General features: G+C 42.1%; 1 protein-coding gene across 1 annotated transcript; it reads left to right on the forward strand.

Moving 5' to 3' along the window:
- Nucleotides 1-48,333: 48,333 nt before the first annotated feature.
- On the forward strand, nt 48,334-121,470 carry SPATA13 (spermatogenesis associated 13; the record flags this gene model as incomplete). The annotated part of the gene is given in 15 exon segments (XM_085230878.1): nt 48,334-48,495; nt 77,490-78,018; nt 78,021-78,509; nt 78,512-79,281; nt 91,456-91,818; nt 95,020-95,164; nt 105,246-105,382; nt 105,822-106,001; nt 107,036-107,221; nt 109,505-109,684; nt 110,408-110,640; nt 113,336-113,465; nt 114,015-114,387; nt 116,253-116,327; nt 117,496-121,470. Coding segments are annotated over 15 exon segments (4,134 nt in total), but the record flags the coding sequence as incomplete, so codon positions are not given.
- Between the last annotated feature and the right edge of the window lie 426 nt (nt 121,471-121,896).

The raw sequence follows: 121,896 nt of genomic DNA on the forward strand, positions 1-121,896 counted from the left end.
TTTAAATTCTGCCAGTCTCTGAAGCCCACCAGGAGGCAGTGGGGCAGAAAACCCCAAAGCTGGAGCTTTCCCCATCACCAGCAGGGAGACTGCAATATCAGCATCTATCAGCTCTCCTCTTGCTGCCTCTTATTTTGAAAGTGGGAACACACCAGCAGTCTGTCATGAAAATACTGCAGCTTATGACAGGAATTAATAAAGCAGTGAGTACTGTGCTGGAGGCACCAAGACTGAGCTGGCTAAGGCGTTTCTCAAGGAGATTTTGTTCCCTTGCACATCTAGAAGGGTTATATTGAAGAAGCAAATTTGTTTCTCCGCAGATTGAATAATAAATTTAAGACAAGGGAACTGTGCAAAAATCAAGTGAATGGCAACTTGTGCTCTTTAATGATCTTGCAGCACTTGGATTAAGAGCAAGGATTATTAGCTTTGACCTAGCAAAATGCCAGGTTACATTCCTGCCTTCTTTCAGGAAGTTATTAAATATCTTGCTAAAAATTGTTGTCTGGTGCTATTGAAAGCATGCCATTTTACTCCCCCAAATGTTCTATTTCCTTGGGGCAATAATATTTTAATGCATGCGGATTTTTTTTCACAATTTTCATCTAGAGAATGCCAGTAGCATATCTAAAGTCTAAACTTTAGTCACAAACTCTAAAGTCAGCCCCCACAAGCATTTTTTGAACCCCAGAACAGCTAAGTAACTTGCAACTTTCTGCAGTGGGAAATGAGGAAAACTGATTCCACATTAAGCCATTCTGAAAAAATGCTAAAATTTGTTGTTGAAAGTGGTCTTGTGGAAGCAAAGTGACAATTTGCTAGTTAGTGTTCACATGACTAAAGGAAAATCCTCTTCCATTTTGATTCCTCTAACAGTGAAGAATATACAAAACAGAAACACGAATCACTGCCCAAGCTAGACTCTCTGGGAAGTGCTTAGCTGGTCCTGCCTCCTGGTGTTGTGATGTTTCTGTAAGTAAAGGTCAGAAGCAGGAAGATGTCCTTGAGATTGTATGCTGAATAGAACTACGAAAATATTTTGCAGTTGTTTAGCCATGACCTCTGTACTGTAGACACAGTCAAATCGACTCAGTTCTTGGCAGCAAGGCAGCATTAGTGCTCCAGTATGAGCTGGTGGTAACTGTATGACTGGGACATCTCCAAATACTTGAGTGGGTACCTTGATTCAGGCATGCAGCTCTGATTGCAGCATTGCATTACTTGTATCGTGGTACTGGTCTTGTGCGGTCTCATGGCTTCAGAGGTGGCAGCATTCACCATACTTCCTTGTCTACCTGGCAGATTTAGGGAAATCTTACATAAAGGAATTGTGGAAGAAAGCAATGAAAGGCAACCCCAAACTCCCAACCACCCATCTTCTTAATATTAGTATCAATCCATCCAAGATGGCCATGTGACTCCTTACTTGATTATTTCTGCTCAGGGATTCTGGCTGAGAACAAAGACAGAATACATAGGCAGAATATATGCAGTTAACAGTGTCAAGGAATTATTTATTGGCCAGCCAGTCATCGGTCAAGTAGGGAAGGGCTGGTCTATGTCGCTTTTTGAAATTGGCTGGCTTTTGGTGTTGCTAAGTTGCCATCTGCCAGTGCTCTGCTTTCTTTTACCAGGGCTCTCTGTTGCTTCAGCATTTTTCCTCTCTAATACTTGAGGTGCTATTACCATTATTCAAAAATTTCATCTCTGAATATTTTCATCTTACTTTTTTTTTTTCCCCCTGTAATTTTTGCCAGTAAGAGTAAGCTGAGGTCAGAGCCTGGCTGTACCAAGCTATGTTTTGGATAATAGATGGGTGAACCCTGGGGCCAGGGATTTCAGCTGCAACAAGTTCTTTGTGGCTTTTGCAGGGCTGTGATGATTTTTCTCTCCAATTTCATGCTGTACCTATAGAAGATGTTTAGTGGAACCTATCAATTTCTTCTCTGGATAGAAATACATCTGGTATACTGAGCAGTAGTTATATACTTTAAGATCAAAAGTATTCTGTAGCTTCTAGTTTTTTATATGTCTTCCAGCTATATAAAAAAGCACCAGAAAGAAAGATGAGTTCTGTTTATTCTACTGAAGATAACCTTCCATCTTCAGAAGCTGATCTTGAGTTGGAGTTGAAAAGATGGAGAATGATTCTCATGGCTGTGTGATGGTAACACTGACAGTATTGTAAAAATCAAGCAAGTGCTTTGGGAATCAAAGAGATCAAAGAGCCAGAGAATCAGGAAGAGCTTAATGCCTGGACACTGCAGGGTAACTGATGAAGCTTGTTTGCCTGCATTTCCTCTTAGAAGAGACCAGAAAACTGGTAATACAAGACAGAATTTTCATTGTGGTAGACTGAATCTGACTTAAACTGGTGGCTTACTGAAATGCACGACAGCAGTGAGACACTATTTGCATACAGATGTATCCATTAGTGGCGTAGATGTCTCCACTGTCAATCTTTATGATGTTCTGGGACCTGAGATACTCTTTCTGAATTATTAATTTTCACAGAAAAATCAATTCAGCTATGAAGATGGAAGGTGGATAGGGCTGGTGCTGTAAGATTCTGGAAAACTGAAATGAAAATGGACATGCATGATACCTTTACAGTAATAAAGCTGACATTACTGAGTCAGCTACTACAGCAACGATGGGTCAGCAACGATGGGTCAGCAACGATTACTGAACACATACTGAAGTTCTGAAGAACTGTGGCCAGTAAACTGAAGAATGTGACCATTTCCCTCTATCCAGCACTCACAAAGCTCTCCAGTACATGAGGTATGTCCAGGAGTTGAGGACAGTCTGCAGAAATGCCACTCAGATGGTGAGGGAGCTGGGATACATGACACTGAAAAGATCACTGGAAAAAAATGAGATTTGCCTAGTGTGGAGATGAGAAAGGTAAAGGGGCTCTAGTTGCTGCCTCGCACTACCTATGGAGAAGACACAGCCATACCTCTTAGAAGTATGCAAAGAAAGGACAAAAGGCCATGACAGAAAGTTGTGGCAAGGTAAATCCTGCCTGGTTATATAAGAAAAGATATGTTCTATATGAGAGCTTTGAAGCAATGGAATAGATTGCAGTGAAAGACATTGCAATTTTCATCCTTTAAGATTTTCAAAGTCTGACTGAAAACGACCCTGAGGAAATGGACTTACTATTTACTATTAATTCAGCTTTCACTACGAAGCTTGAATAGAGACTTCTGTTGATCTCTCCCAGCTTGAAGTTTTCATATGATTTTCTGCCTGTAGATACACATCTTACCTCAGTGTTTTTTCATTTGGCTGTGTTGTTCAGCAGAAAGTTTAACATGTAGCAGTTCAACATTCTACCCCAAACTGAAGTCCTCTTCTACTAATACAAGGAGTCCAAAATACAGTTCAGACCATCAGGTTTCAAGGTGCGAACTGACTCCGACTCTTGAATCCTGCAGTCTGGAGACAGCAACCAATGTTGTATATTACAGTGAATATTGACCGTGTAGAACTAAGTGGTCTAATTAGAGTCTCATTTCAGTCTCATAAATTAGCATATATAAGCCATTTGTTTTACAGAAAAAAAACAAACGCTGAACTGTTGAAAAAGTCATTTTTGTCCTAACTTTGATTCTTGTCCTAACTTTGTCCTAAAGATGTAGAGCTCAGAAATGAATTAGGCATAGAGTTGATCACCTAGCTTTCGTTCTAACCATCATGAAGAGAAATGCACTTCCAGAGGAAGCTTCATGCACAAGTTTTATGTATTTTGTGTGGAGAATTCATTACCCTAGATGAGCTCCATGAACACCTTTTCCATATGCACAATAAGCTACATATTCTCTTATCTGAACAAGGTCTGTATTATTTTTTCATTGGGTCATCTGTTTTTGTTCTCATGTTTATCAGCATCAAAGCCAGAAGTTTGCAGTACTCTAAACTGACAAAAAAAAATCAAAACCCTATTTTTTTCTCTTGGGGATTGGGAGCACTCATTAAAACAGACTTCTACCCAGTCCCTTCACTGCACTGAATGTTAGGTCCAACAAAGCATGATGCTGGCACATTTTACCAACTCATTCTGTATTCTTCAAGTTTAAATCCATATAAACATGTTTTCCATGCTTTTGTATATCTTCTAGAAGCACACATTGTAATCCAACACATAGCTTTACTTCCTTCCTGAAAGTCATTCTGCTCTCCTGCATTTGCGTTTGATGTGGGCTGATGTATGTCCCTGCTAGGAAGCTTTTTCACTCTTTGCATTAAACTCGTCTCTGTAATGTGTACAGAAGGCTCTGGATGTGTACAGTGACCCTGTGTGTATGCACCTACCCAGGAACAGCCCGTGCTGCAGTCCTGGCACCTCTGCAGTGTTCCTTCATGTTATTTATAATAGAATCGTAGAATACCCTGTGCAGATAGGCACATAAGGATTATTAAGTCCAACTCCTGTCTCCATGCAGGACCACCCAAACACTAATCAGATCTTCCTGAAGACACCAGCATGGCAACCTAGTGCATTAAAAGCTCATTCATTAGCTTTGTGGTTTGCCCCACAGTCTAAGAACACAGTGTGTGGAAAAGAGCAACCAAGCCCACATGGGGACAAAAACTAAATAGGAGCAGGAACTGGAAGCCCTAAGGCAATAATAACAAACTAAGGAAACCTAGAGAGTAATCAGTGGAAAGTAAACCCAGAGGAAGGAATTCATTATGAGCAAGGGAGCTGGTGTGGCTTGCTGATATGTTATCTTTGCTGGCCATCCTGACTCACCAGCATGCTGAGTCTGCCTGAATGGCCTCAGATACCTTCGACTTGCCTTGTGCCCACAATCAGTCTTTCCAAAAGCTTTCTCAGACAGCGTGAGAAAAGCGTGACCTGGCTCCTGCAGAGCACGGCTGCTCCCAGGAAACTTGAGTGCTCCGTAGTCCTGCCCTAGCTGGGAGCACAGCATTGTCCTGGAGCTGAAGGGTGCCAGGAGGACCTGGAGCAATCTGCTGAGGAGTTAATTAAAAGAAAACAAGTTACAGTTTCATCTCATTTGCTGAAGAAGACAGTTAACTCTTTGTTGCAGGAGGCTGCCAGGGAGTTGCTGTGCTGGTATGAAAGCCCATCCTCTTCAATCACTCCGCAGCAAACCAAAATTACAGGTGTCAGGAAAACTCATTTTGTGGCATTAATCAGAATGGATTATAATAGAACAGTTTCTGAGCTGCCCTGCAAAAGTAGCTGTGGGACATCAAAGAGAGCCTGTGTGCTCTGCTTTGAAATATTGTAGTCAGCCAAGCACTTATTGGAATGACATGTTAACTGCATTGTGTCTAAAAGCATTTCAGTGCCTAATCATTTGTGTCCTATCTCCTCCATTGTAGTATAATGGGGTAAGAAATTACCTGTCGTGTTCGGGTGCTTTTACTGGAGGAGCTCAAAGACCCATTTAAAATCCTGGGCTGCATCTTCATTTTGAGTGTATTGTAACGATGGATAACGGACTGCCGCAGACCGATTCATTAGGAGTAAATCCACTGCTGTATCAGTGACATTTGTATGCACTCCTCTAAGATCAGAACATTTCCCTGGCTGTTTTGAAAAGTGTCTTTCTTCATCTAAGGAAAGAATAACAGATTGTATCTAGAACTGGGGTATTTTATGAATCCAAAAATTTTCATGTCTTGAAACTCTTCCAGATAATGTGTTTCAATCTGATAAGGTGGAACCTTGACAAGAGGTAAGAGCTTTTCTTATAAGATCAGAAATTTGGATCACCTGTGGAACTTGCAAAAAGTACAAGTGCTAGCTTTTCTGAATACTGCATGCCAGTTTTGTGTTTTAAGAAGAGTAAAACTGCATGTGGAAGCTGCCACATGTAATATTAAATGTGTGTGATATTATTTGCAAAGACAAAGTGCAACAAATGATTGTCTGTTTAGATTCTTGTCCAAACATTCGATCAAAAGGAAAAGGCAGCAGAAATCTATGAAATAATGAGCTAATGAAAGAGATGGGTAGGAATCATTCATATGGTAGAAGAAGGGAGTGGTTCTTCCTCCAGCATAGACTTGAGCTGTGGAACATTTTTGCCTTAGGATGGTCTGGATATTTCTGTTTACCACAATTCAAGAAGAAACAAGACAATTTAGTTCAAGAGAAATCCAGGCAGAGTGATTACATATGAGAGCACCACTTCTGGCTCATGGAGTGCCTGAAGGCTGGAAAGGAATCTGGTGAATTGCCACCATATGCTCAGTGGGTTTTTTATACTATGACTTGCTACACATTCACTTTCAGCCAAAAACAAGATATTGAAGTAAATAAATCTTTCTCTTGACGCAATATAGATACTTTTATATAACCTGCATCAAATCAATTAAAACGATTTAAAAACACAGACCTTTAATAAGGTGAACACACAGGGAAGGGGGAGCGGGACTGCACAGCTGGATGGGTATAGCATTATGGAATGTGACTTGGGGTGCACATGCTGTTCCAGGCAATGCCAGTGGGAAGGCTGGAGCAGCTTCAAATCTTTTGGTGAGTTCATACCTATGTAAAAGTTGTTGGTTTGGTTTTGTTTTGCTTTTACAAGTGAGAGTTAGTTATTTATTATTTAGACCAGTAGAACTAAAACTGCATAAGGTTTTCATTAATTTACAAAGAAGGCAGAACCTAAGGTAGCTATTGATTACTCAACTGCTATTTTAAATACTCTGGTAAATAATGCACACTTTAAACTTGCTCAGAAAACTGGCTTCCAAAGACAGAATTTGACTCACATGCTCTGATTTCCAAGAAGATGCCTAATTGAATGACATATTTGGTACAAGAGACACAGTATACATGTCCTTGGTCTCTTAATCCAGAGATAGATACCTGCATTTTCGGACTTTCATGTCTCACAAAGTTCAAGAGTGATAATACTGGAAGTATGTTTAGGAAGTTGACCAGATTTCATGATTTCTTTGGTTTTATTTTTTTTTTTGTCTGGGTAGGATTTGCATATATGAGGGAATATATAATGTAGGAGACAAGAAAGGTTCTTAACCCTGCATAGAATGATTAAAAAGTTCTGTTCCTTTGCACCATCTATGCAAGCTTTGGAGATAAATTCAAGCATCAGATTCCAGGGATGCTAAGCTACATTTCTCTGCTTCTGATTATTGCATTCAGAAATAGTCTCTACTTAGTCCTTGGATACTTTTGTTTGCACTAGGACATTTTAGCAGAAATTAACTTACCTTACAGCTCTGTCTTACAAGTTCACCCTGATTAGTACTGTTCCCTGTCAGTGGGTGGTGTGAGCAAGGTGGCAGGCAAACTTTTACCTTAAGATGTTTTGTTTGATGCCTAATTTCACAGTATGTCTTGATGCAATGCCAGGAGGATGATTTTCACCATTTCCTAAAAACTGTGCTGTGCTTCTACTCCAAATCTAAAACATATTTCCATAGCACCAAACAGAGTGAGTCAGATTCCATCTGGAATTGTTTCTCTTGGAAATTGTCACAGTGCTTCATGAAGTATCCAATATGCATGTTCTGCCTTGCAAGTCATTGCTTAAAATCAGCAAGACTTGATACCAAGATTAACATCTGTCCTCTGCAACTGTCTCTTTACAAGCTGCATCTTTACCTTGCTGTTTTGCATCAGAATACAGAATCAGTGACCCGAAGTCTGCAGAGGGGAATTGCATGAATGAAACAGGGGGAGAGCTCCCAATTTCATCTGGAGCAAATTATATATCCCATCAGGTCACATTTAGCTGCAAGCTATTACTTGATTACTGAAACCCCTTCAATGTCATGATAGCAGCCTGGTTTATACAGAAAATCTGATTACTTCAGTTTCCCAGGAATTCAGTCAGATCTTTCCACTGAACATTTATCAGTAGTATAGAAAAAAAATATTACTCTGTCTTTATGGAACTGGCCTCTCCATCTTAAGCTCAGGAAAAAGAAGCTGGTGTATTTCACACTTCCCTAGCTCTGAATCAGAGCCATCTGAAGAAAGAATGAGTCAGAAAGCCAAAATGATTTTTGAAGACCAGTATATCTGAAGAGAAATGACTTGTTCCTGTAACCCTTGCGCTCAGGAGGGGTGTTCCAGTGGCTCTGTCACTCTCTGAGATTTGAAGAAAAAAATAAATAAATAATCTGCTCTGTTGGAACCTTTGTTCATGTGTCTGGTAGTCTGGGGCCAAATGTGGGAAAGTGCAGGCTGCCTAAGGATGCAAAGCACATTTATCATTGACACCAAATACCTTGAGAGCTGGTAGGATGCAGTTTGGCACTGACAGCTGTGGCTGATGTGAATGGGAACACAGGAGAATTCTGCTGGCTTTTGCCTCTCTCATGTTCTTGCAAGACTCTTACCCATGTCCTTCATTGCTTCAAGTCACTACATGCAATATAGATGCTCTACATGTTGCAGTCTTTGCTGGGGCAGCTGACTGAAACCAAAGCCATGCAGAGATCTCCCAGGCAGTACCTATGGAAAGGAAGAACTTGACTAGGATGATGTCTATGGACAGGGACAGGAAGAGCCTGCTAGGATCTATTGGCAGAGCTGAAAGGCTGAAGTGCACCCTAATAGACTGGTCAGTGTGTGTCCCTGGTAAATGAGTGACCCATGTAGATGCAGTGCCTTTTAATAAATAAACCGTTTGGCCAGAACAAAAATGACTCTGAAACACACTTAACCACAGCGCTCTCAGGAGCACTGCAGGCCTCTTTCAGAAAACATTTATCCGTGTCTCTATTTTGTTATTTATTTTAAAAAGAAAGGGCAGTAAACACTGTGGTCTCTTCAAATTCATGAGATCTGTGTTTACCACGCTAGCCCAAGCTTAGCTGCATGACTCACACTGGTTGCAACAAACTGAGAGGCTGTAAAGGGTATTTCTTGTTTAATTCCCTGGAAACACAAACACGGTGTTGAAAAAAGCACTGGCACTGCACTGCACAGCTCCTGATTTAACCCACACGCAGAACACCCCACAGCTGATTGGGTGACAAACTTTGGGGAAACGCGGCCTGGTGTGTCTGCCTTAGGATGTGCTGTGTCCAGCAGGCCAGAGGGCTTCGGGCAGGCTCTGCTGAGGGGAGGGAACGATGTCCCTGCTGGCCTCACTCACAGAGAGAAGGAGCATGGGTTGCTATAGGTCCCCTTTTTGGAAAATACACAGAACTAAGACATAGCACTGTGAACAGGTGTGCATGAGCACAACCATCCCTGCTGAGGAAGGAAGGTATTCTCAGTGCTTGGTGTCACTATGTTTGTCACAGGAATGAAAAAGCACACACAAAACTGCTGAGAGGTATTTGGGGCAGATATAAACCAGTCAAAATGAAATTTAGTAAGAATCATAAATTGTACACTTAATAAAGTTGGAAAGACCAATCAGTTTATCCAGTCCAACCGTCAGCCCATCCCCATCATGCCCAGTAACCACGTCACTCAGTGCCATATCCACAGTGTTGGATCACATCCAGGGACAGCAACTCCACCACCTCCCTGGACAGCCTGTTCCAGTGCCTCATCACTCATTCTGAGAAGAGGTTTTTCCCAATATTCAACCTAAATCTCTTCTGGCACAGCTTAAAGCCATTCTCTCACTAATTGCCTGGAACAAGAGGCTGACCCCCACCTCACCACAGCCTCCTTTCAGGCAGTTGTAGAGAGTGATAAGGTCTCTCCTGAGCCTCCTCTTCTCCAGACTGAACAATCCCAGTTCCCCCAACCACTCCCCATAGGACTTGTGCTTCAGATCTTTCACAGCTTCGTTGCCCTTCTCTGAACACGTTCCAGGGCCTCACTGTCTTAAAAGCCCATGAGCTGATATTCTAACTCCTGAGGACAGTATCACAGCACACGTATTGAAATGTTCAGAGTACTTCTATTCATATATATATATGATCATCTGTTTCCAACTCCCTGCTGTAGGCAGAGACACCTCCCAGTAGACAAGGTTGCTCAAAACCCATCCAACCTGGCCTTGAACACCTCCAGAGAGGGGGCATCCACAACCTCCCTGGGCGGCCTGTTCCAGCACCTCACCACCCTCTCTGTAAAGAACTTCTACCTGATATCTATTCTATATATATATCACTTTAGTTGCTGCGAAGATCTGTGTTTAAAAGGACAAGAAACACAGTGACCTTGCTTTCTCCATTACCTTAATTTTTCAGAAGAGAGCTTTCAAATAGGCATACTCACTTTTCTCTTTCTGTTGTAAAATGAAATGTAGAAACAACAAGGTCTGCAAATTTTGAACTGAAATTATGCCTTTGACAGGAAGCAGCAGCCCTCGGAGTCTAAAATGTATAGTTCAGGGAGTAGGGAGTTGTTTTAATAATAGAAAATGAAGATTTATCAAAGTAATATTACTCATGGATTAAGAGAATTTGCAGGGCCCATATTAGAAAAAGACAAAGACCATACGATTGATCTTGCTGACCAAAGATAATTAGCAAACACTATGTGCAGAAGTGCTCTTACTGAGCAAAACCAGTCAAAGAAGCAAGGAGGAAAGATTTGACAAATGCCTTCCCTCTGTTGAACCCTCTGTGCATGTATTACACTTCTTCTCTATTCAAATTTATTTGGTAAGTGATTCCTGGAGATAATCTTTCTCTGATGCTTTATTACTGAGAATTCATTTCATTGCTGGTTGCCAGCCTCCTCTCTGTCAGTATTCCAGCCATGGCATGACCTACCCTCCTCCTCCATTGCAGTCCTGTGTGTCTGGAAGATGAGAGAAGGGAAGCTTTGTACCACAGAACACCTGGAAGCACTTTTTTCTGTGGCCTTCTACAACTCCTCTCCTCTCTGCCTGATCTTGTAGATCTACCTGAGATCTATAAGGAAGTCTTATGCTGGTGATGGAGTCCTGGTGCTCCCATCCTCAGCACGTGGCTGTGGCTCCATTCTTTGTCTTGTACCAGGGTGGGTCTCCGTCCCCACACTTCGGCACTGAGATGTGCACTGTTATGAGAGATGGAGGAGCATGAGTATATCCTGGATTACAGCCTTTTCTTTCTGTAGCTTTTGATTTAAGCAGTACAGCGAAATCTGGACAATGGGCTTGATTTTATTTGTGATTGGCACAAGGGAAGTTGTCTTGCTATTTAGTATTAGGTACTCATTTTTAATGAGCATGGTACTTCTGCCTGGCACATCTCTTTGGCTTGTAAACCCTTTATGGTCCAGGGACTGCTCTGTTCTTCCCTTTTTTCATTTACCAATAATGAGCCAATCTGGATAGGAATTTCTAAATGCAGCGATAGTAGAGTATTAGAGTAATGCTCACAGCAAGCTGAGCTGCTGCAAGAACTGTAGAAACAGAATGCAGCAAGAAAACACAGCTTTAACTTGTTTATGTGTAAGTGAAAATGGTTGATTAATTTTTTGCAGGGTTTATGTGGGTTGGACTTTGGATATTACATTTCAGGTAAACTGTGGAGCGGATCACAGTAATTGGGGAGGGTACTGACAATGTACTAATGAATAGTGGTGGCAGGTTGTTATATAGCAAGGAATTACCAGCCTCATAAATTTCATGCAGTGTGACTGATTGCCTGACAATTTAATGTAGATTGAAGTCACTGAATAGTCAGCCTCCCAGATGGTTTTTCTCTCCTCTTACATTCTATTTAGATATCCTTTATCTCTTTCTTTTTATATGATTTTTTTCCATTTACATTTTCTTCAGCAATTTTTTCTTTCTTCCTCCTAACTCATTCCTCTTAACTCATTCCCAAGTTAAGATGACAAAGAAAATCTAGCTTTGAAAATCAGGCAAGCTGCTGGAAGACTGAGAAAAACCAAAGTTCATGACGTCTTCCACATACTGGAAGCTAAATGTTCATAATTTACCATCAGTTTGTGAGCAACAAAGAAATCCTCATCCTAAAAACATTTATATCTCTCAATGAGTTTATTTGTCTGGGTAATTCCATTGAAGAAAATGAAAGTACACATAGTAATAAAGTTATGCTTCAAAATAAACATACACAGTCTCTGTCTGAATCAGACTTAAGCAGGGAGAGATCATGGGCACAGGCCTAGGTCACAGTTGCCTTCATAGTAGAAACTAAACCTTGTCACTGTTTGATGTGCTAGAACACATGCAGCTCTATGGGCATCATTTCTGAGCCACTGTAAGGGAAGGCTGCAAACAGTATCAGACCCATGAAATTATGCATCCAGTTTGGTCAGATACCTGTAACGATATCTTTCATAGCTCTGCCTGCCTTGAGTTGAAATGATGCTCCACTTACAGAGATTTTCAAAGGTGACATTATATTCTCTGAGCTTTCTGGAGTTTCTTGGAGCTGTTCTGCTCTTTGTCTTCACCCCTTCCTGCTCATGTGGATCCAGAGGTCCCAGTTAGTTCCTGGACTGTGACTTCCTCTGATCTTCTACCTCAAATAGAAAGAGCAATCTGGCAGCTCAGGACAGGGTGACCTTTCAGATATATTGTGTGACATAAGGACATTGAGCTGAGCCATAGGTCTTAGGTTATTCTGACCCACTTCTAAGGAGAAGAACAGACAATTTGTTCTCTTTGCTGAAACTATTTATGAACTGATGTCTATTTACAGAGAATGGACCTTTTCTTGTTCTGTTCCACCTTTCCGGAAATGTTGTAAAGAGTTGTATTCATTAATGCTCCTCAATAAATACAAAAATGAATTCAAGCTTGTTATTACAGGAAGAAGTATGTGGTGTGCTTGTAGAGTCACCGGATTTACTAATTACCTTTCAGTAACACATTAAATCCTTACTAGTTTGGAAAACACAACACCCGTGCCAGATACTGTGACAGTACAACTAAGTCTAGTTGTATTTTCATAAAGTCCATGCTAAATAGACTGTAAGGAAGAGAATAGCAGAATTGCTTTGCTGTGTTAATAAAGATCAAAATCAGATTTTTCAGAGTGGTGAATGATTTGGCTCAATATTTATAGCAGATCAGTTGCTCAGAGTTTGAGAAATACCTGTCTGCATTATCTGTTGATGTTGTTGCTGAGTAGTCTCAAAATCCAATTTTATTCCAATGCAGGCTTTGGAATGATGCTATAGCCCCTGAGGAAGGTAATTTCCTGGTACTTTGGAAGATGTACATCAGCTGCTCTGGCTGGATAAACTGAGGATGAGCCTGAAACTTCCTGGAAGACACTGGAGAGGTTTTACTGCTCCCTGTTAGTGAGTGAGCTTGTTGCCCTGATGGAAGGCTATGCAGGCAGAATTGTTATGAGGAGGTCATATGTCTTCTTAGAGTTAATAATGTGATGAGCTAGCAATCAAGCTGTGACAATAAGAAGGATGCTCTGAAGCAAATTTCAGTCCAAAGCCATAAGTAGTCAGTGCTGGGGGCTAAGGTTGTTTTTACTGAGGTTCTTTGCTTCATATTTTAGTGTTGTTCCTTTTTGATATCAACAGTAGTCTACCTAATAAAAAACTCATGGGACTATGAGTATCTATGAAGGAAATGTAAACAAGGAGAAACAGATGCTATTATTGCAAGATTTTTGAGAAATGGTAATGCACAGGAAAAGGTCGTAATTTAGCATGGCACATTATAGGAACATGAAAAAGAACAATGATCTGAAATAAAATATTTCAGGCTGAGAAGGACATCTTAACTATAATTTTGTACTGTTTTATATAGATTGCAATACAGATTTGCATATCTCTTAGTGGTGTCTTTGACATGACTGGCATATTTCATGTAGGGCTTTTTTTCCTTTCATTCTGTTCCCTGATAATCACTCAGTGGTTTTAAAGCACTGTCTGCTATTCTTTTAATGGAATTGTCATATAAAATACAATAGACTAAATCAAATGTGAAGTAAGAAACTCCACATTCTTTGAAATGTCAGAAGTCCATTTTTTTACAGTAGACAAGCTCTTTAATACTTATCTGTTAGCATATACCTAGTTCACAAAGCATGAATTTACTGATACACATCATACGTGGAAGTTTTGTATTATAGTATAGACAGTAATAAATGGCAGATTTACATTGAAAAGCAGTATTAGTTTCTTCTAAATTAATCCTGAGTGCAAAATTGTTTTTATAATGCACTGAAAACAACATGGTGAAATGAGAGAAGCATATTCAAGAACAGAATATGTTAATGTTAGACCCAGAAAAACACAATATAGATTACTAAATTCTTAATGGCACCCAGTTTTCATCAAAAAAATTCTTCATTGATCTGTTTTAATGCAACCTGAAACGAAGCAAATCCAAATACTCTGAAGCATCATTTGCAAGAATTTCTACATGATTTTATGTATGTTTGAAGCCATAAGACTGAGTGATAGGGATTATTTAGAACAAAACACTCTTCCTTTAGAAAAAATAATAATAATAATGATGAACAAAATCATGTCAGAACATGAGGAGAAAGTTATCTAAACTTATCTCCTAGAACATGTGGTTTCAAGACCTTAGCCCAGCAAAGACTGTTGATCATTCTCCCAAAGGGAGAACCTCCCTGCCTGAGAATCTTCACATAAAAAACAGTCAACAGTGCTGGGGCTGGACTGCTCATCAGCATACTTATTTTCTCTCTTAACTGATAACAGACTCCTACAAATTCCATTTGAATCCACTCAAACTCCCAAATTCTGCTGATAGAGAGAGAATATCTTGGAAAAGAGTGCCAATATTGCAAGCAGCACTCACTGTGAGTGGCTTCTGGCTGATACATTCAAATATCAGCCACGACAAGAGATGCTGTAATTAGGTAAATCTAGAAAAAAATATAAAATTACATTATCTGTTATGCTTCCACTAATACAAGTATAACACGAATTCTGGAGCTCCCATCCTGTTTAATTTGCAGGAATTCATCAATGGCCTTGCCTGCCTTTCTCACAGAATGCAAGGGGCAGGCAGGAAAGCTGGCACGCTACAGGCTACAGGAACTTTGGGGCAAAGAGCTAAGAGGAACTAAGATGTTGAGTCAACAGAGATAATAAAAATTTCTGGTTAGACACGACGTTAGTCATTAAAGATAAAAAAATTTACAAGCATTACTTTGGATTGGCACTTCAAGTTATAGACATGCATTCTTCTTAGAAAACTCTACGTGTTAAAGAGATTTCCCCCTCCACCTTGTTGAGTGTGTGAACACTCCCTAGTCTTATTCCAGTAAAATGTGTTGGATTAAATAATTTAAATGATTAAAGCTTATTGTGGTGGAGTTGGGAAAGGGAATGACTGTGTAAGGGTGTCTAACAGCTATCAGCTAGGTAAAGGAGAAACCTTGAGGACAGTGATTTTTATTTTTTTTTTACCTTTTGTGCAATTGCTAGAGGCTTTGGTGCATTGTACTTTCATTCTCAATGACGTGGAAAAGCAGGACAGAATATACACAAGAATTTCCCACAAAGAACTGCTAAATGATGCAGCAAATGAAGTAGTTGGTTTAAGTTTGACTGAAGAGGTGGAAAAGTACATTCTCTACGACTACAAAAGGAACTTGAAACTCTTTCTGCTACTCTGTCCACCAATTCTTATTGAATATTCTAGATATTGCAAGTGGTCCAGTGGCAGTTTAATTACTATGTATAAGGCAGGTTAGGAAACACAATATTCATGGACAGTTCATAAAGAGGTGCGTGGCCTGCTTGACCTCCTTACCACTGTTAGTCCTGGAGAGGGTGTATTGGGAAACTGGTATTGTAACAGTATGTAAAAGAGTGGATAGAGACATGATTGTATAGTGAAATGTGGCTAGAATTTTTGTTGCCTAAGTAAAAGTGGATAAACTTTCCAACCTTTGGCTGTACAATTACTTTTGGCAGGAACTCTGGGAAGCTGTAATGGAAAAAGACTAGCATAGCTGCAGGATCAGGAGGTGAATGTCTATCTGTTCTTCCTGTAGATAACTGAAAACACATCTCTAAGATGAATAGCTGTCCTTTGTTGTCCTTTGTGATGTTATTAAAGCTTGTTTAAGTGGAAAAATAGAATGTTGGTCACTAACATACGTTTGCTATATTCTAAAGAAACCACACCCTATTTTGGGTTCCTCCTCTTCAGAATTAATATTCTAAAAATGCAAGACTGGTTTTCACTGAAAAATGAAGGCAGTTAAATTCTTGAGATACAGTTAAACACTTTTTTTTTTCTTTTTTTTTCTTTTTGTGATGTTTCCATGGAAAAGCAAGATTCTGAACATGTTAAAAAAGAAGACAAGACTCTTGGAAGCAAACTACATGGAAGAAAGATAGTTTTAAAGAAAGTTTTGAATATTAATAAACAGACATCTGTTTTCCTTTTAAAAGGGATAAAAGGCTATTCATCATTGCAGGTGATGACATTTCTCTCACCTGCTCTTGAGCCTGCAAAGAATTATTTCATAGTTCTAGCTGGGGCACTGGAATATGATTATTCTACAGGTGGGAGTTTCTTTTGATGGCTTTCTATAGCAGCAGTGCAGAGAAAACACAAATTTCTCATTTCTCCTCAAAAACTGTCATAATATTTGAACTATTGGAGCTTGTTTCAAGCTGTGCTTTTCACTAGATTTTACAATAAATATTTTATTCAGTGGGGAGCTACAGCTCTATCAGGTACGTGTTCATCTACATGTACTTGAATTTGCATGTATGAGCAATAAGCAACAAGAGAAAAGCACCAGAGCTGTGAAAGTAGTTTTGAAATGCATTTTGCTAGAATACTGGGAGATTAAGCTACAGTCTTCTTTATGCAGTTGTGTTTTGGAGTGGCTATCCAAGCCCTTGGAGCCCTGCCTGCTGCTGGTACATACGCTGGTATTTTGCTCCCAAGGCTCAGAACTTCCGCTTTTTTTCTCAGTGCTTTTATGCCATTAAAGTTCTTGCCTTTGACAGTCCTTGGGTGAATGTAATCCAAGACACACCACACTTTCTGACAGCCTCTTTTAACAGGCATTCCAATGCATTTTTCATACTTCATCCTTCATGCAGCTTTAATCATCTTCCCTTGAAGGAGAAATGATGTTGATTACCTACAGCACTTCTAAGCATACATTTCTTTGTTTAAGTTCTCACATTTTTAGATTGGCAGTGAATTTCTAAGGAAGCAATGAAGTTCTAGTTACGTAATTTTTCTGTCATTTTTTAGGAGTTTTTGTTTGAGGTTCTTCAGGTGTTTTGCACTTAAATAACTTTTTGTTATTTTTAGGAGTTTTGTTTTGCTTTTGTGTGAATTTTGCAGGCTATCCACCAGCTCTGCTCTGCAAAGACAAAGTGTTACAGAAAGTACTACAATAATTCATTTGAAAGTTACGCAATCAGTTGATTCTATTTATAAAATGACTCAATGACACATTTCATAAAGCATCAACACCAGAAATAGTGTTATAAAGATCTGCTTGTTATCAGCTAAATTTTAGTTGTCTTGCTGTGTTAGATGAAGAGGTACCTTGAGGGCTGGCATTGAGGGGCCACAGCACCCCTATCACAAAAGGATTTAAATGAATAGCTTCTTTACACTGTTGACTATTCTGGGCTTTTGCACTGTTGTTCCAAGAGCGTTCTGAACTTCCAAGAAGCAGTGTGCCTTGCCTCCCCTGCTGCTTGTTCCATCTCCAAGGTTGTCCAAGCAATGAGCTGGCAAAGGTAAAATAAATTTGTCCAAAAAGCTGTTTGTAAACAGGACCACTGAACTAAGTGAATTAGTGAATAATCACCTGTGACTCACTCCAGTTAGTACAGCAGATATGGTCATTTTCATAGGGATTCTTGTAGCTCTGATAATTAAATCTGACATTATAAAAGAGCTAATTAATGTAAAAGCACCATGTTATGCCCATGTGAGCCAGGGTCATAGCAGGAGGAAAGGAAACAGTGCAGCCATCTCCCAAGCAAGCTCCCTTGGAAACACTGAGCTCATCATGATGCTGATGCCTCCAGGATGCTACCAGTGTGCTGCAGTCCTGCTTAGCAAACAGCACTTGCTGTACTGGTTCAACCAGACACATGTCCCTCTGTTTTACTCAGGTGCTGTTTGGCTGCACGTGAAGAAGGAGGAGCTGGGCTTTGGCTTGTCTCCATCCCAGCCGAACACCTGGAGTCTTGCAGCAATCCTCAGATGTGTGGGCACGATGGAGGCAATGTGCCATGGGGCTGGTTGTGCTGGGGCAGGGCAGTGGCTGTTCATACCTGCTTCCTCAGGCACAGGAGCTATGATGGTGCAGTCCTGTAAATGCATGCTCCTTCCCAAGTCCAGCATATTCCCTGTGTTTCAGGGATTACGCAATAGGTTGAGTTAAGATGTCTTGTACTTATTTCCTGGGAATGAGGTGTTTGTGGCTTCCAGCAGTGTTCCTGCTAGGAGAGGTGCCAGCTGAAATTGCGAGTGTCTTCCCTGTGGCTGAGAAAGGTAAAAGAAATAATTGTCTCCATCCTGCCTTCTAGCTCCTTATAGACATGAAGACTAGGGCCTGGCAGACCAATGAGGCTAAATCATATGGTATCCTAGCATATCCCAGGCAGAACTTTGTTCATGGATGCATGTTCGCCCTGTACACCTGCCTTATTTCTCATCTGTACAGTTTTGAGGAAAGTGTGTTCTTTTCCCTGAGTGAGGTGGCTTCAAACAAGGTGGTTCCTGCAGTCGACAATGGGCTCATGCAGGGACACCTTCCTGTGAGCAGACTGTGGCTGTGGGATGTGTGTTGTCCCCACAGGGTCTCCCTCTCATCTTCACCTCTGTGTGTCCTGGGAACACAGGGTTCACACAGCCTTATTGCGCTGACTGTGCTTAGCAATACTTGCTAACTTCTTGCTTTGTATTAAATATGGTGGCTTTCCACAATGTTTGCAACTTGCAGCTGCTGTGGATCCTTACTTTACTCCCCTCGAATAAATAATAACAACCATCAGTCATTACCATACAGCAATTCAACATCCTGACATTTATGAGCTCACAGTAGGAGTTTAATTAGTTAAGGATGATTCTGCATTCTTCACAAGGAAGACTGGCTTTTTTTGTTGTTTACATTGTCATAAATAGTCATGTACGTTGAAACACTTCAGAAAATACCCAGGAAGTATGCTTCCCTCCCACTTGGAAAAAATTCACTCTCAGCATTTTCATGTCTTGTTTTTATTATCTTTGCCTGCAGTAAAAACCCTGAGACAGGCATGATTTTCAAGTAGAAGGCTTCTGCACAAATAGCCCTCAGTGCATGTTAACAGATTTAACGAGAGATTAAAAGGAAGAATGAGATAAATAGGAAGTATGAAATTTAAAAGTAATTCTAAGTCAGTCCTGCCAATATTATTTCCAATTTTTTGTTTCTCTCCCAATAAAAGTTTCTCTTCCAATGTGTTGCATTCTGATAACTTCAGTTTTAAGAAATATTCCAGTGTAAAAAAACTATTATATCCAAACTAAAACATCTCAACTTTTGAGATTGTGTTTCAAAAAAAGGGAGAGTGTAGGTGGAAACAGGACAAAAATCTCTGGTGTCAGGAGAGAGAACAGAGCAATGCAGAAAGGTGGTCAGACTCCAAGTGGCTCATTTGCTGTGGATGCAGGTGCTACCATGATGACACTGGAGCAGAGCTGGAGCAAACACTGTGGGGCTCTTCCCAACACCCAGACGGCGTTTCCAGATGCAGTCCAATGAACAAAGCCTCAGGGTATCAGATGGGAACTCTCCAGCCACACACACAGCAAGTTGCAGAGCTCTAGGGGTAGCAATTTCCTACTACCTGCCTTTGTTGGTGGCACACGTAACTCTTGCACGCAGCATCCCATTAAATCTGTGTTGGAAGGAAAGTGCTAGGCAGTAACATGCAGCATGCTATTGGTTTTTGAGAAATTTAGAAGGAATAAAGAATTCTGAAGAACAACTTCCATTTTGTAAGCAGTCACATCTGTGACCGCTGACACATCTGTGTTTGTGGGTATATAGAAACCCAAGAAAAAAAAAGCACCAGCTGCTACGATAACAAGTCCACCTTCTGCCCACCATGTCTCTTTCTAGACTTCAAGTACAAACTAAGGTGCTGATACTAGGAAAGACCTTTACCTCAGAAAGAAAAAAAAAAAAAAGAAAATATGGGGAATTGGGAAAAAGGAGAGAGAATGGGTGGGGAGCTTGGCATGGTGAGAAACAAAACCACATCTCAGACTTCAAATGTTAGAGAAGGAATGATGTGAGGAAGCACACAGAAATTCCAGCAAGGAGGAGGAGGAGGATCACATGGAGAGGTTGAGGGTATTCATCCTCCAGCATGAAGGCAGAGGGCTGAGAGACTGAGCAAGGAAGTGTAAGGCTGGCACAGAGGGGTCTTCCTTGATGTGCAAGGAGAATGCCTCGAGAGTACAGTGAAGAATGTGCCTCTAAGAGATGAATGAGCATGCCCTGAGCTCTGCACTAACAGGAGGGCTGCTATCATTGCCTGCATGAGCACATCTGAAGCTGGCTTAGGCATGTCGCAGCAGCTTTATATTTGCTGCATCTGTTGGTAGTGTTAAGCCAAGGCATGCAGCCTCAGTTAAGTCTGAAATTTCTTTCTGATAAGAAGTCCTGATACTGCAGCTTTTGTATTCACCTGAGACTAGGGGCCAGAAACAAAGCAAGAAGGAGGAGGACTGAGTAGCCTGATAATTACAGCTCTTAATTCAGGAAGAGCTTTCGGGTTCCCTTCTCTACCCTCAAAATTATCTGTGGTTTTATACTTTGAGTACCACAGTATGTCATAACCCATCCAAAGGGAGACTCAAGCCTCCGGCATGCCCCTGAGCCTGGAGGCTGCCCTTGGGCCTGCTTTTCTCCAGGCCTCATGGCTTCTGATCTGAGATGAGGATCCTCCTGTCTGCCCTCTCTTGGAGATTATGAGGCTTGTTTGTGCAGGAGATAGAAGATGTGAATGTGAATTCTGCATGGCCAAGAGATGCAATCAGCAGTCTTTGTTTCAAGAGGCAGGTTGTCTGATCTAAGAGGCCAGATTGGATGGGACTCTGGGCAGCCTGATCTGGTGGGTGACAGGGGGTTGGAACTAGATGATCTTTGAGTCCCTTCTAGCCTAAGCCGTTCTATGTTTCTATGATTCTGTGCAAAGAGGCAAATTTCTGAGAAGAAGAAGATCACCTGTTCTCACTACATACTTCAAGCCAAATCAGGCAGTCATTGGGAAGCCTGTGGACCAGTAACCATGAAAACATCCTCAGTAATTCCTTGTTGGGTAAATTGCCCATGAGTCCACTCTGAGAAATGAGCAAGAAGGCCCAGTATGTTTCAGAATTTCCCTTTCACAGTAGGGAACAGTAGATTCACGCTACTGCTCGTGTACCCATAGCTAACTTTCACAATTGCCAAGCATCTAGCAGCCAAAAATCACTGCCATGTAGGAAACTTCCAGGCTAAGCAGAAAGTTTAGTGTGTGAATACTAAAGGGAATGCAGGAAGTTTGTATTTTTTTCCCCTTACGCAACAGTACTTTGCCTATATCCCTATTTAGACATCTGCATTTGTCTGGCCTCAGCTTTGAGACATTCATGCTTATGCTTCTGCTACTAAATTAAAGACTCCCCTAGTTCCTGTATAACTATGTACTTCTTTCCAATGCGTTAATAATTTGATTCCTTTGCGTCTCTTACTGTAAGACATCTTCTTCAACTCTTCTGAGACTCTTTTTTTGTGTCTTTTCTTGTTCAACATAATTGTCATCCTAAGTCTGCTCACGGCAATTGCAGATTATGTCATCTTAATTAAAAATTCAGTGAAAATTAAGTGTACCCCTGGAGCAACTTGTTGCTCTGAGAATGATGAGGTACTTGTCTCAGTCAATGCTTTTTCTCTATCACACTCTTCCTGTTCCCATAGCCCAGTGCATACAAGTGACACAAAAGTACAATGCTAGCCTGGAAAAATCTCTGCTTCAGAGAATCTTGTATAAGAAGGCACAAATGCACATACAGTTCACATGCATAGTAATTTTCCAGTGGTTGTCTGGAAGTTGCTTTGAAACATATTTTTGAGAGAGGAACTACTTTTGTTTATGGCACAGTTAGACATAAAATTACGTATTTGCTCACAGGATTAACAGATCTGTTGAAATTAGCATTTTTCCTTTTATTGCTATATTCCTGATAAAACCAAATTATTTTTCAAAAAATTTTATTTAATGATTAAAATATAGCTATCAAATAAAAAGAAAAATGACACCATCATGACAGCATATGCACACTGTTCAAGATAGTGACTCATATATTTACATACGAATGTTTGTATTCAGATAAAACCTGAAAGCATAACACAAAGCCTTGTACTGCAGACAGAATCCCACTTCCAGAAGATGATGGCAGTGCTTTGGCATTCCAGGAGCAAATAACACAAAGTAAAATTGTTTGTTCTTGTCCTTAAGCATTAAAGATGTGGACAGGTTGTCATTCAGAGAGACATAGATAGGCTGGAGCAGCAGGCCCAGGTGAACCTCACGAGTTTCAATAAATCCAAATGCAGGGTCTTACACCTGGGTTGTGGCAAACCCCATTATCAATACAAGCTGGGAGGCAACAGGATAGATCAGAGCTCTGCTGAAAAGGACGGATGGATGGCAAGCTGGACATGAGCCAGCAATGTGCCCTCACAGCCCAGAAAGACAACCATACACTGGGCTGCATCCAAAGCAGCGTGACCAGCAGGGCAATGGAGTGATTCTGCCCCTCTGCTCTGTGCTGATAAGACCTCATCTGGAGTGCTGCATCCAGATATGGAGTCCTCAGTACAGGAGAGACATGGAGCTGTTGGAACACATTCAGAGGAAGGCCACAAAAATGATCCAAGGGATGGAACACATCCCTATGAGGACAGGTTAAGAGAGCTGGGGCTATTCAGCCTGAAGAAGAGAAGGCTCCAGGAAGACCGAAGTATCTAAATAGGGGCTGTATGAAAAAAGGGGACAGACTCTTTAGCAGGGTATGTTGGATTATGACAAGGGGAAATGGTTTCAAAATGAAAGAGGGGAGCTTTAGACTGGACATAAGGAAAGCCATTTTTTGCAACAAGTGTGGTGAAGCACTGGCACAGGTTGCCCAGAGAGGTGATGGATGCCCTATCCCTGGAGACATTCAAGATTGGACGGGGCTCTGAGCAACCTGATAGAGCTGTAGAATTGGAAGGTCTCTTCCAATTCAGAAGATTCAATAATTCTAGTTTGCTTTTACACTCTCTGCTTCTTGGTATTTTCATCCATTGAAAGCATTATATAATATGGTTAAGTCATTTCTTAGTCTTTCTCACTAGCTAAACAATGTTGAAATTTTCAGCTTGCCATCTCTGTGCTCTGTGTTTCAAGATGATATGCTGGACCTTGCTAGTGGCCCCAGACATGTTGCACTGCCATTAGTAGAACGGAAAGTGGCTGCTCTACTGTAAGAGTTCCCTCACTATCACACAGTGGAGATGGTGGAAGGAATCAGATGTAATGCAGCCCTGTGAGAGGAAAAAAAATCCAGATCTGGACTGCAGGCTGACACTGATTATAGTTGCTTATCTTTAATAAAAAGAAACTTCACTGTGTCTGCTTATGCTTCCCTACTTGCCCATAGTGCCCCTCTTCTTGCTCTGTTCGGCTTTGACTCGCTGTTCTGTGACTTTCAATGCTTGCACATAATCTATGTGCCTATAAAAGCCAGAGATGAGTGTTCTCATTGCACTGCAACCTGGTGCGTAACAGGCTGCAGCATTTCCTGCTATCGTGCTTCCCCACTGCCATTACAACATCATTTTCATTGTGAGTGTAGACAGATCATATTCAGAGTATTTTCCTCAGCTTAGCTAAAATCCATGCACATGCCCAAATCCATGCCAAACCCAGCTTGGTTGTCTCCACAGTAATTCTTAAGCTATGTTTCTTGCAGGAGGGACGCATATTGGAATGTCTTTAATATTTTTGGTTTGGTTATGGATAGGAGAATCTAATTAGATTTTCAGCCTATGTACATATCACAGCTTCAGATCATACTCACCTCCAGGTGGCCCACTCAATCAAGGTGGTTTGAACTGGGACATAAACTGTGCTCTGGAGTCAAAACAGACTCCTTCATACAAGACTCTTACTGAGTGGCATAAATAAAGTTAGGCTGACCCCATCACCTGTCCTGCGTTCATTACAGGCCTTACACCTAGCTACATCTCATGCAGCCATATAAATGACAACAAACAGTGTGCCCCTTATTTACATTACTTACAGTGAGCCCCACAGATGAGAAATTCTGGACCTCTCACAGATATTCATCAATAAGCCTCTAAATCCCATTCTGCAGCCAGCCAGGCATCTGGAACAATGAAGGTTTGCTTCCAAACTATCACAAGAGAGCAGACTCTATGTGTTGCCTCCAAAGCTATTGCTTACAACAACAGCTGTAACAATCATTTTTCTGTGCAACGTGTAGGAAAATATTTGCAATTCTGTACTAAAGTTTCCTTGCATTCTTTTTTCCTAAAGTCATTGCCACCTACCTCTGCAGTCAGTGTGGATTTAGCCCACCTCTGCAGAACATTAGTTGCATGCAATAAAATGCTTATCTGCGTTGCTTATCTGGTACTGCTTGTCTTTTTACAAGATTAGTCCACTATTGATCTAAATCAACTGATTTACTGCCTGAAAAAACTGTACAAAATTGAGTAATTAAGAGATGGATTGATTCTACTTTTCAGCACCATCAGAAGGAGCAAACTTGCATCCAAGAATAATTTTGCTCATTTCTCAGGGCATCTTTCTTTTTTTCTTTTCTCTGCAGAGACTTGAAATCTTAGCACCAAACTGTGTGAAGCATTTATGTCTTGCCAATAACACTATCTGTTCAGACTCAGTAAAACATGTTCGAGCTTTCCCAACATAAGCATTATGTACTTTATGAAGTCTAAATTAGGTTCTTTATGAAATCAGTGTTGGTTATATAACCACTGTGCTGTTTCATTAAGTATGGATTATTATCAAGAACACTCTTTTTGGAGAATTTTGCAGGCTCCTTTCCAAGGGCAGCAGAGAAGATCTGTCAATGTGACACATAGGCAGAAAGGAAATAATTGTTGATCGTTCATATTTAAATGAAACACATTTCTGTTTGAGTTGTGCTTCATTTCAACTGGTCTGTCTTCAGATGATGGTAGAGAGGATACTTTGGGATAGGTTCATCTGAATCCAGCATAGATACATTTCTGGGCAGCTCTTCAAAGACTGGCACCCTCCAACATCTGGTTATTTTACAGCTCTTCCTGCACTTACGGGTAACATTTGTGTGAGTTGCTGAGCTCTGTGGTCACATCCCTCTGTACAAAGACATTGACTTTTTCCATAAATGATGTAGTTGGGCTTTTTTGTCCCACTCACTCCCAGACTTTTACAGGCTGACTACTTGCACCCTTTATAGGCATAGAGCTATGTGGAAAGTGGGCTTTCTGCAGCCACCGGCACTGCAACTGACCAGAGCTTTTTTGCACCATTTAGTAAAGACTATTTTAAAGTATTTGAAGTATAAGAAGGCTTGTGAACAGATTGCAATTAAGTCAGAGTTGTGCTATTGAAGACAATAAACTATGTTTTGTAACTTAGGAAGTCCAAAGACACTTCCAGAATTAAAACTTTCATTTCAAAAGCATACAAGCTTTGCTAATTCACCAAACTCGGTTCTATAATCTGCAACATGCATGTTCTCAGAAGCCAGGAAATGAGCATATTATCTATGGCCCATTATATTCAAAGCTTATTAAAACCAGTGCTTCGTCTTCCCATTATTTTCAGGCTAGTGCTTAGTGGGTTTGGGTTTTTCTTTATTGATTTTTTTTTAAACATAATATTCTGTGGTTAGGTCCCCTGTGACAATTTCCTGACACAGCTGCAGCTGAATTGGGCAGTATCTATTCCATCCTTCTCTCCGCTGTTTTCCTGCCCTTTTTTCCATGCAATGCTCATTACGCACCATTGCTTGTGGGCTGCCTGCATTCACCAGTATTCACGGCCCACAAAGGACTCAGCCTCTCTAAAAGGATCTTTGCAGAAGACACAGGGATACTGGGCTGCTTGGATATGAGCTGTGCACCACTGTGGTGTTTTGCCTTTGCTACCAAGAGAATACTTAGTTGACACCATTTTGTATGGGACTTCCACTGCTATCATGGCCCAGCTTCACTACAATAGCTGTTTTAAACAAACATTTTAAATACTGACTTATTAGAATTGTTTGAGTTGGAAGGGACCCTTAAGGGCCATTTGATCCAACTCTCTGCGCTGAACAGGGACAGCTACAGTTAGATCAAGTTGCTCAGAGCCCCATCCAGCCTGACCTTGAATGTCTCCAGGGATGACTTCCTTCCTCTTATAAGTAATGTTTTGCATAGAAATGCAATGTTAGGAATGCTGCCATTTGAAGAACTCCCAGCAGACTTGTTTTTGTAGGCCAAGACAAAGCTATCACAGGTGTGTTCATGGCAAGGATGTGAGAGAGAAGGGGCAGCGGTGGCTGACATCACTGTGACACTTTAATGTCACCAAGGAGCTCAGCAAGCTCAGCTCAGTGTACATAACCTGAGTTACGTGCGATTCACAGTGTTGTTTTTTGGAAAGTCAGATTTCAGTTGGGGCAGGGAGAGGGCAGAGTAAATCTCTGATGGTTATCAAAAAGTATCTCTGGTGAACTGCTGTAATCCAAGGTAGGTCAATAGCCCTTCTCCTCAGAAATGTGCTGTCTCCACAGATATCTAATGGTGAATCTACAGGGTCAGAGATTTAAAAAAGTAAGATGGCAAAGATGAACAAAAGAAGTACCTACCTGCATGTATAAGTTTGTTTTAACAAGTTACAGGAAAGGGAAAATACAGCTAAAAAATTATTACAATGACTGGATCAGTACTGTGATGTAAATAGCTCTGAAACAAATGAGAAATCTTACATGGGCACTGTAAATATTTTCTGCAATGTGTGAAGTTAGTCACTGTTATATTAACCTGAAAAGAAGCTGTCACATAACAGCCTTCTGTGCTGCAGAGGGAGATCTGCTGTGAACTGTGAATAACATATGACTATAATTTTATATCCCTCATGTTCAATGAGAATGTATCTCAGCCTTCTCCAGAAAATGAGTTTGTGTGAGATGTCGTTTAGAAAGGGATAGAGAGACAGCAAAGAAACAGAGGAGTTCATAATTATTTATGTAAAAGCCTTTTTATGCTACTTTGGCAGTGTATGAGGTCTGTAAGCTGTTCTAATGGCCATGAAAAGCAGCCTGGAAGCTGGAACAAGTTATGGTGCAAAATATTCTTGCTGTGAATGGCATCTAAGAGCCTTCTGCTTTGAGTGGCTTTGAACCAGAACTTCCAGGACTCCCATGGGATTTGGCATTGCCACGCTATATGAGAAGAACAAATTAAACTTCAGAGAGGAGGGGTACCCCCAAGAGGAACATGTTAAAGAGCAACAAGTTGAGGGTCATTCAGTGCCTGGAGAACAAAGTGAGAAATTTGTCGTGTGTGGGAGGAAAAGAGAGGCCCACCAAACTTGCCACCAGTGCATCTGCCCTCTGATCCTGACTTTCCCATGTTTGATCCTTTCTTTCTCCCTGTGCCTAAATCTGTGGTGAGGAGGTTCACAAATACATCTCTTATTCACCCATGCAGATATTTGCTCTCATGTAGCATTGTGGTGGCCAATATTCAACATGGCAGAGAAATCAAAGCAAGGGATGATGAACTCCATCTCATTATGCTTTTGTTCTGTATGAAAACATGGCATGCAATTCAACCCTTCATCGTCACCCTAACCTGGTGCTCACTTCGGTAGCAAATGGGTTTTTAATCTTCACCCAAACCACTGGTTTTCCTGCAAATACAAAAGGAGGAGCTTGACATTTTATGGAAGTCTGTTATTAACTACTAAACTGCATCCTACCCAAATGGGATCTATGCAGTTCCAAAATGTGTGTGGATAAGCATTTCCACCCTCATCATTCCCTCATCATGTGCACAGAGTACAGAAGTGGAAGTCCACATCTCAAAAGAAGTGCATTTTCAGACTCTCAGGTCAAGCTTTCTCAGTTTGCTGCATGTTAGAATAAGTGGTCTTTCAGAGATTTCATGATGAAATAATAATTTGACATTCTATAGATCCAGTATGCCACCAGATACTTTTTAATACTTAAAACAAGGTCTTGCAAAGTCTTAGAACCGGTTTATTTGCCTTTTGGTCTATATACTATCTTTGAATGCTTGCAGTAATTTCTATGTGGGGTGGGAAGCTTGTATTTGGGCCTATGACACCATCCCCTGTTCTTTGCTGTGCACACAGTGCGGTCGCTGCTGTTTGCTGATCTGGGATAAGACTTCCTTGTAGAACAAGTGCTCTGTCAGGCTGCCCAGTCCCCAATGGACTTTCGGTTTCTGCAGTGCTGGAGTGCTCTGGAGGATAGTGCTGCTGCAAACGGAGCACGTGGTCACAGAATGCAGGTGTCCCACCAAGGAGGTGCTGAGATCAAATGACTTTTTTGGCATTCTAAGGAATAAACAGCATTTTTCCAGCAATGTAGTAAAATTATTACAATACTAATGCAATACTTGTGCTGGTTCTCCTAATTATTATTATTATTATTATTATTATTATTAAAATACTGCACTTACTGGAACAAAAAAAGGCTGTAGTTTTCAATACCACTGCCAGTGCAAAGTATACTGTAGGAAATGTATCTGCCTTTTCAGTGTATAGTGAGTGCAATTTCACAGTAATTACATCTCAATCTTCCTTAAAGCAGCCTAATGTCTCCCCACCTTTCTTTCTCTCTTGCACCATTTCCTGTCCTTTGTTTGAGTTGGATCTAACCATCATTCCCACTGGGAAATATACCCACCAGAAAAGCAGCAATTTGCTTTCCAGCTGGGAAAGTGAGTGGGATCAATCCGTCCCGCTGCTCCCCAGCCTCTTGTCCCCAGGTGACACCTGGAAGGCAGTAGGGCTGGCTGTGGGGAAGGTCGGGCCGCCTTTTTTGGTGACCACCAGGGATGGTGTGGGATCGGTGTAACAATGTGAGATGCTCCCATAGTCTCCCACATCTTTAGAAGTAGTCCCTTGATCTGCAAACCACAAAGGAAAGCCACTGCTTAACTAATCGGATTATCAGCTCACTCACTTCCATGTAATATATATCTAATCTCTGCTTAATTTGGAATACTAATTATGGCCTACGCTGAAAGAATATGCATGAATCTTCAATTATATGGAAAGATTTAGATCCCCACACTTGTGTGGCTAGAACTCTTGTTCCAACAGTTTAAGAATTAATTGAATATGATAATCATTTTATCCTGTAAACGGGCTTTGGCCATGTACTATCTGCTCTGAGTTAGATGGCTAACTGCCATCCAGACTGAGCTTAATCCCATCAGAATTGCATAAATCTGGTATTTTCTTGCAAAACTTTTCCCACTTACTTGTTGTCTTACATCTCTGATTGACAGTGACTTAAGAGTTCTGTATTCCAAAAATTGTCTCAGTTATAAATTCAAGTTAAGCATCCTATAAAGTGAATCCCATTATGTTTTGAGCTTAATCAATGAGGGATGTTCACAGAAAACACTGGTGTGTTTAGTGCACAGAAAGTAAATACTCTCTGCCCCATACAGTACAAAACAGCTACAAAACAGCAGCAACACTATTTAAGTATACACTATATAAGTATTTATTAAACCCATCCATATCCCCTTTGCCTGTGAGCAGATGCTAATTCAATTCTGACAGATGAAAGTGCATTATTTTTAGAGCAAATAGTGACAGTTTGGAAACAGCTCCTTTGCTGATTCCTGTATGAATTTGTCACATGGATAAATATTGTTTGCACATTTAGCAAAGTTGAAAAGAAAGGTGGAGACAACAAGATCATTTACAATTCAGATTCCTTTTCTGGTGCAGGATTGATTCCACTTTAAAAAGCCTTGGATAAATCCTCAGAAGTTATTCAAAGAGTATTATTTGAAGGGTGAGAAACAGTGGAAATTTCCTTGGGCATAAAATAATTCAAACAAGATTAGATCTTGCCTCTCAGCCCTTCTGAAAGATTTTTGGCAGTTTGTTCCATTATTTTGAAGGAAAAAGGTATGCACTACCTTAAAACCACTTAGAACTTTCTTGAAGCAAAATTCTCATACAGATCCTATAGAAAACATACGAATACATACAGCAAGAAACCATGCATCTGAGTAAGACTGTGCCTAGTCTGAAACCCTTACTGAGGAAACATATCCTAAAATGAATCCAGTGAACTTCATGGTGCAGGCATGAAGAATGCCTACACCACTGCATTTTTTACATAGCATTTCACAAACCCTTTGCAGCCATTTTTCAGGTGTTTTTTTTTTTTTTTTTCCTCCCCTGCCCCCCCCCACAAAAGAAGTTCATTCTGAACTATACTGGATTGGTGATAAATTCCACATAGTGTTTATTCAGTTGTGTAGTTTTGTTCACGGAATTTGTAGTGAGTATCTGTAGCAAAGACAATTTGATTTAGCTTTCCATTGATTTCTTGTTAAAACAAACAAGCAAACAACCACCACCAAACAACCAACCCACCAAACAAGACTGCTTTGCTTCCAAGTATGTGACTCTTCTGTCACATTTGTATGCTGGATAGATTCTGTACTAATTCTTGAAACTAATTTTAAAAAATCACATCTGATCTAATGAAGAGAAAGAGTGTCCAATCTGATTTGTGTACCTAACTATCTGATATGAGAATCTGCCTCAATACAAAGAAAGCTATTACATAGTAAATTGAATTACTTAGCACAAGCAAATTCTTTATGACACCTGCCCAGTAATTCCATTTAGAAGCTCTTTTCCTCCTTGTCTCCATTCTCACCCCATTTCCAATCCTCTTTACCTAACTTTTCTGCCCACCAGCAGCCCAGCCACAAATGCTGTTACTCTGCCACACCACCTATCCTAGTCTGTTCTCAGCTCAGCATACCACCTCTGCTGGCCCTGCACCACCATATATATATGATTTTCCCTCCTTTTTTTTGAATTCAATAATGAACCGACAAATGTGCCATGTCTATCTTTGCTGCAAGTGGGATTTTCAAAGCTTTTTTGCCTTTCACTGAAGTAAACAATGGCAGTATTACTCTTTAATCAATTTAAGTAAACTGGTCCAGCATGAATTACCTGCAGATACCTCACCCACTTTGTGCTTGTTATTAGAAGGAAACACACTTCAGTTATTAATGAGGGCGAGAACACTGCATAGGATAATTCTTCAGTATAGCCATCTCCAGTTTTTACTTTAATATTTGACAGTGAAGAAATGAAACTCTGTGAGGACTGCAACGTGGCCATAACTGCCTGCTTAACACCGAATTAAGATACAGAGAAACGTCTCTCCCAGCTTCATGGAAGCAGTGGGCTCCAGTGGCTCTTGGGCAGACTTCCTTGAGGCCAGGGGTGGCCAGCTTAGCAAGGGAGGCAGAATGAAGTGGTTGCCAGCAGGAATCATGGAAAGCATTCAGCCAGTTCAAAATTTATGGAGAACTGATGCTTTCTCTGAGGCAAGAAATAAGTAGTTTCAGCCTTGTCATAAATACCTTTACAAATATATATATATAAAAAAACATAAATACTTTTACAGGCTGGATGTGGCTCTGGGCAGCCTGGTCTAGTGGTTGGCAACCCTGCACACAGCAGGGGGGTTGAAACTAGATGACTGTTATGGTTCCTTTGGACGCAGGCCATTCTATGACAAAAGGCAGGAGATCTTAGACTGGCAGATCTACAAGTCCTACAGTTTCTCCCAAGCTTTTTATCATTAATGTGTGGTTGTTTTAAAGTAGATGACTTCACACTGTAAACCACCTTGTATTGATACAACATGCGCTTGCTGCCAGAAGGGAAACAATAAGGCCCCAGTTCAACCACATGTTTTAAAAAGCAGCAATGCAAATTAGTCTTTGTTACAGAACCACAATTAAATGATTGGCATGGCTTCCAAGCACTCAGAGGATGTGCATCTGCCCTAAACTGTCTGTGCAGCACAGATATTCCCACAGACCCTGAATTTCTCTTTGAGAGTCTTTTGAGAAAGCTTCCTCCCATGGGGATTATCTGAGCTGGATTGTTTCTACAGAATCTGGTGGGCTGGATAGGACACTTGAGACATCTGGAGGTCTCCAACCTCCTGCTTGAAGCACCTCTGATGAGAACTGACTACTCAGGACTTTGTCTTGTCTTCTTTTGAATATGCCACTTCTCCATGCAACCTGCATCCTCACAGTGAAAAACATTTTCTACATTGAGTCAGAATACCCTTGTGCCTGTCACTTCCTGTCCTTCTGCTGTGCACCCATAAGAGAAATCTGTCTCTATCTCCTGTACAGCCTCTCGCTAGGCATCATGAGATGGCAATAAATATTCTCTTCAGCTTTTTCTTCTCAAGGCTGGATAAACTCATCTCCCTCAGACTCATTTCTTGTCATGTGCTCCAACCATCCTGGTGGCTACAGCTTCAGTATGTCAATGTTTTTCTTGTACTAGGGAATCCCAGACTGGAACAGGTACAACAGATGTAGTTTCATAAGTACCAAACAGAGGTGAATAATTCCTCATATAGACCAGCTGGCTACTGTCTGATGATAGAACCCAGCATGCAGCTGGCCTTTTTGCAAAGGCATGCTGTTGCTTCATGATCAACTTGATTTTCCCCAGAGTCCCAAGGTCTTTTCCTACAAACCCTCTCTCTAAGCCAGTCATTCCTCACACTGTTGTGTGAGGTGCTACTAAAGAAGTTTTGTCACCCTTTGAATCTAAACATAATCCTGACAGGGTAAGGCAGGAAGGATAACCACTCTGTTGTCACCACTCTCTTTTTTATTTCTTGTCCTTATTAGTAAAATAGAATTATAGAATGACTTGGGTTGGAAGGGACCTCAAGGATCATCAAGCTTCAACTCCCCAGCCGCAGGCAGGGCTGCCAGCCTTCACATTCAGTACTAGACCAGGTTGCCCAGGGCCCCATCTAACCTGGCCTTGAACACCTCCAGGGATGGGGCATCCACAACGGGCATCCACAACCTCTCTGGGAAGCCTGTTCCCAGCACCTCACCACTCTCTCTGTGAAGAACTTCCCTCCTTCAACTTAAAGCTATTTCCCCTTGTCCTGCTGTTATCCACCCTTTCACAGAATTGATTCCCCTCCTGTTTGTAGGCTCCTTTTAGGTACTGAAAGGCTGCAGTGAGGTCATCCCACAGCCTTCTTTTCTCCAGGCTGAACAAGCCCAGCTCTCTCAGCCTGTCTTCATAGGGAAGGTGCTCCAGCCCTCTGATCATCTTTTTGGTCTGCCTCTGGACCCTCTCCAACAGCTCCCTGTCCCTGCTGGCCATCCCTCTTCTGATGGAACCCTGGATACCATAAAAAAATAGGATTTTCCTTTTTATCCACTTTATAAGCAACCCTAATACACTATTGTTATACAATGCTTGGAAGATGTTAAGAACTGACTGCTGTGTTCCTTTGGGATTTGGGCAGGATTTAGGCAAAAAAGTCAGAAAACCTCTTCCACACTACAGGCAATGATACCTAACTGTGACATGTGAAACAGAAACAGTACCATCTTTTTTGGATACCAAGAAGATTAATCTAGTGGTTGGAGCACTCATCCAGAAGGGGAGGCCCAGGTCAGCCTGACAGGCTGCTTCAAACCTGCAGCTTAACATCCTAGGACATGGCCTGAAATCAGATGGGGACGGGAATTATTCTCTGGGGCTTCTGTCCAGTGTTGAAGCTGTTGGGCAGGAAAGAATGAAGAGTTCAGAAACCCAGAGAAAAGGAAGAAACAAAGGGGAGCCAGGCTCTGAGACTCTTCTGGATTCTTTTTTTTTTTTTTTTTTTTTTGTGTGTGTGTGTGTGTTTTTGTTTGTTTGTTTGTTTTTTCCACATCAGGAATAGATTATGCAGTTTACATGGAAGAATCTTTGTGTAAAACGGATTCATACTAGTAAGAGCAGAGGCTTAAAAGTGGTAGGGTTGTTAAGCTGTACGGTCTGGCTCCTTCCTTCTGCTCTTTCTGAGTTCCCAAGAATCCCTCACCATTTCACTGCAGTCCTGTGCCTGAGGTGGGGAGAAAACTCATAAACTGCTGTAAGAACCAGTTGGTTAAAGGGTTTGTGAAATGCCTGGAAAAAAGAAAGCAAAAAGGTTGAGTTAATGTTTTACACACTGTTGTGTAACAGAAATATGTTATTAATCATGTTTATCATGGGACTGATGAAACAGTAACCTTGAAGGATTGTTGTACAATTTGAGAATGGCAGATGGTTCCAGCTGAGCCTCATGGATTCAGGAATGAGATTGACATTAAAGGTGTGATTCATCTGGCCAAAGAGTACTAAAGACAAGAGCTCATTATGAGTTTGCAGCAAAAAACATACTCTTGTTGTTTTATTTAGTGTTGGACGAAACATCTAGTAAGACTAGCAAAAGGAAGAATAACATGAGTCACACAGAGGAGAGAGAGGCTCTAGGAGGGGTACATCAAGAGAGGCTCTGATGGTGGGACAAGGGGAGAGACAGAAAGGGACAAGCTCTTTATGAGAGGCATGCGGAGTGCCCCTAATTTCTACAGATTTGGGATCTGTGGAGACTGTCCCTCCTACCTTGAGCTTTGAATGCAAAACTTCCCAGCAAGGCATGAGCTTGGCTGGAGGGCATGACTTCTGGGCCATGGAGTGCTCTCTTTGGCTCTGGGTCCTTTCCCCTGCCTTGGCTGATCCTAGGTGCTGCACTATACTCCTGTTTAACACCTGTGATCCATCAAATAGCTGGTATCGAGTTTTTTCTTTCCACCATGCTTTGATATTAGCCTTGAATTTGCCTGCTGTGTGAAAAGGATGAGGAGATATGTCTAGGTTTAAATGCAGCTCCCCGCTTGTAGTTGCTGTAGTGCTGCCAGTGTGTGGATTTTCTCCTCTTACATTGTTTGTGTCTCCAGCCAGCCAGACTTCAGACAGGGATATCTTGTTCACTCAGTATGGAGCTATCATTAAAAGGCTTCTTGTTCATGCAAACATGTTTTAAGGGGATAGGATGTTTTGATTCGAGACAAAACAGCAATTGCTTCGAGCTGACTGGAGGTACACACCATTTCCAAACTAACATTTAAATCTTACCCAGAGAGGAAATTTAAAAATACAAGTCAGTCAGTGGGACACTTTACAGTGGAGGTTTATTCTTTGTGAGTATCACCTTGAAGGCAGCCTTCCCTGACCAAACCAGGAGTCAGCCTGGAGTAACTCAACTCTTTCTCATGGCACTTCTTGACTCCAGATAAAATATTTCTGTATGCTTAAGCTGTTCAAGGAGTTCCCCATCTAGTGAGAAGAATTAATCTACTCCTGTTATTGTCTTATCACCACCACAGATCAGACAGGAAGCCCTGGGAAGCGCTAGTAGTGCTTGCAAGATGACAGTCAGTGTAAGAGTCAATGTAAGCATTCCCAGCAGTTACACCAGAGGGGAAGAGAAGTCCTTGCTGCTGGAAGCAGGCTTGAAAAATGGACACAAGTGAACCTAATAAGGTTCAATGAGGCTGAGTGTGAGGTGTTGCACTTGGATCAGGGCAATCCCTGTTCTGTGCAACTAAACATAGTAGATATCTCCAAAGGACTAAAAGAAGATTTAAGTATATAAGGGTAGTCTGGAGAATTCACACTGACTGAATGCACATATTGGCTTAGAAGAACGAATTCAACTTTTCCTATGGTCAAATGTGCACTTAACATTGTTTGTTTGTTTGTTTTTTACTAACAGTAGATTTAACAGCACTGGATTTCATGTTTCATCCTCAGGGAATTTGACAATTCACTGTATGCCTCTAGGTCTAGGTCTGCTTTACATAACCACAAGATGACTCAATAAACGTCAGCTAATCTCAGAGTTAAAAATTCACTTCAGAGCCTCAAGGCCCAGAGTTCAGCACCAAAATTAACTGCTCATCAGAGACCCTCACAGCAACACATCTAATACTTTATTCTCCATGGCTTTTGCACCATGGTTTGTGGTTTTCACAGATAGACAGACATAGTTTGTTCTTTGCACTGACACAAAGGAAAGTGGGTTTCCCTTCTACATCTGCATTACCCAGCTCTTCCTCAAACATGTTCCTTTTGGCATTGCTGTCCTGGTCTCATGGCTGAGCCCCTGTAAGATAGGTTTTGGTGGATTTCTGTGCTATTTTGTTGTGTTTTTTTTGGCAATAATCGCATTGCCCATGTCACACCAGCATCTCAGACAGCTCTCAAGACCTGAGCTATAGAGCTGTCTGCTCATGAAATACCACCGTGTGTAACAGATCATCTCCTGGAACCAGCTTCCAGCCATGTTGCTGTTAATGCACGGCCCATAAAGGGAATATGTTTGTAGGATGCTCATTCCTTTTCCCTCCCAGCTTGTTCTGAGCTAGAGCACACAGCTGTGATCTCCTGTTATTGCTGATTTCCTGATGATGAGCTTGCAAGTGAAGAATCTGTTCCTCTGTAATCAGGGCCTGATGGAAAGCTTCTTGGCCTGCAGATGTCTGAGAAAACCATTTGTTCTCATTCCATGCTGCACCTTGCAGGTGCAGTCATTATTTTCTTGTCTACTGCTTCTTTGTGTGTTATCAGGGAGCCTCTCTGAATTAGAAATAAGCAACCTAGAGTATCATCCATCAGCTAAGGCGAGAAGATCTTGATTACATTTAATGGCTGTGTTACCATGTTGTACCCAAATACCTTTAATTGATTACTTCATTTAAGTCATCTCCAATTCAGAGTAAGAAAGCCAGCTCTCCAGATGTTAGCTTTCTAGAATCCCTGAAGGGCTTTGATGTTGTGTTTCTTCTGTAGCCTCTTTGTCTCTGGAAATGTGATATGTAACGTGATGCTTTTTGAGGAGAAAGGTGTTGTGTTTTCTCCTACATCTTCATATCTTACCAATGGAGTGATTTGCCTAAGTGATTATAAAGAGCAAGAAACAACTGTTGTACATTGTCACAGTGTTGATATTATGTCATGCCACGATTTGCCAGTAGCTGTGAGGAATGCAAGTGTTATTTCAGTTCTTTGCTGCTGAGAAGAGGGAGATGCTTTGCTTTTATTTGTGTAAGTGCTGGAAGGGCTTTTCCTCATGTTGTTGCTCTGTTGGTTCGTGGTGGCCCTGCTTTGCTCAGCTGAAGTGGGACACAGCTTGCTCTGCCTGAGACACACAAGTGTTCCTCAAATCTCACAGCTCCAGAGACTGAGAATCAGACAGACAGAGAGCTCTACAGAGACTACATGCCCTTTTCTCAGGATTTCCTACATAAGTTGGACTAATAACACTGTAAAATACTCAACAAAGAACTGGTTAATTAAAACAATGCAGCCAGGATTAGCTGGTGCAAGCCAATGCTCCAAATAAAGCAGTGTTCCAAGCAACAATCCTCCTCATTCCTTTGCCTGGCTCCAGGATGAAGCAAAAGGTAAGGGAATTACTTTCAGATCCTTCCTTTGACATTTTTTTTCCCAATTGCTACTGGATTTTGCATGGGTTTCTTGGGGCATTTGCAGATAACATGATAAATGTCACGTGTTTGAGATGTAGGTCTGTGGTAGGTAACGACTGAGGATGTTTCAGCAGAGGAGATAGAAGTGTTGTTGGTCACTGCAGAAAGACACCAGCTGCATGAAACCACTCGCCAGAGACAGGGCATAGGCTGTCAGCATGCCATCTCCATGTCAATGAGCTCTAAAGTGGTGTCTCCAAGCCTGGCTCTCATTCCTGGGTGGCAGAGGTCTACCTGAGCTGCCAAACAAGTGTTATCTTTGTTTCCTAGAGAAGATACGTAGAGATTTTGACTCCAGCACAGTAAGATAGTCACTTCTCACAAATGCTAAATTCATTTATTATTTACTGTTCTCGCTTATTATTTGTAGAGTGTTGGTTTTTTGCTCAGCATTTCTATGAGTTCTGACTTCTGTCTCCACTGAGTCTTTAAGAAATATGACAAAATGGAAAGCAAGGGTGTTTTTGTTAGTGAAGATTAAAAGATGTTGTGAAGACGAAAGGACTGTTACCAGTTTGTCCAGGTCCTTTTCCACAGCACTGTGTCTCTCCATTCTGGCCATTTATCCAGTAGGGCCCTACTCCTCATCTATCTTACCTCATCGTTTTCATGTCTTGATTCTCAAAGATGCCCATTCTGGACATAAAGGTCAGCAGGGAATGCAGGCTCTATGGGCACGAGGCCAACACAAATCTGCTGGAATGAATCTGCAGATGACTGCCTGTGACTATGCTTGTCAGTGGTTCTGTTAGTGACAAAAGGCTTTCCTGTGGCTGTTACCAGTGACATCAGTATTATGAGCTTTCTTTGGCAGCCAAGTTATATATTCTGCCTTTCTTGGCCTATTGCCTTTATCTCTCTGCCACTTTCTGGAGCTATGACCAGTGTGCCCAACAAAGTAATATAACCATATAAAGAGAGAAAATACTGTAGTAGAATGCAAGTTTTGGGCCTATTAATGTCTTGTGAATAGAATATCATATATAGCATTACCAGTGTAGAGGTATTTAACTGTCTACACTTACTTTAATAATGCTGAGAGTAGGTTCTGCCAAATTTCAGACTCTAGAGAAAGAAGAAAGCCAATGGTCTCTGACCATGGGTTTCAATTCTTGTCTCTGAGACGGTTTCCAGCTCAAAGCCATCTTTGGGGTCAGTCAACATCTTTTAGGACATCACATGCTATATGCAGGTTTTGTGCCTTGTATCTCTCTGAATATAATTAGGCAGGCTTGGATTTACCAAGAGAGCCAAAGAGATGTTAATATCCACTCATCTGCCCCTTCTGAGTGCCCTCCCAGAGCCCTGTTGTAGCATGTGAATGAGTTATGAGGAAGCCAAAGTCCTCCCACATGGCTAAGGCTGCCTTGAGTATCTCTTCTGTCTCCAGGTCCATAGCAAAAAGTAGAAACCATGTACCCACAGTCAAAACCCTGTGCTGGGAGTGATTTAGTGCACTGTGGCTTGGGATTTTGCTGGATATGGTTTGTCTCCATCACTGTATCTGGCAGATTGATGGATGCATCTCACTCTCCTCACTGACTTGGCTCCCTTTTCTTTGTGTTCTGTAGATTTTTAGGTTCTGCCTCATTACACATTGAAGGACCTATATCCTCCTTTTACTGACCTGGCTTACCCTCATTTATGCAGGAGCCCCTTGCCAGAATTTGGGGAAGGAAAGCTACGTTTGGTCATTCCTCTGAGCCAACTCTGAGGTTTTCCCCTGCTGCTTCCTAGAGTGACAGTGTTCCCTAGCTCTTCTCTCAGAAGTACATCCCCTTTCCACACTGAATCTAGTTTAATGGTCTGCTAATTAGCCCAACCACCTTGCTGTGCAGTATTTTCTTGCCCCTCCTGGATAGTTGCATCCCATCTGCTATTGACATGTCTGGTCTCTCAAAAGTTGCATCCAAGATCCAAGAGGTCTTGAACCAGGGTTATGGTAACCCCCACTTTTAGCATAATCTGGGAGATGTAAGCAAGAAGCTCAGCCCTGCCAAAAAGGACCTGGGACTACTGGTGGATGTTAAGGTGGGCAGGAGCCAGCAATGTGCCCTCACAGCCCAGAAAAACAATATCCTGGGCTGCATCCAAAGCTGTGTGGCCAGCAAGGTGAGGGAGTGATCCTGTCCCTCTGCTCTGTGCTGGTGAGGCCTCACCTGGAGTACTGCATCCAGATGTGGAATCCTCAGTGCAGGAGAAACATGGAGCTGTTGGAGTGCATCCAGAGGAGGGCCACAAAAATGACCCAAGGAATGGAACACCTCTTCAAGGACAGGCTGAGAGAACTGGGGCTATTCAGTCTGGAGAAGAGAAGGCTCTGGGAAGACCTAAGAGCAGCCTTGCAATATATGAAGGGGACTGTAAGAAAGAAAGGGACAGACTACGCTAAAGAGTGTGTTCAGATGGGACAAGGGGAAATGGTTTCAAACTAAAAGAGAGGAGGTTTACACTGGCTATAATGAAGAAATTTTTTACAGTAAAGGTCGTGAGGCACTGGCACAGGTTCCTCAGAGAGGTGATGGATGCCCCGTCTTTGGAGTGACTCGAGGTCAGGCTGGATGGGACTATTCTATGATTCAATTATCATAGTACCCAGAATGCTGAACACAACATCACCCATGCAGCCGTTCATTCAACTGATATGTTCTCCTCCTTCTGTCTGGATCCCAGTCACTAGCCAGGAGGATTGAGGAGGACACTACTTGATCCTTTCAACATCTTCCCATGTGACAAAAGTCTCTTTAAATATTTTGTAATTTCCTTGTTGCAGCCTCCTGTGCCCCAACTTGAAAGAGTAGGAGTGGATAGTAGTCCTCTGGTTTTACCATACCCAATAGCTTCTTCTTGATGTCCTGAATGTGTGCCCCCAGCAATGCAGTGAATATCTCTTGAGAGATTATCCAGATGGCAAAAGGGGGCCTCAAGTGCCTCTCAGTGAGGAGTCCCCAGTTGCTAATTTCCTTGTCTTTTTTTGACAGCTATTTATGCCCAAAGTAATTTATTATTTTCAAAGTGCCATTTCTCACTTTTCTAAGAAGCAGGATTATTTCTATATGTATTTTTTTTAATGAACAAACTAGCTTTATTCTTGTAGTTTTAAGTTAGAACCTGTAGGTAATAACATAGTCCTTTTAAATAGGCCTTTTTAAAGTCTCGGAGAAATCCTAGATCATGTAATGTTTGACCTGAGTCATCTTCCCCCTACTTACATTGCCTTTTGCTTACTGAAAACCAGAACCCATGTCTCTGGGCAGAGCACTGCCATAAGCAATCCACATGCTGCTACACAACAGCCCATTGTGATTGACTGTTCCTTGGCAAAACTGAGTGACAGCATCAGTAGGACCTCTGTGGCCTGGAGGATGATCCAGGCTAAAATCCAGAGTGAACTCTTAGACACCCAAGGTGTATTTTTTCATGAGCAGAACAAAACAGAGAGGCCATTGGCCATGGGCAGGTGCATCAGACCAAGCCCTGATGGGATGCACTCCACAGATCCCAAGCAGAAGGGTTTCCTGGCTTGCTGACCAGGAGCTGGGCAGTGAGTTTCCAGAGGACAAGTGGGACAGCAGAGGTGTCTTGCACAAATTATCTCCAGTTTTTTTGAGTTGAGGCAGTGCTATCGATGTTTCAAGCCCTCTTTTTAGTCAATGTTTTGAAGCTTCACTGTAGCCCTGAGGCTCAAAGACCTTGCAGGATAGTCTAAACCATACTTCTTTTCTTCTCTTGTTCTAGTAGGCCTCCAAACATCTGGGTTGCAGATCAGCATACGAAGTAATGACACAAAAAGCTCTGGCTTTCTTGCCTTGGTGAACAGATAAGAGTAAAAGTCATCAAATTCAGATTGAGATGAAGAGCAAATTCCAGTGCCACTTTCTGCCCTGGCTCCCACTGCCAAGTGCTTAAACCCAGAGGCTGTGAGCAAGAGATGGCATGTAAAATATGAGAAGTGGCCAAGTTTATTTAATATGTTGGCTTTTCCACTGCTCTTAGTGCTGTTATCAGAGCACTTAATTTAGTTACATGGAACAAAGTGGAAAAATACTGGTGAGCATTAAAAGAAAAAAACTTCTAAGAACAAATTAACTATTAGACCCTTTGTATTGCTGGAAATCCAATCAGGTGCTGATTACCTATAGGACTGATTAGTTTAAAGAAATGCTCAGTATCTTCTTTTATATACATATTGCTCAAAAAGCCTCAGGGCAGAAAAATATGAAATCATCTCACCAGGATGGCAGCACTGATAGCACAAGGCTTTCTGAGCCAGCTGTACAAGACTTGTGCCCAGCTCCTACAGGCAGCTGTGAAATGGCCAGCGCTGGTGTGCTCGGGGTCATTTCTTCCAATCATTGCTTTGGAACTGGACTACTATTGCCAGGAGATGAGCTGAGGGGAAATCCCAAATAAGACAGGTGGTGTGGAAAGCCCTGTGTGTGACCCAGTGGCCATCCCAAGCCAGCTGGGCTCTAAGGGGCTCACAAGGCTCATGTCATGTGAGGCTGTATTGAAGCTTTGCTATGGCAAGTGCTGTCCTGGGCATCCTAGTGGGCATCCTCATTTAGATGTGTTTCCCAAAGCCACACTCTGCACTTCCTTTCTGAGGCAGATTTTAAAATTAGTGCAGTGTGACTACGTAGTGCTGGGGAATCATGGGCTCATGCCAAAACTGTCCGAAACACAAGAACAAGCAGTGATCAACTCCTTGCTTCCACCTTGTTGTGAATCTATAACCAGGATGGGAAGATAGCTGCTCACTGAGAGTTTCTTAGGCTACAGCACCCTGCACAGACCCAGCATGGTTTACCTCCTTCCTTGTACCTTGTAGACCCCACGTGCCTGCTCTTCCTTGCATCCTGGCCTGCTATTGGGCTGCGTTCCTCCTCCTTTCTTCCTCCTGCTATCCTTCTGCCCATATCCTTGCTGCTCTTCTTGTTGCCAGCTCCGATACAGCTCTGATTACTGAGTTCTATTCTATTTCCACTTCTCTCCTTCATCCCGTCTGGGGGGAGTGAGCAAATGGCTGCGTGGTGCTGAGCAGCTGCTGAATTAAAGCACAACAGAGGCTGCTGGTGGACTTTGTGTCACGGCTTGGATTACATGCATAAATATCACGTTTAAATAATGATGCTTCTGCTGTGACTGATCGAGTAACACTGTGCCACCAGGAGGCTGTGCTTGAGAAAGTATCCATCTTGCATGTTCTGCCTCTCTGAGTGCTTTTCCTCCAGAGGGAAGATCCACAGCCAGAGCAGGAAATAGAAAACTGCCAAGCATGGCAGAACTCAAACTGGTCTTTCAACTTGTTAGGCCAGCTGAGCAAAAGCCTTGCACACCAGTGCTGCATGACCTTTGAAAGGATTCTCATTTTCAGAAGGCAAAATGCTTCCCTAAGAACAGGAGAGTTAGAAATTCAACTGAAATTACTCCCGCAAGCATTCAGTGTGTGCAACCTGTTCAGTGCAACAGTCAGTGAGGCAGGAGGCAGAACATCAGCCTTAAAGTATGTGCTGCAGGATACAAGACAAAAAGAAATGTCGTTTCCAAAATGTTTCTGACAGAAAGCCAGTGGTGACTGCACCAGCCTGCTATGGTATGCTGGCACTCAAGACTGATATTTGATGCTCCCTGAGTTTCTTTCCTCCTCTGCTCAGGTGCATTTCCTCATTAGATGAGGGCTGCCTGGAGCTGGAGGGTGATGTCAGCATACCAAGGTTGGGTGGGAGCTGCTATGGGCTTACCAACAGAGTAGGCAAGACTCAGAGCATGACTTGGTAAAACAGAAAGCATCAATTGAAATGAAAGTACACAATCCTGATAGAAAGAAAATTTCATCTGCTGCTGTCTTTTTCCTGTTTTTTTTTTTTTTTGTTTTTGTTTTTTTTTTTTTTTCCTACCAGAGTCTTTTGGCTGTCCAGGTACAAACATCATATCATTTGCAGAGGGGTTGGACTCAATGATCTGTAGAGGTCCCTTCCAGCCCTGTTCAGTTCAGTTCACAGAATCACATCAATTCTGTGATTCTGTGACCTGAACTGACTCACTGACTCAAAACTCCTAGGGCCCTGAAGTGCTAAGGAGCTGCAGAGTAATTCTAAACAGATTAACACTTTCATGGGAGTTGTTCCTGTCTGTGTGAAGAAGAGCTTTTCCCCTCCCTTTCCCAACAGCTGTTTTCCTGCAGCCTCCTTTGAGGCAGTGCTAGTGTTTGTCTTGGCTTGGTGGAGGACAGTTAAAATAGAAAAAACAATCCAGAAGGAAGAAAATGAAGAGTTTTCTGTTCACTGAGTAAGATAATCATGAATAATGTAGTAATGAGTGGTGTCCCTTGGGGGTCCATCTTGGGACTGGTGCTCTTTGGTATGTTATCAATGTCCTAGGCAGTGGGATCGAGTGCACCCTCAGCAACTGATGACAGTAAGCCAAGTGGTGCAGTTCATACAATAGAAAGAAGGGATGCCATCCAAAGGGACCTGGACAGGCTTGAATAGTGGGTCCATGTGGACCTAATGAGATTCAACAAGGCCAAGTGCAAGGTGTTGCAATGGAGTTGGGGCAATCCCAGATACGAGTACGGACTGGGAGAAGAACTCATTGAGAACAGCTCAGTAGAAAAGGCTTTGGTATTCCTGGTGGATGAGAACCTCAACATGATCCAGCAATGCACACTTGCAGCCCAGAAGGCCAACAGTATCCCTGGTTGCATCAAAAGAGGAGTGGCCAGCAGGGAGAGGGAGGAGGTTGTCCTTCTCTACACTGCCCTTGTGAGGTCTCATCTAGAGAGCTGCATCCAGGCTGTGGCCTCCAGCTCATGAAAGACACAGAGCTGTTGGAGAGGGTCTACAGGAGGACACGAAGATTATCAGAGGGCTGGAGCACCTCTCCTATGAAAACAGGATGAGGGAGCTGGGGTTCAGCATGGATAAGAGAAGGCTCTGGGGAGACCTTATTGTTGCCCTTCAATTCTTAAAGGGAGCTTGTATACAGGAGGAAATCAACTTTTTACATGATCTAGCACTAGGACAAGGAGGGATGGCTTTAAACTAAAAAAGGGAAGGGTTAGATTAGATGTCAGGGGGAATTTTTTCACTGAGAGGGTGATGAGGCCCTGGCACAGGCTGCCCAGAGAGGCTGTGGATGCCCCATACCTGGAGGTGGGGTGGTCTGTAAGGATTCTTCTAATTCAAACCATTCTATGATACAAAGTCTGGTTTGCTTGAACCAGCGAAGCAGCTACAAAATGAGCGTGGCTTGCTGTTCTTGTTTCTATAAGGTTTATCTCATTGTACTGAAATAGATTTTATCTTCATGATATGATTCTATGATTCTATGATTCAGCTTTTGTAGGAATGGGACACAAATCTTGGTTTCTTTGTTGTGTGAGTTTATTCTGGATTTCATCTTTTAAGTATCTGTGGTCATGGACAAGACTACTAGTATTGCATCCTGCTGCACTAAGTAGAGTCTTTTGGATATTATTTGGTAAAAAGCAATTCACTTTTAAATCAGTGTTAAAATGGAAAGGAGAACTCTGAAAATTGACCGCTCTTTTTTGCCACTTATGAAATGATTTTCAAGACCCCACTGCCAGTTGTAGCTCAGCACTGCACTCTGTAGAATGGTTAAGTGTACTTATAGAGTGCTCATGACTTGGCTTCAGGGGATCTTAAGTTTCCTGTGTTGTCTCTGCTTTGTCTCCTCCTTTTTGTTCAGGACAGCAAGCAAACATCCCCACCCCACTGTGGGACATCCCATCAAACAGGCCACTGCACACAAACAGTGTGCAGGTCACTCTAAAGTAATGCCTCTTATTTATTTTGATGCAAACTACAACAGATAGAAAAAGCACAAGAACTCTGTTTGATAGAGCAGATTCTCAGATACAAAACACTATTTTTCAACATGGTCCCCCCTCATGAACTACACATTTTAACCAGGATGAACACGATTATGGCTGTCTGGAATGTAGCTTGTATTTCATATTGCTGTTGCCACTGCTGAGACACACCACCCACTGCCTCACTGTGCTCACATCCAGTGTTCGGTCTCCTCAAATGTTCAGCAAGCGTTGATGAGCACAGTTTGTTTTGCAGAGGCATTCAGTGACACACCTTTGCTCCATATGCACTTCCATGTCAGACACCATTCTGTCAGACTGCCCCTCTGCTGCCATCGGTCACATGAGAACATGTAACGGAATTTTGGTGGGAAGATTCAACCTCTACTGCCACATCACCACCACCTGCCTCTGATGTTGTGGGCCAGCATCATGACATAGGAGGCCTCACTTTCAGAGCCATTCTCATAAATAAGTGCCTAATACCTAGACTGAATATTTAAGCCTGAATCTTGCTGAAAATCCATTGTTATGCAAAATGGACCATACAGATGAGCAGGTAATCAAGAACAGTCTTTTACAGCCTTCACTTCACCCTAAATGCCAACCAGAATTCAGGAAGGATTAAGTGTTTCTAGAGGAACCAGAGCATTTGCAAACACAGCACTAAGAAGCTGCTAATGCTTTATGCAGGCAGCTCATGGGCCACAACCCACTTCTTGCTTTCATTTTCTCCTTTGCTTTCCCAAACCCCATCATGAAAGGACACAGGACTTCTGTGCCATCTCTGCAGTGCAGTGGTTCGCCTTCAGTAGCAATCCCAGTAAGTGAGATTTTGCAAATTTCTGTTATCTTATGAAATCCCGGGGATAATGTTGACTAACTGCTGCAATTCCAAGTCATCTATGTATCACAAATCAGTCTAATTAGGATATAATTGATGAATAAACAGTCTTAGTACAAATGGTATTGTGTATATTTACCAGGGAAGGTATAGCTAGAGTCCTGCTAAAAATAACTTATAGGATTTATACTACTGTTGTTGTTCTTTCAGTTAATAGCTTATTTTATGAAAATTGCATTCAATTTACAAAAGCGGAGAGACTTCAGTGCTTGTATTGCTGCTGACAGCAGAGCATTTGTCTGTTTGATATGCACATTGTGCAGAAGGAAAGCTGGTTTACTTCTGGCATACTTTTGCTAGATGGTAATATGTTTTTCAAAGCTGAGTTGTGAGTTTGTGAAGGCTGATTTTACACACCATGTGCAGAGAATTGCAGGCTCCGCAGTCGGTTACCTTCTGCAAAAGCTCTGCTGTATGGCACTCCTTACCTGCATGGAGATACAACAGCATTTCAGTATGGATAAAGAATAAGGAAATACTATTGTCCTGAGACAGCACAGGCACAGAAAGGCTCAGAAGGGTATTCAACATTTGGTGTAATCAACTGTAGCTGAGGGCCACTGCTCTGCCCATCAACCACTGCCCATGGTCTGCAGGCAGAAATTGCACAATTACAGCAAGAGCAACTGAGTGGGGCTGGTGAAATGGAAAATTACGGCGTTTTGGTGGGTTGATTTTGGAGTGGGTCTGCTGCAGGAGCTACCTTGGAGGCCCCAGCACAGACATGGCACAAAGCAAACGAAAAGAGCAGAAGGGACACAGGGAAAGGATGAGGGGCACCCGCTGCATCTCTTCTCTTTCTTCTCTTCTGAAGGATTTTCCCATTCAAATGGCAGCTTGGGAAATGACTGATGATTTTCAGCTCCTCTCCCACTGCTAGGGGCAAGGAAAAACAAGTGGATGAAGATTTAGAGGGGCAGGGACATGTATGGTGTGAGTTAAATGAAAATCACTTGGGTGTTGTGGGGGAAGGTTGTGGCCACTTGTAACGAATGGCAGGGTTGGAGGAAAAGGGGTGGTAGGGTGCATAGTCTGAAATATCCTTCACTCTATGTTCTGCTGTTTCCAAGCTTAAGCACAGATTTAATCTTGTTCAAAGACAAATTTTCTTTAGTAAATAACACAGAATTCAGCTCTTATTCACGTCAACAAATACAGCAGTTTTCAGAGGGCAGTGCTGAGTGAGCACTGCAGTGCTGCAGGTAAAGCTCAACTCAACTCCAGGTGACAAGGTCCACTCAGTGTGACTTTAACCTCCGCACGTCCCCATCTGTTTGTTGCCACGGTTGGAAAAAGCCGTGCAGGGCAGCCTGGCTGTTATGTCCCCCAGTAGCTGTTGTGGTTTTGTGGACTTTATTGGGGATTTTTAAGATGGTTCAAGCATCTTTGGAGGAATCTGAATTTCTCAGAAAGAGTGGTGAGGCAGTGCCCAGGGAGGTGCTGCAGTCACTGTCCCTGGAGGGGTTCAAGAACTGTGGAGATGTGGCACTGAGGGACGTGGTCAGTGGGCATAGGGGGGATGGTTAGACTGGATGATCTTAGTGATCTTTTCCGGCCTTAATGATTCTGCGATTCTATGATAAGTGTATGTGAATAAACAGAGGAAAATCCAAAACATTTTCAAGCTTCCTTACAAGTTTCTGTATTTTTACTTCACTTGTGCATTAGAAATGAGCTTTTGTCTTTTGTTTGGGTAATAATACACTTCCTTCAAAGAGTTGTGGAAGTCCTTAATATTAACTGCAGCTATGAAACAAGCCCTTGGTTAGGGTGTGAAGTTTCTGATGTATAAACATTCATACTCTTTATTTTACTCCTTACATAAATAAAACCACAAAATCCAGCACGCTGCAGGCTGGATAAGTCTTTCCTATTGTGAATTGTTTTACGCAACTGTCTTCTGAGGGGGGCAAAAAACTTCAGGGTGGTTACTATGTCAACAGCCTGCGGGATTTGGGTGTTTTGCTCAGGGACGCACGTCTTCAGAAGGCTGTGGGAGAATTTATGGGGCGTGTGGTGCTGACACTCACCCAACTGTTCCTTCCGCCCAGCCTGGGGGCTGCGGCTCCTGGGCAGCACAGAGGGGCTGGGAGTTTGGAGGCAGTTTGTGCTGTGTGCTCTGTCTGGGATCCTCAGCTGTTTTCGGGAGAAAGATTTGTCTGTGCTGCACTCTGGACTGGTCTGCAGGAAGGTAAGATGGATATTTTCCTGAAAGTTTCCTTTTCTGCTACTTTTTTCCCCTTCTTTCCTCAAGTTACAAACCCTCTCTGCTACCTCTGTCCATTTGTGAGTGCTTCTGCATGTGGGGACTGCTGCTGCCGTGACCCCAGAGCAGGGTGCTCAGCTCCGCCGTCCTTTGCAGCCTTTGCAAATTGTGAAACATAACCCACCTTCAGGTGATGCTGTCCCCAGAGACTGGGGTTATTTCAGGGTCATATGTGCTTGTTGTTGTGTGGAGAGACCTGAGAGTGGCCTTTTGGTATCTAACAAGGGGCTGTAGGAAAGAACGGGACTCATTAGTAGGGTCTGTTGTGATAGGACAAGGGGAAATGGTCTCAAGCTAAAAGAGGGGAGATTTAAACTGGATATAAATAAGAAGTCTTTTACAGCTGGCACAGGTTGCCCAGAGATGTGGTGGATGCCCCATCAAGGTCAGGCTGATGGGGCTCTGAGCACCTGATGGAGCTGTAGGTGTCCCTGTTCATTGCAGGACATTGGATCTTTAGTGGTCCCTTCCAATTCAAATGATTCTTTAATTCTATGATTCTATGAAGTCATTCCTGTTTTTATCTGATCTGCTGAATCAGTTACAATGGGTGAGGAATAATGGAAGCCACTGAGGGGAGATGGGTGCTGCCAGGGACACAAGCAGAGATGTTGAGGATGCCTCTGGGCTGGTGGCAGCCTCCATGCAGAGGCTGCACAGCCCATTCGCTGGCTGTGCCTCCCAGCTCAGCTCTCCTGCATTCCTCTGCCACATCCTCGTGCACTGCAGCTTGTCTGCTTTGGGCTCCAGCTTACCCACGGGATTTTGGAATCCATCACACAAGCACATTTTTTTACAGGGGAAGTGAAGCCACTGTGTAGCATTTTCTGCTTCGTTTACACCCACAAACTCTCAGTGTGAAAAAGCTGCTGCCTTCTGGGCTCCTGTTGCTGGCATCAGGAAACCCACTCTTGCAGAGACACGTGGGGCCTCATGCATCAGGCCACAGAAAATCTGGCTCAGGGCTCCTGTAGGAAAAGAGCAGCTGTGTGGAAAGATCAATAAACATGACCAGTTGTTCCAAGAGTCATAAAATGGAAAGACTCCGCAAAAGAAAACGTGTGGCAGGGACTCTGGCTCCAGACGGTGCAGGAGAAGTCCTGGGAAAGGCAGTCATTCCTGGGAGGTCTCAGATGTGTTTTGTATCAGTGGTTCCACACATAAAAATATTTGTTTTAGGAGAGGAAATCAGAGGCGTAGGAACAAATACTTACCTATGCAAAAGGAAGGCTTGTTTAGGCTTCATACATTGGAGAAATTGTTTCTACGTGGTCTGCAAAAATGTAACATTTACAGCCCTGCCAGGTGACTCAAGTGAGGTTGAAGTGTTTGGGGATGCTTTGGGTTTGCTCCCTCTATCCACATAAAAAGTGGTATGAAACTTACCATTCCAGTGCAGTTTTCTTCTTTCTACCTGTTTTCCCATGTAGCTTTTTTTAATCTGTGTATTTCCTTCAGCTTTTCCACAGTGCAGAGGACAAAACAAACCCTCAGGAAAGCATGGCAGTCTCATGTTTGTTGACTTTCACCTCTCCAGCCCTGCAGGACCCTATGTCCTCCCGGCAGCCCTCCCTCCCACCACTTTGTTCTCCCATTCCCTGCTGGTGGGGTCCTTCCCCATTGCTTACATCTACCTTGGCTGGGCCCAGTCCTCTATCCTGACTGATCCCACCATTGGTCCCTCCAGCCACCTTGGCTTAGTGTCGGCCTTCAGTCCTGTAATTTATCACACAGAAACCTGCAGTCCTATCAGCACGTAGCACGTTGTGTCACCACAACTATATTCATAATACAATGATCACAGAATCATAGAATGGCCAGGTTTGGAAGGGACCTCAAGGATCATGAATCTCCAGCTCCCCTGCCACATGCAGGGCCAGCAACCTCCCCATTTAATGCTAGACCAGGCTGCCCAAGGCCCCATCCAATCTGGCCACGAACCCCTCCAGGGATGGGGCATCCACAGCCTCTCTGGGCAGCCTGTTCCAGCACCTCACCACTCTCTCTGTAAAGAATTTCCCCCTGACATCCAACCTAAATCTCCCCTCCCTTGACTTAAAACCATTTCCCCTTGTCCTGCTGTTATCAACCCTTTCAAAGAGTTGATGATCTTGGCTAACTTTCCTGCATGAGCAAGGGACAGTCAGTATCTTCACTGCTGTATTCCCTCTGGGATGGGAAAGTGCTGAGTAGTGTTTGGATGCATGCCTTCATGATTAGCTTCTTCCCCTTCTGCGATAAGTGTGTCCCACAACACAGCAGAGTGCCACAGTGACATGCTGCAGAGCACTGCATCACTGTATGGACTATACTTGAGACAAGACCTCTTCTATACCAGCGAGTGGCAGTGCTGCCGTTGATGTCATTCATGGATGTAGAATCTGGATCTGCAGTTAAAAAACATGGTTAAAAAAACTGTAGGAAAGATTACTTTGATCTCATTTATTTATTTATTTATTTATTTATTTATTTATTTATTTATTTATTTATCTGTGGGATTAGAGAAACCACATTGCTATTCCACACATATTTGCTGTGACTATGTTGAGAAGACACGAAGAGATGAAGGTACTGCCTTTCAGCTGCAGGCACAATTTAATCCTAATTCATTGACTGCCATGCAATTACTAAGCATCATGCTGTCATCTCACAAAAGAAGGAATGTATCTGTACAACACATGTAACAAAAGGTGGCATTTTTGGACGCAGACTTGTGGACTGGTATTAGAACCCAAAGCAGTGGTGGAGACATCTAGATATAATAGGAAAGAGAAGAGCCATAAGACCACAGGAATCCCAGGAAGATGTAGGAGAGCCACATGATTCTGCCCGTGGATAGGAATTTTGTCTCATGTACAGGGTGGGCTGTGCTTCCCTAAAACTCAAGACTTGCTGTGTGTCCAACATGCATCACATTCTCTGCACAAGATGTGCACGTAGATGGCAGCAACATGTCTGAGGGGCTCATAGGTGTTGCAGCTTCAGATTACAGTTTGGCTGTAATCTCAAAATTTTTGGCAAGTGGTCAAATTCTTTCTGTTCCAATCAGACTATTTTTAAATTATTATTTTTTTTAATGGAGAAAGTTGTGCTATTTGAGCTGGTAAAGCTAATAAAGAAACTTAAAACCATGTTGGTTTTTCCTTGCCCTCCTTTTTTGTGCAAATTGGCTGGCATAATTTCTAAAGATACAGTTCATCAGTTCAATGCCCTGCTTCCTAGAGAGAGCTGGATACCAGGATTTCCATGTAACCTTTGTAAGTCTCTTCCAAAATCTTTCACTTTCAGTGGATTAGTACAATCAGTAAGCAAATCTCAAATGAATGAGGAGCAACCAAACATGTCAAAGCACTGAGTGACTAATTGGTGCTTGTCACTATTCTTCCAATTTGCAGTGATGTTCCTACTGGTAGCGCTGAGAGTCATCTGTTCTCAGAGAGGCCAGAAATCTTGTTGGAGCATTTCATATGTAATTCTATATTTTTGTTTCTCCTTTCCTAAGCACAGTAACATGTTCTCCTACAAGGTTTGAAAAGAACACCAACTTACTGTATCTGTTAGCATTCCTCATTTCTTCTTCTGTTCTATTTTGTCATCTAAATATGACTGCCCTTCAGATTCTGACTCATAAACACAAGGAGCAGTATAATTTGACAGTCCTTGATACCACTCTCTGCATACTATATTTCCATAGCCTTAGAAGGACATAAGCAGAACTCACTTCCAAGAGTTTACGAAGCAGTTCTGATAAACAGAGACTCTTATTCAGATAAAAAGTTGATGAGTTGGATGAATTTTTCAGAAAGAATACTTAAAGGGAAGGGAATAAAGGGCAATGATTTATGCCTGTTGGAAACTTTTCATGGGGCTACATCAGAAATATTTATATTTTGTGAGTTGTTTTAAAATTTTACTGTAAGCAAATGGAGATACATTATTTTTAACTGTTCCCTGTTCAACTGAATATTCCAAATCACAGAATTTATACTTTTATTTTCTGGAAGAAAATAGTAGTGATCCAATTGCAGATTCTCAGTCAGATGATTTAGAAGTTTTATATCTCATGAAATGGTGCTATTGTAGTCTATTCAAAGCACATATAAGAGTTCGCCACTAGCACTGAGTCAGTTTGTGGGAAGATGAACTCCCCAGTGGACAGACACCCTACAGCTTTCCCTGCTTGCATGGGAAGAAGGGAAGACCATTGCATGGATGTGTTTCCAGGCTGAGGTCTGAGATGAACTTGAATAAGGCTCTAGATGTTTTTAATTGGAGGATTCTAACAAGCTTCCCACCTAGACAGGAATTCAACCAGGTTGTTCACAGCTGTTGGGTGTTTCTGTGGCAGTGCGGCATATTAGCAGCTATCTTCATATATTCTGTGCTTCACTCTATGAAACCAGTAGCCAAAATTTCACAGTAAGAACCATTAAAATGTAATTTAAAGTCCTCTTGGTTCAATTTAGATTTAAGCAACATAGTTGGTACAATTAGTAATTGATCAATTAGTAAAGTGAAGCAAAATCACATGAGTTCTAATCTGCTGACTTAGATATTTTATTCCTGGTGTGACACATGCATCTCTCTGTGCAGAGTTTCAGTAGCTGGCAGTACTGGCTAAAACAACATGAACTGCAAAATACTGAGACAAGCATGAAGCCAAGGATTGAACCTGGCTCATACCATGGGCAGTTAGGACTTCGTTGTAATAACCTAAGAATAATGTGGTAAACAATTATATACACACAGGTGAACATACATACACACATACATGATTTTAGTGATGGTAGGAGTGCTAGGTAGGTAATGAAAATATGAAGTGTATCATGGTGCACTGGTTGCAAGCCTTCCTTGTCTGAATTCCCCCAAGGCAGAGTTTAAATAGTTGCTATGCGTTAAGCTGTATGTTTGTGAGGAGAGGTGTGACTATGAGTGTGTTAATAGTGCCTGTGCTGGACAAAGTAGTGCTGGAACAGCAGGAGCTGTTTTGGCTTTTGGGGTGTACTTGCAGCCTTTTCCCATTACCTTTGGAGAAGAAGAGATCAAACTGATTCTTTAGAAACTGATTTTTACCCATAAAATTGCATGATTTTCTCCTCTCCTCTCCTCTCCTCTCCTCTCCTCTCCTCTCCTCTCCTCTCCTCTCCTCTCCTCTCCTCTCCTCTCCTCTCCTCTCCTCTCCTCTCCTCTCCTCTCCTCTCCTCTCCTCTCCTCTCCTCTCCTCTCCTCTCCTCTCCTCTCCTCTCCATACATAGTTTCTGTCCCCAGTCATCCATTTCTTTATAAGTAGCTCCTCTTCACTGAAGGCAGTTTCCCAGCTTTCTGCCAGCCACATTTGCCTTCAGATCTGTGTGTAAAATCCCACCAGCTCACAGTCAGACTGAAGAGTCAGCTAATAACCCAGGCAACCCTCCCCCCCTCTTTTAAATTCAGCACTGCATTTTATTGTCTTCAATCACAGAGTATTAGCCCATATTCATTAATCATCCTTGCTAATGCACAAGAAACACCTCATTTTGGTTAATACTGTGTTCTGGGGGAGAGATGGTTCTTTGTATTTTTTGGTCCTTTGAGAATTAGGTTTTGCTGTTTCTCAAAGTATTAACACTGCATGGAGCCACGTGATCCTGGCGTGGTTGTTCTGCTGGTACTAATGGGATTACCTTCACAAGCAAGAAAATGGTGTGCAAGACTGAACTCCCAATTCATAGAATCAACAGGATCCATAGCAAAGATGGATTTTTCAATTGGAATTATTTTTGAATATGTTTTATGAGGAAGAAAAGTGAGAATATTAAGCACACAAGTAGAATAACTGTAAGTGGAGGCAGACCTTTACCAAGAGCTCAGTTGCATTAGCCACTAGCTGTAATGGTCAGAGACTTGAAGACAATGGTTGGTACTTCCACTGGTCTGCTGCAAGTGTATGTTCTGATTTCTGTGCAGACCATGCTGCACTGTTAGGAGGATGGCAGCAAGAGAGAACTTTCTAGCAGAGTGGTGTATGTGAAGGCCAAGTTTGGCAAGATAAACGGAAGGTTGTAGAAGACAGTGAAGTCCCAGAAAGAGAAAAGATGTGACTATTGAGACCTAAATAGATAGGCTGAGAATGGAAACTGTGCAAATATCACAAGTGCTATCACAGAGAACAGCTGAGGTTTTATCCAATCCTGAAGGTATAAACATATTTCAGTTTTCAAACCAGCTTTATCAAGGCACATATAGTGTCTTTAATGTTGTCTATGATGTACAGAGAAATAACCATTAGCCCACCAATTAATTTAGACTCAGAAGGCAAAATGTAGATTAAATGAAGCATTTTTTTCTTCCCTTAGAGAGATATTATTGTCAAAGTGTCATTAAACAGAAAACCTTTTTTTTTTTTGCATGGCATTAAAAAAGTCACCAGAGAACTGGAGAGTATACCCCATTCATAAGTGTGCTCAGAAATTTGCATTTGGAAGTATCAGGGGAGTGGAGCATTGGGAATGCACAAATTCACTCGTGTGACTAGTGGGCTGGTCCTTACATACAGCCTCTTGCAAACTGATGTCCTATCAGTTGGCAAAGAAATCTGGTAAATCACAGAATCACAGAAGCATAGAATCAGCCATAGAATCATAGAATGCCTTGGGTTGGACCTTAAAGATCATCTAGTTCCAAGCCTCTGCTAACCACTAGATCAGGCTCTAGGTCAGGCTGCCCAAAGCCCCATCCAACCTGACCTTGAACACCTCAGGGATGGGGCATTAATCATTGACATTTCATCACAAATACAGTAGTTTCATACACTTTGATAAACATATTTAGTGTTGCCTACTTACTTTATGCTTTCTAACAGATCTGTGTAGTTTTTCTAGTACAGTTTGTCAAAGGAATTGAGGCTGGGGTCCATATGAAGAGATGGGGGTTACTTAGCTCACACAAACTGCAGGAAAAGCCCACTTAACCAAGGTCCAGTCAGGAGCAAGCTCAGTGCCTGCTAACTCCCACAGCTTCCTGCAAGCTATCTGCTGACTGTTAGGGTGGATGGAATGCAGAGGTTAGGGCTCTGACAGCTCTCCTGTTGTGTGTGGGCTCTCTCACCATGCTATATCTTTACTTAAATCTGAGGGCCAGGCTACAAGCATCAGTCCTGGGCTGTGGAGGAATCCTTGGGAGCACTGTTGCTCATGCCCTCGTTGCAAGGCTCCTTGATCACAGCCTGGATTTTTCATAGGCAGAATGTTGTATTTAGTGTTTCTGTGCTTTCGTATTTCTTCATGCTGTGCAAATGGCTTATGCTTCCAGAGAACATTTGATTAACTGTGTCAAACAAACTCAGAAGCAGTTTAAGCACACCGTAACCTTGCTCTGCTTATACACTGGGCTCACTATATGCATGATCCTGGAAGTCATCACTGCTTTTTTGGAGGTCATTTCTCCCACTGCTGCATCAATACGGGTTAATTTGGTGTACAAGAACCAGCTGCCTCATATATATTTCTTTCCTTCACCCAAACCATCCCATTGGACTCAGCTGTCGTATGCTCATTAAAAGTGACCTTGGTTTAAGTACTAGTCATCAGCTGCATACTGTTAGATTTAGTAAGTAATTCATGTTTTCTTTGTCTGTGCCACCTTTCTTCATTTCTTCTTTTGACGAAATTAAGCAGATATTTTAAATAGATATTTCTGTAGCTTACTCTTTCAGCAATTTCTATTTTATTGCATTTATGGCCCTAGCTCAAACTTCCCAGCAGTGCTGACACAAGTTCTCTTTCATCCTTTCATCTCTCCTACATTTCCTATGATGAGAAAATTTAAAAGGCTTTTATACACACGTGTGGCAGTAGAAAATAAAAGTCTGTTGTAATGTTCAAAGTTCAGACATTAAACAGCTCGCCGAACTGCCCACTCAGGGCAGGGCAGACACTGCAGCAGCTGCTGAGCTCAACTCATTTACTTTGTTAGATGTTTCCTTCCTTTTAATGAAAGAATCTTCTCACTCTACAAGAGATCCTGCATTCATTTTAACTATTGTTAACATTGGCATGATGAGGAATGTACTTCCTTATTCCTGTTCTCTTCTATTTTCTACTAACTCTTAATTATGATAATTTTGTGTCCTACTTGCATATGGAAGAACTCAAGTAAGGTGCTCAAATGAAACCAGGATCTGTCCCTGCATTAATACTGCTGCAGAGACTGAACTGCAGCCAGAATGCTTGTTTCCAAGAGGGAGATGTCACCATCTCCAAGCAAAGAGTCAATAAAATGGTTCATCCATTTAACAGATCAAAGAAACCAAATTAAAACCTGAATAATAGTTAATAATAGTAACAGTAATAATAGTAGTAATAATAATAATGAGGCAAAATGCTCCAGTTAGCAAAATAAAATCAATGCAAAAGTGTTAAAGACAAATATTGTACAGAAACTATCTTTAAAATGAAGTTCCTGTATGACGCTATCAGTTTGCAGATTAGAGATAACTAATGGGAACAATTTGGCAGGTTATGACACTGCAAAATTAATTACTGAAAGCTGACTTTTCTAAATCACCGTCTTTCTGCAAAGGCCTGCAAAAGGATTTCAAATTCACCCTGAGCTGAAGTGCTTTCCTTTTTGCCTTTGCAACTTGTTCTCTGTGCTTATGACAAGGCTCAGCATTTTTAAGTGCGGTGATTTGGAACTATTTGATGTTCCAAAGCTATTGCCTTGCTCCGGTGTGTTGATCGAGACCTTGTAATTAAAAGTAACATCAACAGTGAACCAAGGGCTCCACGGCTCCTTGGTATGCTGGGTGGTTAGCTGCTGTATAAAACCTTTTTTGTGTTTCTGATGGAACAGCTTAGCTGTCCAGGAAGAAAGCAGACCTGGTGGATAAATACCTTGCTACTACATGCTTGTGTAACACACTAGAGAAACGGCTGATGTTGAACGTGGTAATTTTGGTGCCCTGACTTCTAAGAGAGGAATGAGGGACTTGGGGGAACTGACAACATTCATCAGCAGAGCTCTGACTCTGGCTTGCAAAAAGGTGGAGTGAATTAAATACATTTGTTAAAACATGGATGACAGTGTAAAATATGAATAGTATGTAGAGATCCTAGGAAAAAAAATATCCAGAACAGCATACACTTAAGGAATGAATTATTTGTTTATGATTTTATACTGCATTCATTGAAACCAGGAATCCTCTCTTAATGTTAGAAGAAGCAAGAGTAACCATTGTTTAAATGTTTGGACAATAGTCTACAAACCTAGCTAGCATATCTGCCTCTCCCCTTTCTCACCTCCCCCGGAAAGTCATCCTTCCTGTTTCTTGCATCACCTCCCTTCCAACATGTCTGTCTGCAGGGCTGGAGGCACCCAGCACTCCTCTCCCTTGGGTAGGATGAGGCTTTCAACCAGACACAGCAGGAGATTAAAATCAAACTAAAGGGAATGCATTTCATCCCCTGTAGTTAGTTAGTTAGTTATGGGAAGTCAGTGAAATGTGGGGATGTGGAAGCCAAAGAATTAGTAAAAATAGAAAGGAAGCAAGAAAATTCATGAGAGATTGTCCAAACAGAACTGAAAAACAGTGTGTTCTGGATGAAGCTGGTGATTTAGGAGGACCCCAACCTTTAGATTGCCACGAGAAAGCAAAATAGAGGACAAACATTTCTGTGTTTGTCATGTTTCGTGTTCTTCTTTAAGCCTCTTGGAGCCAGGATGGTTGGTGAGCTGAAATTTTGGAATTTAGTCCAGTTCTAACACCTTTCTCTTGAGGAGGAGATTCAGAAATCTGGCTAAAAGTCTTGTGCTGGATCTTTCACTATTGTTTCCAGCGTATCTTATTTTAAATATTGATACCATCCATTTGGTATCTTTTCAAATATCTTATTTGAAAAGTATTTTTTTTCCAAGTACTTTTATTAGCTGCTCTCTAGCTTCAGACTTGCTCTTCACTGACAGTACTGAAAAGATAATGTCCTTGATGAAGATTTTATATTTCATTATTGAAGAATATAAACAACTTTTGTGATTCTGAATGTAATCTTTTGCAGAACAGCATGACAAAGTAAAAGGAGAGAGAAGATGGCTGGAATATTTCCATCTGGTTGCAAGGACTTTCAGGGCAAAGGATACCAGCGTCTTGTATTGATGCTAGCAATAACAAAGCACTATCCCTTCAGAATTCTACAAAGAATATTCTGGTGCTGAAGATTCAATTAATTCATCAGTTTACCTTAGCAGCAGCAAGGTACTCAGCTCTTTGGCTGAGGAATTAATCTTCTCAAAGGCTTTAGAATGTTTTTAAAAATAAAACCAGATCACTTACAACATCTTTTCAGGTGATGGTCGCTAATCAGATCTCTTCTGCATTCGGTGTCCAGGCCTAATTGCCTTGTATGACCCCGTGATAAATTGATCTTATGAATGAGGCTATACCTGGATTATTTGCAATTGCTAGCCTAAATATTCTTACAAGGCCTACTTTGTATTGCATGGAGCTGTTAAGACTGAGATGTCTTAATTTAGTTGATACAGCAACAAGCAGTCTTGGCTCTTTTTATTTTCTTTTTCAATTTAGTGGATGAAAAAACAGGAGCCAACAATGTATGCTTGCAGCCTGGAAGGACGACAGCATCCTGGGCTGCAGCAGAGTGAGGGAGGGGATTGTCCCTCTGTGCTCTTGTGAGGACCCACCTGGACTACTGAGTCCAGGTCTGGGGCCCCCAGCATGAAAGACATGGAGCTATTGGTGCAGGTCCAGGAGGGGCCACAAGGATATTCAGAGGGCTGGAGCTCCTCTCCTGTGAAGAAAGGCTGAGGGATCTGGACTTGTTAGGCCTGGAGAAGGTAAGGCACTTGGGAGACCTCATTGCGGCCTTTCAGTACCTAAAGGGAGCCTACAGAAATAGTGGAGAGGGACTCTATCAGTACCAGTTCTAGTGACAGGAAAAGAGGTAATGATTCTAAACTAAAATGGGAGATTTAGACTAGATATTAGGATGAAATTCTTCACTATGAGAGTGGTGATGCACTGGCACAGGCTGCCCAGAGAAGCTGTGGATAGTCCATCCCTGGAGGGCTCTTGAAGTTGGATGGGGAGCTAGGCAGCCTGATTTGATGGGAGGTGTTCCTGTCCATGGCAGGGGGTTGGAACTCGATGACCTGTTCAAACACAAACCATTCTGTGTTTCTATAATTTTATGAATTTCTTTTTGTTATTTCTCTGTGTTCTGATTTGTCAAGAACAGATAGTAAGTGAACCCTGGCTCTCATGGGGAACTTCAGCTGTTCCCGTATCCGCTAGAGGGATGATACAGCAGGGCACAAGCAGTCCAGAAGTTTTATGGAGTGCACTGAAGCTAGTTTCCAGTAGTGATGACTGAGATGCCAGTGAGAAGCACTCTGCTATGCCTTATGTTGACAAAGAAGAAAAATCTGATTGAGTTCAGCTGGTTGGGATCAGCTTTTGCTGCAGCGACCAATAGTTATGCAGTATGGGATCCTGGGATGAGGGCACAGGATATATAGCAGCATCAGAACATTGGACATAGTTACAGCAGACACTGGTCTCTTCATTAAAAAAAAAAAAAAAAAAAAAAAAAAAAAAAAAAGCAAGTGTTAGAAGTATAACAGGCTTCACATGCTCTGAAGGTCTGACTAACTCAAGTTTGTTAGGTACTTCAAGATTCTGAGATTAGAAGTACAATCCAGGTACAAAATATAATGATCTATTGTTCTAAGCAGAAACTTCATGAAGATATTTCAGTTACTGAGTTGCCAAAGTTGGACCAGACTTTTCTGCCAATCTTGCCAGAAATTGAAGTGTCATACAGATCTCTAAACTTTGCTCTGTCTTCTATAATAGAACTTGACGTGCCAAGCATAAACAGTGTTTCCTGTGTGGGAATAACAAAATCTATAAGAAAACCCATTTTCCACATTTGTTTCTCAGTTGTTTATTATTTTATTTGTTCCTATTTATTCTGAATCCCAAGCCTTTTCTTCATACTTGTGAGCAGCCTGGAGATGTAATACTATCTGCATTTTGGTTTCTCTTAAAATTTCAAACCTCAGAGTAATATGTGATATTTTCTTCACTTTTTGTCACCCAGAACCATAATCAGTATCAACAGTCATATGGCAGCACCTCAGGTGAGAACCTTGGTGACTGATATGAGATTATGAAAATTATTCAGACTTTGCCTTTATTGAAATCGTTAAAGTTTGATAGAAGGAGAGGAAATTGCCTCTTTAACTTCAGTGGACCTTGTATCTGGTTCAGAAGGCTTAAAATGGTAAAAGACCAACACTGAATGAGAAGAGTGTCACAATGACGAGTTTGCTTTCCTCTTTTCACTGAAAGCTTTGAGCATAAGTCAAACATGGAGTTATAGTTCTGCTGTTAGACTCTTGTGGTTAATTTTCTTGGTACTTAGATTCCAGTAGAGCTTTCAGTTAAAATGATATTGTTGAAGGGATTCAACAATATCTGAATTTCAAATTATTGCATGAGATATATATGAAATCTCACACTTCATTATAAATTATTAATAACGTTTTGAAATGCTCTTGGGATATGTAAATATGTTACTGAGTAAATCTGTTGGCATTTCTTCTTTTAAGAAGTAAATGTAAAGTTGCTATTAAACATTCTCTTTGTGATTATTCACAGAATAGCTCCAATAAACGTAATACAGAAACCCATTTCTTTTTAATTAGAGTTCTCTTGCATTCAGGATTACAGTTGTTCTCCACATTATCCTATTAAAAAAAAAGTACGCAGTGAAGTTGGAAGTTGCAGAATCACGTATCAGATCTTTTGTTATATATTACTTTGTGTGGATAGGAAGGGATGTATAGGAGGGAGCTGTACGTCTCCTACTGACTGGAAAGCACAGAGCCAGGAGCATTCCGCATTTGTTAATGTGATGCCAGGCACAGATCCTGGCATCAGTTTGGATGGCTGAGTAAAGTGGTTGCTCCCTCTGGACACCAGGAAGCAAGAGCAGAGAACCACGTCCTATCTTTCTGGCAGGTTTTCCATCCTGTATTGCTCTGCCATAATAATAACTGAATAGTAACTCAGCTCTGCACCTGCAGTGGATTCTACACAGAGAGTTACTTTCGTGTTGTGCTTTGCAGTTCTCAGAGACGTCATTTAACCTTTGATTTCAACCTCTTGTATTTGTTCCGGTAGATGAGCAGGTGTGATTTTGGTACTTTGTTCTGCTGCCAACACCTGTGAATACTGTAGCTAGGTAGTAACGTTTTGGGGTTTGTTCTTATTTTTGTGGAGGAGTATTTAGCATGTGCTGCTCTTGGTCTTCCACAATGGCCATGCTACTAGATGCAACTTGCACTGGTAGGGTCCAGCTGATAATAACCAACACTGTTTGTGCAATACTTAACTAGAGGTTGCAGCTTTAGGTTAGTGCTTCCTGGACTGATTAACTTTCAACAGAACACTTCCCCAAACTTTTTGCTTACATATGGGAAATATATAAATACTGTGTATGAAACTGTGCCGCAAACAGATCTTAATGAAATGTTCATGTGAATATACTTGCTTCTCCCTCATTGCAGTTACTGTCCGTGTATGTTTAACTTGCCGATTTCACACAGGGCTTTTGCAGCCCTTTTGTTACATATTAACTTGGGACTCAAGCCTGCAAGATGCAGAGAGCTCCTGGCCATGCCAAGCTTCTTGCAGGGCTGTGGGCACACAGGCAGGCACTTGCAGCTTCAGCCCTGAGCCCAGACAAGCTTTCTGGAACAAGATCCATGCTGTGCAACGTTTTGTGCAATAGGTTTTCAGATGTTTAGATTAAATCTTATCCAGAACAACAGGTCTCAAGGACAACATAAATATTTAGGTATGTATTGTGGCAATTAATTACATTTTACAGTTATGGTTTTATTAGTTATTACAGTTAAGTGCAAAACCACTAGATTGAGACTAATATTTAATCTTTTGTGTGTTGGCTTCAGTGTTCCTTGCCCCTCTGCTACAGCATATGTGGTTTTTAGAATTGCAGGTAATCTGTGTGGCTCATCGCACAGTGCTGTGTGGGCACTGTGCACTGCTGCACTTCCATAACCCACAGCAGAGCACTTTGTGTGCCACGAGTTCGAGTTGATTGTGCTGGCAGTGAGATATGGGGGAAGCTTCCCTGGCATTAACTCTGCTTTCTTGAGCCCTTCCGGCAAATGTCTACCCGAATGTGGACCAAAGCCAATGGCTACTCCCCATACTGGTGTCTCCTCACTGGTCGCAACTGCACTGGGCTACTGCACTTTTACACACTGTTAAGTCAGGCGTTTACCAAAAGGGTATGAAGCCAATCTATTGCTTAGATTTTGGGAAAATGTATCTTAATGAGATCAAGATGTGGTGTAGCCTGAGCAAACAATGTTAATCACTGCTTTCTCTCTGAAGCTTGCTTTGTGAGAAAAGCATGGGATTGGTCTGTGTTATAAAATCTGAAGTATTTGGCACAGAAAATGTAGTGTAATTACTGCTTCTATGAAGTTGTTATCACTGTCTGATATGTAAATGAAGACTGCAATTTTCCATTGTTAGCAAGGAAAAGCAAGGGATACCTTAAGTGGCAAGGTCTAATTCAATCTAGGAGCAAGGAAACAGACTTCCAAAGCCACAGCCCCCACTGTCTCTGTGAAATCACCCAGCTATCATTAAGCAAGCAAGGAGCCAGGCCAAAGTAACAGTTCTGTTCTAGTGACTGCTGGAGGAATCTTACTTTAATGCAAATATCTCTCTGTTAAAAAACTGTGTCTTTTCAAAATAAGCTATCACACTATTGGCCTTTGGCCCCACTTGTACAAATCAAACATTAGTTTTGCACAAACTTACCTGTAGATTATCTGAGGAGATAGGAATGATTTTAAGCTTGCCACAGCATAGAGCTGTGTGTGCAAAATGTTTGCAAGATTGTAGCTCCAGTTGTGTACATAAATTGAAGTCAGGGTAAGGAATTAGACAGCAGAAGGAACAACTTGGTGACTGCTTGTTTTCTTGGTGTAATGGCCAAGAGGTCAGCTGTTGTGTGTTTCTGAGACATAAACAAAAAAAAAAAAAAAAAAAAAAAAAAAGCAAACACGCAGGAGAAAGAGATTCTAGGAGTTGTTAATAAGTGAGAGAGGTTTCTATGTAACTTTATGCACAATTAGCCAAGCGAACAATACTAAGAAGATAAGAGTTGTTTACCCATTAAAACAAAGTGAAAGTAGTTAGAAGTTTATGTGACCAAGAGTGGACTGTTGATGACAATGAAGTATTTTCCAAAACTTGAAGCGTAGGCTGAAGGAACCACGTGATCTCCTACAAGAAAGCAGTCACAAGTACTCCATATCCTTCCTGGGAAAACAGCTCCTGCTTTGGGGTAAATGAGGCTGGGGCTGGTTGCATGCTAATTCTCCTTCATTAAGACACGTTAGCAAGTTTAATTCTTTCTATAAAGCCTGGATTTCACTCTCGATTAATACTAGGCTAAATCTGGAATAATAAATTCTCAAAAGCTTAGAGGTTCCAGTAAAATAAGATTTGTCTATGAATTGCATGTTGGTTTCTACTCGTTATGTTGTAGCTTTGGTGCTCTAGGCAGTAGGAGAAGAAAGATGGGTGAAAAAAGAGCACGTACTTTACCAGCACATGGGATGATTTAGTAGAAGCTGTGACCTCTTACTGCAAACATTAGGAAATAATTATTTCTCTGAAGATCCTGAACTCCCTCTGTCCCTCTTTCCTTAGACTTCAGCACAATTAAAAACACAGCAACTTTGAATCATTTCCACTTGATTTTAGTACTTCTTTTAAGGGTTGGGTAATGGAGATGTAGAATGTAGAACACGGCATCTGATGGTAGTTATCTAAGTGTTTCTGAGAGTATGACTTGAATACTGCATGAGAGCTGCTTATCAGCTGAAAAATAGCAGGACTTCTGATAAATGAAGTATCTTCTCTTAGCCTGGGAAGATACTGTAGTATTGAACCTGGCTTGTTAAAACAGAGCATCTTAGACGCATTGGTTAAAAAAATATTCTGGGATACATTTGTGGATCTTCAGGACTTTTAGAGTTAAAGCTTTCACATAAATCTTGTCTGTGCTAGGAAAATTCCCCGATGCTGACAGGGGGTGTCACCAGCAGCTCAGCTCAACATATGCTGCGTATGGCAAAGCAGGAAGACCCGCTGCTTTGCAGGCTGTGAGAGCAGGTTTTAAACCAGCAGATTTCAGCATTCTGGTAAAGGTTGGCCTCTACACACTGCCCATCCAATTACCAGTAAGGCTGAATAGCTATTTGAGCACAGATTGGTTTATCACATCCTTTTCTGCATAAAAGAAATTGGATAGCATCTGTACTTGCGATTATATAGCACTCTCAATATCCCTGCACTGAGATTTTATTTGTATTATATTTGTGATGAGGTGGAAATTGAAACAGAATCAGAATCCGAATACAAAGCAGATAACAATCTCTACTTACAGTAATGACTGATTTTGATCTTTGAATGTGACACAACACTTCATAAAAAAATCTCAATTTACTCCTTTTCTGAATAAAGTATTTTCCTACTTTTCAGAAAACACACTTAAAACTATTTCCCATTTGAGATGTTGCCATAAGTTTTTGCATGTCTTTTTGTGTTTCTGTTGCCAACCTGCTCCTGGCACCCACTGCACCCCCACGTCGCACCCACACAACCCTCCCCCATGGCACATCTTTGTCCCCCCAGCCCTTTCCAATTCACAGCACTCCTGGGCAGCTCCTGAGACAAATGTGGAGCCTGAAGCCATTTCAGGAGTCCTGTGGCTCCTGAAAGGAGAGGTTTCCACTTTCCTACCTGTGCTTTCCCCCCTGCCCTTGGATGTTTATCTCCACCACATGCCCCTTGCATCAGCTTGGTCAACCCAGCAAGCTGGCTCATCGCAGAAGCACAGAAGGAGTGAGGTGAGAAGGGGCCTCTGGAGGTCACCTGCCCAACCTCTGCTTTGTCAGGGACACCCACACTGGGGTGCTAAGTTCCACATTCATGCAGATTCTGGAGATGTCTAAGAATGGAGACTCTACAGCCTCTCTGCATCCTGTGCCAGTGCTTGATCACCCACACAGGAGAAAGATGTTTGCTGATGTTCAGTCAGAGCCTCCTGTGTTTCATTTTGTACCCACTGCCTCTTGTCCTGGCACTGGATGACGCTAGAAGAGCCTAACTCCAGCCTCTTGGCATCTTCCCTTCAGATTTTTATGGATATTGAGGAGATCCCCCTCTTCTCCAGGCTGAGCATTCCCAGCTGCCTGCCTCTCCTCACAGGAGAGGTGCTTCAGCCCCTTCAGCATCTTGCTGCCATTCTGTTGGGTCCTCTCCAGTATGTGCAGGTCTCTTTTGTACTGGGGACCCACAGCTGGACCCAGCACTCCAGGTGCAGCCTCACCAACACTGAGTACAAGGGAAGTATCACCTCCCTTGACTTGCTCACCGTACATTCCCTAGTGCAGCCAAGAATATCACGAGCACATGGCCAGGTAGTGGCATGCTCTTAGTCATCACTTCTCCCATAGAAACTCGGATTGAAGGAGATGACCTGAACAGCAGCAGGTGGTCCATGGGGAGCAGCAGCATCTCTGGCTTGCTGTGGGATAACAGAGCAAAGCAGCCATTCCAGTCCCAGCACAGAAACAGAAGGTTTGCTGAATTGTGCAATGAAAATCAAGAGGTGGGAAGATATCTGATTCAGGAAGCTGTTGTGTTCAGTATTTCCTAGGCAAAAGATGGACCTAGGATAGGATTGGTGGTTCCACATCCAGCTTCATAATCTAATTATATGACCCGGAGTACTGAGAGAAAGGCTGCTAAGGTTTTTTGCATTAGAGCTTCATAGCCTGCACCTTATCAAGGTCTTTTTAAAAGGGCCATAATTACTGACAGAACTTCAAGTGTCCATGTGTTCCAGTGTTTAGGCAAGGACAGCTTGCCAACGTAAATTAACTTCTGTAGTAAGAATGCGTTCAATCTTTCAGTTCAGAGCTATCCTGTGCTGTTACAACACATAAATTGTCAGTCTGACCTGCAAGCTCCAGCTTAGAAGATTAATGGAATATCATGAAAATAGGCAACTGAGTCTTAAAACAGGCACTTTACTCTGAACTCCTTTAAAAAACCGGATGCTAGAGTTTGTCCTCTGCACTGGTAGATAATGGATTATTTTCTCTGTGGGTGCACTTTTTATAGCTCTCATCACCGTAAGCATCAAAGTGCCAGAGAAGTATTGATGGATTTGTCCTCGCAGGCCCATAGGTTATAAGGTACTGCTCCTATCATCACTTATTTTACACATATGGCACTTTAGCTGAGACAAGTATGCTGGACTGCCAAGGTCAGAGAGAAACAAAATCCAGAATCCCTCTTTCCTAGTCTGTCAGAAAGGCATCTCTCCAGTCTGAGATGTAGTGTTCATTTTTCCAGATAATGTAACATTACTTCCAGGGCTGGTAAAAACACTGGTTGCTTAACCTCAACTCATAGGAAAAAGGGTTTATGAGCCACCAGTCAGAAAAATCTCTCATGGCACTAGTTCTTGTTGCCCCTAATTAAGGCAATTGCTCGATTTTGTAGCTTGGATATATACAATAGACTCTATCTCAGGCTACTTGAGTTAGATTTTCTTCCTTATCATTATCAGAGGACAACTGCAATAGCTTACAGAGACAGGTAATATTCATTACTTGTACTGCTGCTCAGAAATAGATTATAACATTGGAAACGTTACCAGACTGCACAAGGAAATTTCCTTTACTGTCCTTCTGATAAAATATTTAATTCAGTATGTATGGCTGTGTTTCACAGGACCAAATACTAGCACAAAAGTCATAAGTTCGTATGTATCTTATCCCATGTTTACACAAATAAGTTTTCAAGTGAGCATCATTGTGTGTTTTCTACATCTTTAAAATTAAGTAAATTCTTTTCCTGACAGAAGGAACAAGCAGTTTGATTAAATTTGATCATTCATGTTTTTAAAAAAAATATCCCTGATTTTAGTTTTACTAGTGAAGGAGGTAATACGTTAACACAGCACCAAAGAAAAAGAGAGGTGAGTATTAGCTAGAGGCTTATTATTAGTTTGAATTTCTCGGATAGGTTAAATTCATAGCGTATATATTTTTTAAAAGCCTTAACATTATGATAAGAGATATTCCCAAGCACACAGTTGCTATTGTAGCACTTCACTGGCATCCACTCTATTCAGACTGGTAGCTTTTATAGCTTTTTCACTCTGTGAGATCTTTTTTTTTGGTAAATTCAAACAAAATCTAGAAGTTATTAACAAAATAGAGGTAGAATTAGCAAGAGATTTTTGTTTCTCTCTCTCTCTCTTTCTTTTTTTTCTTTCCCCCCCCCCCCCCCGAAAGAAACACTGCAGAGATAATGATTCAATCTTCTTACCAGAAATGTGTCCATGAACCTTTCTTGTAATTCAGGCCATCACAAAGACATTACATTTGTCATTGCAAAAAGAGTCTAAACAAAGGAAAGTGTTGATAACTAATTGAAAACACCCATGTGATTCTGGAAGCACATGGCTGAAGCCAGTCTAGAAGCTGCTTCTGGTTGCACTAAACCTGATGCTCCCCACAGATTGCTGCCTGCTTATCCCTTTCTTAATTCCAATGAGACACTCTCTGCTCTCACCTCAGGAACACACCAAAAGCTGTAATTGTTCAGGGCTTTCTGCCCTGCACTGTGAAGGCAGTGAAGGTAAATAGCTGCCAAGAACCAGCTGGGTATTGCTACTGCATCACATTGGGCCACTTATTCTCCCAAGACCTGTTATTTTATTCTAATAAGCATCAGGAGATCTTATATAACTCTGCATAATTTTTCCCTGTATGGCTTTGCTCCCAGGGGAGCACTACCCACTTCACTTCTAAAGCACCTCCATCTCTTCTGGTGCCTGTGGGACTCTGTGTTCTTGTGGCGTTGCCGTGTCCTTGCTCCCTTCTGCAGAGCCATGAGTCAGGCAGGGGTGAAGGGCAAGGCTTGTGTCTCCTCCTGGGCTGTGGAGCAGTGAGCAGAGCCACACAGCCACAGAGTCACAGAATATGCCTAGTTGGAGGGGAACCACAAGAATTATCAAGTCCAGTTCCTGGCTCCACGCAGGACCACCACAAATCCAATCCCTCTGAGAGCACTGTCCAAGCACTCCCTGAACTCCGGCAGCTGCCCACAGCCCTGGGCTGTTCCATGCCCACCGCCCTCTGGTGCAGACCCTTTCCCTCACCCCAGCTGCCCTCCCCTGACGCAGCTCCATGCCGTTCCCTCGGGCCCTGTCGCTGTCACACAGAGCAGAGCTCAGCGCTGCCCCTCTGCTCTCTGTGAAGAGCTGCAGCCGCCATCAGGCCTCCCCTCAGCCTGCTCTGCTCTGGGCTGAGCACACCAGGGACCTCAGCCACTTCTCATACGTCTTGTCCTCCAGACCCCTCACATCTCTGTAGCCTTCCTTTGGACCTTCTCTAATAGCTTTATACTGTGGGCCCAAACCTGCAGCCGGTGCATAGGCTGCATAGTACAGAGGGGACACTCCCTTCCCCTGCCCAGTGACAGTTCTGGACCTGGGGCATCCCAGGGCATGGTTAGCCTTCCTGGATGACAGGGCACACTGCTGCCTCACGTTCAACCTGCTGTCAACTGAGATCCCCAGATCTCTTTCAGCAGGGCTGCTCTCCAATGAACTGATGCTGGAGGATAAAATACATTGTCCCTTGCTATTGCTCATAAAGAAAAATCAATGATGCCTTCCCATTCCTGAGTCCTGAGCCTGCACCTGTTGTAGCTGGTTCTCAGATCTCCTGCTCCTCAAATCTTTTTCTGTATGAATTTATCTTTCTAATTTTTTGTTTGGCTTCCTGGTTGTCTAACAGGCACCTTCATATTCCTGGGTAACTTTGGAAAGCCGCAGTTTGAAGCAGAGAGGCTGGGACAGCAGGGTAATTATGTGGGAGGGGAAGGAGGCTGATAAAGAGCTCCTAATTGTCACTCTTACATGCTATTATTTCAAGCAAGGAAAAGAAATACAGAATGGTTGTAGGCAGTCAGACAAGACAGTGAGGGATGTGACATATGGAGAGATGTGACATGAAGGAATGGCAGAAAAGGCCACGGAGAGAGATAGAAGAGATGACAAATGGCAGCAGGAAGAGATGACAGTTCCAGCTCGCAGGGCTTGTACCTTTCCTCTCAACCATTCCACATGTTCTATCCAGTGCAATTTCATTTAACAGAAAATCCAGAAATTTTTTTGAAGAAAAAAGAAAAATGTATGTTATAGGAAAAAAAAAATATTTTACTAAACTCTTTTTCTTCCTTTTTCTATTTTTCATTTTCATGATCACTTTTCTTCTTATCTCTTACACTTTGTAAGGCACAAAATAAAGGTGGAATTCAGCCTTCCTAATTGGTAACTGGAAGTCTTCTTTATGTCTCAGCACAATGATCTGTTTATTGGGAACTGCCCTTCTGTAGTACCAGCCATCTCTTCATGTCACGCTGCCTGAATAATGCCTCTTGAGGATGACCAGAAAGAATAGCATCACAGCCAGGCTCTGGGGGGTTGTAAATAGCATTATGCCTGGCTGAAAGGCTGAGGCCATCATTAAGTTGCCTGCAGCTGGAGTGGTGTAGGTGGGTGAGTAAGAGCAACGGGGAGACGGGACAATGGTAACCTGGTACACAAGGGTCATTTTTCTTTGGTGGCGTCGTTCCGCTGGGCCATTGTGCTCACCCTAAATTGCATCTCTGTGTTCAACAGAGCTGAGCAAGCTCAGTGAAACAACCTCAGCAAAGCATATTTGAAAGAGAATGTTGAATGATTAGAGCAAAAAGAACAGTTTATTGTGTTGTGATTTAGACTGAGCTGTGGTAAACTTCTACTTGGCTCAGTAATTGTCTTTATCTATATTGAACTGGTTGTGAGTTAAGGGCATACCGCTAAGTAAATGCAACAGGAACTGGCCTTTAGAAAGTAGTATCCCAGCTCCCCATGCACTGGCAATGATGGCTTTCATTGGGCAAATTAAGAAGTTAATCCATCAGTTTAACCCAGGCTGTCCTTTGAGTGTTTTCCGTAGCAACATGATTCATTTTCTGGAATGGAATTTTTCTGTGCCAGGATGACAGAGCTCTTGAATTTGGAAAATCCCTTTCAATTTGTTATTACTGATTTGGTTACAGAAACACACAAATGGAAAAATCCTACATTAATTTCCCACACAGTTTATATATAAAATGGACAAAAAATATTTAGTTTGGGTTTGCTTACACAGCCACACTATTCTTCCCTCATTTTTAAACCATACAAATTGAGATCTTGATCCCGCTCCCATTGAAGTCAGAGGGGGAGTTGCCCTTAACTTCAGTAGATATATGACTCAGTTTAATTCCCCCTGTGGGACCTGTCAATGTGCAGAGATTCCTCGGAGGTTAATTGCTTGCAAGAGTCTTTCCCTGAGATGTAGAAGGAAGGTGCAAATTTCAGAACTGCTGCGTTAGCTAAATACTGCAGCCTAGGAAAGACATTGTTGTTTAAAGCAGAGATATCCTACTTTAGTAATTCTGCATCTTAATAATTAAATTTAGTCACTTGTTAATTTAAAGGATATGTTACTTCCTTTGCCATCTTGCCCAATATCTGTTGAAGTATGACAGATGTTTTTATTATGTTTCCCTGGAAGTATTCCTTTTGGCTTTTTTTTTCCCCACTCTTTTAAGAGTACAATTAAAAAAAAAAAAAAAAAAAAGACTACTTTAAAATGGACTTTTAGAAAGTATTTATAAAAGAACCACAAAAGAAACAACAGAGTTGTGGGAGTGGAAGAGAAGATTTCTAAACAAATCAGGGGGAATCATTCTTGTTTAGACTTGAGATTTAAATGAATGACTTTCTTATTACTTAATTGTGCTCACTGCTATTCTGAGAAAGCTAAAAGATACATCACAACTTATTAAAAGTTTTTGGGACTATTTCTTCATTATAAATCTCAATATTCTTTTTCCCATGTCACATTTTTTGTAATCCTTTCCCACCTGTATTACACTTAGAATAATCCTTCTCATTCCTTGTCACATGCACATTAAACCTCTTTCAAATTAGAGACTTTGAGCTTCTAAAACAAGCATTTCATTTTTGTTGCGAGAAGTGTGATCACCATTATCAAGCCATTATTAAAAATCTTATACATATACCAATCCAGATATTTTTCTTGGAGTACTTTCTTTTAATAAATGACTGCACTTGGTCAACCTCTCAGCTCCATCTTTGTTACTTATCTGGAGACATCTATGAGCCTGTAGCTAACAGCACACATTGCTGGGTTTTTTTTCAGAGGAACCTGTAAAAATGCAGTACATTTGTTCTTCTTGACATGTTTCAAGCATTCTTAGGGACAAATAATATTAATCTTCTCAAGAATGTAAAAAAAAAGCTGGAGTTACCACTTCAAAAACACCTGTTTTTTCCATTAGAAATATTGGTGATATTTGGTTTTCTATGATTGTAGAAAATCCTTCATACAGGGAGAAGTGATTTACTGAAACTTTGGTTTGTGACTTTGATGGAACATTGTATCTTGATTTTCTTTGAATACAGAAATACAGAAAAGTGCTGTTGTTTATAAGGTCAGAAGAGTGATCTGCCTTCTTTTGGCAGCTGTGTTGATACATTTTGTTTTGCATCATGTTACTCAATTTAGTGTGACTGCACCTGAACATATGTGCAGGCCTGGTTCCCAGCCTTTAAAAAAATCACAATTCAGATTAAGAAAAGATTTTGGTAATTATGAGTCTGCAGTACAGAAAGTTAATCCTGTTCTCAGACACAGCATGCTCTTTTAGTGTCTGTTCTTCACGTTGCACTCGTATGGAAGAACAGACTATGACTCGGTGATTCTGCATCAGGGAGAGGTGAGTTTGAGCATGCGACCATCAGAATGTCTGTTATGAGCAGATCTGGAAGATGAAAACTGTAACAGTTACTTTTAGGAACCTGACAAATGTCTGACTGACCAATTACTACAATTCCTGTAATTTCAATTTTCTATGTATTCCTGTCATAAAATTTAGTAACATTTGGGGAATGCAACATATAATTATATTTTACCTAATCATCAAAACTGAGTGTTTTAGCTTGGTTTTATAAGGAAATTAAGTTAATCTTTAGGAATTAAGCAAATCTTTAGTCTGTCAATACCTTGTGCTGTCATTTCTGTCTCCTCAAGCAGTTACTAACAAGCTGGTGAGCTTTAGGTACATTTAGTAGAGGGATTGTGAACGCTGTTGGGTGGATAAAGGAAGGACCTGAAGTAGTGGTTCAGTTCAGTTCCAGCTCAATAGTTTTTTCTGCTTTTTTATCCAGCTGATAGATGATAGAACTGAGAATTCCGCTCCTCTGAGGGGACTTGTGGATTGAAAAGGCCCCATCTGGATTAGTCTGTCCACATCTGGAGTACTATGTCCAGATCTAAGGCCCCGAGCTCAAGAAAAACATGGAGCTTTTGGAATGGGTCCAAAGGAGGCCACAAATTGATCAGAGAGCTGGGGCACCTCTCTTATGAAGGCAGGCTGAAGGAGCAGGGCTTTTTTAGGTTGGAGAAGACTCTGGGGATACTTCACTGTGGCCTTCCAGTACTTAAAAGGAGATTATATACAGGAGGGAGACTGACTTTTTACAAAGTGTCATAGTGATAGCACAAGGGGGAACAGTTTTAAACTAAAAGAGAGGAGATTTGGATTACATGTCAGGGGAGCATCTTCCACTGAGAGAGGGCAGTGAGGCACTGGCGCAGGCTGCCCAGAGAAGCTGTGGATACTCTATCCCTGGAGGCCTTCAAGGCCAGGCGTGACAGTGCCCTTGCCCTGGGCAGGGCCCTGATTTAATGCTTGATTTAGTGGTTGACTTCTAACCCAAACCATTCTGTGATTCTAGGATTCTATGAAAAGGCTACTCAGAAGGAAGATACAGAAGTATAGGAACATGAATTCAATGAAAATCGGGTTTGAATTGCTCTATTAGGAGTTTTTTAAGGGACAAGCACAAAACTCTAGAGACAGTAGGGAAGACCATTTTGCAGTACTGTTGAAAGCAATTTCACAGTTGACATCTGATAGACACATCCATTGTCTCTTTGGCATTTCAGCCCCGAGTTCCACCTCAGAGGCTTCTTCCAAAGACCTAAAGCAGATACCTCTCATACGCGCTGACCTGAGAGCATCTCCTGGATAGTCTCAAGATGGCGTAGATCACCTGAATCACAGAATCATAGGGTTTGGAAGAAGAAGATCATCTAGTTCAACACTCTACTAAAGCAGGTTCTCCCGCATAGGTTGCACAGGAAAGTATCCAGATGTGTTTTGAATATTGCCAGAGAAGGAGACTCTACAACCTCTCTGGGCAGCTTGATTCAGTGCTGTCACAGTGAGGTTCTTCCTCATGTTTGAACGGAACTTCCTGTATTCCAGTTTGTGCCCGTAGCCTCATGTTCAGTCACTTGGTACTACTGAGAAGAACCTGGTTCCATCCATTTGGTTTCCATCCTTTAAATATTTATAAACACTTGTGAGATCCCCTCTCAATCATATGAACAGTGCCAGGTCTCTCAGCCTTTCCTTGTAAGGGAGATGCTCCAGGCTCTTTATCATCTTTGTGGTCCTCTGCTGGACTCTTTCTAAGAGATCTCTGTCTGAGAAGTGGGGAGCCCAGTACTGGACACAGTACTCCAGATGTGGCTTCACCAGGGCAGAGCAGAGAGGGAGAATCACTTCCTTTGACCTGCTGGCCACACTATTTGTAATGCATCCAGGATAGCATTGGCCTTCTTGGTCACAGGGACACACTGCTGGCTCATGGCCAACCTTCTGTCCACCAGGACAATCAGGTCCTTCTCCACAGAGCTCCTTTCCAGTAGATCAGCTCCCAACCTGTACAGATGCATGCTGTTCAAGTGTAGGACTACACCGCCACGGTCACTACAGACATTTCCAGTCTTACTCTCCATTTGCATGTGCCCAGTGCTGTAAAGCACCCAGTGCAACAGTTCACCCACTTGTTTGAGTCATTCCTAGAGCTTCACATCTCCGACAGGTGTACACGAAGCCAACCCAGGCAGGTACCAGGCTATCCCCTTTGCTGACTGTCCAGAATCCTGTGGTCACTGCAAGAATTATTTGCCACCTCATTTGACCTACATCCTTTAAGCCCATTTGTTTGCCTTATCCCCTAAGTACACCTTGTCTTGAAGAGAACGTCATTGCTGCTCTCCAGAGATGTAATTACAGTGTGCAGAGTCACAGTCACAGTTCTGGAGGACGGGCTGATGGCCTTCATTACTTTGTCAGAGACTCTGTCCTGCTGTGAACTGTGCTGCCCCTTTGTCATTGTGCCTTTGACCTGAGTCACATTCAAACTGTTTTAGTTATACTGACAAGTCCAGTCTGTCTGTAGGAATATACTAAACCATAAACAAGTTGAGAAGGAAGTACTGATGTTTATGTGCCTTTGCCAGGCATTCTGTCATGGGGCTGTAAGAGAGTTTCGCACTTTTTTCCCTATAGTATAGGAACACTGTTCAGAGGGTGAGTTGTATCAGTGAGTTCACACTGCTATGTCTGAAGAAAAGCAGCAAAAATGTGTCTGACAGCAGAGCAGCCGGGGATCTGAGCGTGGCTCCTCTTGGAGAAGAGGGGACTCAGGGAAGATCTTATTGCGCTCCACACTGCTTGAAAGGAGATTGTGCTGAGGTGGGGGTCAGCCTCTTCTCCTAGATAACAGCATTAGGACAAGACATAGCAGCCTTAAGTTGCACCAGGTTGGATATTAGGAAGAACTTCTCCAAAAGTGTGGTTGAACACTGGAATAGGCTGCCCAGGCAGGTGGTGGAGTGACCATCTCTGGAGCTTTTCAAGCAATGTGCAGATATGGTACTTAGGGACATGGTTCAGTGGGCAATACTGTTGGTATATAACGGCTGAACTAGATGATCTTAGAGGTCTTTTTCAACCCGTGTGATTCAATGATTCGTAGCAGTCCTTATACAGCACTTATGTCTTTGAGCAGATATATTTAGGAGAATACACTGACTCCTTCCCCAGTGGTTGGCACTGTAAACACACTGGGGGCCCAGCGCAATCTAAATATCAAATAAAAATGTGCTTATCTGTTACGGATTGCAAAGTTAGGTATACGCAGATAGCCACTGAGTACACTTCGGAGAGGCATAAAAGGCCGACAGGGATCCGGAGGCTTTATTTCAAACATGTGGGACTTACCAGAGCCACGTAAGGAAGCGAACCCTCGCATGCTCGGTCAAACCGTCCGACAGCATCGCAGGAGAGGCCGGGGGAGCGGGGTGTCCTCGCTGCCGGGGGTGTCCCTGGGGCTGGGCCGCCCCGCCCCCCGTCCCCGCCCTCCTCCCGCCGCGGCGGCTGCTGCCATAGCGATGCGGGAGCGGGCAGCGGCGGGGCCGGGTGCGGGCAGCGGGGCCGTGCGGCTGCCCCCAGGTAAGGGTGCGGGGCTGGGCGCGGGGTGGGTGCGCGCTGCGCGCTGCGCGCTTCCTTTTCTTCCGATTCCTTCGCATTGCATTTGTTCTCCTCCCTCCTTCTGCCGCCCGCCCGCTCAGGTGCAGAAAGCGGCTTTCTTCGGGAAGTTCTCTGCCGAGAGCAGCGGTGGGTTCTCGTTCTTAGTTTTATTTTTTTTTTTACTTTTTTTTTTGTGTGTGTGTTATTATTTTTCCCCGAGCGGTACGGGCCGGAGCTTTGTCCGCTCCGCGGTGCGGGATCGAGCGGAGCCCCTCCGCTCAGGGCGGGCTCACGCTGCGACCGTGTGAATGGAGGGGATTAAAAGCGGCGATGCGGAGGATCTCCGGCGTCTCTCTGAAACACGAGAAAACCCTTTTATCCCTGGAGGTTCGGAAAACTTTTAAAGTTGCACTCGGGAGGGAGCTGCCGGCCCCAGTGCCGCCGCGCTCCGTGCGCTGCCCGCGGCTGCTGGCCCCATTCTTATGGAGATGCGCAGCCCCGCTGTGCCCCGCGGAGGGGGAAGGGACCGCGGCCCGGGGGGGCTCAGCCCCCGCCCCGCCTGGTTGCCCGGAGCCAACTCTTCCCCTCTCCGAGCCCCTAGGCCGCCTGGCCCGGGTGCAGACAAAGAGGAGGAGGGGGCAGAGCTTCCTCCTCCACCGCCGCTCCGCCGTGGTCGGGGGGACGAATCCCCGCAGCCCATGGTGCCTCGCAAACCCCCGCCCGTTTGCCCCCACGAGTCCCCTGGAGGCCATGTGGGTGCTCGGCTCCCAGGCACTCCGCCCAGTGCAGCACATCCCGGTGCACCGTTGCAGCTGCTGGCACTGCCTGAGGCCAAAGCTGTGCCCCCAGTGTCACTCCGGAATTACCTGCAAGGGAACAAAAGCAGCTGGGCATCGTGCAGCCTCCTCACGGCAGCAAGTGTTGGGAAGACGTGGGTCTGGCTTTTCGCTGTTCGATTGCTAGATTGTAATCCGTGGCCACACTCAGTTCTTTCAATGAAACGTCCCATCTGTGTTGCCAAACAGTTTTTTTCTCTCTAAATATGTGTGAGGATTACACGTAGTGTTCTAAGGTAGGTGTGGTAATACTACTGAACTTATTAGCTCATTAAGCTTTAGAAAAACAAGCACATACTTAAATTATTCTGGTCTCTTAAATTGCCTACAAATGCAATTATACTTTGAGGGTGTTATTAATGTCCTCTTCCTGGTGCAGCACACCTTTGTGCAGCTGGAAGGAACTCCTTGAGCTCACTCGTGTCATAATTTCTTACAGTGAGGTCCAAACTTCTTTTAGCAGGGGACTTTGTACCGAAATTTCCCTAATGGTCACCTTTGTGTTCTTGGCACAGGCGGTGCAGCCAGAGGAGCTCAGCTCAGCTGGTGAACGTGGGAGCAAAAGGAGCTCGAGTGCAGCAGATGTGGGCCAGGCAGCGAGGGCAGCTTCTGGGGATGGCGGCGTGGCTGTGAGCTGCCCCAGCCTTCAGCTCCATGCCTACAGCATTGAGGGCATGACCACATTTCAGAATGGCTGTGGAAACAGCAACGCCATCGCTTGTATCATGATGGATAATAAGGATCCTCTGAACCTGATGACCTCTGTCAGTCATAATGGGGGGTACAGCACCAGCGATGGTTGTGAAGAGGAAACACAAGATGAGAAACTCAGCCCTTCCAAAATTATGCGCTTCTTCTCCACTCCTCGGAAACGAGCCAATTCCAGCTCTGACAGGCCTCGCTCTCTCATTTTGATGGGCAACTCTTCTACGTGGAATGCTTTATCTTCCATCAGGAAAATGGGATCTTTCAAGAAGCTGAAATCATCTGTTCTGCAAGGGATTCAAGCAAGGGAGTGCCCCGATATCCTAAATGAGAATGGTGTAGCAAACACAACTCAAATGGGGCGGTGGTGAGTGTTCAGACTAACAGGTATTCCTATTCAGGGCCTTTGCAGGATTTCCAGAGTGCAGTGGATGGTTTGGCATCCGATTGTTCTGATGCTGAGGAAAGCGATGAGTCCTTCCTGAGGAACACACACCGCTCACGCAGCATCCGACGGGCTTATGGTGCTGGCCGCATCAACCTGCTCGACACGGATAAGGCTCAGAGCCACCACAACAGCACCAGACCAACATCTCCTGTCCTCACAGAGCCAAAGATCTGTGAGATTTTGGTGAAGGACTCTGAGAACAACAGGATCATCTACCGGAGAAGCAAAAGTTCAGATAATTTGAACTTTCTGAAAAAAAGCTCATTCAAACGGAAGTCCACCTCAAACCTTACTGACCTCAAAGCTACGAATGAAAAACAAATGCCGGCAAGGACTGTGAGTGTTACTTCTGCTGACTCAGACAAAACAAATGGGAACCCCGAGAGAGATCCAAGCGATGGAAGAGCCCCATCAGGGCAAAGGATTTTGACCGAGTTCTGAAGCTTGTCAGTAATGTTACAGAGGTTGCATGGAAGAAGGATGGCCCTAAAAGCACGGCTCCTTCCCCCAGTGAGCAGTCCCAGAGAACAAGGTCAAACAGCAGACTGCATGATGACTATTCCCGCAGGGTTTCCAGTAGCACAGATCATGACAGAAAGAGGTGTACCTCCTCAGTATCTAGTCTAGATTCTTCTTCACCGGGAACACCTTGTCTACAAAGCCCTGTGGCTGCTCAGGATAAAGAGGCTGAAATGAATGTAGCTCGTGCTGAAGACAAAAACCTCAGGACATCTTCAGGTATCGCAGAATCTGATAGCTTGTCTCCTACTCTGAGTGACATCGGGCCATTTCCCAACGAAGTGTTTGATACGGACTCGGATGAACCAAAAGCCCCCCAGCAGTTTATATGTGATGCTGAACATCCTCACGTCCCTGTCAGGCCGACTGCTCCAAAACCTCAAAGCCCCAGCATGGAGAAAGTGATGTGCAATATGGATTTCCAGTGCTCAAACCATCATAGCACACTGTCTTTGAGCTCCACAGAGAGTGAGGAGAGAGGCGAGGTTGGACCAAAGTTGGGCAGGAATCCCGTCTGCTTCCAGGATGCTGTGCAAACCGTATACTATGACGATGGAAATGAGGACAGTGGCATCAGCAGTCACTCTCAGCTGAGCCTCAATTTAGCCTCTGGTGCAGAAGAAAAAAAGGAAGAGGTAAGAAAGAATGCAAAATCCCTTAGAAGTTAGATATTTATCCATCAGGTTTTCTCTTTATTAATGCAAAACAATGCAAACAATGCAAAATAACTGGAATACTAATGGCTATTGCAGCTCGTTATTGTAAAATATGCTGACAGTAATTATTTTCTTTAATATATTCTCTTTGGAAGCTAACATCAAATTATTTTTCCTTTGTGCATTAGCATCCAAGAAAGTTTTGGCAGCCAAGCTGTTCATGTACATTTTCAAGGGCAGCTTATTACACCCTGCAGTTATACCAGCTTGTCATGTGGGCTTGTCAGATTGTACCAGCCCGGGCAGGGTCTGGCTATGTTTCTTCCAAGCCAAAAGGTCCTTAAGAAGCCTGTACATTTGGAAATAGTGTTGATTCAGTGTGAAACACTTCTCCTGTGGCAGCCTTGCAGGAACAGGATGATATTTGTAGAGCAGTATGTCTTGAAACGTATGATACAGAAGTTTAAACATTCAGATGTCATCAATGTTTTCCTTGTGTGTTGGTAGCTATGCTGAGTGTAAGCTATTCGGATATTTGCTTGCAGCTTTGTGCAGCAGATTGTGTTGCCACTGAAGCATTAGAGAAGCAACCAGTACCCCACTATATCTAACTGGTATTTCATACCCCCAGTAGATCAGTAGCTGTGCTGAAGTAAATGCAGACCTAAAACTGAAGCCCTGTGGAGGGTCTGTGTGAAAACCATTTACAAAATTAAACTACCAGTGCTTCTAAGCCACCTTGGTTTGACTAGATGTGTCATATACCTTAGGTATGCACACACTTCAGCCTTTTATGCTAGTCTTATCATGTCTGTGAACCATCTATTTTAAAAGCTTGGCAGGGTTTTAACTGTGGATGGTTACAGAACTTACTGATACTGCCAGTCTGCTGGAAAAGAGCAGGTTTGCTTTACTGTAATGCTTACAACTGTGGTAAGATTGGAAGATAAGCCCAGTATGTACAAACACTGGGGTCCTGGGATCGTCCCTCATCCAAAGTCCCAGGGCTGCAACATCCATCCATCCTTCCATCCCTCTATCCTTCCACTCATCCACCCATCCATTCATCTTTCAATATCTTCACAAAGGGGTGTGTTCAGGGAGACACTTCCACACTGCCAAGGGGGTGAGAATCTGTCACGCATCCATGTGCCAATGATGTCTCTCGGGAACAAAATGGGAGGATTAATGCTACTCATCTACCATCTAGTGGTGATCTAGGCTCATGACACAAGAGAAATTCAGCTTGTTCCTCCCCTTGACTCCCCAGAAACCACTATGCCTTCCAGAAGTTCTTAAATGAATATCTGCATTGGATGGGTAAAAGTTACTACAGTTTTAGTTTTAACACCACATTCTGTTATTATCTAGCATGCAATTTAACCTTTATGTTATAGTATATTTTAAGTTATTTGTGAGTGCAATTTAATGCTCTCTTAAGTTGTCTAGAGTATGCACTGGTGGCAGCTGTTTGTGTGGAGAATGCACAGATGGTGTAGGATGGAGCCCTTCAGGAGATGAAGGAAATGACAGTGACAACGGGGATAGGTCCTGTGCTCAGCAGGGCTGCAGCAAGGGGACCAAACCCCCTCCCCGTGTTGCAGGCACTGCACAGAGCAGCCTATGTGCAGCTGTATGGCCCAAATGGTGCAGCTGCACCCAGATTTCCTTTCTGATCCAAAAAAGCAGTGTTTTTGGGGTGGGTGTAGGTACAGATTGGAAGCATGAGGTGTGCGGGACAGGGTTACTGCTGTCATACTTTGCAAGGGGTGTGTTACCCCTCTTCTTCCAGACCTGCTCCCCATTCCATGCACAACCCTACAGCCATGCAAGGGGTTTAAGTGCTGCCCTTTCTTCTTCCAAACCTGCTCCCCATCCCATGCACAAACCTACAGCCATGGCACTCAGCACGAGCATGAAGCAGGAAGAGCAGTGTGGATTCTCCCTGCCATTTCTTTGCAGGGTTTCATTGTACATTTACTCCGCCTCACTCTTATGCATGAAGGTAGTTTGGTACCAGAGATGCCAGTTTTTTTTAATTGGAGCTTATTCAGCCCACAGGCACTGTGGCGAGTGCTGCATATTCACGCAGTGAGGTGATTGAGGTTTGAACTTTCAACTACATTTCATTTTTAATTCTACCTCATACCTCTGTATTACAGAGCTGTACCCACCCAGAGCATTGTTTCCTTGACAGTCAGGTGCTTGATTTGTTCTCTGCAATTGTTTGAGATGTACTGCTGAGCAATGCAAATCCAAAATTTTAAAGACTGAACCTTAAGTTCATGGGCAAATCTACATAGTTTTCCCTGTTTCATGCATCTTCTTTTTTATGTGGATTGCATGTTTTAATGAGAGATTGCCATTAAAAGTCTCTGTGGCTCGGAGGTATATTTCTCTACAAGTGCTAAGCAGCCAGGCTCACATCTCCATGCATGCCCACATGTGGAAGCTACCCAGCATTTCCCTAACGTTGTGAAGTTGATTTCATGGTATTCTCACAAGGAATCTACCGAATCATTTGAATTAGTGTCGTGGGTTTTTTTCCCACCGCGATTCAGGCTTGACATCTTGTCACTGCTGTCCTTTGGTTTCACCTGAAGACTGGAGAAGGTGAGCTATTAGGTCTTCTCAGTTGCTGGTTTCTGCAAGTGGTGCTTCCCAGGGAAGAGCTGACTAAATGCAACATGGGTCTGTGTCTCAGCTTGTGTTAAACTATAGGTGTGAATCACCAAAGCTCATCTGTGACAGTCCTTGCTCTCCCAGTCTCTGCTTTTGACAGTGTTTCCCATACCCCAGTATGCTGCTTTTAATAGCATCAGGAGATGCTTAGGTACAATTTCAGATTTGGATTGTTTTACATAGTTTGTATGTTCCTGAAGAAAAGTCCCTTGTCAGTGTACATAACAAAAACGTTTCTTTGAACTGGTGTATGTCAGCCATGAGCTGCAAAAACAGCACACTCTTCTGTGCTTGTGACAAAAACCCAACAGTGAATTATTTGACATATTACCTAGTGTTTCGCAAGCTCTTGGAGCACCTGCTGTTTAAGTTGCCTTGTTGGCATCTGGCTTCATGTTACACCAGACTTTCTATTACTTAAATGCAACACCTTATCTACTTGACTGTAAGTGAATGATAGTTTATAAGTGAAGAGGTATTTTTGCTGGACTCAGCTGGGTGATATTTTGTTTGCAGATTATATTTTAACTGCTCTAGGATCAATCTGTTGACTCACTTATGTCCATGCCATGCAACATTCAGTGGTCCTACCTCATCCACGCCATGCAGTCCCCCTGAGCTCAGCTGTTTGCAGGGTCATATGGCTGTAACCTGATGTAGCACAGGACTAGGATGGAGTTGCCTCTCCCATCTTTTCCTTACAGATCTCTGGGCTTGTGCACAGATGGCTTAATCTGGGGTAATTTACTCCTGGAAGAACTGTTGGAGTGGGAACATGAAGATTCAGCTCTGTCCTCAGTGTTCATCCTCTCACAGTGCCAGGTCAGCTGCTCTCAGCTTCTGGAGCTCTTAGTGTTGTTATTCATCTCCAGGTCATCCACTGCAGTTAGAGTGTGGCTTAATCACCTTAACTGGTATGACTGAAAATGTGCTAAACTGTGAAGGATTAAGTAAATAAGTGTGAGAACTTCAGCTGGGTTGATTTCTCCCAGCAAAGTGCTAAACACTCTGGTGTCACTCCCAGTGCTGCTCTGGCCAGGGACAGCAGAGAGCACTTCGAGAGGCTCTCAACAGCATTTCTGATGGCAAACAGAGATTTCCATTAAACTGAGTGGTGCTCTGAGCTCTGGGCTGCCTCATACATTGCCACACAATGTTTCCACCTTTAACGAGGTGCTCAAAGGACAGTTTCCAAATGCACTCACACACAGCTTAGCCAGAAACCAGAGTGTGCCTTGCAAAAACCCCAAACTGCAGAGCTGCTTACTGAAATGATACAGCACAGAGCCCTTAAAGCACACACATATCTTTCTTCCTGCCATAGCAAAAACTCTTCTAACTCATTGCAGCAAACTCTGCCTTTCAGGGCAACCTTTAATCTTTTGCTGCTGTATCTTCTGATAGGAAGAGCAAGGCAGTTCGTGGACAGTAATCTGATTTCTGAATCTGGTTAAGAGTAACTCTGCAGTTCTGAATAAAATTGGCCATTCCTAAACACTGGTAGAGTAACATGAGATTGTTATTCCTGCAAATATATATTCTAAAAGGGGATATGCAAATGGGTTTCACAGTGTTTGCCCTGGAGGAAGCTGCTGTACTCCTCCTGCCTTTACAGAGTGTCTAGTATTTGGCTCCAGTGCCCTGAAATTTTAGGTACTGTCAGGTGCTGCTCACACAGATTAGGACTTACACCCCAGGCTGTGGAGTGCTGCTTCGGGCCATGTAACCCTTGTATCATAGAATCATAGAATGTCCTGAGTTGAAAGGAACACACATAAGGACCATAGAGTCTAATTCCTGGCTCTGTACAAGATAACCCCAAATCCAATCTCAGTGTCTGAGAGCACTGTCCAAATGCTCCCTGACACTAGGGGCTGTGCCCACAGCCCAGGGCAGGCTGTTCCATGCCCACCGCCCTCTAGTGCAGACCCTTTCCCTCACCCCGAGCTGCCCCTCCCCTGCAATGAAACAGGTTGCTCAGAGGCTGTAGGATCTCCTCCTTGGAGATCTTCCAAAGCTGCATGGATGTGGCCCTGGGCACTCTACTCTAGGAGTCCCTGTTGGAGCTGGGAGTGGGCCTGATGGATCCAGAGGTCCTTTCCAACTGCAGCCATTGTGTGGTTCTCTGAGACCGTGATGTGTGAACGGAATGGAGGCAGCCATAGGTTTCCTCTGAGCCACCTGTGCTTGCCCTTTCTGGCACCCAGGGGCTGCTGGGGGTGCAGCTGAGCCCCTCAAGCATGGGAAGAGGTGGAGCACAGCAGGCTCAGCTCCTCCAGTCCTGAGGTCAACCACAATGGCCTCACCCTCACGCTGTTCTCTAGCAACTAATAGTTTGCAGACATCGAGTTGCCCAAGGCAGCTCCACCCACTGCAGGCTGCAGGCTGAGACTGTTTTTGGGACCTACTGGATGCTTGGGTTTGGGTTTGGGCTTTGACATTGAGACTGTGCACTGGAAGGGTGGGGAGAAGGGGAACCAGGGAACCTCCTCCTGGAAAAATGCTTAGGAGTCTGACAGCTTTTTATGTTCCACTTTGTTTGCAGACAGTTCCACTTTCAAACTATAGTTAACATCTGGCTTTTGAGGTTTGCCAGAGGATGTTACAGTGGTTTCACCATGCAGAAAGAAGATGGCTATTTTTAGTCCTCCTACATTGTCTGGAGTGTTCCAAGTCTGGATTTAGAAGTTTTATAGGGATTACTTAGGGGCTGTTAGTGCTTGTATATCTTGAAAGTCTCAAAAGATATCAGTGCTACTTTGCTGTATACTGCACACTAGCTTCTGATTTAGATACTGAATTAAGAAAGAGCATTAGAGCATCATCCAGCAATCCCCAAATATCAAGACACCAGAAAACTAGTGGAAACCATTTCTGTTTTTAGCACACTTGCATTTTATAGGTCTGATCAGATTCTTTCTGCAAAGCAAATACATGTTCCTGCACCTCCCCTTTGCCAGTCAGAAATGTGCTGGCTGCATTTGGCTTTGGAAATGCATTAAATGACAGATGAAGGAAATCCTTGAAGCTGAAGAACAGACTGAGTCAGGAGATCTGCTGGTCATTTCCAGCTCAGCTGTACTCTTCCTGTGTCACTTGAATTACCAAACTGCTTTGTGTCTGCTTCTTATCTGTGAAATGTGAATATTACAGAGGTGAACTCAGTAACCTTTGTAAAGCATGTTGGGAAAGCATTAGGCTTGTTGATGGTGATAAGCATGCTTTCAAGGCAGGTGAAAAGAAGCAAATCTGTATTAAATATGCCTTTAAAACATATGGCCATCTTTGATTTGGGATTGAATCTGTATAGAACTTCTGATGTGATTTATTGCTAAATTTATTAGTTAAAATTCCGTAAGTGCTTTAATGCCAGCAAATCCCTCAAGTAGAATTATACACGTTCTTTCTAACTTTGAAAGCTTCCAAAACGCGTGCTTACTGCAGAAGCTTGTGTTGCTAACAGGGATTGATTCTTAGCACATTAGGAATGAAAGTAACGTGATTTTACTGTCTTGCAGTGCAAATCTTTTGTGCATGCATCCAAGAAGCTCAAACATGCATAGTGCAGTAGTAGCACTTTAGAGGAGCCCCTTTGAAGCAGCGCTTTGCAAAATTTCAAACTGTGGATCCACCCAATTTTGAAAAAAAAAAAAAAAAAAGACAAATTATCCTGCTTGAATGGCTTTAATTCCCAAGCAGCTGCAATTTACGCTAAAATTTGAATGTTGCATTACTTTGATTTCTTCTGCTTTGCTTGTTAGTATAGGTGTCAATGCATGTGGTTTTATATAGTATTTTTGCAGCTGTTTCACAGATCGTATTCCCATCCTACAGACCACTGACCAAATAGCAATGTATATTCCAGGGACAGATAATCAATGCATTTATTTAGGGCTTTCTCCAAAGCTAATTAGAAGGAGATGTGTATGAGCCACTGGATGGAAAGACAAAGGTTATAGTGCAACTGGCATTTAATGAGAAAGGAGCAGATGAAAAGTTTCTTTCTGCAAGAGAATTGAACAGGTTTAATAATTCAGGTTGGTTTCTGATAGAAGATGCTACACTGACGGAATAAGTACTTTTTTTTATACAGCAAAAACAGTCATTTCCGTGATAACCACTGCTGTGATGGCAGCACTGGAAATCGTCAGTCCCGGTGGATAAGTGGAAAGTAACTGAGCTCTGATTACACTTTAGGACCTTTTAATAAAATTTGGAAAGAAAGCAATAAATACGTTTTCTCTAGATGGCTCTGTTGTATCCGGAGTCTCCTAATCTCTGTGTTTGTGACAGCAATTTGGTAATAAAATTATTGATCATGTCCATAAACAACCTTCTAACCTCAGTTAGTAGTGATGATAAATGAACTACCACTAGTGTTCCCCTGCTGCTATTTTGCAACAAGAAAAAGTGCAAAGGTTACCTTTTATCATGTTCCTGGGTGGAGACACACTGCCTGGACTTTTACTTAGTTAAATGATGGTGATAAATTTATTTATGACATGTAGGTCATGAGCACTTGGCCCTTTACATTTTTGCTAGCTTGTATGAATTGAAAATCATTTTTAATATTGCTGTTAAGTTTCAGGAATTTGGCAGCTCCTGTGTAGTGGTAGTTCGTGGATTATGCAGAAATATCAGCTATTTAATAGACACTGATTATGATACTGATGAATAGCTGTTGTTGCTAATATAACAAATTAATACAGTTTTATGTGCAACTTCAAAATGAACACAATAACATGCACTTGCGATGCAAGCTGAGATACCTACACGAAATAGGACAATACCACAGTTTTTCCCTATAAATACTCCAGAATCTCTTTTTCCTCACGATTTACAGAACATGACCAACCATCCATCACATTTCAGCTTTCACTGAAAATACGGCATAATAAAAGATGTTAAAACTTCTCAGATGTTCTTAAATTTTGATTTTTTCTCCTGGCAGATGGAAGGGTAATGGAGAAAGGAGATGGGAAAAATCTTTCTAGAGACTTAAGTATCCCCTTATACTTTTATATATCTATAAATTACGAAGCATTAACTGTATTGGTAAATTTAGAACATAAAAATACAAATAAAAAATCCCTTTTGTAGGGCTTGGGAATGCACATGAGCAGGCAACAAGCCTCAGCTGTATACTGTGTTTATAATGTGATTTTTACTGGGGAGCTTATTGGCAAAACCAGATCAACAAAAGCTCACACGTGATTGTTTGTACATAGCCAGCATAACTAGTGCACCAGTGGCAGGTGTGTGTTGTGTGGCATTTATAGTCGTGGGTTTTTTCTTTCATGCAGCTAAGCACGTCTGTTGAGTACGGGATGTTATTTATGATCGCTATCATTGTGCCAGCAGACGTCCCTCCGTGCAATTTTAGGTAGTGGCAAATTTTTGCAATTTCAGTGATAGAACTTGAATCCTCATAAGCAAGACCGCCCACAGTGCACAGATCAGGTCATAGAGTCATTGAATAGAGTCACAGAACTGTTTGAGTTGGAAGGGAGCTTTGGAGGTCATCTAGCCCAGCTCCCTGCAGTGAACAGGGACATCTTGTGCTGCACTGGAGAGTTACCTTCGCCTTGTGTAACACTCCCTCTGGAGGCAGTTTTTGATGCCAAGTTTATAAAATGTACACTGTAGTCTAAGTAGTAATTGCAAAACCTGGCTCTTATCCGGCTGCAGTGGCTAAGTTAAGATTTCAGTGGTTAAACATCTGAGCTGATCTTGCGTACATTGGTGTTAATGAGTAACAGAGAATGCCAATGGCAGCATAGCTCCCCTGAGTGCAGCAGTGTTGTGCTGGTGCCAGATTGAGGTCAGAGCAGAGCTGAGCCCTTGATGCTGCAGGACCTGTACTGGGAAATCAGTCTGGGCTAGAGAGAGGAGAAGTACATCCCAGCTGGCTGTGGGCTCTGTGATGCAGGCATCTCGTCTACCTGGGTTCTTCATAGCATTTTGGCCACTGGTTCCTGCTCCTGGTGCTGCATGGCTGAGTTGCTTTGTATGCTGTGCTGATTGTAGGTTCCATAGATACTGTTGTGTGGGAGCTCAAGTAGACTGCCTGAGCATAAACATCCAGTGCTTCTGGAGGTGCCCTGGGCAGTTCCCCTGCCCTGTCTCCAGGGGCTGCTTCAGGATAGCCCAGGCCTCCTGTAGGGCCTGCACTGTACTTGCATGATGCATGGGGTATGGAGATATTGCAGGTTCCTTAGCATGCTAAGTGATGAAATATTGGTGGTAGGTGAATGGTTGGACTGGATGATCTTGGAGGTCTTTTCCAATGTTGGTGATTCTATGATTCTGTGTTTGAAATGCATTGGGTGATTGTGTTTAGGCAAAAGAATCTTGCACCAGGTTTCCACAGATTACAGTGAGAGCTTTAACATCTAGTTAACATACAGACAGACACCACAGACATCAGCTCCAGTTATCTGGAGCTGAATACCACCCTAAAAGTTAAGACGGACACATTACATGGGAACAGTAGCCAATACAAACATGTAGTCTGGATTGAAGTAAGTGTTTATTTTAAATGGTTGTATCTGTAGAAATACTGCTGGCAGGAAAAAGAAAAATTGTTGAAATACAACTCATACACTGTTATAGGAATATCAGGATAAAATTTATTAATCTGCACCAGTATAAATCATTAGATCTGTTTGTGTTTGCAGACTTACGAATTTAACTGAGGGCGCAGCCTAAAAGACAAGCTGAATAATCTTGCTTGCTAACACTGGTAACCCTGTTCTGTAGCCTGCCTGCCAGGTGTGAATTTCAGAAAGACCCCATGGACTCAGCTTTCATTAGACCTTCAGTTCTCGGGAATCTTGAAATTCCTTGAAATTTCTGACCAGCACTTAGAATTCTGGAGTCAGCACGTGACATTTGATCTTCGCCCTACATTAAGTGCCATGCATACCTATACCCATGTCTGTAAATGTCAAATATAAACCCTATTTCACTTGTAAGGGATTAATCAAGAGAAGATCATTTGAGGTCAGTGGTGCTATACCAGTATGAAGCTTTTGATAGCTGGAGCTTGCTTAAGTGCCTGAAGTATTGGAGTCTATGAATTTCATGCTGGGTATTTTATTCCTGGCAGTCAGCGTCTCTTGATCGGGCCCCTCCTGCCTGAGTAGGTCACTTACAGCAGTGGTTATCAGGTTATCAGTCTGGTTTCCTCTGATTTTTTGCTAGGAGAGGATTACTATTCCTCTGTTATTACTATTTTTCAGTGCAAGTTATGGATGTAAGCCTAAAAATACATGTCCTTCAGGATTGTTCATTGCACAGCAGATCAGTCGCTGTCATTTGAATCAACTACTGTAGGTGGAGTGCTACAGGAGAACAGTCCTCTCTTTGCAAATGTTATTGCTCAAGATAAGTGTGTAAAAAGCAGATTAGGAGATGACATGTGACGTGTCCTTCCCTCAGTCTAAAAGTGCAGGTCATAAGATGAACTTTGCCTGACTGGTTATGCAGGGAGTTTATTTGCACTCACAGTTCTTAGAGACAAGACTTTGAAAAAGAGAAATATAAAATGACTCTGAACTCCTGTCTCAGTTACTGTGTATGTGGAGACCCTTTACCTGTGTCTGATTCGGAGGTAAGAACCTTATTTAACCTATGCTTTTGCTGCCGTGACCTTGGAGGAGTCTTAGGGCCAGCCTCACCTGCTGTGCTGAAGCTGTTGGTGTGGCAGCTGGGTGCTCACTTCCCTCTGAGTGGTTTCAGCTCAGCCAGTCGTAGGCTGAAAGCTGCAGGGAAGCTCAAGTGTTCTTGAGTGATAGCTGTGATGCCATAGAATTTAGAATTTATAAAAGTGTTCTATTTAGGGGAAATTTCCTGTCATAAATGGAGGAATTTAATGTAGAAAAAAGGACATGGATCATTTTTCATATCTCAATTGCAGTAATCATATTAAACTGCTATTTAATAATGCTGCCTACTAGTTAAAGTGGTTTCACACAGTGAAATTTCTCTTAAGCTGTCAAAATTTGCCTACTCTATCAGGTGCTAGCAAGGGCTGTGCTGGTTGAAAATGGCACGTAGAGCAGAAGGTAACAGAGGATGAGCTATTTTATACAGGCTTCATTGTAAATCAGTGGTTCTAGGCTAATGGTTGCTTTGAACATGCAGTACCTGAAATGCCTTCATCTCATCTAAAATAGAAACAAATGGTAGCCACGGACAATCAAAATGTAGCTTCTCTTTTTGGAGTATTTTTTAGCTTTGAATGCTGTCAGGAATGCACTTGGGCAGTGTAAAGATTCTTGATAAGGAAGTTGACTGATTTTTATTACAAAAAGATCAGAATTAGTTCGTAATTCATAAAAAATGACAGCAGGGTTCACCTGCTCACAGTGAATTGGAGTTTGTCACTTGCTCCAGCCAGCAGTCATGAAAATCCAACCCAGAAACATCTGTCTCCCTCTCTCTATTTTTTTTTTTCCATTCTGTATAGATGAGCCACGAAAGGCTAAGGAAACACTGAGAATTTGGAAATTTAAGGCAAAAGTGAATATAAATTTTTATGTGCAATATTTTCTTCTCAAAAACTTCAGAAGTTCAAATTGAGAAGTTCACAGCAGCTTTACTTCATGTGGACTGAAGTCCTTCAAAATGTTGTCACTGATAAGTATTTCAGTCAAGGCTGTTTTAAACCAAACTTGCAGTACTAGTACAAATGTGTCACCTATGGGCATTAGCCTCAATGGGGCAAATGGGCTGCTAAATACAAATGACATTTATGTTTTCTTAGCTTTCTTTCTGGAAAGATTAATTTTCCTATATTTATATTATAGTGTTGTATCACTCTTTCTGCTCTGACATGATAAGTAATTTCTCCCTTGCAAAATGAATCATCTCACTAAACCAATTTGCACACAGCCACACAATCTGTAAATGTGACACTAGAAAGAGTGTGGGAAGGGTAGTAGGAGGAATGTGACCGCCCATGTTGGTTTCACATACAGTAACCTGGCAGCAGCAAAGCCTTCACTCTGAGACTCACAGCTTGTTTCCAACACTGGGTGGAGGTAAAGCAGAGGAAAATATGTGTGTTTATTTATTTATCTTTTTAACAAATGCTATGTTTATCGTTTCTTACGTATATGAAGTTCTACAAGTGCCATAAGACAGGACTAAGTGAATGCAGTATTCACGATAGTGTCATAAGTGCCTTAGACACTGCAAAGGTCACAGGTGAGTTACTAATGGTATCAGTGATGTTACTTGCCTAGGAGGTGCTGCCAACGTAGTGTTAACTTTACACAGCACAAACAGCTTGTGAAATCTTTCCTTTGCAAAGTTACTGTCTTCCTGAATTGTCAGCTGTAATTTATTGTATTTATGGTAACAATTTCTTTTTAGCAATGTTAAGTTGATCTGCCATGTGAAATACTCGCAATTGATTTAAGTATCACAAAATTCTGTAGCTTATTTGACTTGTTCACATTTAAAAAGGTTGTTTCTGATGACCATTGGAAGAAGTCCCCACCCCAGGATGAAGAAAAGACAGACACGCAAAGGGTCACGCCCAGGAGATGGGGCTCTGGAAAAAGGTCTCGGCCCAGACCACTCTCAGACTATGGCCAAATGTCAATCAGAAGTATCTCTATACCTGAAGATGCAGTTGCTGTGGAGTCACAGAAGACAGACTACACGGATGGACAAAATCAGCCAGGACTGGCTTCTGTTGGGTCTGTGATCCAAAGCAATACAGTAGGCTACTCCAGAGGGCGAAAAAGAAGACCCATCTCTGTAATAGGTGGGGTCAATTTCTATGGAAGCGGTCCAGCAGAAGAAATTGAAGGTCTGCTGACACAAGTAAGATAGAGATGCGCTCTCTCCAAACTGCATAAGACCCTTTCACTTCCTTGTCTTTATCTTCAGCCTAGAAAATAGAATGGATGCTTCCTTTTCTTCCTTCCCTTTTGTCAAGCTGACAGCATATACTCAAATTTCTGCTTTCCTTGTCACTAATTACTTTGTCTTGTTGTTAAAAAACAAAACAGCATGGAATAAAACTGATACTGTCTTTGGGATATCTTTTTTGTATTGTAAATTAGCTTTGTTTCATTCTTGGAGTGATTTTACTTCCCATATGGGTGTGTAAGAGCTCATTCGTGTGTAATACAGCTCTGTATTTAGTTACCTCACAGGGTGCAGACTCTGAGGAACAGAGGAGTACAAACATATGATAATAACATATTGTTTGTCAGTCGTTTCAAAATCTCCAAAAGCAGATCTGTTCAAACCTGCAGCGATTGTTGTGGTGTTCAAAATCTTGGGATTGGTGTACTAAGGGTACTTAAAACTAATAAGGAAGTCACTTAAGAAAATTGCTTAAATGGTTTAGAAATGGTTTAAGAAGCTATTGAAATAAAGAGTTAAGAATTCTGACAGTATGAAAAAATGCCTGCCTGTGTAGTTCTAAATTGACATGATGGAATATAGGAAGCCCATAAGGAAATAGCAAGTAGTTCAGTTAGTGCTTGACGGATACCTGTATATGTACTTGCTTTCTACACTGGCTTAGGTTAGAGACTGAGAAATAAAAAAACATCTGAAATACAAAAATAGCTCCTTTTTTCCCGGAGGAAGTCTTGAAAAGGTATGATGCGTAAAGGAACTTGCTGTTCTGTTCATAGTGATGGCCCTGTTTTGTAGGTGTTTAAAGAGCTTCAGTCTCCAGGGCTTTGGTCATGCTGCAGTGGTAAGCTGTCCTCCACATTCTAGAAAAGCTGTAGGACTCCTTCCTGAAGGAGCTGCCAAGTTAATAAAACACAAATTTATTATTAGTAAGTAATAAAATAAATAAAAAAATGTGATTCCAGTGGTTAGTAATATTATCTGGAATCCTCTTAACCTTTCTCATACTACTTTTTCTGGAAAGACCAATGCAATATTATTTATGGTTATGCTAGACCCCTGATTGAAACTAACTGCTGAAATAATGTTAGTACTGGATTTTCAGTCTTCCGTGAAAAGCAGTTTTTAATATGAATTGTCATATTGCATGTTTTTTCTTTATATTTTCTTGATGAAACGATGGATCCTGAAATTTGTACCAGCAAAACTGGCTGAAGCCAATGGAGGTTTTCCTCAGTCAAAGGCCATGTAACTGAGATATTTTTTAAATTACTTTTATCAGTACTTAAAAGAGGAAAGCTCTTATTATAAATTTTTGGCCATAGAATCATAGAATCCGTAGAGTAGGAAGGGACACTTAAAGGTCATCTAGTCCAACTCCTCTGCAATGAACAGGAACATCCACAGCTAGATCAGATTGCCCAGAGCCTGGTCCAGCCATTTTACCCACAGATACATGTATTTCGAGGGATATTAAGTATTGCAACATACTGTCTTTAAAACAACCCAAATAATTCTTGCTTATTATGGAACTCATTGAACATTCCAACCCCTTCATTTACTGCTGAAGACAAATGGGTATTTCTTCAAGCCTTGCTCCCACCTTGCTCAGTTTATTAGCGAAGGACTATCCATCAGGGCAACTGTTTGAGTTGACTCTTTCTTTGCTCGGATGCTACTGCAAGGGCTGTGCTTCAGTGAGCACATTGCTGGGACCACAGAACTGTGGCCAAAACCAAAAGTATGGAGCATTCCCAAGAAGGGCACATTTTTAAGCCAAATGATGGCTTTCACAGGTTTACCACAGAATAACAGCACTAGGGAGGGAAGGAATCTGGATTAATGCCTTAGATAAAAAATATTAATTGCCTGTAAATAAATAACTTTGTTGTTTAATTGGCCGAATACTTGTGTATAGTGACTGACATTAGTTCTGTTAGCTATTTGATGCAACAGATCTGACTTACTCTTTATTATTGTTTAGTTTATTATCCTATGATCCTGAGACATTGCTAAGGTACTGAGGAAATGAAGTTGAAGACAAGGTCGCAGTTAAACTGTACTAAATGCACACTGGACTTTTTGACAGTCCTTACATTTGTACATTTGTAGCTGAAATGTTAGAAAAAAGGGCTAATGAATGAGGAATACATGTGTAGATGGATTTTACATGGGACTTTCAAAGACTGATCTTTACCTTGCTGATATTTTTCTTAAAAGCTTTGAAAACTCAAAGAATATTTTAGGAACGTAATGTTAATTGTTCTTTAGTCTGGCAGCTTAGGTGTGAGATACAGTTTTCAAACAATACTAAATCATTGATTTCCTAAGGAAGTGTCAACAGAATAGACCATAAGAAAAGCCCTGATGTTTCAAATTATTTAATGAAAGGGCCTATGAACAATAACCACTGAAAGATAAGAGAAGATTAAATATGTCTTTCTTTGAAGTTTGCATGATGAGATTTTGCTGTCTAACGTGGAGAGCTTATGCCAGGTCATTCAAGCTGGTTGATGTGAAGTTGTTCAGGGATAACATAAAGTTAGACTCAATTTGCAAATAGGTGGGTTCTCTAATCATAACGAAGCAAATGAATTATTTGAATAAAGAAAATGTCTTCTACATAAGCTTAAAAGTAAGCTAAATGTTATCTCTTTTTAATGTGAGTCCTGGGATCTTCAGAGCCAGGGGATCATTTAGACCATCATCTTAGTTTTACAAAAGAAATCATCTTAGTCTTACAAAAGAAATCTATTTTACTTACATGAAGAAAAAAAGTAGCCTAGGAAATGTACGCAACTTCCAGCTGTAGCAGTGTTGGTCATTCTTAGAGTATTCAGATGGGTATTTACAAAGTTAGCCTGAAATCAGTTAGATTCCAGAGCATTTAGGTATGGAGTATCACAAGATGAAAGTTACATTGTGTGCCTGATTGTAAGAGAAAACTGTGGAGTTTTAATGTAACAGAGAACTATAACATTACAGAATGTGATATGCTGAATAGTGTTTAAGAAACCTGAGGTTGTGTGATGGGCGTGTTTGCTGCCTCTATAATCAGCTGGACTACCAGCAGGAACCATCCTTCACACCATGTTGTACTCAGCAGACCGATGAGTAAGTTGGTTACTAACACTGATTTTCATGTTTTCCCTGCAGCCCACCACGCGGCCACCCGTCCCCGCACACCAGGTGCCCCCCTACAAAGCCGTCTCTGCCAGGTTCCGGCCCCTCACCTTTTCACAGAGCACTCCCATTGGCCTGGACCGCGTTGGGCGACGGCGGCAGATGAGAACATCTAATGGTGAGAAGTGCAAGTTCTTTTAGCTCTGAGTCTCAGCTTTTTGCCCCAGTTTGGCTATCACATAGCTCAGTGTGAAATAGGAAATGGTGCAAACAAACTCAGCGACAAAGCTGTGCACGGTTAGCTTAATTTTATAACTTTCTCATCAGTAGCTTGTCCTGCGGTGCTTGAGCAAACCTTGTTCTTCACACCTCCTCTTTGCTCTGGTTTACTCTTTTGTGCCACTTGTGCTCCTGTATTTTCCACTTTGTGTTCACATATTTACCCACAGCTAAAACTGAAGTATGAAGGAAATAAGTTATAACATGCTTGAGTTCACATGCAAACCAACCACATCTATTTAAAATTTTCTTTGTTATGCATTCAGCTTCACTTCCTAGGTAGAAAAGTGTTAAATAATTGAATAACTTGTTTCTGAGAAGTGTTTGCAGTTGCATTTGCTTACCTCAGGGGTGCAAGTAGCCCAGCTAGATTTCTGGTCAATGATGAGTAGATTCCAAAAAGATTGCCTTTTTGGAAGCACTACTCTTTATCAGCCTCTGACACATCTGTGTATTTTTTTTTCTGTAATTCTTTCCTGTTAGCATGCAGTATTATTGTAGGTAGTATAAAGTCATATTTGGTGGAACATTTCTTGGCAGATGAGAAGATTTTGTGTTAGTGCCAATTGTGTTCCTTCACGGTGAGCATAATCTGAACAGTTGTGTTTTATTGATGAGGTTTGGAAATAAGCAAAATGTTCACTTCAGAGCCTTCACTGGCACAAAGTTCTGCTGGGAGCCTTCACTCTGCCTCCTTGCGCATAGAATCAGTAAAGATGTCTGAATAGGGCCTGCTATGACTACAACAAGTTCAGCAAGACCAAGTGCCAGGTCCTGCACTTTAGCCACAAAAACCCCAGGCAATGCTACAGGCTTGAGGCAGAGTGGCTGGAAGACTGCATAGAGGAAATGGACCTGGGGGTGTTGGTCCGTGCTTGGCTGAACATGAGCCAGCAGTGTGCCCAAGAAGGCCAATGGCACCCTGACTTGTATCAGCAATAGTACAGCCAGTAGGAGCAGGGAGGTGATCGTCCCTCTGTACTCAGCACTGGTGACACCACACCTCGAGTACTGTGTTCAGTTTTGGGCCTCTCGCTGCAGGAAAGACATTGAGACCTTGGAATGTGTCCAGAGTTGAGCACTGAAGCTGTGAGGGGTCTGGAGCACAAATCTATGAGGAGCAACTAGGGGAATTGAGATTTTTTAGTCTGAAAAAGAATAGTTTCAGGGAAGACCTTATCACTCTCTGCAACTACGTGAAAGGAGGTTGTGGCAAGGTGTGGGTCAGCCTCTTCTCCAGCATAACTAGCGATAGGATGAGAACGAATGGCCTCGAGTTGCACCAGGGGAGGTTCAGGTTGGATTATAGTTAAAATTTCTTCTTTGAAAGAGCGGTCAGGTAACAGAATGGGTTGCCCAGGGAGGTGGTCAGGTCATCCCTGGAGGCATTCAAGAAACATTTAGATTTCTTGAAGGGGCATGGTTTAGTGGGGCATGGTTTAGTGGGGAAACATTGGTGAACTAGAACGGTTGAACTAGATGATCTTGGAGGTCTTTTCCAACCTTGGTGGTTCTATAATTCTATGATTCGAAGCAGGAAATCTAATAAAAAGCATTTTTCAATGTTTCTTTGGCAAAATTACACTTATCTTTAATAGTCAGTACTTGGTTTATATGATTCTAAGTTAAATTTGTGTTGAGTAATATCCAAATTCTGCTCAAAAATCTGTCAGGTACAAATCAATTTATAGAACATTTTAAACTGCATTTTTCCTTCCTAAATATTGGGCAGTTTTCTGCAGAAGGTGCTCTCCAAGAAAAAGAGTTTAAACTTGCTTCCTATGGCGAAGAGATATGTTATATATACGATATTAGTGTTTCCATTTTTATTATAGGAAAACATTGGGAACTACTGTAAAACCCATGTGTGGGGTGTGTCATTGCTGTGAGTATCTCAGCTTACTTAATGATTCAGACTGGACATACAGCTGAACTGCATCTCCTTTTGCAGTCCTTGTTGCAACCATGTGGTATTTTGGTCTGTGATTCCAAAGACTGTCCACAAATTAACATTTTTGTTTAGAAAAAAAGAAATTAAGTATCACAGAGAATAAATTGGTTTTTTTTTAATTTTGAGTTATCCATTCCATTTTGTATTTGTTAATCACATGAAATGACATTAGTTACCCTAGACAACTGCCTGAGTGTAGTGTATTTTCAGGTATTTAGCTTTAGAATAGCTGTTCTCCTTAATATAAGCATCAGGATGATGAGTGCTCAAAGCAAGATTTCTGCGAGTTTTCAAGACAGTGGAGCAATATTGATTATACTAGATGGGACTTTTATGACTTGTTATAATAAACATAGAATTGAACAGGAAAAACTTCTTTAATGAAAGCCCTGAAGGCAAGTGGGAAAGCAAATGGCTTTGTAATTAAAGGGCTGTTGCACAGATATTCTAAGTAGGTCCAGTAGAAAATGATGAAGTGACCAGTGTCACACATTCTGGTCTCTTTCCTTTTTCTCTTAAATTCACAAGGCATTTCCTTGTCTTTGAACATGTGAGAGTTTTTTGTTTGCTCATGTACAGTGAAATTTGATAACACAAAAGCCCTTTATTATAGACAGAAATTCTAGACCCAAGCCTTGAAAACCAGCGGTATCTTATTTTACTGACTTGTTAAAGCCCAATATATTGCATGGCTACTTTTGTAGCAGTGGGAGATAGAATTGAAGATTTAAATTTTTAGAAAATCAGCAGTTACCAGACAGTAAATCTTCATGCTGTAGGAGACAGAAACAGCCAAGACGAAAGGGAAACTTCCCTTGTGGCTGTTATTACTACTCCTCTGCTTATAGCATTACAATTTTAAGTTAATATGAATGAAGTTACCTAATTATCACAACAGAAGAAATTATTATTAACATCTCAGAAATTCTGTCTTTTTTATATCCTGTGGGCTTGAATTTGGCTGAATTCATTTGTGAACCCCTCTAGATAGCCTCAGCTCTGAGTAGGTGGAGTGGGATTCAGCTCACGTTTAAGTCCCCTCAATTTAGTCCAAATGTGACTATCTCCATGAGCGTAACAGTTTCAAACACCCATCACAGGCAGTGGTGGTCTGGGGCTTGATTCAGTTGTCCACCCCAGGTGTCCAGTACAGGGATACCTGAATATACGCATGGGACTGGCAGTTGAGACCAAGAACCTATGGGCAACCTATTCCTTTCATGAGTGGCAGCCAGAGGCCAGTTGGATATCCAAAATACTTGAAATGGTGCTAAGTACCTATGTTAAAGCAACTGATGGGAGCCCTTAGTAATTTCCCCCAGAGCAGATTTGATAAGGAATATCCTTAGAGTGGACTGAATTCCTCTCTCAGCTTGTTCAATTCATGTTGATTGTAATGGGAGTTTAGATGCTGAGTTGAAATGTAGATCTTGCTATTGAGATTAATGCATCCTTTTATTTGCCCACACTACCATTCAGCTACCATCAAGGTTTTCACAGCTCAGTCAGGGTTTTCACAGTTCATCAGGGCTGGGTTTGAGCAGGTGTGCAGCCTGTGCAGAGTGCAGCTGAGGCACAAGCAGACTAGGAGAGGAGGTTTTCAGGTTCTCTATCCCTATCACCATTCAGATAAAAAGCCACCCCAAGTGAGTTATTGGTCATGGAAATGAATAAGCCAATGTTATTAATCACTCCTCGAGAGAAAACAGTTTGCAGGTTACTACTATGTCCTTGCTATCCTGCTCCCAAAAAGTGTGGGAACGTAAGTAGGTGAGAAAGCAGGAAATGCATATTGCCAGGTTGCTGCACTGGTGGCATGTATGTCACTGTCAGCAGGAGGGTGGAACATGTCTGATCTTGCAAGCTGCTCCTTGGTGGCTGCTGCATTCTGAAAAGCTCAGAGAGGCAGAAAGACAGGAACGGGAGGTTAAGGAGCATCATGAAATCCCCTTCCCTGCTGTGGGGCAGGTAGGTGCCATGGGAATGGCAGTGGACAGGAAACAGACTGAAGCTGTCAGGTGAAAACTAGGAGACGAGGAGCTCAGTGGTAAAATTATCTGAAATGCTGCCAAATAATGTGCTCAGTGTCAGACAGAGAGGTCTTTGTAATTTCAGGCACCTTCTTGCAGAAAAATGGTATAAAAAAAGGAGATGTGGATTATTTATGAACAGAGGAATATTTGAAATGAAAAGATCCTTTGTTTTCTGAAGCAAAAGAAAAGCAGGCCAGTGACACGCAAATCAAGAGATTATAGAGTAGTTTCCAAACAAAGAATTAGGGGAAAGCTGGCAAGATGAACTAATACACATTATGGGACAACACATCCTTTACAAGCAATTTAAGTGATCCTGAAATGACGGATGGGGCAGAAGATGGCAAAACTCTACTGCAAAATAGGAACTGTTGGACAAATGTTGCTTAAAAAGAATTCAGAAAAACAGGAAACCCCGCCACTTGTAGTGAACATTTAAAAGTGAGATGGAGAAATACACGTATTTTTAAATAAGCTACATGGCATATGGGTATATAATAAATGTGGTCGAAGGAAGATAGCTAGCAGAGCGTAACCAGCACATGCGTTGTGCAAACATACAGGGCTGGAAGTTGTACCAGTTAAATTAAAACTAACAAATTTAGCGCACCAGCAAGTGTCACAGGACCATGGTTTAGTATTGCCATGCCAAAATAGGAAAAGCATCATAACAAGATTAAATTATGAACCACCTGAGATCATGCAAATGATAATAAGTGTGATGAACTAAGCAAATCAGAGAAGTGTCGATGGCAGCAAACACAGTCATAAAAAGAGACTTATAGTATCGTAGAATTGTAGAATGGCTTGGGTTGGAAGGGACCTCAAAGATCATCTCATTCCAACCCACCACCATGGGCAGAGTTGCCAGCTTCTAGGTCAGACTGCCCAGGAACTCACTGAGCCTGGCCTTGAACGTCTCCAGGGATGGGGCATCCACAGCTTCTCTGGGCAGCCTGTGCCTGTGCCTCACCACCACTTAAATTGCTTCTGTGTGTTGTAAGCATTATAATTGGGGAACAGTGCTACATTTTAGGTGCACTGTAAATAACTTCTTAGTGCAGCTAAGCAGGAAACCTACAGGAAGGCAAACAATTATTGAGTCATTCCTCAGGTGTGTGGAGAATAAAATATCAGCTCTTTGAGGGTATGTGTCATCTTACTCTATGGATATCTGCAACTGAGTTGGTTGACCCTGACTGGAGGAAAGAGAATTCGGGGGGTAGTTCATGGGCCAAATTTAGATGATGGCAGCGATGATACACCCATTGGTAAAAAAGCACCCAGAGTGATCCAATGAGCAGTAGACTTGTGAATCTGACATAACAGTACATAGAATATATAAATATTGTACATGGTACTTTGAAACTATAATAGAGAGTAACAGCAACAGAATGGTGGACTCTTATGAAGAAGAGTCAATGTGCATTTTGTAGAGGAGATGGGAGGGAAGGTCTTCCTATGCATTACTGAGTGATGAAGCACTGAGAGAGGAGGAAAGTGATTGGTGTTCTTAAGGGGAGAGATCATGAGTGGACATGTGAAGGATCACACCAGTCTTCTGTGTTTGGTGTCTTCACAGATAATGTGGAAAGGGAGGTCTGGGATGAATTTACTGTTTTTGCATGTGGGCTGCATTATTCATGGCAGTGAAAACACAAGCTGCTTGAACAGAGTAGAAGAAGGATTTCATGGCAGGGATACACAGCACATTTCACTGTCAGAAGGTGGAATTTGATGTTGATAAAAGCAAGGTAGTGCGCATGAAGGAAAACAAGCCCAGCTTACTGAGGAGTGGACTTTGAACTTTCTGAAGGCAATTGCCTTGTGATTCTACAGATAAAGAAAATGTCAGTTCGGTGCATAGTAACCGTCAAAACAGTAAATAGAAGGGCGGGAATTTGTAGGAAGGGAATGGAGAACAAAACAGAAAGCCTGATTGTGCCACTGGGGTGGCATGTGGAGGCCATCTGCCTGCTCCTCTCCACCTCAAAAGGCATTTCTTACAAGGGACAATAGAAAGAAAGGCAAAAAGGACAGGAAAATCCATTCACTGCCTCCATGCAAAGTGATTAACTAGGCTTGGACTCTTCAGCTTGGAAAAAAGAACAGGAGAATAAATGTCCTTACACTGATTAGCATGGGAAAAATGAATTTTTATTTTTTCTAATGATGTAAGAACTAAATGAAAGTCTCAGGTAGTTAAGTTCAAAACAAAAGACAGTTTTCATATTCTGTAAAATTAAACTATGAAATTAATTGCTGCATATGATATGTCAGATCCCAAAAGCTGACAGAAATTCAGAAAGTGATTTGAAAATACCGGCTCATTAAACACTGAGATACCACATCTGCCCCAGGAGGAATCTGATCTGCAGATAGCTGGGATGTGGGGAAGTACATTAGAAAGCACCATTACATGCCTCATCTGGTTTTATGTTCCTCCCTAGGCATCTGCTGCCTGCTGCTGTCAGAGAACAGTGGGCTGGGTGCACTTCTGTTCTGCTTCATTTTCTTATACAAAACCTCAATAGAATATTGAGAAAAGGAAGAAGTTGGATTTATTATATGTTCTGTACTTCCTACTGTCTGTTCAAATTGTTTAAGGCAACCAAAAATTAGGGTTCAAACTTCCCATGCTTTGGTAACATCAAACCACTGAGCTGGGAGCAAACATAGGAGGGTACCTACAACAAGATTTTCCTGAGGTGGCAAACCAGCTTTTGCTGGTGCAGCATTTGTGCTCTATGCAGCATTTTCAGTGTTGTTGGTGAGCAGTGTGTGAGGACACACTAACTGGTCTGCCACTGCAAGGACGGCCCTCGCCTGTCCTTTCAACTGATCTGTGAGGATATGAGCCCACCAGAAGCTCACCCAGAGAAGAGCTTTGGTGGCAGCTGTGTTCATGGCCACGCAGCTGGGAACTGTGCAGGGGAGGAGGGCAAACTCCTCCTGGCAGCAGCCCATGGAGTGCTGATGAGTCACCAGGCAAACACGCACTTCTGTGCCACTCTGCAAGAGTCAAATCGGATGACTGGTTTCCAGAGATGATTTCTAATCTCTCTTCTGTAAGAATGGTGTGGTGTCTGATCTGGTTTCCCTTTGGCAGTTCAGCAAGAAGGGTTTTGACATGGCAGAGAGCTTGCTTTCTGCTGCTGTAAAGTGAGAAGCCTTCACTAGCACAGTGATGTACCTGAATGTTTCCCTAGCTGGTTTCTGTCTTTGCAGTTGTGTTTTTACCAGTTGTGAGAAGAATGTGCAGGTAGATGTCGGCATCTTGCAATACAGAGTAGCTTACTGCAATCCACCAAGTCTCCTCGCAGCAAGAGGTGACTGGGAAGTTTGGCAGTTCAGAAAGGAGTGGGGCAGACTGGATTTCTGTGAGAGCACCTCGTGGGGTGAGCGGGCCCCAGGTAGTGCCCAGGGAGCTTGTAGGTGGAGGGAGATCTGTGAGGATGGTGGGACACTGCAGCCAGTAACTGCTGTTGGGGGCCCTGTTTTCGCTCCCTGCTTGCCATTTGCGCGAGAAAATGCCTCCATCCTCCCTTTTCTCCCTGTCTTCTGCAGCCTTAACCTTTTGGCTGCTGGTGCCCTGCGTAATGACACAGCAGTTCGCTGTGAGGCAGCCAAAAAAAAAAAAAAAAAAAAAAAAAGCCTTCATTGTTGATTTCTGCTTGTGTAATGTAACAGCGATGGGCTGATTACATTAGAACTGCTGGAACTCAAGGAACTCCCCGCTCCATCCAGCGCTCCCCTTGCATTCGCTGGGGTGGGATCGCAGCGAGGCACACTGCCCTCCCCGCCGCTACGGGGCCGCCTCCCGCCGCCGCTCTGGCACTTCCTCCCCCGGCAGCGCAGCCCCGACCTCCCGCGCAGCCTGCGGCGGGGCGAGGCGGGCACGGGGCCGAGCTGGGCCTTCGCGAGCAGCTCCCCAAGCCCTGGCCAGGTACCCCGGTGTCAGCATGGTGGCCCGCGGGGGAATGGCACGGTTTTGGAGTCTGGAGAGCCTTCATATGGGCACAAGTGAGTAGCCACTCTTCTTTTTTTATGGTGTTGAATGAGGCGGTTGTGCCAGGTGGGGGGCTTGGCTGTGCTCACGGCCGTGTCACTCGCGGCAGCCAATGGTGACGCCGGTGGTCGAACAGCTGGGAGGTGGGAGCGCTCCGCAGCATCCTGAAGTTTCGAGCTGCAGCCCTGGAGAGCTCATAGCCTGAAGAGACTGTGTGAACTCGTTGATTTGCTGAGGAACAATGAGCAGTTATCAACCCCAAAATTGCAGTCATTTTTCACCTGGAGCTAAAAGAATTGAGATGGCTTGGTGTGCCATCCTCATGTGCCATCCCCACGGGAACAAACCTGCAGGCAGCACTGATTGCAGAGGAGATGTATAAAGGATCACTGCGATGATATGGGTGTTGTTTTTGTTGTTGATTTATAAGCTAAACATTGATTTCATGAATTATTTATTTGCAGATTTTGTAATATGTTTTACAGGGTGTGTTTGAGAAGTTTATCAGTGCTCAGATTTATGAGTCCCTAGGAAAAAAAATCTTGTTTTTTTTTTTTTTTTTTTTTTTTTTTTTTTTAAGAAGGAATTCCCCATCCTTGTTTGTTGCTATTATGCCATCAACATGAGTGCATATTTAAAGTGCCATTGGGTAGCAGAGCATGGTAGAATAGCTGTGTTGCATTACATCGGGACCGTGACATGTTTTTCCTCTTTTAAAGAAAACAAAACTCTTCTTTTTTATGTAATCAGTGTGACTCTCAACTTTGATCTCTTGTACATCAACACCTAAATGACCAAAGATGCATGTAATGGTCTGAGCAGCCAGAAGTGGGGGTTAAAGACATCTTCACCATAAAGTAGATAACTGATAATATGTCTGTTTGTGACATGGGTAAAGCAAGGGCAGAGTGGCAAGGCAGGGTCTGCTGCTGTGCCTCATGGGTGAGTGGGAGCAGCAGGTTCAAGAATTCAGACAAGAAATCCCTCCCCCTTGCAAGGGAGAGGGATGCTGGGTTGCTGCACTGCTTATCTGGGGCACAGCAGACAGGAAAAAAGGAGTTCAACACTAGCACCCCATTCTGGGTATTATTTTTTATTGGATTTTTGAGGACTGCGTGATCTTCAGACTTTCTGGTTATTCTTAGTTCGGGACAACCTTAAGAGTAAATCTGTAGAGATAAATTAAGGACTAACTAGACAGTGCATTTGGGCACTGAAACACCGATTGTGAGCGCTTCACGCTCATCCCCAGAACTGTTTTGGACATTGCATTGCAGCTGGCTTTCCAAGCCGTGGGTCTGGCCCTGAGCCATGTGGACCAGAGTCAACCACTATTATTGGTCCCAAAACCAGTCCTTTCCATTTGTGAAGGAGAGATGATAGCCACAAGGCCCTCTCACCCAGAGATGGAGCCCCAGATAGTAAAACTATTCTGTGAAGTTTTATGTGGTAATTCGAGATTTTTGTGTCCACAGAGACAGTCATTTCCGTGCTTGGTTTCTGTGGCTGTAGAGACACGATGAAGCTCACCTTGTTTCTGACTTGTGTTTGCCTGCAAGATGTGGGCTGCCCACTCATTTCGATGGTGTCCTGGGGAATGTGTCAGGATATGACAGAGCCAGGGACTGGCAGTGGTGGTAACTGCACCCAGACCTTTCTTATGGGTCAGATTATTTCGCATTTCTTCTGGATTTAGTGGGGAAAAAAAAAAAAAAAAAAAAAAAGTTGTAGTTCTGTTTTATTGCACACAAGAAGGAGAATATCTCAATTTCATCAGATGCTAAAAGGGAAAATTACAAAGAAGAGTAAAAAGTAACTCATGTTTGAAGAGTGTTTTCCGGTGAACCCTATGCTTTCATTGTTACTGTTATATTCATAGTAACAGAGGCAACTCCAAAGCAATTCTTTTGCATTGCATTGTTTGTTTTTGGAATAGATGCTTGTGTAAGAATGATTGCACAAACAGCTGTTCTGCCTTTTGTTTTAGCTGCTGCAGATGGCGGGACTGAATCTTCAGCACTGGTGGATGACAACGGCAGTGAGGAAGATTACAGCTACGAAGAGCTCTGCCAAGCCACACCAAGGTACCTGCAGCCTGGAGGGGAGCAGCTCGCCATTAATGAGGTAACGTCCTGGGTTGCATTCCATTCTGGGGAATCTTTGCATTGTTAACACGATGGAGTGCGTATTTTCCACACGTGGGTGGTTTCTTATTAATAAAAAGTGTAATGGCTGTAACCATCATAACAAAGTATCCAGCAGCAGTGGTATCCTGCCTCAGACAGTGTGCAAGGTCAGATGCCAAGGGAAGAGCACAGTGACAACACTTCACTGGGAGCCTGACTCATTAGCTACGTAGCCGCTCTGGAGTAGGTCTCTGCTTGTTCTTACTCTAATGGATGTATGTACAGATTTCTGAAAATCCAGAATTTTAGTTTTATCCCCTAGGAGGATGAATCTTGGGCACTCTGGTGAGATGTTTTGATCTTTTTTTTTTGGGAATTTATAAATAGTTCATTGTTTATTCTTTGTCCTTCACATCCCTTTTCTCTTCTCGTCTCAGCTGATAAGCGATGGCAGCATTGTGTATGCAGAAGCTCTCTGGGACCATGTCACTATGGATGATCAAGAGCTGGGCTTCAAAGCTGGAGATGTCATTAGAGTCCTGGAAGCTTCCAACAAAGACTGGTGGTGGGGAAGAAATGAGGACAAAGAAGCCTGGTTTCCAGCTAGTTTTGTCAGGGTTAGTAACTCTGTTGCTTTTGCACCATTGATACATTTTTGAGGTCCTTGTAGTAGAACATGACGCTGACCATGGCGTTAAATCTAAAAGAAGGAGCAGATCTTCAGCATCTTTACATCCAAACACCAGAGATGTAACACCTAGTGACTTCCCACATTATAATGCAGTAGAGGATCATACCCTTAGATCCTCTAGCTCCTCACTTCTTCCTTTGTATGGTCCTTTTGTAGTCAAAGAAATTTCACAAGTAGAAATGAGGACAGCGGAAAACTCAGCCAGGAGTGCATACAAAGAGAACAGCAGTTTGTGAGAGACTGGGGCAAGCTGTGCTGTGTGCTGCTGGCTTCTGATACTGCAGGGATTTCTTGGTAAAATGGCATAATTTATTACCACAGTCTTCTTTAGGAGTCTGGTTTGTAGTCTAAATTTCCTCGTCAGAACTTAACCAGGTTATTGTGACTCTTGAATGATACAACACTGAATTATGTTTTGTAATTTAATTTAATTTACTTTTTGAGAGCCTTTAATGAAACTTTGGCTGCACTGTATTTAAGTGCAAGAGGTAGTTCCTGCCTTTAGCTCTCTAAACAAAATGGACAATCAGAAAAAAGCAGATGAAGGAGGTACTGCTACCCAGACAGGGAGTTGGGGCAGGAAAAGAATATTTTGAATTGTTTAAGAGAGTTGTTTACTTTTGAAATTTTTACTCATAAGCTGATTTGGCCCAAATTACACATTAACTATTAGTAAGGGCGAGAAATAAACTTAATTCTGGAAAATACACAGGGTACACGACATGTATCTCTCTGATGCTGGGTGTAGAAAGCCATGGATTTAACCAACTAAAAAAAAAAATCTCAACACATTATTTAAATATCTGGTGAGTAGAATGGGAATTTTTTTTTTTGTGGAGTGCTGTCTTGTAAGAAAGGGATGGGAACATTTCTGTCACAAGTTGTCTCTTATTTGTAAGATGTTTGTAATGATTTTGTCATGTTTTGTAAGTTTGCTGTTTTACTCTGTTATGGCTGCAGCTGCGAGTTAATCAGGAAGAACTACCAGAAAATTGCAATAGTATCCAGGATGAAGAACAAGATGCAGATATTAGCAAGCATCGTCAGAAAATAGCTGAAAACAAGGATCAGATGAGAACCAACGTTATACAGGAAATTATGAACACAGAACGAGTCTATATCAAGCATCTCAAGGACATCTGTGAGGTACTTGCTTTTAAGCTGAGGGCATTCTGCTGACTTAATGGGAACAAAGCATCCCATCTAAGTTGAGAAGGGGAATGGTTTCCCATGTCACAATATTCTAAACTGTGCTTCTAAGGTTGTCAGTCAGAACCTCGTTGTGCCCTTGTAAGGCTTTCCTCTCTGCAGGCTGCCACCGGGCACCACTTCCTTTTTGAAATAAAACATTCCACTTTTGACTCGGAAAAAATAGTTTGCATGTCTGACTGCTATTTCCATAATAATAAGTGAGAGGAAGTGCAGTTTATTTAAAGCTTTTTATCACTTGGTTTAGATAGAAAACTTACAGTGATTTTAATAGAATCTGCTACAGTTCAGAGACTAAACTTTTGTAAGTAATGTGCAAAGAGAATGTTTGCTGGGTGAGATTTTCTCCAGCAGAGAGACTTTTTTTGGATGCTTCAGAGCTATGAAATCTTTAAAGGTGTCTTAGAACTAATTGGTTTGAACCATGAAATATTGAGAACACTGTGGTTTTTTTCTTCTTCTCAAATTTTCATGAAGGACCTTGTTCCATCATGAAGCTTCTTAATACTTTTCACTGACATTTGCTTTATCTGATGTGGACTGTGATGCATTTGACCCGTTTTTCACGTGTGTTTGTGGTTAACATCTGGATGGGTGCTTAGCAACCTACAAGATGTTCTTCCTACACTTAGTTTGCTGGTTCTCTTTGTATTTGCCATGTTGTTATCCTACAGTCATTGCTAGATTCTTTCATGGACCACACAGTAGACATGACAGCAGTTTGTTTTTCAGTGAATCAGGCCTTTTTGAGGAAAGATGTAAGGGGAGACAAAAACATAAAATTTTTTTGCTAACTGGCAGGCTTTAAAAAAAAACAACAAAACATTAAGTGCAAGTTTTGTCATTTAGATATACTGTTTCCTTCTGATAGCAAGCTTGATTGAGTGCCTAAAGGATGAGGGAGGAATTTGTACACACAGCTGCATAGTGCCAAAGCTATCCGAGTTCTGGTGCTCTCTCCATGTTTTACCAACTTACTAATTTTTAGTCTGCTAGCATGTTTCTCTGATACGTATCTCCTTCAAATAAGATGACATTCCTCTGAGCTTTGTACAGAAGAGCAAACATATGTTTGAAGTATAGAAACAGTACTGCATGTTCAACATTTTGGGTAGAGATTGTCTGTTATCCTCAAAGTGAATCTGTAGGGTGGTGCAAGCAGGCATGAGCTGAAAATACACTCAGATAGGACTGAGCCAGAAAAGCTGCTGCAGATAATAGTCCAGATGTGCCAGTGCTGTACTAGAATGAATCACTAGCACTGGTGCAGCCAAGAAAGAAAAACTTGCTGTGTTTGAGAAGTGCCTGCAGTCCACATTAAAGAGCTACACAGGAGCTCATTTTCCTGGTAAACCTCAATAGCAGGCTTTTTACAGCTGTCTGCTCCCAAAGCTTTTTGGGAGAACCCTGCCTGGAAGTGGCCACATGGAGCAGCCTGACAGATAGCCCCTGTCATACCAGCTGCCCTTTGGAGTCATCTGCACCCGTAACTGATAGTGGAGTGGAGCACAGCTGCTATTTGTGCTATCAGCTGCTGTTCTGCACACTCCTGTCCCTGCGCAGCCTGAGCAGCAGGTAGCTGAAATTCTGCATAGTGACAGCAGCTGAGTCTTGAGCCCCTGGCCTCATGTTTACCTCCTGGCTGTGGGAGCACTGATAAGATCTGGTTACTGACCTAAAGCTGTGGAGTAGAATTTGCATCTACTTACCATTGGATACAAAGGAACTGGACCCATGTAATGTTCTTGCAAGCGAACACACAAAAAAAGGAAAAAGTAATTGTATTTTTATGTCAATCTTTCTGGTACTATACCAGTACTTTCAGCAAATAGCTGAATGTTCTGAACATATCATAATATGACCTTAATTTTGCTTCCCTGACTTAGACTGGGTCCTACCTATACCAGCTGCCAAAGGAACCAGTATTTTAGCCTTGGTAGAAATTGTCTGTATATTAATTGTTTCAGTGTTTGTTCCTTAAAGAAGAACTGTTATGGCACAGGGGATTACAGAAAAGCACAGCAGCTAAAGCAGTAGTTGCATTGGAAGAATTGGTCTGGGCATGAATCTGCAATCTCTTTATCCAGTCATGTATGTATGGCTGGGAAACCACTCACATGCCCTCGATCATTGGATTTTTGCCAGTTCAATGGGATAGAAACTTTCAGGGTAGAAACTGTTATTGTATCTTCAAACTAACGAGGTTTCTGTTGTTTCCAGGGTTACATTCGGCAGTGTCGCAAACATACAGGAATGTTCACCACAGCCCAGCTAAGCACCATTTTTGGAAATATTGAGGATATTTACAAATTCCAAAGAAAGTTTTTGAAGGATCTTGAGAAACAGTACAACAAAGAAGAACCTCATCTGAGTGAGATAGGGTCATGCTTTCTCCAACATGTACGTTGCAGAAGTTGGTTTTATTTATGAAATGAAAAAATCTGATAAGAAAATGATAACTGTGAGGGCGGACTTTACTAACAAGTGGCTATCAAATGTCGAGCTTTAAACAGGTAGCATTTTAGAATGTAAAGTATTTACAATTAAATTTAAAAATATTTATATATTTCAGATTTCTCTTTAGGAAGTATGTGTCTTTGTGCACGGTTTCAAAACCATAGTGATCACAGATGAGCTGGACTGTCTGCAATGATCTCAGATCGCTTATTTGGGCATGCAATAACTTCCTAAAGAAAATAAGGATTGAAGGTGGTGGGGAAGGAGTCTTAATTCATAAGAAACCTGTAGCTGTCAAGGCATTCTGATTTCAAGGATTCCCCAAACAAAAGCATTTCTTGAAGTACTGAACTTGATCATCCTGGCTTAATGAAAGCTTTTATCTCTGTGTTCATACGGGGAACATACACAGCTTTGGAAGTTAAAGGTAGATTTATGTGTAATTACAAAGCTGGTTGTTATTGAATTTGGAAACAATATAAAAATGATTTAATTAATTGTCAACGGTTTACGGGCTGGTTCGGCCCGGTTCTGTGACTAGAAGGGCGGAAAAATCATGAAACCATGACATTAATATAAGTAGATATAACAGCTATTACAAAAAATGTCTTTCATCCTTTGTAATCAAATACATCAGTTAATGCTTTGACTTTTTCTTTTTTGTAGCAAGAAGGCTTTGCTATTTATTCAGAATATTGTAACAATCATCCCAGTGCCTGCATTGAACTTTCCAAACTAATGAAACAGGGCAAATACCGTCACTTCTTTGAGGCCTATCGCTTGCTTCAGCAGATGATTGACATTGCCATTGATGGTTTTCTTCTCACGCCTGTTCAAAAAATCTGCAAATACCCTCTGCAGCTTGCAGAATTGCTCAAATACACCACGCAGGAGCACAGGTGAGAGAATTAAAAAGCCAAACCTTAAAACAGTAACCTAATTACTGAAAGCTTTTGGGTGACAAAGCACCAGTTCTCAAGATCAAGAACAAAACTACCAGTGACTCCAATAGAGGGGAACTCCTTATGGGCACCTTGGAACCATCACAATATTACCAAAATTTTATAAAAAATCATTTGCAAAATGTTGTTCAGGGATTTCCTGGGTATTTTTGCATTTGTTGCTGTGGCCTTCTGATAAAAATTGCCAATAAAAGTAGGTTGTACTCCACCAAGTCTCCCAGTAACTTCAAGGCAAATTCTTATTGCCCCAGAATAAATACAGTATACTTGGGGATCGCTATTTCCATAGCAGTTCCATTAAAAATTTGATATGAGCATCTTTGTTATTTGCACTCTTTGTAATCTGCTTTATATCTAAGCTACATCATTGGGCTTTCTGGATACATGCTGGAACAACTGTTTTGTTCATTTGTAAGCTCGCTGTAATGATCCCATTCTCTCAGAACTGAACTCCTCACCAGACACAAGCTGAGTCTTTATCACTCAGTGTAGTATTGTACGTGATGAAAATCAGAGGAAAAATACAGAACTAGATAGAGATCTTAACAGGATAGGAAAGTACTGTAAAAGTAACAGCTCTTCAGAAAAGGAAAGCTATAAATTAATAAAAGAATTCTTCTCATGAACCCACAGTAAATACTTCTCTATTTGGTATCTACCAGAAAGCTTCGATACTAGAGGGACGATTGATTTTTCTTCCATTCCTCTGAACTACTTAGAATCATAGAATTGAATCATAGAATCTGTAGTATTGGAAGGCCATCTTGTCCAACTCCCTGCAATGAACAGGGACACCGCAGCTCCATCAGGTTGCTCATGGCCTGATCCAGCCTCACCTGGAAAGTCTGTAGGGGTGAGGATCCAGCACATCTCTGAGCAACCTGTTCCACTGCTGCAACACCCTCACTGTTAAATAATTTTTCCTTATATCTAGCCTAAATCTACCCTATTTGGGAAACAACTCCAGACATTAGATTTTCATCTGGGATAAGTAAGAACTGAAGTTGGAGGTTATTAGCCTTTCTAGTACACTCCTAGGTTGATTACCTCTTTGACTAAATTAAGATTTTATCTTTAAATGCCTACCTTTTTATCTTACAATTGCAAGAAAAATGTTCCACTGTGACCCCAGTGCTCAAAGTCCAAAATGCAGCCGGAGGTGATGTTTTGTGGGCAGAAGTCTGTGCTTGTTCAATCTTCAGAAAACTCCACTTAGAAACCAGGGCATTTTTGCTAGAGACCAGAAGAGATGTTGACTGCTGATATACAGGGCTTCAGTTCTGGTGCTTATAGATACAGCCATGCTCTCAGTGTCCAGAAGTGCCCACAAGCAGACAGGCGCACACTCACAGAACCTCAGCAAAGCTCATTCAGCCTATTCTTCTGTAGTGTTTTCTTTTGTTGTCTTAAAGTGGCTGAAGATGTGCACAGGCTGCCATGAAGGCCACACTTTGTGCCACAAGTGAGGGCTGATGTACACACTGAGAGAGGGAAAAGGAACTGAGATAAGGAAGGACAAGAGTAGCACTGTGGCTGTCCAGTGGTCACCCTGGGACGTCTCCCTGACACGGGGAGGATCTTGTTATTGTTCATCTCACTTTTTGAGCATACTGAGGTTGAAAAGGGACTGCAAAGCTATCAACAATGGGAGGAGAGCTGAGTGCAGATGTGTAAAGAAATGCATCCATCAGCAGCAGCTGATGAAAATAGGAACTGAGACAGAAGCAGATAAATAGGACAGTGACACTGATGTTCTGGCAGGGTTTATTTCTGTCTCATACTATTCTCTACCTCCAGCTTCCTTTTCTGCAAGAGTCATAATGATAACGGAGGGGAGGCAGCTGGGACTGTAAGGCAAGAAATAAGCCTCTTTCCTTCCTTCTTCTCAGAGACTATGTGAGGAAGGTGAAAGAGGGATGGATTCTATACAGAGGGAAACCCAAACCTGCCTACTGGCTGGGGAGAGCCATAAGCATATGTGGAGCTCAGGGAGAGAAGAGGGGAGCAGAGCAAAGGAGGAAGAACAGGAGACTGAATTCTACCTGGAGCAGACAGGGGAAGGTGACAGCCTTCGCTCTCGCACACTTCTTCCAGGAGAATGGGCCACTTTATCACTTTAATTCTTCTCCTTGGTGCTCGGGCTGTTGGGTCCCTTGCTCACCTTGTTTGAGGTTGCTGTTGGTATCTTTTCTGCCTGCATAACTTTCCTTGTTCACATTTGTTCCCCCAGCCACTCTGAATGAAAAGAAGGAAATGCAACTGTTAAACTTGATCAAAGGGATGACCTTCACAATAAAATCCCTCTAAATCGTGCTCAAAAAGAAATCCCTTTGGTGAAATGTATAAATCAGTTTTGGGTTATACCATTTTTTTCAGTAGAGACACTATATCTATTCATTATTTTACTTCTGCCTCCTTGCACCAGTTCAGTAATTTGCTCCTGCACAAAATGCAGCAGTGCACTGTACAGACTGTTGTGAGAGGTCGAGGATGGCTGAGAATCACGTGTCTCTTCTTTAAGTACTCTGAGTAAAAGGATAAATGCAGGACAGTATTCGAGTACCATGTCACAGCTTCTAATTGCATCATGCCCATTGACAAGTGATCTTTGAAACATGCCTGTATTTCACAGTGATTATAACAACATAAAAGCTGCTTATGAGGCTATGAAGAATGTGGCATGCCTAATCAATGAGCGAAAACGAAGATTGGAAAGCATAGACAAGATTGCACGTTGGCAAGTGTCTATAGTAGACTGGGAGGTAAGTGCCATACCCTTTCCTGATCAAAGGTATACTGTGTACAGTACTTTGTGTCCTCTAAAAGGTCTGTCCTTCTGCATGGAAGGTCGTTGGTGGGTGTCTACTTTTCAGCTGGTCACTGCTCAGTTGAAAGTCCGGTTGCAGTGTTTTGTTATTGATTACCTTGTTTATCACTCAGGAAGAGCAGCAGGTAGTACACAAACAGGTGTCTTTGAGATGACACTGACATGTAGGAAATGACAAAATGGATTTTTCTTTTATACGTGGATTGTAGAATCTCATCCAGATTCGTGGTTGTTTTATCAAACTTGAACCTGCTTCAGTGACTTTAACAAGTGTCCTCCCAATTTACGCTGAAAGAAAGCAGACCAGAATTACTTTTATTGAGTTCGCCTATATGAGATTATCTACCTTCTATGGCATTTCTGAAATGATAGTTAAAATACAATAAAATGGAGTTAAGACTTGATTAGTGAAGTGAGACTGATTAGGCATATGCTAAGATCTGAAAATGATGTTTACTTACTTGAAGACTGTGTATCATCTTAGGGACCAGATGTGTTAGCCAGAAGCTCGGAACTGATCCACTCAGGAGAACTGACCAAAATATCAAAGCAAGGCAAAAGCCAGCAGAGGACTTTCTTCCTCTTTGACCATCAACTTGTGTTCTGTAAGAAGGACCTACTGAGAAGGGACATCTTGTATTATAAGGATCGTATCGACATGGATGAGATGGAACTTGTAGACACTGAGGATGGCAGAGACAAAGACTTTAACATTAATGTCAAGAATGCTTTTAAGATAATAAACAGAGCAACAGAAGAGGTTCATTTGTTCTGCGCAAAAAAGCAGGAGGATAAGAAGAGATGGATGGAGGCATGTGAAAGTGAAAGGAGAAGAGTTCGAGAAGATAAGGAAATGGGTAAGTGCAAGGATTTCCTCTCTAAAAGGTAGTAAGAACAAAAGAGAATGTTGTTTTCCACTTTTTTTTATGCTTTGTGCAACTGTGCACTCTGCCTTCTGGGACTCTTGCCTCTTTGTTACCTGCCATGACCTTTAGCTGTATAAGTGAAGCCTGTTCAGGTGTGTTTGTGCTATCATCGGGTGCCATTCCATTCCATGTTACCATTCCCTTCCTGGTAGGCAACACTGCTCCAGAAAACCCTGAGCACGGGGAAACTCAAAAAGGGTAGCCACACAAGAGTGGTAGCAGTGGCAGTGATAATGAGAAGATTTATTTTAATAGCACTACCACTTATTTAAGACTGGATCATGCATTTCTGTGGAGCTGAGCTCAAAAGTTGTGAGGGCAGGTCCATAATAGTTGTACCTGTTTTGACGCAGGTGTCTTGAACTAGAAGAAATGTAGTTGAGTAGAAATAGCTGATATCTGTCTGGTTTTGTGTGACAGTAGCTTGGATATTTTCTCCATTACCCAGAAGACTACTTGTTTTCCTTTTTTTTTTTTTTTGTACATAAGTGAACACTTCCTTCAGCCAAAACCAGTGGAAAGGCGCCAATATTCTCAACCTCAGGTTTAAATTTGTCTTGTTGATTTTGTAAGTTATCTTGCTGGAGTTTGCATAAAGCCTCTAATCTAACTGCTCTGAGACGAAATACATACTCGTCAAATGGCATTTTACTTCTATTTTCAAAAACACTTTGGTGCGGGTCATTGTCTCCCAAACCATATAACCATATCTCGCTTTTCTTAGCTTTTATGAATACATATGAAAAAAAGCCCACATCCAGAAAATCCTTCTCTAAACCACTAATAGTAACCCTAAGAAAGTGGTCTGATCTCTGCTGATGAAACTGCTTTCATTTTTTTTTGTCTGTTTCCTTGTTTCTATAAAGGAAAAAAAAAAGCAGAATAAAAAAAAGAAACATCACACCCCAAAATTATGGCTTAATGCTCTTTGTAAGTTCTCTGTAAGTTCAGGCTAAAAGAGTAAGGGGAGTTTTAAAAGCATAGAGCTATGCAGGGAAAGGCAGAATGGAATGAGACCAGCTACTTTATTCTGCTTTTGAATTGCAGCTTCTGTGCTCTTCAAATACAGATCAGTGAAAGGAGAGCCATCACGTAAAGCATAGTTTGCTCATGCTGGCGTAACATACGCATGCGTCTCCAATGCCATGTGTGCAGGGAGAGGAAAGTAAAGTGCATGTCCACGGGCTCCAGATGATGCCAGATCTTTGGCTGCCTTTCACAGTGGATGTCTGCCTTGTCTGTACTCAGCACAGATCAGTCATATACCTGTGGTACAGTAGTATATGGCATACTATTGAATCTCATAATCCATGCAAGAGTGTAAGTCAGTATGTGAGAAACTGGAGTGTGGGATCCAGTCCCAGGCTGGTGGCAGCCCCAACCACATCACGGCCTCCTTTGGTGTCTGGCAGAGGATGGGATGCTCTGTCCTCGGGGTAGAGGAAATGTTGGCCTCCATAGCCTTCTGCCATGTTTGCGCTGCCAGCGACAGTTCCTTGGCATGTTCAGGACGTGCTATATGAAGATGATGTCCACCCAGTATCTTGTTCAAGAACTGTGCAAAGGAGTTACAATAGTTCCTTCTTTATGTCATACAAAAGTACCGAGTTTATACCTAGAGGCTAATCTAACATAATAGCATGGAGTTTGTTCAGTGCACAGAAAGCTTTTCCAGCTTTTAAATCACATCTTTTATTCCATGTGGATCATCAAATGAATTCCTTAAATATGGGAAGTATAAGCAATGATTAGATAAATATTTTTATATCATGTCCTTTCTTTACTCTTTCTCATAGGAATGGAAATCTCAGAAAACCAGAAGAAACAAGCCATGCAGAACGCCCGTAAGTCAAGGCATGGAAAAATTAAAGGTAGGTGTTTAAGAATGGTGTTATGCTCCTATTTTGTTGCAGCGTGTTTGTTATCAGGAATAAGTACAGGGATTGAGTTTCTGAAGCTTTTACCTTTTCTTCTTGGGTTCACATGGAGATTGAATTATTCCCATTAGCCCAATTTCAAACTGAAATACCTTTGTGAACTGCCTACTAAGTCAGTTTCCCGTTCTCCTCTAGACAGTAAGCTGCCGTTATCTCTTTATTAGAGAAGAAGAACAAGTGGTTTTAACAGCTGTAAGGAAGTGTTTGCAGAGAGGAAATTAAAAATGAGAGTTACCTTTTCCTTCCTTTGTTTTTATTCTGACAATTTACTCTTCAGTAATTCTGTGCTTTCTATTGAAAAGTTTTTAATATACTTTCTGCACGCCACGTGTTGCTGAGCTCATAATAGCATAGTCAAAATAGTTCCTTGCTGTCCTCTCTTGCTAATTACTTAAAAGTGCACAGTGAAGGAGTAGAAACTTGTTTTTCTGGAAACTTTTTTTACTCTTTCCCTCTCAGAAATCATGTGGTGTTGAGAGAATAAATAGAGAAAGTGGGAACAGACCAGGTCAGAATTTAGGAGTGAAGGAGTAAATTAATCTCTATTCCCTGGGATTAATGCTATTATAAAGCACTTTAGAAATTGTGAGATATCTGTAAAACCTCTCTGGATCATCAGGGGAGTGGCTGAAAATTGTGATCAGGAGATTCTGTTCAGAACATCCAGGTCCAAAGTCTTAAGGATGTCTGCCTGTAAAAATATTTTCCAAAATGAAGAAATATATTTTCATTGGTAGTGACATTTTACTTAGTCTTATCTGGGGGCTGACTACAGTAAAAGGTTCTATTTTTTTAAGTATCTCTCCTTTGAAATATCCAACTTTACCCATGCAGATAATGTTGCCAGGCATTGTGAAATGGTTGCTTATTTTTTGTAGCAGTTATTTGTACTGGTGTTATTCTTAACACAAATAAGTGCAGCAATTAAAAGGTCATGCATCAGAGAAGGTGATATCTAGTAGTGCTTTCATTTAATGTCTTGGCAAAATGAATTGTCTTTACTGACTACTGGATCTGTCCCATGATGCCATGCTCAATTTTTCCTCTCACTGGTTAATTTGCTAGCTGTCTCATATACTTTCTTAAACTCTTCCTGTTCCAGGTGTAAGCTATAATGGGTGTCCTGTGCCTCCTCTACACCAGAGCTTGCACCCCATCCATCAGCGCCACATCACCGTGCCCACCAGCATCCCACAGCAGCAGGTCTTTGCCCTGGCAGAACCCAAGAGGAAGCCATCCCTCTTCTGGCATACCTTCAACAAACTCACCCCATTCAAAAAGTGAAGGACACCAGCATGGAGAGAGACTTATTCCAAGGAAGGACCTTGGAGACCCAGTTAAGCGTATTTAAGCTCAGTGAATCTCCAGTTTTGGAGAAAAAACCGTGGGCTCCCTTGAGCCAGAAATACAACTTTGTCTAGAAGAATAATGAAGTGGCTCAGCACTGCTCTGAAGTAAATGTTGCCAAGTGTCAGCATTGCTAATGAAGAGCAGTTTCCTTCTGACAAAGACAGCTTACTGTTACTCTAAAGCAGCAGTATTTGATCTCTTTCTTAGTTATGCTGAAGTAATGATAGAACTGTGCAGGTCATTGTCACATTTCATTTTTCTTAATCTTACGCTGATGGCCAAATTTAGTATAGAGAGGGGTTTTTCCTTAAGGGTATGTGAGCAAGGAATCTTGGCAGAGTTTTCTCCTTTTGGAGAACCAAGCAGGAGCTGCCCATTAAAATATGGATAACATGCGGTTGCTGGGTTTGGTGAACCCTAATCCTTCCTGTCTTTTTCTGTTAAATTGCCAAATGGCAGGAGAATGTCCCACAGGGCCTTATCATATTCCAGATTGGAACAGGGAAGTTTTATTCTGTCATATAGAAACATGAAGAGAGTGCAAAATGGACTACAAAGATGTGTGCATTTATTGCATACAAGTGGATACAAGAGGCGCCCCGGGCATCTCTGATTTCTTTCAGTCAGAGCAATATACTGCTTGCATGTATACTCTTCAATATAGAGCTTTTATATCACTTTTTGTGCACTTCTTCGCCTGGGAGACGCTTCTTTATATTCCAGTATGCTTATTTCTCTGTGAAAAAAGTTTGTTTTTTTTTTAATGGAGATAATGTGAATGTACAATATCAGAGGTGAGACAGTACGAGCTGACTGCTGATTGCTGGCTATGTTACTTAGCTCACACACTTTGTACTCATGTAGCTTCACTTAGAAAATGGATGAATGATAATGGAAATATCTCCATTAAGTTCTCAAAACAGTCTGGATCCATGCTTCTTCTACACTGGCAATCAACAATGAGTTGTGACCAGATTTCTTCACAAAGGAAGAGAAGTCCTTACTGGAAGGGACAGAATAATTACGTGGATCAGAGATGGATTTCTGTCTCAGAGTCATTGGTCTGTGCTGGAAAGGGAAGGATCTGGCTGGAGAAAAGTCAGCTCTGGTCAGCATCCGCAGGATGTGACCTGCATTGCTGTGAGTTGATTTGGGAGAACAACTTTTAAATGCCACCAAGAAGAAACAGGATCTCACTATTTGCAGCACTGATCATTTCTACTCGCTAACTCACAAAGAATGGCAAGACTATTGGTAATATGGAAGGAAAAAAGGACTCCTTATGTTTCAGAACTGATTTGCTATGAATGTCTTTCAAATACTTTATCCTATGCTGCTGATTGGGGCATTATCAAATGATAAGTGTAGATCCAAGAGTATTCTTTGACATTGTACACAATCACCTTTGTAATGAATCAGTAATATATGAAGAACAAACAATGGGCTAGAGGCCAGGCATCTTAATAACAATGTAAAAAAAGCCTTATTTTAAACATGTATTTGTTCCTACTGCTGTTCTTACCTCTAACTTTCTACTTATTGTCAGTGTTGTGAAGCCCACTAATCTGATGGTTTTATGATTCGGCAACTTCCTGCAACTTCTGCGAAGTGCAGGTTTGTAGTTTTGATTTTAAATGACATCTTTGACAACTGTACATTTCAAATGCCTTGTGTATATAGCTCAGCAATAATGCAAAGTCTGGTGATGCTCAGCCAAATTGTTCACTCCATAGTGAACTTCATTGCTTGTGCTTTTCTGTAGTGATAGAAGATGACCTGAAACAGTTAGGAAGTGGAAATATGCACTGACATTTTCAACAGCCTAGCTTAAAGAAAGCGCAGAAGAAGGACAGTGACAAAAGCTGGCTGGGTTCAGTTCTCATGTTTAAAACAAACTGTCTAAAAGATAATTTGGCGTGCTCAATTTAAACTGAATGAACTGACTTCCAAATGCCAGTGTGGATGCATGCCCTTCCACATAACTGAGCAACCCTTCTGTGCTTCTTACGTACCCATTTTCATGGGTACATCCCATGTTCAGGCCTGCAAACCAAAGTGGTGCATGTATCATGGAAGCGGAGATATTTCATATCCACATTTTGAAAGATTTGTTCCAGATGTAAATGCATCTGAAGTTGGATTGCAGTTCACATGCAGAAACTTTCCCAGAGTGACCTGAAGACATTATGAGAGTTAGATTCACAATTTTGTTTTTGATGAAAAGATTTTGGGATGTATCTTCTGTCACATCAGTGCCCATAAAGGCTCTTCCCGTGTAGTAGTGCTGGTGCCTTAGCCCTAACAATGAACAGAAATGTTTGTATGTGGTTTTGGATGCAGCAGGTTGTTTTGTTTTGTTTTGTTTTTTCCTCAAAGAGAACTTCAGAAAGAGAAAACATTTCATGGTGCAAATTACTCAGGACAGTTTTATATATAGTGCCCTACTGGTAGATGTGTATTATAATATACTCTGTGTCTTTCTTTGCAATCTTCAATAGATGAAGAAGCTTCCAACACTGTATTTTATTGGGTTATATATTTGTCGGTCAAAGAATGTGCCGGCTATAGAGCAAGACTGATAAAATATAAGAAGGCAGGCCAAATTTGAACTACACCATAATCTTTTAAATGAATTACAGTTAAAGAAAAACACACAATTACTTTATCCATCAAGTAAGGCAAATGTTTACTTGGGGATCAGTCTGATTTCAGAGTCTGTGGGGAAAAGAGCTGCTAATAAAATGTAAAATTTTCTGCTCTAGCACCTCTGTCCTTTAGCAGAACATGAAAGTCTTGACTCTCCTGATGACAAAACTTACCTTCAGAAAGCTGTCTTTTCCACTCGCTTTTGTTTGCTATAAGTTACTGTCAAATGTTCTAGGGCAACTACTAAGCATATTTGTGCCTCATTTAGCTAAAGCACAGCCAGAGCCTTCCTGATGGCCTGCTGAGCAGACAACCTCAGACTTTTTGCATGAGATGCAGTAAAATGTAATTGTCCTCAAATGTGTTCCCACTGAGTTAGGATAATGCCAAACCATAATTGCATCTAACTGGGAGCATTTGATGTATAAAATAATAAGATTGTTTTACAAGTGGCTCTTGCCATGCTGAATTTCACATTGAGTTTTAGTGGTCAGTGTAGTGAAGGAGTTCAAAGACAGACTGCTTAAATGTTCTGCGTTTTAGCTGTCTTTTGAAAATAATTAGAGCAGAGTTTTGGAGCCAAAGGTCTTTAGCCATAACTAACACAGTACCTTTCCTCAACCGCCTTTCTGCTTTTTTTCTATATGTGGCATCTGTGTGTAGGAGATGCCTTCTGAACGATCTCTAACTTAAAACTATTTGTTGTAAATACTAGGGATGAACTTGCGTATGTATTTTATTTTGACAAGTGTTTTGTAACATTTTATCTTACTTTGTGCATCTCACCATCTGTGTGCTGTTACATGTGCTGTAAATCGAGTGTCTTGGCTACAGAGCAGATGAGTTGGCTGTTGACGGCTGAAACACAATGTATAGGACTGCAGTGTCTTCATGTGTATTTGTTCTGAAGTAATTGCATTACATTGTTTACTCTTGGAACGTTGTCAAATGAATCTATTTTCTGGAAATAAGTACAAACTTACATTCCCATTATTTTCCTCTCATATGTGTTTTAATTAAATAATGTACAGCTGAAGTTCTTCAGCTACGTCTTATAAAATTTTATTGTACAGTTTTAAAAGTGTTGGACTTCTTAAATTGGCTACAAAATCTCTTCTGCGTGGCAAACGTTTCTCAGCTGTCCCATTTATTTTATTATTTTAAAGAAAAAAACATATCACACCATCTTCTGTTGGTTTTCTAGTAACAACTTCAGTACTTCCCAGTACAAATTCATTTTAGCAAACTGCTGAACCCAGTTCAGGGGCTGAACTCTTCTTTGTTCATGCAGAAACCATCCTTATTAAGACCCCAGATATATGCATGTACTGTCATTGTACTTTACCATGTCCTAGCAGCCTGTTCTCCAGTACCCCTTGGAAATAAATGCAAATGCAGCTGCGCTATTAATAAAACTGTAGCAAACAGAGGATGGTGATTTAAGTTCTGTGGTTTAGGTGAGGAGGTTTATATTCTGTTTTCTTTGGAACAAATCCAAATCCCAGGA

This window comes from Meleagris gallopavo, chromosome 1 (assembly GCF_905368555.1).
Source record: "Meleagris gallopavo chromosome 1, MGAL_WU_HG_1.1, whole genome shotgun sequence".
In the NCBI taxonomy this organism is placed as follows: Eukaryota; Metazoa; Chordata; class Aves; order Galliformes; family Phasianidae; genus Meleagris; species Meleagris gallopavo.